At 51.3% G+C, this 136,195-nt stretch overlaps 29 protein-coding genes across 29 annotated transcripts; 13 read left to right on the top strand and 16 right to left on the bottom strand.

Annotated features, from left to right (window-relative positions):
* Nucleotides 1-1,242: 1,242 nt before the first annotated feature.
* UCRPA7_5276 (putative cbd9-like protein) lies at nucleotides 1,243-2,005 on the top strand (the record flags this gene model as incomplete). Its single annotated transcript, XM_007917823.1, has 3 exons — nucleotides 1,243-1,317; nucleotides 1,390-1,631; nucleotides 1,687-2,005. The coding sequence occupies 3 exons, from the start codon at nucleotides 1,243-1,245 to the stop codon at nucleotides 2,003-2,005; spliced, it is 636 nt and encodes a 211-aa protein (XP_007916014.1).
* Nucleotides 2,006-3,683: 1,678 nt separating this feature from the next.
* Nucleotides 3,684-5,651, top strand: UCRPA7_5275 (hypothetical protein; the record flags this gene model as incomplete). The annotated part of the gene is made up of 1 exon (XM_007917822.1): nucleotides 3,684-5,651. One exon carries the CDS (start codon nucleotides 3,684-3,686, stop codon nucleotides 5,649-5,651), a length of 1,968 nt encoding a protein of 655 aa, XP_007916013.1.
* A 25,523-nt stretch (nucleotides 5,652-31,174) lies between these two features.
* On the top strand, nucleotides 31,175-32,953 carry UCRPA7_5274 (putative fad-dependent oxidoreductase-like enzyme protein; the record flags this gene model as incomplete). Its single annotated transcript, XM_007917821.1, has 1 exon — nucleotides 31,175-32,953. One exon carries the CDS (start codon nucleotides 31,175-31,177, stop codon nucleotides 32,951-32,953), a length of 1,779 nt encoding a protein of 592 aa, XP_007916012.1.
* A 1,207-nt stretch (nucleotides 32,954-34,160) lies between these two features.
* UCRPA7_5273 (putative 3-ketoacyl- thiolase a protein) lies at nucleotides 34,161-35,420 on the top strand (the record flags this gene model as incomplete). Its single annotated transcript, XM_007917820.1, has 1 exon — nucleotides 34,161-35,420. One exon carries the CDS (start codon nucleotides 34,161-34,163, stop codon nucleotides 35,418-35,420), a length of 1,260 nt encoding a protein of 419 aa, XP_007916011.1.
* A 408-nt stretch (nucleotides 35,421-35,828) lies between these two features.
* Nucleotides 35,829-39,169, bottom strand: UCRPA7_5272 (hypothetical protein; the record flags this gene model as incomplete). The annotated part of the gene is made up of 6 exons (XM_007917819.1): nucleotides 35,829-36,328; nucleotides 36,397-36,734; nucleotides 36,786-37,048; nucleotides 37,104-37,558; nucleotides 37,725-38,840; nucleotides 38,896-39,169. 6 exons carry the CDS (start codon nucleotides 39,167-39,169, stop codon nucleotides 35,829-35,831), a joined length of 2,946 nt encoding a protein of 981 aa, XP_007916010.1.
* A 1,361-nt stretch (nucleotides 39,170-40,530) lies between these two features.
* UCRPA7_5271 (putative secreted aspartic proteinase protein) lies at nucleotides 40,531-42,139 on the bottom strand (the record flags this gene model as incomplete). Its single annotated transcript, XM_007917818.1, has 6 exons — nucleotides 40,531-40,666; nucleotides 40,771-40,798; nucleotides 40,857-41,203; nucleotides 41,256-41,559; nucleotides 41,610-41,879; nucleotides 41,941-42,139. The coding sequence occupies 6 exons, from the start codon at nucleotides 42,137-42,139 to the stop codon at nucleotides 40,531-40,533; spliced, it is 1,284 nt and encodes a 427-aa protein (XP_007916009.1).
* A 1,985-nt stretch (nucleotides 42,140-44,124) lies between these two features.
* Nucleotides 44,125-46,165, bottom strand: UCRPA7_5270 (putative u-box domain-containing protein; the record flags this gene model as incomplete). The annotated part of the gene is made up of 2 exons (XM_007917817.1): nucleotides 44,125-45,700; nucleotides 45,756-46,165. 2 exons carry the CDS (start codon nucleotides 46,163-46,165, stop codon nucleotides 44,125-44,127), a joined length of 1,986 nt encoding a protein of 661 aa, XP_007916008.1.
* Nucleotides 46,166-53,653: 7,488 nt separating this feature from the next.
* UCRPA7_5269 (putative peptidase family m20 m25 m40 protein) lies at nucleotides 53,654-55,579 on the bottom strand (the record flags this gene model as incomplete). The annotated part of the gene is made up of 3 exons (XM_007917816.1): nucleotides 53,654-53,808; nucleotides 53,886-55,090; nucleotides 55,209-55,579. The coding sequence occupies 3 exons, from the start codon at nucleotides 55,577-55,579 to the stop codon at nucleotides 53,654-53,656; spliced, it is 1,731 nt and encodes a 576-aa protein (XP_007916007.1).
* A 2,745-nt stretch (nucleotides 55,580-58,324) lies between these two features.
* On the top strand, nucleotides 58,325-60,223 carry UCRPA7_5268 (putative capsular associated protein; the record flags this gene model as incomplete). The annotated part of the gene is made up of 1 exon (XM_007917815.1): nucleotides 58,325-60,223. The coding sequence occupies one exon, from the start codon at nucleotides 58,325-58,327 to the stop codon at nucleotides 60,221-60,223; it is 1,899 nt and encodes a 632-aa protein (XP_007916006.1).
* Nucleotides 60,224-60,957: 734 nt separating this feature from the next.
* On the top strand, nucleotides 60,958-61,983 carry UCRPA7_5267 (putative 60s ribosomal protein l13 protein; the record flags this gene model as incomplete). The annotated part of the gene is made up of 5 exons (XM_007917814.1): nucleotides 60,958-60,960; nucleotides 61,034-61,067; nucleotides 61,163-61,209; nucleotides 61,310-61,468; nucleotides 61,585-61,983. The coding sequence occupies 5 exons, from the start codon at nucleotides 60,958-60,960 to the stop codon at nucleotides 61,981-61,983; spliced, it is 642 nt and encodes a 213-aa protein (XP_007916005.1).
* Nucleotides 61,984-62,440: 457 nt separating this feature from the next.
* Nucleotides 62,441-64,907, bottom strand: UCRPA7_5266 (putative gtp binding protein; the record flags this gene model as incomplete). Its single annotated transcript, XM_007917813.1, has 4 exons — nucleotides 62,441-64,236; nucleotides 64,289-64,408; nucleotides 64,458-64,550; nucleotides 64,679-64,907. The coding sequence occupies 4 exons, from the start codon at nucleotides 64,905-64,907 to the stop codon at nucleotides 62,441-62,443; spliced, it is 2,238 nt and encodes a 745-aa protein (XP_007916004.1).
* An 852-nt stretch (nucleotides 64,908-65,759) lies between these two features.
* On the bottom strand, nucleotides 65,760-67,147 carry UCRPA7_5265 (putative phospho-2-dehydro-3-deoxyheptonate aldolase protein; the record flags this gene model as incomplete). The annotated part of the gene is made up of 3 exons (XM_007917812.1): nucleotides 65,760-66,073; nucleotides 66,139-66,918; nucleotides 67,102-67,147. The coding sequence occupies 3 exons, from the start codon at nucleotides 67,145-67,147 to the stop codon at nucleotides 65,760-65,762; spliced, it is 1,140 nt and encodes a 379-aa protein (XP_007916003.1).
* A 4,258-nt stretch (nucleotides 67,148-71,405) lies between these two features.
* On the top strand, nucleotides 71,406-72,155 carry UCRPA7_5264 (hypothetical protein; the record flags this gene model as incomplete). Its single annotated transcript, XM_007917811.1, has 1 exon — nucleotides 71,406-72,155. The coding sequence occupies one exon, from the start codon at nucleotides 71,406-71,408 to the stop codon at nucleotides 72,153-72,155; it is 750 nt and encodes a 249-aa protein (XP_007916002.1).
* Nucleotides 72,156-72,724: 569 nt separating this feature from the next.
* UCRPA7_5263 (hypothetical protein) lies at nucleotides 72,725-73,804 on the bottom strand (the record flags this gene model as incomplete). The annotated part of the gene is made up of 2 exons (XM_007917810.1): nucleotides 72,725-73,383; nucleotides 73,468-73,804. The coding sequence occupies 2 exons, from the start codon at nucleotides 73,802-73,804 to the stop codon at nucleotides 72,725-72,727; spliced, it is 996 nt and encodes a 331-aa protein (XP_007916001.1).
* Nucleotides 73,805-74,877: 1,073 nt separating this feature from the next.
* On the bottom strand, nucleotides 74,878-75,465 carry UCRPA7_5262 (hypothetical protein; the record flags this gene model as incomplete). The annotated part of the gene is made up of 1 exon (XM_007917809.1): nucleotides 74,878-75,465. One exon carries the CDS (start codon nucleotides 75,463-75,465, stop codon nucleotides 74,878-74,880), a length of 588 nt encoding a protein of 195 aa, XP_007916000.1.
* Nucleotides 75,466-75,980: 515 nt separating this feature from the next.
* Nucleotides 75,981-77,115, top strand: UCRPA7_5261 (hypothetical protein; the record flags this gene model as incomplete). The annotated part of the gene is made up of 3 exons (XM_007917808.1): nucleotides 75,981-76,014; nucleotides 76,076-76,734; nucleotides 76,789-77,115. 3 exons carry the CDS (start codon nucleotides 75,981-75,983, stop codon nucleotides 77,113-77,115), a joined length of 1,020 nt encoding a protein of 339 aa, XP_007915999.1.
* Nucleotides 77,116-77,479: 364 nt separating this feature from the next.
* UCRPA7_5260 (putative short-chain dehydrogenase reductase sdr protein) lies at nucleotides 77,480-78,169 on the bottom strand (the record flags this gene model as incomplete). Its single annotated transcript, XM_007917807.1, has 1 exon — nucleotides 77,480-78,169. One exon carries the CDS (start codon nucleotides 78,167-78,169, stop codon nucleotides 77,480-77,482), a length of 690 nt encoding a protein of 229 aa, XP_007915998.1.
* A 3,424-nt stretch (nucleotides 78,170-81,593) lies between these two features.
* Nucleotides 81,594-82,319, top strand: UCRPA7_5259 (putative n-acetyltransferase gcn5 protein; the record flags this gene model as incomplete). The annotated part of the gene is made up of 1 exon (XM_007917806.1): nucleotides 81,594-82,319. The coding sequence occupies one exon, from the start codon at nucleotides 81,594-81,596 to the stop codon at nucleotides 82,317-82,319; it is 726 nt and encodes a 241-aa protein (XP_007915997.1).
* A 919-nt stretch (nucleotides 82,320-83,238) lies between these two features.
* On the top strand, nucleotides 83,239-83,918 carry UCRPA7_5258 (putative uvi-1 protein; the record flags this gene model as incomplete). The annotated part of the gene is made up of 3 exons (XM_007917805.1): nucleotides 83,239-83,424; nucleotides 83,494-83,733; nucleotides 83,805-83,918. 3 exons carry the CDS (start codon nucleotides 83,239-83,241, stop codon nucleotides 83,916-83,918), a joined length of 540 nt encoding a protein of 179 aa, XP_007915996.1.
* Nucleotides 83,919-85,096: 1,178 nt separating this feature from the next.
* Nucleotides 85,097-86,937, top strand: UCRPA7_5257 (putative flavin containing monooxygenase 9 protein; the record flags this gene model as incomplete). The annotated part of the gene is made up of 5 exons (XM_007917804.1): nucleotides 85,097-85,136; nucleotides 85,198-85,329; nucleotides 85,388-85,447; nucleotides 85,523-85,772; nucleotides 85,857-86,937. The coding sequence occupies 5 exons, from the start codon at nucleotides 85,097-85,099 to the stop codon at nucleotides 86,935-86,937; spliced, it is 1,563 nt and encodes a 520-aa protein (XP_007915995.1).
* A 613-nt stretch (nucleotides 86,938-87,550) lies between these two features.
* Nucleotides 87,551-88,504, top strand: UCRPA7_5256 (hypothetical protein; the record flags this gene model as incomplete). The annotated part of the gene is made up of 1 exon (XM_007917803.1): nucleotides 87,551-88,504. The coding sequence occupies one exon, from the start codon at nucleotides 87,551-87,553 to the stop codon at nucleotides 88,502-88,504; it is 954 nt and encodes a 317-aa protein (XP_007915994.1).
* A 903-nt stretch (nucleotides 88,505-89,407) lies between these two features.
* UCRPA7_5255 (putative peroxin 23 protein) lies at nucleotides 89,408-90,985 on the bottom strand (the record flags this gene model as incomplete). Its single annotated transcript, XM_007917802.1, has 1 exon — nucleotides 89,408-90,985. One exon carries the CDS (start codon nucleotides 90,983-90,985, stop codon nucleotides 89,408-89,410), a length of 1,578 nt encoding a protein of 525 aa, XP_007915993.1.
* A 1,940-nt stretch (nucleotides 90,986-92,925) lies between these two features.
* UCRPA7_5254 (hypothetical protein) lies at nucleotides 92,926-93,354 on the bottom strand (the record flags this gene model as incomplete). Its single annotated transcript, XM_007917801.1, has 1 exon — nucleotides 92,926-93,354. The coding sequence occupies one exon, from the start codon at nucleotides 93,352-93,354 to the stop codon at nucleotides 92,926-92,928; it is 429 nt and encodes a 142-aa protein (XP_007915992.1).
* A 1,253-nt stretch (nucleotides 93,355-94,607) lies between these two features.
* Nucleotides 94,608-97,049, bottom strand: UCRPA7_5253 (hypothetical protein; the record flags this gene model as incomplete). The annotated part of the gene is made up of 5 exons (XM_007917800.1): nucleotides 94,608-94,623; nucleotides 94,680-94,905; nucleotides 94,976-95,166; nucleotides 95,218-96,110; nucleotides 96,630-97,049. 5 exons carry the CDS (start codon nucleotides 97,047-97,049, stop codon nucleotides 94,608-94,610), a joined length of 1,746 nt encoding a protein of 581 aa, XP_007915991.1.
* A 10,308-nt stretch (nucleotides 97,050-107,357) lies between these two features.
* UCRPA7_5252 (hypothetical protein) lies at nucleotides 107,358-108,021 on the top strand (the record flags this gene model as incomplete). The annotated part of the gene is made up of 3 exons (XM_007917799.1): nucleotides 107,358-107,499; nucleotides 107,558-107,806; nucleotides 107,867-108,021. 3 exons carry the CDS (start codon nucleotides 107,358-107,360, stop codon nucleotides 108,019-108,021), a joined length of 546 nt encoding a protein of 181 aa, XP_007915990.1.
* A 480-nt stretch (nucleotides 108,022-108,501) lies between these two features.
* UCRPA7_5251 (hypothetical protein) lies at nucleotides 108,502-109,161 on the bottom strand (the record flags this gene model as incomplete). The annotated part of the gene is made up of 1 exon (XM_007917798.1): nucleotides 108,502-109,161. The coding sequence occupies one exon, from the start codon at nucleotides 109,159-109,161 to the stop codon at nucleotides 108,502-108,504; it is 660 nt and encodes a 219-aa protein (XP_007915989.1).
* A 7,333-nt stretch (nucleotides 109,162-116,494) lies between these two features.
* Nucleotides 116,495-117,367, bottom strand: UCRPA7_5250 (hypothetical protein; the record flags this gene model as incomplete). Its single annotated transcript, XM_007917797.1, has 1 exon — nucleotides 116,495-117,367. The coding sequence occupies one exon, from the start codon at nucleotides 117,365-117,367 to the stop codon at nucleotides 116,495-116,497; it is 873 nt and encodes a 290-aa protein (XP_007915988.1).
* Nucleotides 117,368-121,238: 3,871 nt separating this feature from the next.
* Nucleotides 121,239-122,921, bottom strand: UCRPA7_5249 (putative cytochrome p450 protein; the record flags this gene model as incomplete). The annotated part of the gene is made up of 4 exons (XM_007917796.1): nucleotides 121,239-121,399; nucleotides 121,454-121,964; nucleotides 122,025-122,732; nucleotides 122,787-122,921. The coding sequence occupies 4 exons, from the start codon at nucleotides 122,919-122,921 to the stop codon at nucleotides 121,239-121,241; spliced, it is 1,515 nt and encodes a 504-aa protein (XP_007915987.1).
* An 8,423-nt stretch (nucleotides 122,922-131,344) lies between these two features.
* On the bottom strand, nucleotides 131,345-132,337 carry UCRPA7_5248 (putative secretory protein; the record flags this gene model as incomplete). The annotated part of the gene is made up of 1 exon (XM_007917795.1): nucleotides 131,345-132,337. The coding sequence occupies one exon, from the start codon at nucleotides 132,335-132,337 to the stop codon at nucleotides 131,345-131,347; it is 993 nt and encodes a 330-aa protein (XP_007915986.1).
* Between the last annotated feature and the right edge of the window lie 3,858 nt (nucleotides 132,338-136,195).

The following is a 136,195-nucleotide window of genomic DNA, read 5'->3' as shown; positions in this document are numbered from 1 at the left end:
TATTACCCCGGCGGAGGTGTACCATGCAATTCTATGCTATACTCTACATAATATTGCTGTTACTTGGCCCCTTATTTAGCCTGAAAGACGTTAATGATTCGTAGCCATAAATGCCATAAATGAGCTATACTGGCGTGTGTGCCATTGCATTCCGTTGTCAATCCTCGCTCGTTTCGGAATCAATGCTGCTCTTACTCCACTGCTATTCACCTTGGCCGATTGGTGTTCTGACTTTTTCACTGACAATCCGTCCTCCCTTGCTGCTAACCCCAGGCTTCGAACTATTTCAACCTGGGACTGCACATGCGGTGCAATATACGCTGCACTTTACAACCACAAGAGCCGGTCTATTCTTCTCATTTAGCCTCCCAATCGCGTCACAGCCTTGCGCAGCTCCAGCAATATGACGAAATCAATGTATCCTTGGCCTCATATTGCCGTTACCCCAATTTTCTTCACTTCTACGTATCAGCGTCCATTCTTCGTGACAGGTCTATCCTTGCCTACTACTCTGCACACATGGAAGTATATAAGATTTAAAAAAAAAAATCATGTTCTGGAGTGTCCATCCTGCAAATAGACTTGTCTTGCTCCTACAACTAGACTTTCTCGCATGGTATATACACAGCCGAGCCTCCTTTCTTTCTTCCAGCTGTGGCTTCTAGCAATTCAACCTTAACGTAGAGTATGACATATGCAGTCGAGAGGCGGCTCCTCAAAGCCCGCATCACTCGGCATGCGGTCTAACGTAGCCTGGCCGTTCGAGTGCGGGACCTGCAGGGGATCTCCCCTGGATCACTCTAGCTTAGCGGACATTCTCTATTTAGCAATATGTCTATTCGGGCCACGTGCCGAGCTGGTGGTGATCTACCCTCCGTGTTGCTTGCCCACAAGCTGCCAGCGTACGTGGAGACAGCTTGCCATGGCCAGGTCCAGGCCAATCGTGTCATTGCCATTTCTCATCCTCTAGACAAGTAGAGAACTTCGTGCCGCTGCGCTACGACTGTGCCATGGCTTGAATGCTTGGAATGCTTCGGCCAAGTAAGGTAGACCTATATTGGACAGTGCCCCTTTTGATATCACGGCAAGTTAGTTTCCATGTCCCGTTCATTGTTCCGGCCGACAAATTTGTTTGCCGCCTCGCTATCTTTAGGTCTCATCTTAAATATAAGCGGCTCCCCTTTTCCCGGTCTTCTGTCATGAGTGCATCCTCACAGACACTCACCAAGCGGTACCTCCAAAATGCGCTGGATTCGAGGACTCACAGGCATCACCGCCCTCATGGCGAAAGGCAAGCTGACATCTACAGACATCCAAGTATCAGTCTAGGGACAGACTCTGACCTGATTTGCAGTGAGGCGGCAAGACCTACCGGCAGATTCCTCACAGTCCATTGACGCTACCACGGGCTTCACATTCTCGTCTTGGACAAACGATCACGGCATCGTCTATAACATTGCAGTGCCAGATCCTGTCCCCGCAGATGGCCCATATGATCTGGTCTTCCAGGCCATTGTGCCCAAGGATATTGGCTGGAGCGGGATTGCATGGGGAGGCACTATGACCTACAATCCCCTGACCATCGTGTGGCTTAACGGAGACAATGTAACTGTTTCGTCTCGCATGGCATAGTACGTTTCTATTCTTGGCCTGTCATCCTCTACAAAATCTGACATTGTGTGCCAGCGGTTACTACGTACCTCCCGCCTATGACGGCTCCGTGCTCACTGTTCTCCCCGGCGGTACTCACGTCAATGCCACTCATTACGAAGTGACGGTGAAGTGCTCTGGTTGTTCATACTGGGGCGATGACTCTACCGGAATCACTCGTCTAGAGCCCAAGGGTCAGAACTACATGGCCTTCGCCTTTGCAGCCAGCCCCCCGGACGAGCCCGCCAACAATCAGTCGTCCTTCAGCATCCACGACCAGCTGGGACATTGGGTCCATGATTTCAGCCAGGGCACAAATGCCGCGTTCAATACGACTGTGTCGAAGAACTCGTAGTCGATACGAAGTAGGAGGCATGGGCATTGCAGGATCCACTGCTGCTGGTCCGATGACGGTGCATATGGCCGCATTGGAAGTAACCCGTGTATTGGTACTCAAGGCAATCGGAACCAACCCCAGGCTACAGGATAGAAGGTCATACGTTGTTCTATTTTGCGTCTACACGACGACAGCTTTGACCCTGCAGCTGGAAGAGGAGTGTAGGGGTACCCTAGGATCTCCAAGGATCAGTGGAGCGATTGACAGATGGAAAGGGGCATGCGATTGTATATGACTAGTATCAGTGGTGACATAAGAAATGAATGTGTATATACTTGCAGAAGTGCGACAGATTAATTAGACCTAACGAACATATAGACACCCGTTGGAAGGACTACATCTCCTTACTGCCTATAATACTGCAGCGGCTCGTATAGTCATTGGGTACGACTATGTTCCTTTCTTCGTTCCTGGCAAGGATATCAAGAATAGTATACTATTTATTTTTTTGGACTGACAAGCACATATAACAATTGCCTGTTGAGGGGAAGGCTATCAGTTCACCGACTGCCTGATCAACGGAACACCAGTGCATGTTGCAATAAACAAGCCATCGCGATGCTACATGAATAAGCATGTTATGCCCAAACCTGATCATTCCACGCTGGGCGAGCCCCAAAGCAATAGACCGGCTTGGCCAACATTGCTCTCAATTAAAGCCCTATTTCTTGGCAGCTAGACTGTCTCGACCCAACATACAGTACTGCTCGATTACTTCATAGACCTGAATCACAGCTCTAGCTGCCCTCCGCACGGCCAACTCGCTGGAGTGGGTTCACGGGATGACGACAAGTCGGTAGATCGAAGCTGCAGCTGGCCTCTGACGTGCGTGGAGTAAAAGATACATGCATCTGTACATAGCCCAAACTCTCTCGAAAGTGTCTCAAGCCACGTGTGTCTACTGCTAACGAGTGTATGCACAGTGTCGTTTGGACTTCTGGCTCCATTCATCTTTGCGGGTTTGGCGGCAGATCGATGGATTTACGCGGCTCTTGCAGAAAGCCTCAAATGGGGCATCCTGCGTACGCTTCCTCTGCCATGTTGGCTAGAAATGAAAAGGCTGATATCATCACTGACACCAACGACTCCCCAAGAGCCCCCAAAAGCAGGAAGCATGAGGTTCTAGTGACCGAGCTAGCGTACCTAGCGGCCTTCTCCCGGGAATGTCGTGACGCAATGACCTAAAAAGGCCAGCTGATCGCCTCTAGCTTTGTCCATCGCGAGCTACTGATTGGGCAATGCTTGTACTATGTCTTAGCCACTTCGATCACTGTTGTTCTCCATCCAACAGACCCAGCTGCGCTTTCAGCCCATTTGCGTCACCAGTCGCCAGTTCTGAGAGTTAACTTGACGGGCTTGTGAGCGAGCAAGCAGTGCTAATGCTTGCAATGAATGTATATAAGTGTTTCCAGCAATTCGGATTTCCATGGGCAGGGATTTGGAATAACGGAAGAAATAATTACTCACCATCTTTTGGTATACATCCAGATATACCAATTATATCCGCTTTCACTATTATATCAAAGCTCGTTATCTATAAGTGACTATGAGCTTCAACACCGCATCTAGAGATACCGACACCGCACTTGAATCACCAAATCCTTCAGCAATCCCCGGTGCCTATCCGACTGACGACATGGACACCTCTGGCTCCCAGCGCAACAAACTCCACAAGCCCAACGACCCCAGAGGATGGGATACAGACAACACCCCTCATAGTCACCAAATTTCTGATTCCGGGGCTGAATCGAACATCGGCTCTGGTGCCCGCGATAGCACATATCAAGCTTCACAGCTTGGTCGTGACGCCCCTGCAAGCTCCAATGACCGTTATGACGGTCTGGCAGGAGCTCCCACATCGGGCGTCGGTGAATCCGATAGGTTTCAGCGCCAGCAGGCCCAGCCTACCGGTGTCACTGATCGTGACTCGCCTGTAGGGGAGGGACGTGATAGTGCCTACACCACGACGAAGACCGGAGCAATTGTTGGGCCTGGCTCCACCTTGCCCAAATCTGGCGACGAGGAGAACAAGACCACCTCCGAAGACCCGTATTGGGGAGATCTTCCCCGTGGTGGTGGTGTTTACAACACAGTCATCGGCCACGGCAGTAACGAGGACGATCAGGCCCGCCACGACCCCCACAGACAGTCCGAGAACTTGGGAGCAACGTCTACGCGTGGAGCGGACAACTCTTATGATTCCAACCGGCAACGAGAATTCCCCTTGACAGGACAGAGCCAAACTGGCTATGGTCAAGGAATTGACGACAACAACCGACAGCAAACCCGCAACGTTGATGACCAAAAGGATGACAATCGCCGAAAGGGGTTGTACGAGGCAGCTGGTACCGCAACGGTCGCGTCTGCAGCTTACCCCATAGCTCGCGATCGCGAACAAGAGAAGAGCGACAAACACGCTGAAAAGTCCCGTGAGAAGGAGCAGCCCAAGGAGCAAAAGGAGAGTAAGCTGCATGCACTTTTCCATCGCGATAGCAGTGGAAAAGATGAGAAGCCTGCAAAGGCCGAGAAGCCCAAGGAGAAGAAGGAGCATGTCCGCCACGAGAAGCAAACAGAAACAGTTGCGCCAGTGGCCGCGAGGTACACTCGCGAGGAGCAACCTAAATCTCAGGACTACTCTCGAAACACAGAACCATCGCAGTTCCGTGACAATCGTCAGAGTAACGTCGACTCGCGGGATTCAAAGGCCAAGGAGGCATTAGGACTAGGCGCTGCCGGTGCTGCCGCCTACGGCGCTACGAGATATGCTGAGAAGGAGCATAATAAGCCCGAAAGCGGGTCTGCTCCTATCACCAATAAGCCCACAGACTATAGTCAAACTGGAAACCTTTCTGCACAGAGCCATGGTATGACCAACGATTACGGTAACAGATCTGCCGGGGATGATAAGTACAACACCTTGCCATCTGGTACCCCATCTGGTGTCAAGCAGGAGAATATCGGTGATAATGACACGACAAGAAATTCTTCTTCTCGAGCAGAACCGTCTTCGAACACCAAGGCTCGTGATGGACTCGCGGCGACGGCAGCATCGGCAGCCATTGTCGGCTCTCAATATGACAAGTCTTCCTACTCTTCCTCGCCTGCTGCCCAGACGAGAGAGAACGAACCTGTAGGGAGGTCCGACCAGCAATACACATCTCGATCTATAATTGATACGCGAGAGGCGAAACCTGTCGACAGGGCTCAGCAGGAATATAAGTCCATGCCTACTGACAGGTACGAGCAACAACAATATCAAAACAAGCCTCAGCAGGAATACAAGTCTACGCCTGCGGGATATGAGCAACAACAATATCAGAGCAAGCCTGTTGAGAGAGCTGAGCCGCAATACGAATCTTCCAAGTTTGGCGAGGCACCCAAGGAGTCTAGGAACACAGAGGCGGCTGCTGTCGGCGCAGGTGCTGCAACTGGTGCTGCTGCGCTGGCATACAAGTCGCATGCGTCCCCATCGGAGCGCGCTCAGACGACGCAACACTCCACGACAACTCCCACCCATAAGAAGCCTGGTTTGTCTTCAGAGGATGATCAGTATAATCATCTCGCATCCGGTACGCCATCCGGCATCAACGTCCACCATGAGTAATCATGATGTTTATCACTACATATTTGGTTTTGGCTTTGAAGGAAATGAAATACGATGCTTGGTATAACGGCGCTAAATTGATAATTCGAACTGGGCCTGGTTTTATGTAGCCATAAATAAATTCATTAACTTATTGATCTTCCTTCTCGTGATATGTAACGATAGCTCAACCTAGTATGTTTGTGCATTTGATCTAGCCATTATTGCATGCTTAGGTTAACTATGATCTATATTGGATAGTGAGTGTATGAGCCAGATTTAGAAAAGAGCTGTCACACAAACAGCGAGAATCATTGATTGATCACGTTGCAAATGTTATTATAATTGCGATCTAAGGCCGGACAAATAAGGGCCTTTAGAGAATGCAATAAGTGCTCGCGGATTACGATGGTTTTGAAACCCCGAAGTGTCCAAGAGTGGACGGATTTGTAGTAAGCAACGGTGAGCATCGGATTTATTTGGTCCGCAACCGATTCTATTCCCGAGAGGATACGATACTTTTTGTACAAATATGCCACTCGAACTCGTTGTGAAGATATGGTCAGTGCATCAAAATATTTTTTTTAGAGAAACATTTAGATTTAATCCTTACTTTAAGTTATCCTAGGATTCTTTTGAATGTCTACTGCAAAGGTGATACTAGTAACTGGGACGTCGAGTGGCTTCGGCGCTCTTACAGTTCGACAGTTGGCCAAGGCAGGACATTGTGTCTATGCAAGCATGCTTGACCTTCACACGACGAATGCCCCGGTCGCGAAGTCATACGCGGAATTCGCTTCTCAAAATTCAGTCGATTTGCGTACCGTCGAACTTGATGTCACTCGGGATGACTCTGTGGCCGAGGCAATACAACACATCATCAAAGAGTCCGGAAGGATTGATGTATTGGTCCACAACGCTGGACACATGTGTTATGGTCTTCTCGAGACATACTCTGCCAAGCAACTACTGGAATACTACGATATCAACGCGGTTGGTGCACATCGCGTAAATTGTGCCGCTCTCCCACATATGCGGAAAGCAAGATCTGGGAAGCTCATCTGGGTCGGCTCGTCCAGCACCACAGGCGGTACATCTCCACTTTTTGGACCGTATTTCGCCGCCAAGGCGGCAATGGACTCACTTGCTGTGACTTACGCCGGTGAACTCACCAAGTGGGGGATTGAGTCCACCTTGGTGATTCCTGGAGTGTTTCCGTCGGGCACAGATCATTTTAAGCATGCCGGAAAAGGCTCGAACGAGCAGGTCGAATCGGAATACTTGCAAGGACCTTACTCTGGGTTTCCGGAAAGGGTACTGAAGAGCCTCGAGCATGGAGACGCCCCTGGAAATGTCGAGGATGTGGCCAAAGCTATAGTAAAGGTTGTTGCTGCTCCTATAGGTCAAGCCCCTTTTCGAATCCACATAGACCCATGGAACGACGGTTCTCAGGCAGTCAACGCAGTAAAAGATCTCGCCCGCAGGGAGGTTTTTGAAAGAATTGGATTATCAGATCTCTTGAAAGTTAAGCAGTAATGATACATGATACCGAGAGACATCGGGTAGCTACTTTATTCTTGATGGCTTTATAACTTAACAAGCTCTAAACTATCACTTGGACCAATAAACCCATTCAGCTTCTCTCCTTTACAAAGAAAATCTGAAATCCTTGTTTTCCATATCCGTGAGATCCTCAAACCCTCTTCTTGCTGCTTCATCTTGCGTATGTATCTCTAGCACCTCGCCGTACTCGCGGTCTCTAGTCCTGTTCTGAAAGAAACAAATAGCCGTATATATTACCTGGATCACAATAGCAATACCGTAGGATGTCAACAGTCCGGTGATAGCTGTAGGGTAGCGCAGTGCTTCCGACGATTTGAATAGGTGGGGTCCTCCAATCATTCCGGCTGCGAAGAATCTAAATGAAACGGAACCAGTCAGTATCTAGAGGTGATCTGAAATGTTACGATAGACGGGCTCAACGTACATGAAAACCATCCCGAGCGTCGTACTGCGCTTCGTGTGTCCAGAGACATTTACGACTGGCAGAGACCAGCTGATGGCTACTGGCGCAGCAATACAAGACTGAAGCCAAGTGCAAGCGACGAGTGCATACTTATACTTAGGGTCGTGACTTATTGTAAGAATGCCGATGAGTCCTGCCATACCCGGCAAGCAAGACGCTTTAAATCCAGCGTGTTAGTAGAGACCGAAATTCGAGTGACGCTGAAAGCTCACCTATGATCGCTGCCCCTTTCATGTTCTTTTGTCTGGCAAACATGCCGAACAAAACACAAGCAGCAATTTGAATTGCTCCGCTAGGCATACCGAGGAGATTGGCCTGCTGGCCGGTGAAACCAAATCCGGCGATGAGAGCACTCTTAAAATTGACGACACCACCATTCAAAATTCCCAACGATGCAGACGAAAGGCTAATGAGCCAGGTCTTGGGGTCGATCAGAGCTTCTTTCACCTGGTTGAACTTGATTTTGGGGCTCTTGACACCTCTCCTATCTTTGGATACCCGCCAGACGAGTACAGCACGTTCATATTCGGAAAACAACCTGCCTTTGTGTGGACCATCCGGAAGATACAGAAGAATCACAGCGGCCCAGCCAACCGTTATAGCACCGACGACCTGCACAAAACATGAGTTATTATGTTAGACACAAGAAAAGGACATATTATGAGGCCACCCTACCAAGAAAACAAACTTCCAACTTGGGATGATATCACTATTGGTATGACCAAGACCCCATGCTAGTAGTGCTCCAACGATCGTAGCAACTCCGTCAACCGCGAGCCACATGGACGTTCTGAGGGGAGCTTCCTCTGACGTCCACAAAATAGAGGTTAGGAGCATCATACCGGGGGAAATGGGCGCCTCAGCTGCACCAAGCATAAATCGCAAGGCGAATAAGCCTCCGAAGTTAAAAGCTGCAGCTACCAGCACTGCAATATATGTGGTTAGTAATGTTTTCTTATGACGGCGGAATGTGAAGGATGAAAAAAAGATTTGCGAGAGAGTATTTCGGTACTCCATGTCTAGCCTTCGTATACCCAAAGTGCGGCTATGATCAGAAAATGGAACGTGAAGTGACATACTGCATAGGCCGCCCCATGTTATCAACAGAATTCCCATCAACCGGGAGATAGAAAGTTTCTGGAGAAGAAAGGAGGCGGGATAAGCCGAAATCAGCCAGCCAATTGATACCGAGGAGGCAACCCAGTCAAAGTCATTCCCTGTAAGTTTCAAATCCTTCTGTAGGCCGTAAACGTTCGCGTAGTTGAGCCTGAGACGTAAGTGAGAAGTTAGTTCGCGTCGATCAAGACAGTAGCGTATATATATATATGACTAACGTCGACTTGTCGAGGAACCCTAGCGCATATGTGATCATCATCTAGCATCGATGTTAGAGTTCATCATTATAGGGACGGAATGAATGCTTCGCAGGAAGATCACCTACCATAGGAAGCACAACGAAATCCAATTTCTTCTTGATCTTCTTCGCGTCCTGCTCCAATTGAGCGGTATCATAAGTGAGAGCAGTCTCGAACAGGGCTCTACCAACGTCGTCGTAGCGTATTGAGCTTTCCCCCTTCTCGTCTAAGCCTGGTTCCTGGTACGCATCTTGATTGATCGTGTTTTTCTCGATTTCGGCCATGGTTTTCCTCAGTGGTGAATTGATATACAAACGCTTCAAGGATGATATCTACTTCCTACCTATGAGGAATACTAGATTTGGCAACTGAGAAAACAATTGCTTATTAAAGGTATATATACGCCTACGCGGTAAACTAGTCTTCCAGTGGAAGGAACGTAATGTGACTACGGGAATATCGATCGGCTCCAGACGACCGACATTCAGGTTTGTACTTTCTGTATAGCATTGGGGCAACAGGCTAATGCAAGGGCTACGAGGAGAATGAGAGCTAGTCTAGCCTGATTCGCGAAGTGGATGTAGATCTCGGCCTCCTGATTCGTGAAGATGCTTATATTCTGGATAGTGGGTCTGAACATTGGATATCTAAGATATCTAAGATATCCGAGCGAGCCAAGATATCCAAGATATCTTGAGTCTAATTAGTGCTTCACGTAATCTAGGAACTTTGCTTGTCATATCCTACAACGGTGCATTCTACCATGTCTCATGCACAACATTCCCTCTCCGAGAATAATTTTAGAGTCGATACCTCATATCAGCGCGTAGGAAGTGGTCACCGATTATATCCTTTGTTTTAAATGAACTATCAGCAACAGCAATATGGGATCAATCGGGGAAACCAGCTCGTGGCAGGCCATTCGAGATGCAAAAAAGGCAGAACAGACTTCCCGCATACCTTCTGAATGGCTTCTCAGCGGCTCATTACTGAAAGAAGCACAAGCTGCTGTTGACCCTCGACCTTACGCCGCCAAATCTGGAATATTAAACCAAGAGGAACTTGAAATAACAAGTCTGGATGCTACTGATCTGACTGACGGAGTAGCCAAAGGGGTTTATACTTCTGTACAGGTTGTGACGGCATTTTGTAAGCGCTGTGCTATCGGCCAACAGTTGTGCAATTACCTCACCGAGGTAATGTTCACGCAGGCCGTAGAAGAGGCAAACAAGCTCGATCAATACTACCGCAAAAACGGACGAGTTAAGGGTCCTTTACACGGATTACCAATGACGGTCAAGGTAAAATAACATCTAGGGAGCCGAGATCGTCGTTCTGGCTGATGTAGATTTCTATAGGAATGTTTTAATATCAAAGGATACGATGCCAGCAATAATTATGTTAGCCGAGCTTTCAGTCCCTCCGACCACGACAGCTATTTGGTTCAAATTCTCCGCGATGCAGGCGCCGTCATTATTGCCAAGACAAACACACCGCAGACAATGATGTGCGCAGAGACGGACAACAATTTGTTCGGTCAGACCAAGAACTCGGTGGTTTCTCATCTTACATGCGGTGGAAGCAGTGGAGGAGAGGGCTCAGTTGTCGCATTCAGGGGCTCTGCGTTAGGAATTGGCACCGATGTTGGGGGTTCAATACGGTAAGCTGCAAATCATCAAGTCTTGGCGACTTGTAAACCTTTGGACTAATTTCCATGATTTGAAAGTATTCCTGCAGCCGCACACGGAATATACGGTTACAAGCCCTCTGGAGGTATTCTCCCCATGCTAGGAAACGCGCCTTCATCCTGGCCTGGGACTAACCCTGGTGTCCCCGCCGTTTGCGGGCCTCTTGCCCACTCAATTCGCGATGTAAGACTTCTCATGAAAGTTGTGCGGAGCTTTGAGCCTTGGATGGGAGACCCTGCCATTATCCCCGGAATATTCGAGACTCCAACGAACACTCGGCTGCCCGTCATTGGTGTCATCCGTCAAAGTGCACTGACGCCACACCCGCCAGTTAGGAGAGCAATCGAAGAGGCTGTCGCCAAGCTTCGTACAGCTGGATTTAACGTCAAGGAGTTCTCTCCGCCGGACTTTTCCGAGATCAAGCGAATTACTCAGGAGCTTTTTACGCTAGATGGACTTTCATACGCAAGACGAGAGATGGGGCTGACAGGAGAGCCTGTGCTAGACTCCATAGTAAAGCTTGGGCTTTGGAAAAGGAAGCCAAAGCAGGTAGAAGAGATTTGGGCGTGGAATGCCAAGAAGATCGCATATGAGAAGAAGATGCTAGATAGTTGGCAAGCCGCGGGCATTGATGTTGCGCTGTGCCCCGCCGGACCACACAGCGCAGTCCCAAGGGGGGAATGGTCCAATACGATGTATACCGTTTGTTGGAACGGTGTTGATGTATGTCTATGGAAACCTGATTGTTAGGAGACGCAAGATGGTCACCAATGCTAATTATGAGATCTAGTATCCCGGAGTGATAATCCCCTTTACACATGTCAATCCTGACATCGACCGACCATATGAGAGCTTCACACCACTAGAGTCATTTGACGCAGAGGTCGACGCCCAGCTTCAGGCGCTATGTGAGCCATGATGAGCGCGCGCGTCCAAAATGAAGTTGACTAATGCTTTATTAGATGATCCCGAAATGCTCAAAGGCGCACCCGTCGCGCTGCAAATTGTTGGACGTAAATGGAAGGATGCTCAGCTACTCAGCGATGTTGAATGCATTCAGAAGGCGCTACATTGTAGTGAAGAGAGTGTCCAATGATAAAAGTAGTTCATGTGAGAGCAGGTCTGGCGGAACCGGACATCCATATGTGTAACTGTTGTCATGATTTGTTGATGCCTCTCTGATGTCGTGTTCTCCATCGTGCGCCAGTGGAAATGTAGCAAATGAATTCAGCCGTTGATGCATCGAGGTTTAAAAGCTAGCTATAGTACTTGGTAACATAAGTTCCAAAAGAAGTTCCAAAGGAAAAAATTGAGTTGGGGACGATAAGAAGATACAAGATGTTCCAATGACATGGCCAAGAATAGAATGCCCTTTTCCAATTTACTAGGCCAAACAGTGCACTAGATATGCTATCGCAACCGATCCCATGCGGGGAAGGCCTTATCTCTGGCGTTTAGCGCCTCTCATCCCAGATCCATGGCTTGGTGGCGGGCTAGTCGGCGAACTTCAATCGAGGTGGTTCTCTCTGCCACGATTCTTAACGACCTATCTTTAACGGATCCATCTTCTGGCGATGGGCAAAAGGTCTCGTCGAGGTTGTCGCGAATGCCGGCGATCGCGCATAAAATGCGATGAAGTGTGGCCCCATTGCGGAACGTGTGCCCGCCGGGACCGTCAGTGTCCTGGCTATGCGACACCGGCAGATCAGCATCTGGAGTCAGAGGGTGTTAACACCGACGTCTTGAAATCACCAGCTTTCGACGGGGCAATTCCATTCAGTACGGGAGATGAAAGCACTCCATCAAGCTACGTGGATCTGCACATAACCAATCGCCGGCCTACAACCTCGCATAGCATTCCCGATCTACCAGCCCACGAGCTTCTCAGCACTTCTTCTCAAGCGCAATTCTCGTATATGACCTTGCCAGGTATAGTGAAACCTCCATAACAAAATAGTCAGAGTGTGTAAAGATGATCTGATAGTCCCACAATACAGTTGTCCCTGGATATGGTGAGAGTGACCTGAATGACCAGGTAGCCATCAATTACTACTTCCAACACCACCTCCGTCGGGTAGGGTTAGGTGACGAGTTCGTTGATGACGGGAACGCCAAGGTGTTGTCTCTTCTTCAACAATATCCCGACTTTATTGGTGACATTGTCTACGCCATCGGCCATACCCATGTGTCACATATTGATAGGAAATCACTTGTCCCGGCGCTCACCAGAAAGTCTCGAGCGCTCGCTAAGCTCAGGGGCAACGATGATACACATATGGATTTGGAGCCGAAATTGTTGCTTGTCTTAGGCATTGGGGCATTGGAGGTGAGTGATTGGTTGTCATGCCCTGTTTTACGTCTTCGCGTCGGTAGTCCGCTCTAACAAGCTTTGGTTTTCTTGGCAGCTCATCGACACAGCTTCGATTCCTCAGATATCATCGATTCCCGCATTGTTGGCTTATGCAGCCCATTTGGTGGCTGCTCGTCTCGACACGTGTGCACCTCTAGGGGAACTGGCGAAATACTTTCTACGGGCACTTGCAAGGCAAGATATGATATTCGGTCTAACATATAGACGACGTAATCTCATTCCAACAGCCTTATGGCTCGACGGCAATTGTTTCGAAGACGTGGACCGCTTTCTAGGACTAACTATGTCGTTAATGCCACTCCTCGAGGAGCTATGTGGCCTCGCCGAAGACATCAAGAAGAAACAACAACTGCTGCAAGATACCCAATCACATAGAGAACTTTGTGATAACCCACTTCTTCATCATAACGATAATAAACACGGTTTAATATTGGCATCGACTGTCTCCGCCTTGCAAGGGTGTGATGAGCGAGTGAGAGACCTACAACACAAACTCACTATGTGGCGACCATCCATAAACAACGGCGTGTCTTCTTTTTTGGAGAAACGGAAATATCTCCTTCAAGCTCAAGCCTTTCGTTCCGCAGCACTTCTGTACTTACACAGACTGTGTTACCCTACAGGTCTGTCGTCAGAAGCTGATGGTATGGCTCTCAACATGGCGTACGATATCTTGCTCTCTTGCCACGAAGACGACGCTGATGTACGAATGATACTTTGGCCACTGTTTGTTTCCGGGTGCGAAGTCAGGAGTGACTCCGATCGACAGCTCGTGCTTAAATTGCTGGACCGTAACCACCGCGCTCGGGGGACTTACACACCATTAAAAGCAACGAGATTTTTAGTCGAATGTCTTTGGCCTGCAGTAGATTCCGGGAATATGCATTGCAACTGGATGGAACTAGTCGAGGACTTTCCTGGAGACTTTGCACCACTATAACACTTAAATTACACAAGCCTCAAGACGGAAGCTCTGTTTTGTCTCAAGATCCTATGGACGGCTTACGAATAAGTTTCGTTACATCGTATAACGAGAACGCAGTGCAAAAAAGCACGCGATTGCATCTTTACAAAATATCTGGTGGCGTTATGGAGTAGCAAATTGCGACTTTGGTAGTGATGGGAGGCTTACCAGTTGCTGAAACAATCAGCAGGCAGTGTTTGCAGCCGAGAAAGAAAAGGGGAACGTTTTTCACATGTAACAACCAAGCAGAGGCCCGGCTCTCCTCACTGATCTCACCGTTTGTGCGGGGTTACGAGATTTGCTGTCAATGAACGGAACCACATCGCGTATTCTACTAACATTACTGAAGGTCCGCAACTAATATCATTCTCGGGACAGCCTAAATCATTAAGATATCCTGTCTTCTCCGGCTTACAGGGAGCTGTGGGTGCGAGAATAGTATGAGATTATGGTGTCTCCAGCACAGCATCTCCCAGGTGGCATCAGCGATAAAGCAATTCAAACCTTACTATCATCAGTCAACCTACCCGAAGCCGCCTCGATCAAGGCACTCACAGTTACCGCCGAATATCATTCTATCTATGTTTTGGGTTTCACCCCTAACACAGTCGATGGCATTCTCCCAAAGGCCAGGGCCGAGCCTGATGGCTCTGCTGCCCTTGTATTACGCGTCTCTGGTAACCACTTACCCAAGATAAAAACGGCCAATGAAGTCGCTGTAATGAAATGGGTACTTCAACACACGAACCTCCCAATCCCAACTGTGATTCGGTTTGATGTATCGAGTAGTAACGCAGTGGGGCACGAATACACGCTTCTTGAGAAAGTTCCCGGCATCAGTGTAGACGAGATATACGATTCCCTCGATCCTGCCACGAAGCATTCGCTTGTCTGCCAACTTGCAAATTTCCTAGATCAATTACATTCCCACGCATGGGACTTCATTGGCGGACTTCAACTCTCTCCCGATGGAAACAATGTAATTGCTGGACCTGTTGTGGATGAGACGTTTTGGCAGAGCCCAGATATTTTAAGTTTTTGGCCCGCTGATGAATCTGTTGGCTCACTGAATGTGGTTGGACCATATCGAACCTACACCGAATTCGTGGCAGCATCCATCGATCGTCACATCTACGCTATAAACAGACACCCGTCTTTGGTCTTCATGCGAGACCTGGTTCCTCGACTTCACACTTTCCTTGCTTTGCTAAAAGATAAAAGTCGAACAGATGATCTAGGGCTAAACAGATCGAGGCTCGTCTTAGCCCACAAGGACATGCATTTTGCAAATATCATGTTCGATCCCAATACAGGCCGCATTACTGGGATTTTGGACTGGGAATTCGCAGGTGTCGTTCCAGCGTCGCGATGGAACCCGGTGCGTGCATTTTTATGGAATGGAAAACGGACACCGGAGGCCAAAAAGGAGCATGCCGATATGGAGGAAATCTTTCAACGCATATGTGACGAACGAGGCATGCATATTTTAGAAGAAGCCAAGGTCACCCCTTCGCAGGAATCGATGCAGACGATTGTTAACTTTGTCCGCGCTATTGTCGAGGTATCTCCAAGGAACGAGAAGCAAGAAGAAGCGGTTAAATGGAGACAAGTTGTAGAAAGTTGCTTAGAGTCTTTCGAGATTAAATAGTCACTCAAAGCGACTCTGTGAACGTGTTTGATATTTCTTTGGGAGTCCCATCGATTGAGTATTTCAAAGCTCGTGCCCTGGTCATCAGCTACCACCTTAAGTGTGTGCAGACTCGCCATTGATTCCTTTTCGGTTGCATTGTCATAACGCATCACCGTGAAGTGTCCAGTACGATATAGTCAACTGTACGATTGCGCTCAATCTTTCCTTTTTAGAGTTCTTTGTTAATTCCGACGAAGCTCGTGTTCCCGCTCCCATACCCTAATAGACTTTATGACTTTGAAAGCAAGTATGTCTGGGTTATCATCAATGCCGTGGGAGCCTTCGCACCGTACCAGAAGAAGTATACTCCGTGGATGTTAGTCCCCTGAATTCTGGCGAGCGATCTTATGGCTCACGGGCCGATGCTGAGCTTTTGCTCGCGACCGTCTGACTTCGGAAAACATTGCTATCATCAACCACAGACCACCCATTATTGCCGCAACAATAGCGTAAGCAATTTTGACATTGTTGGATGCGCCAGCAAGTCGCAGTCCAAGTCCTCCATTAACGATTCCCAAGGGAATCATGAGCCTTCCGTTCCAAAGGTGCAGATGAGACCAGACTTGACGTCGTCTAAGCTGCTTAAACCTTATGTGGTGGATGAACCCAATCAAGGGCTGGAAGAGAAGTGCGACAAAAATCACGATGCCAATTATTGGATGATAATTAATGGCAGAATTCCCGAGCTGCCCTTGTTAGCGCAATCTGGAAAGGAAACGAAGCTATACATAACTTACCAGACTTCCGCCGTCTGGTGGTATTCGGACCTCATGAACTAGGTAGAATCCAAGCCCAGCTGCAGCTATATAAACTGCATAGCCCAAGAATTGTGTCAGGGCATGAATCCAGATAGCGAAGCGTCCTGGCACGAGGCGCATCAAGATTGCTCCTAACGGAAACAAGACGACAAAGGCTACGGCCGCAAGGATGCCATGGATTCGTCGATGGCTTGTCGCGCTCTGTATGTCAAAGCCAGGTGCTCCTGTCCCAGAGAAACCGTCTGGAGGCCCCCCAAATCCGGAGTCACTTTGAGAGCCTCCACCATAACCTCCTCCACTGCCTTGTCCACCTCCACGCCAGCCTCCCCAGTCTGCCGAAGCAACCGTGACGAAAACTCACGGTGTTAGTTTGGCTTTCTAGAGAATAGATCTCATGACTTACTAAAATTAAATGAAACAGTGACTCTCCGGTGATTCATTGTGCTAAGCTTTCTTTAGTGTTTTGAAACTTTCTACGCCTTTTCTTCCCTGCAAGTCAGGGAAGCAATGTGTATGGCACCTTTAATATTGTGCTAAAGTTCTTACACAATCTCTGAATCCATTACAATAATGGGAGGATCAAAAGCTTGCGTGGCTAGGATGATCTCTGACCGAAGTTACGTGTGTTGTACATCTCTCTGCCGGACTTGCATTGGGGTGGCCCGAGGGCTGACACTTAGCCACTTGTCAAGAACAGCAATCGCGGGTGTTTCAGGCTCGGATACTGCAATGCTTATTGGCAGCCAAACATTTCCTCTTGTTGGAAAGCCTGTTGACCGCGCTGCAGGGACGGCAGAATTACAGATGGCGCTCAGTATTCGGTTGCGATCGGCAGCGTACATGTCTCGGGACTGGACATTTCTCTCGCCTCCGAACATCATGCTTGTGGGCATTACCAACCTGCGTCATCCAGCACCTTCGCACTCCTGGCATGTTTTAAGCAGGATTTATAATAATAATGACTATTTCTCTTGGCTGACGGTGATAGTGTGTTGGAGGAAATTTGACGACCTCTCCAACGACAGTACTCACTGCAGTAGGATAGCCAACTTAGCTGGATTTAGCGGATACAAAATGATATATTGAGGGTATCGATGTTATAATTGTAATCTATGTGTAGTTTTCAACAAGGCGTCTTTAACACAACGGGAAGGGCAATGAAACATTTTGGGAGCCAAAACCACGAGCATATACTATATAGAGAGTCAAACTTCCGCGGAATTCTTAGCAGGGGCGGCCAAAGATTCAACTTGTAGCAAATCGCCAAAGCTCATGATTTTAGCTATTGAAAATCCTGGAAGTTGATTTTCTTCTCCGTGCGGATCTCTTCGACAGCGCTCCTGGTATTGAAACAGGATAGCCGCTTGAAACCCTGCCCGGCCCGAAATCAGGCGGCAAACCACCCAGTGTGCCCCAGATATCTCCTGTGTATTTCGAAGACGGAATCCCCTTTTGGAATACATCGTTCCATTCGCGAAGAATCCCCTTGATAATAGCACTGCCAGCTATGTATATATTGGCAATTGAAGTCTCGTAGGAAGATGTATCCGCAAAAATCAGGTTCTGATAGACGCTTTGTCCTGGATACGGTCGGTCATAGTCAGATACTGTACACGTCAGTGACCCGGACGAGGGTGGGGACAGGGCCACTTTTGGAGCTCACTTGTGCGCATCACGATTATGCGATTATAGTCGACTTTGCGAGCCAGGGTCCCGCGTAGCAATGCTGCTAGAACCGCTCCATCCTCTTGCGCAGTGGCACAGTACACGGCGCTGCCATTAGTCCATATCTTCATTCTTCTATCGAACTCATTGGCGAGCAACGCTCCTGTAAACCATGTGTCACTGCTCGCAACGTCGCATTTTACCACATTCGGTGACTGTGTTCCCGCGGTGAATTGTTCATCAGTGCCGTAGTTTGCCCGATATGCTTTGGCATCGGTGGAATCGATTAGCTGAGCAGGATCTACGAAGGCAGCGGCAATATCACGAAGATCAGTATTCACGGAGAAGACCTCGGTATCGTAGATATAACCCCAGTCGTCATCAGGACTTGTCGAGCCTTGAGGGAAATAGCCGGTTGTAAAGTTATCGGGCTTTTCTCGGGCATCAATCTCGTATTGCATTGAGGGTTGTACCGAGAACCGGGCGACTATTAAGTTGTTAGCCATATATACAGGCAATTGTTCTCGGCCAGCGTTTTAACTAACAGGCTACGGAGCCCGTGCTAACCATCTGTGGGTTGCCGCCGGCAACTCCAGTTGTTAGGAAATATGTTTTGGTGAGGTCCAAGCCAGGAGTGTTCCAGAGGGCGACAACGCTGGCGGAGGCGTGTACCATTCCTTCACCTGTTGTCATTACACAAGCAGATCCATCTGCCACGCAGTGCAGATCAGGAAACTGTGGTGAGGCGCCGGGGATGGTGATATTAAGCGCACTAAAGTCGAAGTCCGATTTGTTATTGATGTAGGAGTTGCCTTCATCATCGAACTAACATCGTGATCAGTGAAATTTTTCGGGAAGGAATGCAAAATGTATGCTCACAAAGGTTATGACAATGACCTTTGGTGCTATATTACAGTCGGTCCCTCTGACACACTGGAAAATGGCAAAAATCAAAACCGCTATCAGGTTGATACTTGCCATTGCGACAGACTGGGTAGCTGATAGATCATGATAAGGCAATTGACAAGCAGCTATTCGGAGAAGGGGGGTCGGGTATTTAAGCTGGTCGTTTTCGATTTTCTAGACATTGTTTGAAAAGCTAAAGATAACCTAGCATGCAGAGGCTGGATTACCACACACCAATGAAACTATAATGTGGGAAAGCTACGAACGTGGCGCAACAATGATACCCTAAAATCTTCAGCAATTGGGGTCGCAAAGTCGTATCACAGCGGACAATCGCGATCTGACACGCCGGAAGAGCTAATGCACAACGGGAAGGGGATCTTCAGACGGAAGGCTTAGCACGGCATTGCCCTTGTTTGATCAATGTCAGACGAGATTTGGTCATGTCAAAACTTCAACAATTGTCGCCGATGTCTGAGTCAGATTCCAAATCTCGGCGGCGCTAGAGTGCTATCGCGATTATAGATCACCCTCAAAGGCTGCACCTATTAACAAAGGATATTCTATTCTAAGAGGAGCTTACTATTTACCGTTTACGCCTTCCATCTTCCGAAATTCCAGTAAACATGGTTCCAGTGCAGGCAGAAGTGAAATGTCTGTGACCTGCCTCACTAGAAGGCGATTAGTATCAACAACTTCAAGATGCAACCTCGTAAGGCGCCCACCTTGAATGAGGTAAGTAGCGGTTTAGACATTCAGGTGGTCACCGCCGCCAATACCTGAAGTTTCTGACCTCAATGGCATGTTTTCTTAAGAACCAATGTCTGGTGCGCATTGTCGTATAATTGCTCACTCTGTAAGTCTCATGGCAGATGTGTTCGCGGCTGCAAGACATCATCACGGATGTCGGACTAGATAAACAAGACAATTACAGGCCAGGCGAGGAAATGGGTGAGACGATTATCGCGGGCAGCAATTTCGCACTTGCACATCGCCTCTTTCGCTAATCTGGAAGCCATGGTAGGCGAAAACGCCAGCCGCTGATGCAATGTCATGGGCTAGGCCAGCCACAGTCGGGCCAGACTTCTCAATCAACAAATCGCAACATGGTCGACGGTCCTAGGTAAACTGGGGCTGAAAGCTGAAGCTTGGCAAGAAGGAACAACAAAATATCAGCACTTCCCGTCGGACCTTCACGCAATCCCGCAATCAATGGCTGAAAAGCCTCATGTACGACGTGCAAACGGAATCTCGTGTAGTCGCCATGCCTAGAAAGTTGAGTGCATGCACAGAATGCCAGAGGCGGCGGCAAAAGGTAAGTTTTATCATGTGGTACACCTCGGATGAAACGCGACTGAGCCTTGTAGTGCATTGTGAAGAGGGCCGACGGTGTTTGCAGCAACTGTGCAAAACGCTTCCCGCCAGTAGACTGTACACGATCTGTCAAGCTGCCTGACATAGAACCGCATGCCTGGAACGGGTCACTATGCGATGGAATCCCACTATCTGGATGCCGTACATCTTCATCGGGTCTGCCAGCGGCATTGATACCGCCGCCATGGAACTGGAAAGATTGGTCTCCTGCGCTACCTATGCGTAGCACTGAAATTGCCTGGACTGGGTTTCGAAGTGGCACTAATGTAGAAGAACAAGAGGGCATTGATGATCCCCCTAGGACAAGAAGAAACCTGATCCTGGATGGCTGTGGCGACGCTCATGCCCTTCGACCATTTGGAGGTATTATAATGGAGGTCAACACTTTGAACGGCTCACCCCTTCCGCATACGGCACGGAATATAGAGCTTCTTCACTTCTGTCAGTCACCGCCCTTGCCAAGACATAATTTGGACTCACGCCATGCTCAGATCTGCGCTTCGTAGCGCCCAATCTTACGTCAATTGACGGGGAAAGCCAGCCGATTGTTTTCCGCAGGGAAATCTTGACATGGCAGTTGCAGTCACCACTATTCCCGAACATTGCTATTCTCATGGCGTGCACTACGCAATCCCTGGATCGTGGCATAGAATTGGAAAGAAATTCGGAGTTCCTGACAATGAAGTCGAGGGTATTATCCTACATCAACACGTTCCTGACGGGAGCTGGGAAAAGGAATTTCCCCAGCATTGCGGCTGAATCGATGAAATGTGTGATCAACCTAATGGTCACAGAGGTGAGTGATAAGCTCGCTGTAAGGTTAATAGATCCGGGAACAGCTACTAAGCCTTGACATGAATAGTGGTTCTGGGGAGCGGACGACAGCATGTGGGCGCATGAAAGGGGCATCAGAGAGATGATTCGGCTAGTGGGTGGTATTAGAGGCTTGAACGATCCTGTGGCTGAGGGCATTCTGATACTGTAAGACCATTGTTGAACCTCCAGCAATTGCCATAATACTCGTAGACTGACCAAAGGGATGCGCTACTCACAGTACCGACTATGAAGTGTCATGTTGCTTCGAGGAGGACCTGCACTGGCAAAAGAACGAGGAGATAGTCGTGCCAAAGACATGGACCAAGGGATTTGACTCGCCGCTCATTCCGTCGGCGGTGACGTTTGACAGTAACCGGTACATCTTGGGGATCAATCCAGAAGCAGCAAGAGTGCTCGACGACGTCCGATTCTTGATAACCTCAATTGCTTGGATTGTGACACCACTGGAAAGTAATAGCTCGAAGATTCGATCCACAGCAACCTGGCTGCATCAAAGACTGCAGCGGATGTCGGACCCTGAGAAGACTAATAGTAACAGTGATGAGGCGGACACGATTTGGAAGGCAATTCGCCTCGCCGGCCTGATCTTCAGCTGGTCTATTATGTCGGTCTCCCACATTTCCCAGTTTCCACAAGCTTCTGTCAAGGATGAATTGTATACGGCAATGAGAAGTGTCAGCCTGACAAGGTGGAAAAGGACACCGGGCATTTTTCTGTGGATCATGCTAGTTCTCTGCCCGGGCAGCGTCAATGACCAGAGAGGGAGATTCATCCGGAGGAAGATGGCAGTTGCGGGACTGTCTATCGGATTCGAAGACTTCCCGCTTGGTATATCCTTCCTGCGCGCCTTTTGGCTGGTGCAGAGGTGGATAGCTAGCCATGATGGCGACACGCCACACCCGCCAACGGAAACGTAAGGCGAAATACCTTCTGGCGATGCCAGTACGGGAATAAAGCAGAAATTGTCCAAAGCGAGATCTGCCTGCCTATGTCTTGGTTCATCCCCAAGCAATCAATGGCGCTCGTGTTGTCGGAGCTTTTAAGGAAACAGCAGAGCTATACTATAAAATACGCTTCAATGAGCAACATTAGGATACAAGAGACCATCGGACTGATAGGTATCTCAAGAATATCAAGACGCGTTGCCACAAGCAATAAATGTCGTTATTGAAAGAGTAGAATGCTTTGGTCAAATATATGACCAGGCCACCGTCATAGGGCTTGAACAATTATTATGCTTGGGGAGAGCATATGTAGTGTAGTGTACATGCACCCATCGACCTATCTGAGCTCAATAAGAAAGGCTAGGCGACTTAGTTAGTGCATCTCTACGGCTAGCTTGACGCGAAACGGTAAGGTTTGTTAGACGCGTTTGCGGGAGTCTGTGCATAAAAAAGTTGGGCTGTCGATGCAGACAGACCTCGGGAACCCTGTCTCATTGTGCAGATCGACGGACGGAGATTGATTACAGTAATCTTAACTCGTACAAAGTAAGGAGAAGAGGGATAATAATGAATGGTACGGGACTTCTCTGTGTTCTCTGCCCCTATCGCCTACTACCTTCCTTCGCCTTAGTTAATGAGTTGCGGGTAATTACCTGACTGTAACTATCATCTGGAGACAATCAATGCAGGCGCGCTCCACACGACTTATTAACAAAACAACACACAGGCCGATTTCCACAGAGCAACACCACAAGCAACATCGCCAATTTCTGCTCCTCCGCTTATTGCCGCAGCCTCTCTGTAGGCCGGCGGCCTAACAAAAGCTGCAAATGGAGGACAAGAGTCAAGCCAGTAACAGGGCGAGCGCTATCCCTCGCTTGTCTCGACTCCCTCTTCCTCGCCCGCAATCGATTCGGCCGACCGCCTCGCGCGAAAACCTCGCAGGTTCCAGCACAGGTATAAATGCAGTCGAAGGAGGACGGAGAACAGGACGGGAAGATGGAGGAAACGAATTGCGGAATCCCCGGCTGCGCCCAGCTGCTTCACGAGATCGACTGTCCCTTGCAAGTCCTCAAGCCCGAAAGTCTGAATCCGCTGCTGCGGCCGTCGAAAGCAATAGGAAAATGCCATTGCAGCCCTCTCCTCGCAATCGCATCGCCTCAGGCCCACCGGTATCCGCGCACACTCCCAACAAGCTTAGTCCAAGGCCCAGCGGCCCTACTCTTTCCAAACGCTCCAGTCTAGCCTCGCTCTCAGCGAGGACGCCGTCCGAAGTTGGCCTCAACAACAAGACCAAGTCGCTTGCAAGACGGGCCTCGCAACAACTGCTGTCTACTGCTCTAGTCTCGGCAACGGCTAGAGGGATTGATGCTACTAGCGCTCCTACCACTAGCACTGCGATCATCGATGAGGACGAGAAAACCGATGATGTGCGGCCGCAGACAGCCTCTACGGAAGAAAGCCTACCCAATGAGGCGGCCCGGCCCAAGCCCCTTAGACCAAGGCCCTCACTCTCCGAGAGGACCATAGAGACTCTCTCGCAGCTCCCTTCCTCCCCTGCGGTCAAGGGACGGCCTTCTATCTCCTCCTTCTATGACCCTGACACCGCCCGGCGCCCACCCTCTCGTCCCGGCAGCCAAGGGTCTCGCCCTGGCTCGAGTCATTATTCCGATGGACGACCACCTTCCCGTCTCTCCCACAGTCGGCCTAGCTCCAGCTCCGGCCTGGACGACAGCAACCCGATCAACTTCCGCGCTTCAACAAATACCTTCCGAGTTCCGTTGCCCCCAATCGATGGTACGCCTGTTCGAGGCCACACAACTAGAACGTTGAAGACGCCGTCCACGAAAGCAACACCCGCAGCGCAGTCCTTTCGTTCCGTATCGTCCAAATTACAGTCTCCAACTGTGACTGGATTCTCACAATCAAGGACTCCGAGTCCTGATAAGCGTACGGTAGACGCCTCGTCACTGAAATATGGATCGAAAACAATGGCCGCTCGGCCTGTGAAGTCAAGGCCCTCACTCAATGGATTATTCAAGAAACCATCTCTAGCAGCCCTGGACAAATCTGTGGCTTCTGGGACACCGCGAAAGACGTCGCTTGCCTCTCAGAGATCCTCAACAGCTTCAGGCGAGGAGACCGCACTGTCAAGCGCATCGACAACCTCAACACGGCCTACCGCGGACTCTGCCGATTCACCGCCTATGTCGACAAGTAGGAAGTCGTCCGCGGCCTTGCGTGAGCAGATCGCCAGGGCCAAAGCTGCCAAGCGTGTGGCTTCACAACAAACACCCTTATCCCAACCCTCGGAAAGTCAGGAAGCTGAAGAGATTCCAGTCATTCCAACGGATACAACCTTCGACTTTGGTCTTTCTGACGACCCATTCAATCTACGACGAGATGATGGTTCCAAGGGTAAAGTTATCCAGTCCCGAGTCGCAACAGCGAGGACAACTGGTCGCCTCAATATTGCGGCATTGGGACTTCGGGAGATACCAATAGAAGTCCTGGACATGTACGATCTGGAATCGATCGGCAGGCATGATGGTGCCTGGGCTGAAAGTGTGGATCTGACCAGATTTGTGGCAGCCGACAATGAGCTAGAAATGATTGCAGAGAGCGTCTTCCCGGATGTCGACCCACAGGACCTAGCCACCGACGAAGATTCGAAGGGGAGCATCTTTGGAGGTTTGGAGACCCTCGATTTGCATGGAAACACACTGATATCCCTTCCTGTGGGCCTGAGACGTCTCCAATTCCTGACTTCTTTGAACTTGGTAAGTCCCCACGATCGGAAATAATCGTTCGTTTTTGACTGACCGCTTGCAGTCACAAAATCAACTTGCCAACAACTGTTTGGAAGTAGTATCTCAGATCCTCTCGCTTCGTGATCTAAAGCTAGGCGGCAATCTGTTATATGGACCCCTAGATCCGTGCTTCGCCAGTCTCGAGAATCTTGAGATTCTAGATCTGCATGGTAATAATCTTACGGGACTACCTCAAAGTCTACAAAATGTCTCAAAGCTCCGAATTCTCAATATTAGTGAGAACAGCTTTGAGTCGCTTCCTTTCGACATGCTCTCCAAACTCCCCCTCACGGAGCTGATAGCCCGCAAGAACAAGCTGAGCGGTATTCTGATAGATGATTCTGTCGACTCACTGCCACACATGCAGGCCCTCGATTTATCGTCCAATCAGCTTACCCATCTGGTCTCATCCATCGAAGGCAGAAAATTTGCACTGCCTGCTCTAACTCAACTGTGTCTCTCTATGAACCGAATACAGTCGCTACCGGACATCAGCTCTTGGACACAACTGCTTACTCTGACGGCTGATGAAAACAGCATCAATGCGTTTCCTGATGGCTTTACTTCGTTACCAAACCTGAGGAGTGTCGACTTTTCTAGCAATGATATACGTCTAGTTCCGGCTGAGATCGCCCAAATGGACAGCCTCGCTACCCTCAGGCTCAGTAGTAATCCGCTCCGGGATAAGAAATTTGTCTCGATGGACACCGATGACTTGAAAGCCGCTCTCGCTGCTCGCCTGGACCCAGCTCCCTCGTTTGTTGACCTAGATAACCAACATCATACATCTGGAGTAATCGATGGGCTTGGGACTTATGACAACAAGGTCCTCGCTAAAACCTCAATTGGTACAGTTGCAGACGCTCCCTATACCGAAGCTCCAGATTTCCAAGATCAGGACAGCAGATCAGACATGGATGACTTTGCCACGCCCCCGACGTCAGCTCCTGCTTCTCCTTCACGATCACGCGCACAGACCTTGTCTGGTCAGACATGGCCAGTAAAGCCTGGCGGCGTCCTGGACCGTTCTAACACTCAATCAGCTTCACTGCATCCCGTCATCTGCTCCAAGATAGCCGCCGAGCAGACTGTACGAGAAGTTCAGCTACACCACAATCTGTTTACCGCCTTGCCAGAATCACTGAGCTTCTTCGCTGATTCTTTAACGTCACTGTCTCTCTCTCATAACCAGCTTGTAGGCGAGTCATACCTCGGCGGGGGCGAGAATCTTGACCTACCGGCCTTGAAGGAACTGAATCTTGCCTCGAATCACATCACCAGCCTTTCCCCTCTGATCAACCATCTTCGAGCAAATAGGCTGCAGAAGCTCGATGTCAGCTTTAATCGTATTGCTACCCTTCCGACCCGCCCACAAATGCGCGACACGTTTCCAGCTCTCGAGGTGCTACTCGTTTCCAACAACCATTTAGCAGACCTGGATCCAGAAAGTATCAAAGGGCTGCGGATAGTCGACGCAGATAACAATGATATTGCACACCTAAATCCCCGGATTGGTCTTCTCGGCGGCTCAGGAGGGCTTGAACGACTCCAAGTCATGGGCAATCGCTTTCGGGTTCCAAGATGGAACGTCCTCGAGCGCGGCACCGAGGCTACGTTGCGATGGCTCAGGGGGAGGGTTCCAGTTGCAGATATGGGCGCTTGGAAAGACGAAGGCGATGGGGATGGGGACGGGGATACCAGCCTGGCAGATTTGGACTGATGTCTGAGCCGAAGTCTTCATGTGCCAGGTCTTGTTGGTGTCTTATGTGGCCTGGGAGACTGCCTTTCAAAGACCATAGCAAGAACGTGAGAATTATCAACATTGGTTCCTTGAATTCAAATTGTCTTCGACAACTTGCCCTAGAAGCAAACAAAGTACCTAGGCAGTTCGGTAGCCGCCCTGGGGAACCCCTGCTCTAACAAAGCCGGGGTTCCGGGTCGCTAACGGCGCTAGGCTCTGTAAGCTTATTAAACAGGGGCCTGTCAGGGTACTGATCCACTGACAATGACGTTGATGGCTTTAGCTTCCTCAGGGGCGTAATTTCCGTGACGATACTTCAGAAAACATTGTACTTAATGGAATGGGTTTGGAAACTCATTCAAGCCTTTCTAGGAGATGATGTGATCGAACAGACATGGCCATCATCGTCGTCATTGTTCTAGCATAGCCCTTCCTACCACTAGCAAGCAAGCAAACGCGCCGCCGAACGCGTCTAAAGCAGCTTTCGCGAATTTGTCTAGACACAACAATCGGAACGACACGACAGCCCAGGCAATCACTGCTCACATCAACTCATACACACATCACCATGTCTTCTACCAGATCGCTCGCGGGGCTTCTTCTCGGGCTGCTCTGCTGTCTTCCAGCGACTCTTGCACGGACGGATCTCGATGGCTGCGTCTCCTCCGAGACCGTAGCCTACGGAGGAGCCTCGTACATCTGGTACGACCCAGACAGCGGCGAGATTTGCTCCTTTCTCGACTGCGGGGGCGGCCGCGCTCCGCCCAAGACCACCGTCCCAGGCTGTCCTGGTTACAAGGGCACGGCGACCTACACACCCAGCTTCCTACCCGGTTTCGCTGCAGCCACCACCACCACCACCACCGCCTCCGGGGGCCAAGTCACGGAGGACAGCGTCATCATCCCGATCACGACCGAACCTCTTACTCCGGGCTCCAGTGGCTCCAGTGGTGCCAGTTCCACCGAATCGACGACCGAAAGCCTCAGCCAACCCACGACGATTACGGGAAGTCTCGTTAGCACCAAGACGGACACAAAGCTGACGCCGCCGACCGTCACGACGAGTGCAATTGGGGGGACGACAGCCCCCTCCACCTCCTCATCCACAGCAGGAGCTGCATTGGCGACCGCCGTTCCAAGAGAGCTCGCTCTGGCAGCCGGGTTCGTTCTTGGACTGGCCGCAATTTGAAAGAGTACATTCAGTGGAGGAAAAGAACACAAGCACAAGCGGAAGAAGGAAAAGAAGCAAAACACATGTAATCTCCTAAGTATTCATGTGTCCCTAGGATTGCCCAGGTCTACCTGTCCAGCAAGTTCTCGGAGGCCTCATTAATATATATGAGGAAATAGATACCCTTGATTCAACATCGACATGTGTTGTCGCCCTGTCCTTGATGTCCTTTCTCTAATATCTCCCACCATGATACGATGCAATTGCGCCGTGGTCCCCGGACCAAAAACTCCAAAGGACAATGCCAGATTCCCTCCCATGCCCGGTGTGCTTCTCACCATTGTTCAATCGTGTGCCGTTTGCTCATGCTCACAGAGCCAAAGCCGCGAACGCCGCAGCAGCTCCAACCACGCCCATGGCAACATCCGTCCGCGCCGCTGCATTTCCGCTCGTGGTAGACGAAGCTGCCGTGGACAGAGCATCTGCTATGAAGTTGGAGGCGGATGCGATCTCGGACGCGTTCGGGCTGTCGTTGACATCTGAGCAGATCTGCGGTGCGATCTCGGCAGCTTCTGCAAAAGTGGTCAGCACTCTGTGTCTTACGGAACGTTATCCAAAGAACCCCTGGCCTAGTGGGCGGGGTTGGGACTAAGGAGGAGGATTGAAAGGGTTCACTTACGGCTCACCTCGTCCGACGAGCACGAGGAAGTGAGAACGCACCCTCCGACCGAGGCGATGAGGCGCTCAGAGTTGGAGCAGAGACAAGTCAGGTCAGACACCGAACAGCCGATGGTCTCGGCACCCGACTCGAGGCAAGAGAGAGCGCATTTGGGCAACTGGTTGACCAAGTCCGGCAGACTGGTCGTAGAGGTTGAACCGGACGTGGAAGAAGCCGTTGATGTTGGAGACAGCGTGGCTGTTTGTGCGATGGCTACGCGGGCGAGCAACAGAAGGAGCGATACCGCCTTGAAATACATTGTTCGGAGTGGTTGGGGCTTCGTTCTTATTCTTGTCTGTTGATTCTTATGTTGGGGAAGGGAGACTGGAAGTTTTTCAATTGCCCTGCGTGATTGAACGAGATGCGGTAAGTCTTCGAAGCAAGATTCTTCAAGTTCAGCGACTGAAGGCCTGGATTGTGTGTGTGTATATAAACGAATGACACAGGTCTGAGAAACCAGTCGCGATTGCAGTGATGGCCCTCAACTTATGGATAAAGGAGACGAAACTTCTGCCTACGAGAGAATGGATGAAATACGCGAATGCAGTTCTTGACGTGTTTGGTAGGCAATTAATAGAGTACAGGAGCTACCATAGCTGCATGGTACCTGACATTAGGGTTGTACCGGTATGTTTGTTCAGACCTCAAACACGACGGCAGGCACAGCCGCGCAGGACGTGGGCCTCCGGGCGGGCCGGACTGGTGGGCTGTGTCTGGCACTACAAGACCTCTCATGTTACAGAACGGACCGTTTGGCAAGTCGGCTGTGATGGAAGATGTTCTTGGTTTGAGATTCTGTGGAGCTGCCGAGCCGGATCGTCCCAAACCCTTCGTATTTGACGCGCGTAAAGGACTGACGTCATCTTGGCTGTGCTATCTCCTCTGTAAGCACACAATCATATGGAGTTTTCGGTTTATATGGAGATCGATTGGCTTGCACATTCACATCTCTTATATCACCAACATTTGACGATTTCCTACGATTCTGCGTGTCTTCTACAGTGTTGCAAGAGGTCATTTGGCGGGTCATACATATATATCGGGTACCTTTCCCGTTTGCCTTCCACAAAGCAAGGTACAAGTCTCACAGCCCATTTGCCTTGTAGAACAGACGAGATATTCTCCCGCTGTCGATAAGGCCTCGAGTTGTGTTAGGTGGAAAACCGTTAACTTAGGAATCCTGGCGGGCCCCCAACAAGCCCGCGGTGAGGCTGCCCGCATCCTACCCATCAGCGAGGAGAACACTCTCGATCGTTGCTTTACGTCGGTGGATGGGATCTGTCAGACAAAATTAGGCCATGTCGGAAACTAACCAAATGCCCATCTAATTATTGACCCCTGATATCAATGTGTGCATACTATTCCAATCTCATCAGTCCCTGTTCCATCATAGCCGCGTCTCGAATGCTCCCAGTCGAGTATATAGATACGAAGAAACACCGTGGTCTTTTTGGGGTTAAATTGGAAAAGTTTCACGGAAATACTACCGAAGAGCGATGATGGTGCCTTGATGGCACTCATATGACAACTAGAAAGGACACTAGCCAAAGTGACAAAAGACAGTTGAACGGGGCGACAATGCCTATGTCCATCTAAACAGCTTGTCTAATTCGAGACTGTCTGTTAAGGAGCTATAGCTTGCACAAATTCTTGCCTGGATATCTATCATTGACCACAGAGTAATGGAGTACATCTGAAGACAACTGGCTTTTATTGACGTTATAAATACCCTGGCATGATTTTCCCGAGCTACAAAAGATGTCACAACACACAGTTCTAGGCAACATTATAGGACGCTCTAAAAGCTGTACAATGAAATGAGTATCATGCTTGGGAACAAGGCATTTCAGATGCTGTTATACCATTTCATGATGATTAGTGAATATACGTGTACTATCTCGGTAGAGGCTCCAAGCAGGGGGTGATTGAAAGGTGGTGTAAAATGGCAAGAACATGACAAAAGTGGATTAGCGTGTTTCACTCCAGCCCCCTTCCTTCCCAATCTTCCCAGCCCTTCTTATTTCCTTCCTTAGCTTCCCACGATAACACCAGCCCTCACATTTGCTGACTGAGGATGTTAGTGGGAGACGTTCTTGGTCTAGATTGCCCGTCACACGGCAACCAGCAAACAAGCTAAACAGCCCCTGCCTCACTTGGTGGAGATGTCGACTAAACCATAAACGAGCGATACACCTACTAACCTCCTCCGCCGTGAGCTTTACCTTATCCTAACCATCGTGAACTCCTTCACCTCCCACCTCTCGTCTCTCTCTCACTTCTCTCACACCCTTTCAATATCCTCCCTTCCCACTGAGCGCAGTCTCACCTCGAAGCCGGCCTATCTGCGTTTCTTTCCGCTTGAATTGCGCGCCTACCCATCAGGTGCCTTCCCAACTGTCTGTGCGTCGCTCAGGCATCGCACACTACCTACTGACCGACTGGACCGTTGCTGGCCTAAGAATATCACGACGGCGCTTCAAACTTTCTCCCCAAATATTCGCGATCTCGTTGAGCTCTCTCGAGGCCATGGCTTCTGACACGGATGTTGCCTCAAGGCCCGACGGCGGTGCTGGCGAGAACAGACTCCATCCACTCGACGCGCCTTCGACCCCGCAAGATGTAGATCTTGATGTTGTCCTGCCGTCTTCACAACAGACCTTGCCCTCCACTGAGGGTCCTGCCTCGCCCATCGAGCTCGGCCAATCTTTCAAAACAGAAGTGAACGATGATCGCATACCGTCCTCTTCCATCATACCTTCCTCATTGACCCCGCCGCCATCTTCCCAGGTTCCGTCAAACGGCGGCGGTGCCGCAACTGGTGCGCTCGGCTACGTGGCACAGCGATCAGCCATACTCTCTCCTCCTGTCACCGGTCTCAATACCGTTCGCCCGCGCGATGCTGCTGCTCCCTCTGGAGAATACGTCCCGCCCACTCCCGCTCAGGTGGTAGAAGCATCACCAGACGAGCTGAGAAGCATGCTGCAGGCATGCATTGCCGAGCATGCCAAATTGAAGATGGAGACCGCCCATCACAAGCTACAGTTCAATCTTCTCGCCCTCCAGGCGGATGAGGATGCAAAGCGTGCAGCTGTCGAGCACGAGATGACTCGTCGCGAAGTTGAAGCACTTAGAATGGCTGAACACTCACGGCAGGCACGCAGAGAGCTCAGCGCCGTCTCCGAATCTGCACACGCCAAATATCTCCAACTCAAGGTCTGGTACGATAGCGCCCTCGAGGAGAACGATGCCCTTTCAAGGAGACTCAAGGCGGCCAAGAAAGTTATCCAACAGAAAGAGGAGGAAACATTTGGACTAACCGAGGAGCGTGACCTGCTCTTGACCCGTATTCGCGAGAATCGCGAGCACTTCCATCAGCTCTGCAGTCCTGGCGGCATGTTCCACGGAGCGCTGACTCCGAAAACACAGTCGGTCTCGACACCCGTCCAGTATCGAGCCACGCCGCGTCAGACACCCAGATCGGCTCAGCGTGACTCTCGCCCCGAGCGTGACCATAACCAGGAGTCTCTTGCTGCGCTCCTACAAGTACTCAGCCAGGAAAATAACAGTGCTCCTTCAACGCCCACATCCGGCCATCGCCCCGCCGCGCGCCTCCCGCCCAAGCACACCCGCGGTGTTCAGTCTCTGTCATCTCTCCCTACCACACCTACTGCCCGCTCTCGTGGTGGCCATGCTGGCCTGTTGCCATCAGTCGACCTGGTCCCCCAGACTGAGCCCCCACGTCGCTATAACCGTGGCTTCATCCCAGAAACCCCGACGAAGACCCGAGAGCGTGGCCGCAAGAGCAGAGAAAGCACCATCTCTGCGGACGACAACGAGGAGCTCGCCCGTCAAGCATTGGATGTTGCTGCATCCTTGACATCAAAAGGTTCTCAGGCGTCTCGCAGTTCCCGCCACCAACCCCGTCGGACCAATGAGGAGGAGGACGAAGAAGAGGAGGAGGAGGTTTTCGAGAGCCAAGCCAGCCAAGCTGCATCTGAAATGCTACGACGTGACCCGCGCGAGAGCTTCGAGGTGGCCAGTTCGGTGGGTTCACGGGATGGCACTCCGGTCCCTGCGGCAGCGGAGAAAAGTGCCAAGCTCCAAGCTCGGTTATTTGCAGGGTTGAATAAGGGCGGGATGAACCAGGAGAAGCGCAAGTTCAGCAGCGGCAGTGGAGCCGACCTGGGTGAGGACAGTCGGCGGGAGATGCTGACGAGCCCAACGAAAAAGCTCCGGATGGCTGGTGGTCTACGGGAAGGCGGTTCACGTGTTGGTCTAGGGATCCAGTATAGTCAGGAGGCCTGAGTGCACACTGCTACTCAAGAGTAGGACCGGATGCTCTATTTGCTGCCTTGTTCTCAGCCTTGGACATGGAGAGCCTGATGATACCTGAAGGACCGTGTCTTTACTTCATCTGCCCGACGCTCCTGGGCTATTTTGGCAGGGAGGTTGCTTTTGTTCTAATGCAATTTGCCGTACATATGCTACGATCATAAATGGTATACCATCTTGTACAGTAATGGAATCGCTTCACGATGAAGAGGCTCGAAAGGAAGCCATACAAACCTTTTGGGAATGCATGCATTTGTTGTATTATATGGTAGGTCCACAAGCCGGCACCTTTCCCCATCTAGAAAGAGACGGGCATTGAGGCGGGTGAGTTTTCAATAGGAGGATCGGGCCTTAACCAACAATATAAATATAAGTATATCAGTGCCGTCCAGTTTCATCCAGTCTCTTCTCGTCCTTGGGACCTTTACTATAGTTCGTGCCAGTCTCGGTGTCATTCCGCGGAAGCCAGCCGTGCCCTTCCCCGACCTGGATACTTAATAACTTGACCCGATACCTTGCCCATCCTACTTCAGAATGACAAAAGATCCGAGAATGGCCGACTTTCTGGTGAGATTGTGCCGGTGCGCAGGTTCCGATCACGGGAGAGATTTCGACGGAGGTCAATTCAAAGTCAAGTGTTCGGCGCGAGATTCGGGTTCGGGTAGGGTCTGCCCCGGATACGATACCATCACGGTAAGGAAAACAGTGCTTTGAGGGATCTAATGCGGGGCAGTTCAGGGCAAAGTCGGCTTGTGGGGGAGCTTGTCAGGGGGGATAAGGTGCGGGTCTGCGTTTTTCCACCAGCTCCGGTTCCCATGCCGGTTACCCTCATTCGGAGAGTGGCCGAGAATGGAGACGCAGACACCAAACAGCTACCTACCTACCGGCTACCCATGCCTGTTAGTCAGTGACGTTTGCCTCCTTCCATAATGTAACCAATTAATTATTTTGTCGTCTTGACTGACTTTGACATCTCTCTCTTTTCTCCTGTCCAGTGTATTGACTCTGGTCAATTGACTTGCTTGTGCGTGTGGGAATCTCCTCCAAGCTTATAGCTCTTCGGTATAGCCAGCAACAGCCTGGGCAGCTTCCCGAAAGCCGAACTCATCCGATATATTACAAGACATCAAGAGCTTACGAGCTTGCTGAAGGGTCTGTTGTGTGTGTATTCAACTTCGAGATGGCTGCCATCCCCAAGGGCATCGCCGCCGTGCTTGCCAAAGCGCCCACAGACGTCGTCATCCTCTCCTCGCTCCGCACGCCCGTCTGCCGCTCCCACCGCGGCCAGCTCAAGGACGCCTACCCGGAGGAGCTGCTCTCGGTCGTCCTGCGCGCGACCCTCGACGCGAACCCGGCCCTCGACCCGGCGCGCATCGAGGATGTCGCCGTCGGCGTCGTCCTCTCCGAACTCGGCGGCAGCAAGGCCGCCCGCATGGCCATGAACCACGTCGGCTTCCCCTCCACCACGTCTCTCTACACCGTCAATCGCGCCTGCTCCAGCAGCCTGCAGAGCATCGCCGCCGTCGCCGCCCAGATCCGCACCGACGTCATCGCCGTCGGCATCGGCGCCGGCATGGAGAGCATGACCCGCAACTACGGCAGCCGCGCCATCCCCGTCGACCTGTGGCCCGCCCTCAAGGAGAGCGAGAACAAGGACGCCCGCGACTGCATCATGCCCATGGGCCTGACCTCGGAGAACGTCGCCGAGCGCTACGGCGTCAGCCGGGCGGACCAGGACGCTTTTGCCGTCAAGAGCCACCTCAATGCCGCGAGGGCGAGGGAAGAGGGGCGCTTTGCCCAGGAAATCGTCCCGGTGACGACCAGGTTTCAGGAGGTAGACAAGCAGGGGAACAAGGTGGGCGACGAGCAGACCATCACAGTCACCGCGGACGACGGCATCCGAGCCAATGCCAGCATCGAGGGCCTGGCCAAGTTGAAGCCGGCGTTCAAGGAGGGAGGCGCCAGCACAGCGGGCAACTCGTCACAGGTCAGCGACGGTGCTGCGGCGACATTACTCATGAGGAGAAGCACGGCCACTGAGCTGGGCCTCACAGGTAGCATCATGGGCAAGTTTGTTGCCGCCACGACAGTCGGCTGTGCCCCTGACGAGATGGGCATTGGCCCCGCCCTGGCCATCCCGAAACTGCTGGGCCAGCTTGGCTTGAGTAACAAGGACGTGCAGCGGTGGGAGATCAACGAAGCGTTTGCCAGCCAGGCGATCTACTGCTTGCGGGAGCTGGGCCTAGAGAAGGATTGGGAGGACGGTAAGGTCAACCCCGATGGAGGCGCCATCGCCCTTGGCCACCCGCTTGGCGCAACTGGTGCGAGGATGACGAGCACTTTGATGCATGGATTGAAGCGAGATGGTGGAGAGGTCGGTGTTGTGTCCATGTGTGTGGGCACGGGCATGGGTATGGCTGGATTATTCGTCCGGGAATAGCCCATAAAAAGAGACATATGTAACCGTGCCAAAGGTAACTCGTAGCCGTCATCATGAGACGCCGTTTGCATCAAGGGAATATCCCAGCTCTGGTGTCGGATATCAGGCATGGAGATGGCTGCAATGTTCACTAGAGTGAGCGAGGTGTAAATTTGTCCCAAAAATGGAGTTGTCATTTAAGTAACAGCTAGCTCGTGAGTTCTGCATTCTCGGTCTGTCTGTCTCTCTGTCTACCGCCTGCAGACTGCGTCACTCGATATGTCTTGTCGTCGAACTTGACCAGCAACTATAGAGGGCTAGATATTAAACCCTCCAAAGCCAAAAAAGATAAAATCATAGAAGCAAATGTCACCTACCGTATTCTCCTACCCCTTTGTAGCTGCTATCCTTTCTAATTTGCACGTTCACCTACTCCAAGTCATCATCCTCATCATCGCCATCAAGATCCATATCCACATCGCTGTCACCGTCCTTGTCTTTCTCAGCACCATCCTTGTCTTTGCCAGCAGCGTCCTCGAGAATGCTTCCATCAGTGACTTGCTCCGGGATGTTCGTGGAGCCGCTCTGCAGGAACGACTCGTCGAATGCGCCAATCCGCCAAAGAACATCCCACTCCGCGATGATTCCGCGCACGGCTCTGCGTGACTGCTCCTTGAAATTCTTCGTGTCGTCGTCCGCCTGGTGTAAGGATTTGTTGTTGGTTCCCACAGTGCTGAGCAGCAACGTGATGTGCTTCTCAATGCGCCTCTTTGCAAAGGCTGTAATGTCGCGGAACTTGTCGGGAAGCTCCCCCATGTGATCTTCAACCTTTGACTCAAGTTCTGTGAAGGCGTCGGCGTACATCGATCTACTCTTCTCTTTCGCATGCGCCTCGATAATGGCCTGTCTGGCCTTCAACTGGCCCTTCTCTGTAAGTGTGCAACTTAGTAAACTGATAAACACAATAACAGAATATGGTTGAATGAATGTGACTCACTCGTATGTTCCAGCGCTTCCAAGTACGCTGGCTTGAAGCGCGATTGCATATAGAGTGGAATGTCTGGATGAGAGTTCGAGGCGCTGCGACTAATACCCCTGAACACTTCCTCAAGCTTGTCTTGAATCTCGTCCTTGATGTCCGTCATAATATCCTTCTGTCCATCGAGAAGGGGGATGATATCTTTGACGCTGAACTGAGCTCTGTTGCGAAGTGTTTCGAGAAAGGCCAACCATACTTTATCAATGGCTGTCAGCGCTGGCCCCTCAAGGTCTGGGATTTTTTCGTTGAAGGCCGCATTCCAATTCTCAACGATTATCTTGAGGAAAATGCTCGCCCTGGTAGATATTAGAATGCAGGGAATTTGTGACAGGAAGATAACAGCTTACAAATCAATATTCCAGTGGTATGGGACGTTGCCCTTTCCTTTGCTGACGAAGGAGCCACCATGTCGATTGAGACTTGCACCATACGAATGAAAGTGAATCTTCTCTTTGCACCTCAACTTCCTCGGATCTTTTGTATTCCATCTCTTGACCTGTGCTACGCAATTATTCCAGCATTTGTTGAGCGTTGCTTTCTTGTTCTTGACAGCGGTTGGGTCGATCTTGTTGATCTTATTGTCCAAATCCCTCCATATCGGGTCGATTTTCTAGAAGCACACGTTAGGTAATTATCATCACAGTGGATCAAGTGCAAATGCATACTGATTCGAGTTCCTTTAGAGGTTTATCTAACAATTCACGCTTGATGAAGGCCGGGTCCAGGTGAGCTTGAAGGTTGATCCATTCATCACTAGACCAAGTCTTCATACCATTGAACAGACCAAGGAAGGTGTTGAGCGTTGTACCGAGATGCTTGCTCCGTTCCTCCATGGTTGCTTCTTGTAGCCACGCCTTCAGGGCAGGGATTCCTGTATATGTGACTTCGGGGAAGCCAAGCGGGGCGTCTTGACCATGCTTCTTGGCATACGGGATAGCCCAGTAGCTCGAAGCACTCACAGGGAAGATGTTCACTGTGCCGTCATATAGATCTTTTCGTTTAGCCGACATAATGGCCTTCTGACGACGTGCAAAATCTCTCTGGATACGATTGTGAAGAAGTCGATTTCTGGCTCTGATGCACCAGAAGTGCATGTAGTTTTGTAGAGCCCGGATCCGGACTGGTTGACGCCTCAATAGAAATTTGAGCTTCTTGAGGACTTTTTCTTGATCCTCGAAGTCCTGCAAGGCTTTCTCTGCCGTCATCTTCGATTTGGTTGGCTCTTCTTTCTTGCCGCGTCCTACGACCTCAATTAATTTCGAATATAATGCGAAGAATGGACATACCTGATTTGCTTGCTTTGGCCACGTTCAAGTTGGCCCGATTGCACGCAGCTTTCAACGATCGGTACTTCTGATGCTCCTTCTTGCGTTGCTCATTCAAATTCTTCAAGTTATCAGTGAACTTTGCGAGCATGTCCAGCTTTTCTTGGAGTTCCTCATCGTTCTTAGCCTCCCGTTTGTGCTGCGCCAAGTAGCCGTTGACCTCGATAGCATCCATCATCGACAAAACGACACAGAAACCTTTCTTGTGGAATTTTCCATCCATTTGCATGGACAGCTCCTGGTTTTCGGACATCAGATCACAACCTGTTTGTTCATCCGCGCCTCGACGAATTGGCGCAACAATAACAGTGAGTGTGAGCTGTGAAAAGTATTTCTGAGCTATCGCCTGGCGGCTCTCGGAAGCATCAGAAAGTCCAGGAAGATCAACGAGGATGATACCGTTACGGAGAATGTCTGCTTTCATGTAGATCCGAACCTCCTTGATGAGTGGGGAGGCAGCGAATTCGCGACCACCCTCAAAATGCTCAGCACTTGATGCATCTAGGTAAGGTCTGACATTCGTGGCAAATGCCTTGGCATCCGAGTCGTGGATCACCTTAGTCGTCCCAAGCAGCTTCAAGAACTCCGGATTGCGATCCAACAAACTCTCAGTGGATTCATTGAGAATCTCATCTTCAGTCAGTCCGCATAAGTCCTCGATCTTCTCAAGCCATTCAATAGATTCTGCAGGCACCTGACTTAGACCTCGTGCGGTGGCTGAGTCGGCTGCAACTTGCTCCTCATCTTGTTCGTCTTCATTGGAAGCATCACTGTCGTTCTTACCGTTGTCATCTTCCCCATCACCGGCATCCTTCAACTCGAGAAAGAAAAGATCAAGTTCTTTCGCAAAAGAATCGCGATCTTTGAAAGTAACCTCAGCTCTGAAATCATGGCCGGCTGTGTCATCATCATTCCAGGCAACAAAGCAAACGGCAGATATTGATGCTTCCTCGTTGCTTGCAGGCAAGATATCCTGTATGTCGAGAAGTGCGTTGAGTATCGATGTCTTCCCAGCACCGGTACTGCCCGCGACGCCAACATAAATCTGGGAGTTCTTGTGGTTTGAACAAGCCGCATCTGAGTTTATATGTCAGTGAAATGCTTGCATTGTGCAAATGAAGGAATATCTTACTGTATCGATTTATCCAATCTTGCAGCTCATCAATAGCCACATCTGTTGTTGGAGTATTGGAAGAGGTCGATGCTTGAATTAGTGTCTGTATATGTCTGGCAATTCTGCTGCCATGCTCGATCGCGACATTGACTGCGGCTTCTTTCACCTCGAGTAGAAGCTTCTGACTGCTGTCATTGATCTGATGCTGCCAACGGAATCGAGGATCTCGATGCTTGAAACCCTTTAATTGCTTTTGTGCATTGCCTGCACCGAGCTGGGTCTGCGAGGCCATTGCGTATGTGATGCAGGTGCTCAGTTAAACATGAGGCGTGATAATGAGCCGCAAAGGATTAGGATGTTTAGGTGCGATATTGCAAAATAGAAAAAGTTCGAAGATGATGATTATGAACCGCAAAATAATTGTGAGAGAGGTCGGCCGAAGAAGAGCTTCGGTGTAGGAATGAGAAAGTAAATGTGACAAGGTCACAAAATTGTGGGTTATGTCTGAGAGAGAAGGCGTGATGTGATATTAGCAGGAAAGTGGAAGGGCTGAAGAAAATGATCTTGAAGTCGAATGGGGATATTAAAAATCAGACCCGAGTGACCCTTCCTTGTTACGGTGTTCTGGACTATGGGGTGATAGTCTTGTATGAGAGAAACAATGTATAAATCTTCATTCAGGTAAGGTGAGAGAGGTGCTTTCGATCAGTTTTTAAAAAGCGGCAGGATGGCAGCTTTCTAAGAGGAAAGAGCAGATGGATAAAATTTGAGCCACCGATGCTCAAGATTTTGAGAAGAACGGAGATTGTGAACGGTATTTGATCAGAACGGAAGGTACGAAATGCAATTGCTCAAATACCGCTTGTACCTTTCATTCTCTCCTCTTGACAGTTTCCAGAGAACAAGAACGATGAATCGGGTCGAAGAAAACTTTGACGGAGAAAAGAAATTGTTATGATTGCGTCACTTTGGCTCTCTTGATATTTTGAACGTGCCTCTAGTGTCAAGAAAAAGGTAGATCCAGGAAAGAAATAAAGCAAGATGATTGTCTAGAAATCTCTTTATTTTAGGATTTGGAATAAATAGATGGAAAGGAAGGGAGTAATTATCAGGTATGTATTTATCATACGAAATTATATGATCTCCTCACGAAGAAGCACGGGAGTACTGTCTCGCCGACTTATTCGCCAGGAAAGAAGAGAACTATAGACCCAATTGTCTTGCTTTGATTAAAACCACGCTCACAAATAAATCCCCACGGAAGCGAAAATAGCTGCTGCTAGTGTGATCATGCTGACAACTCTGCCCTGCGCCCCAGCAGTGACAATCGCCGACGGAGTGGGCGTCAAGGTTGGCTGTGCGCTCCAAATAGGAGTTGTCACGATTGTCTCGGTTCCGTTGCAAACACCAGGGCAGATCTCGTCTGGGGCCCCAGTCGTAGTCGGCACAGAGATTATGCTCGAAGTGAATGTCTCCTCGCCAGGACACCAAGTGGTATACGAAGTGGTAGTCTCAGTCGTCTCATGCCCGACAGGGCAGTCGGTAATGGTGACTGGGCATGAAGTGATCGTGTATGTGCTGGTAAGATAGAAAGTAGAAGTATATGTCGGAGCAGACGTGGTGGGACCTTCTGGTGCAGACGACGAAGCAGACTCAGACGGAGAGACAGTCACTGTAGAGCTCTCCGTTGGTGTTGGTGTAGGTGTCGCTGACTCGGTAGCCGTGTTTGACGGTGTCCCGGAAGGGGTGAAACTCGCGCTCGAAGTGCCAGACGGAGAAGAGCCACAACCTGTGACGCTTGGAATGGCGTCCGGGCCTGTCGTGATAGCCACCACATCAGAACCGCAGTCCGCTGCTTGCGCCAAGTGTATGTTTTGGTTGTCCCAGTCGAACACGGCATAAGCAGCACGAAGGAAGGAGTCTACATGAATAATGTCAGTATCCGTGTTCTCCCGATATTCAGTTGCGCCATCTCATACCTCCAAGCACAGGAGCGGAACTCGTGGCAATCACACCAGCAGCACAGTAGTGTGACCCATCAGAGAAGGTGTAATCCTGTATGAAGTCTGAGAAGGTGACGTCGATGACCTTGTCGCCAAATCCGAAGCTGATAGTGCCATCAGAACTGCGGAGCGCACAGTCAACTTGATATAGACCGGATGCCGAGTCATAGACTCCGTTCAGGTCCGTGTAGATGGCCTGGGCAAGATCTTGCGGGAGACGGCTGTAAGTGTTTCCACTATCAAGGAAGACCGCAAGCCCTCCAGCAGGGACACTGTAGGCTGCAGTGACGGACGAGCCAAGGGACGTCAACGAGACATAATAGCTGATATTATCAGTTGGGTACTTCTAACCATCCTGTGGAGTGAGCTACTGACCGCCATGCACCATCCGGGCTTTCATCTGCAGGAATGATAGGAAGCTTCTTCAATGTTCCTTCAAACTTGCCCTTGTCAAGACCACCAAAAATGATTGTACCATCCGGATCGTTCTGGCCCCTAAGATCAAGGGAAAGAGCTCTACTATTAATGACACCCTCTGCAGCCATAGTATCGAGCACAAGGCTGTAGGGATCTGTTGTGGAAAAGCCGTAGGTGACATCAGGCCCAACACCAAGAATGCCTTGGGCAATGTTCTGACTTGCTGTGGCAACTCCGAAGATCTGTGACGTGATACCAGCACCTAAAATTGTTACTTCATGGCTCATATAGTGATGATTTCATATAACATACCTCCAATGGTCAAAGTGTCAGTGAAGTATTCGATCGTGACAGATGTTTGTGATGAAGGATCAGAAGCGTCTCCATAATTAAGAGTCTCAGAGACGCCAAGATCTTCAGCCGTTGATGAGTCTGCCGGAATGTATTTGGGAATAGCTGTGCATTCGGCGATATCCGAGGTAGATGTGGGATCAATTCCAGAGCAGTCAGGGTCGACCCAGAGTTCGGCCGACCCAGTGTCGAGCAGTACAGTCGTAAGCTGAGGAGGTGTGCCCAGTTCAACTGGTTAGGGGTAAGTAAGACTCTGGCCTTTTATTCAGACAACAGATCAAGCTCATCTTACCATCAATAGCATAGAATATCTTCTCATTGGTGAGGTCATCGGTGGGAATTGCTCTTCGCTGGAGTCCACTAGGAATTAGAGGTACCACGGGAACGGTGACGAAACCATCGCCGCGAGTATTAAGGCTGAAACGAGCGATATCCAATGCTCTTACGACAGCAAGAGCCCCAAGGCCAGCTACAATCCTGAATGAAGCCATGATCTATCTGTGTATCAGATATACGACAGGGCGAAGAACGAATGAAATCCACTGAGAGTGGCCACAACAGAACACATGTAAGTCTCTAAGGACTAAAAGAGGATGGGGATGTTGAGGACTTATAGTACACTAAAGTAAACGCCTCTGCTGTACACGCTTACTGTCACTGCCAAGTGTCTTACGGCAGTGCTTTCTGGGGGCCACATGATCTGGAGTAAAGGCAATGGCCAACGCCCAATGAGGCTCTAAATCAAGCAAATGTGGAAATTAAAGCATGTAGGAGCCGCAAGCCCATATGCCATCATACGGTAAAGTGTTGTGACAAGATCGGTAAGTCCCGCATGTAACTTAGGTAGGAAAGACAGGAAGAAGTGGTGCGTCTGCTGTGAATGTCGAGGTAGATGGATACTTGACAGGGATACCCGGATGCTACCCTGCTGCCACAGTAAGGTTGTCAAAAGTGCAAGTTGCTCATGGAGCCACGTTCTCCCATGCTCGAATGTTCAGGGCGGTGCATGTAGTGCCTGCAGGCCAGCCGTGCCGATCTGAATAATAAGGAAGCAAGGAAGTACCCGCTTGCTTGCGGCTACACGTCACACAGGCTCTCACGAGAGCATGGGGAAAGTCAAGTTCGTTATGGGTAAGACATATTAGTGGTTTACGAAACCCCTATCCAGCTGCCGCGTACCGCGGACCGCCTCCTTCATTAGCTTGATCCTACAGGTCGACGCCGAGTGAATGCTCATATGCATGCAACATGCCCGAATCTGCCTCGCTGGCGTCGAATGAGTGTCTGTAGCGCTTGATGAGCGCACGACTTCTAGGATCATGGGTCGACAGTTATACAAAAGCAAAAAGGAGAACCCGGATTGGTCAACTATGAATGGAGCTGAAGCACCTACGTTGTGGCAGATTTTACCCCACAGTTCTAGACCGTAAGCCCGGCGAAAGTCTTTGCCGTCTCAGGAGGCTTACGCCGAGTGCTCGCCGGAGCCGATCATAGGCAAGAATACCTCCGGAATTTCCCCCATTACATATTCACAGACTTTGAAGGTGCGTACGACAATATTACGGTGTCTTATGTTGGTCTAGGTGGTTTCTAGCAGACTGCGTCTTTAAGAGCACGTTTATCTAGGGCATATGCACTGTAACCGCGTAATACCAGGAATACAGACTCCAGAGTGAGTCAAATGCAATAAGCAAGTACGATGGTCCAAGCTCATAGGCATTGTTGGATTTTGTGTGTGCCACGGTACGTGGTGAGGACAAAAGTGGCTTGAATATGGTCTCCCGTAGGCTTTCAGGGGTGAGAGGACGGCCAATGAACGGTCAAGCTCTGACACACAGGATCTTCCCAACATACAAAAATAGGAGCTGAGCTCTCAGCCCCTATTTAAGCCTAAAGACTGCATTTGGGCTCAAGGTGGCTGTCGAGCAAGTCCCTTCGTGCCCTTGAAAGAGCGTATTTTGCTCGGAGGCTGAATTTCGGGCTTCTTGTTAGATGCTTTCCCATACGTCTTCTCGCTACGCAAAGACCATGGACCTAAGTCTACTCATTTTGACTGCCTACTCTACTGATGTTACCTACCAATTGCCTTCCATCGGGCCAATCTCAGCCGTTGAATCTCCTTTGCCAGTGATCTTGCGAGAATGAAGAGCCCGGGAGTCCTACCTGGCAAGAAAAGATATCTCGTCATTTAACGAATGAACCGCGCTCACAATTACATGCACCCATATACAAGATGACAACAAGTCTTTCAAGAGCATTCGTATTGGAGGAAGAATCGACGTTGTCATTGTTATTGAGTCATTTGACATCTTAGTCCAAATGTATATCTAATTTACGTTTTCCTTTGGTACACAAAACCAACCGAAGGTTTCATTTCTGAACTTTCAATTTCAACCTGCCGAATGAGCGATGTCCCAAATCAAAGATCCATAGGCCAATACTTTATTGAGAAACAATCCTGAAAACAGATCCCATCTTATGCATACACGACCTTGGTCTGAACCAGTGCTGAAGGTATAACTTCTCTCCGTCTAACCATGGGCTTCTTGAAACCGCAGACCAGGCCATTTGACTTGCTCCGCTTTACACCTCCACCCAGTGCAACACCATTGTGATCGAGTCTCAAACCCTTGAGGCTCCGCACGACTGCGCTGTAGTTCCCCAAGTAGTGGTGAGCCCTCACATCATCGCCGGCCAAAAGTCCGTGGCCGAGCGTGACGCCCCAGAGACCACCGGCCTTCACAGCGTGGGCATCGACTTGGCGATCCTTCTGCAATAGGATGGAGTAGATTGCACCTGAATATCGCACGGCACCATCCGCGATGTCACTAGGGAAGGCCCAGGACTTCCCATCTAGAGACACGGGGTGCCAAGGAGTGACGAGCAATCCGCCGACTTTGCACATGATCTCTCTCCTGACTGGCGTCTTTAGAATAGCCACCACCCTCCTAGGACCCAGAGGTGTAGCAACTCTCATTCCTTTTCGCATTGTCGAGACCGCAATGTCCTTTCCGTTGGCTAATGTCACCGTCGAGCATCCGGCAAAGCAAGGATTGCTAGAGCTATTATAGCTGCTCATATAGATGGGGCCCCTGTACTCGGTGTAGTTGCTGGGTTTCGGCGCCGGAAGGTTGTCAAAGGCCTCGTCCAATCTGTCGCGGCATTGAATAAACAGTGGGCTGTCGACACCATATTGCAACGGGCCAGGATCCTTGAACGAGTTGCAGATCTGCTTGGCATGAGCATTCAGGAGAGAAAGAAGATAGTGAGCACCCCATTTCTTCCAGTAATCCTGTCTTGAAAGAGCCAGAAGGACCTGTCCCTTGGGTTCCGGAGCTGAGAGATCTTCCATGAGAGAGACATTCTTCGTGTCGGCGTAGTTGGCGGCAGGGAGCGTAGCAACTAAGCCGCGGAGTTTGGTTGAGCCGAGAGAAAAGTGCCAGTCAACTGCATTGTGTTCGAAGTCAGATCGCAGGGGATACAGAGAAGACAAGAAACCGCAAATTTTGCTTCGAGAAACGTGATAGGCGATCTCGGCCTCAGTCATGGTCGTGAAATTGCTGAGGCTACGATGTGCCACCAGTTTGTGAACTTGCGAGGTCATCAAGTTGAACTCAAGTACAGCACTAAGGATTGGCGGCGCCAGGAAATCATCGCGGTTCGTCGGGTTGTTGTCATATCGCAAATAGATGTCTCGAGATTGTCCGTATTGGATGTTTCCCAGTGGAATTGTGAGCTGATTGCTTCCGCCCACTTGGATGGGCTCTTGCGTGTCGGCTGATGGGCCGGTAGTCTGATACAAATTGACATGCCCCGGATAGTTAAGCCGTAAGCTCGCGTTGTTTGCATAAGTGGACTGCAAATTCGCAACAGCGTGAACGAAAACGGTACCGATCATGCCAGCATCAGGAATGAAGGCATAGTTGCCACCGCCAGTTTCAGCGATGGACTTCAATAAGCCGGACCGGAGGCTATAGCCAAAGCCGAAAGTGTGAATGGTAGCTGGAATGTGTGTCTTGCGTAGCTTTGGAACATAACCTTGCGGTGGGCACCTAGTAGTTTATCAGCGATCTATGCAATTTTTAGCACTTCCGAAGAGAGCAATACATATGATTTGGGAGACCATCTGTAAGAACCATGACAGCTGGAACTCGACCAGTGTCAAAGTCACCATCGAAGAGGCCGAGACTGTCGCGAATGCCGTGCCAAAGGTTGGTCATGTCCAGCGGATACATGCTCTCGATATTCGACTTGGCCTTCTTCTTATTCTTCTTGTTCATGAAGGTAAGTGGCTGGATCACTTTTGACTTGGTCGCGAAAGTGACGATCCCGAGGCGATCACGGTCATCCAGAGTCTCGAGAATGGTGAGAGCAGCATGCTTGACCAGATCCAGCACCGACAGGCCAAAACGTTCGCTTCTCTCACCAGGATTAGTAGGCACCGGTGCATCAGCTCCCATACTTCCAGAAACGTCGATCACCAACACAATGTCACAAGGTACGTGAGACATTGACATATTTGCCGGTGAAGTCGGAGGCTGAACTTTGATGATGACTCCATCTTGCGTTTGTAAAGGATGTATAGTCACGGCAGGAGTTGAAGAGTTGCTGTTTTGCTCTCGAGATCTGATGGGATAGCGTTTCTCATCCAGGCTATCCTCGACTTTGTCGGGGACGCCCACAATTGGAACAGCAACCTTGTCAAGATATGTTAGCGAGCGGCACAGGTTGAGCACAAGGATCTGGAATATACCATTAGGTCTGCGAGTTGAGATCTAAGAGCACAGAGTCTATAACTGATGTATTATGAGGTTTGTATGTCTCCTGATCGCGGACTATTGTGAGAAGTAGTAGGATTGTGTTTCTGAAGAATCGTGATGCGGAGAGGGGATGCTGTGGGTTTAATAGCTGTTTGAAGCTGCCCGAGACAACAAACTTCAGTCACAGAGTCAGAGACCGTGAGTTGGCATTGACTACCCCATACGAGATGAAGTTTACTCACTAGACAAAACTAGTTGTCAATTAGCCTAGGTGAATTGGAACCCTGTCCCATTATCATGGCTGAGCTAAATGAAGGCTCAGGAAGTTAATACACTCTGGGGTGCGAGGCATCCTCTCTTATCTGGCCAGGTGGCACAGTACTTTACAGTCATTACAGGCAACGGTGCATTGTCAGGTCAGCCGAAAGCGGCCGCCAATTCTAGCCCAGTGTAAGCGTTCCCAATTGACTGGGCGGTTGCCTCCAATTCCTTCACTGAAAACCCAAAGATCATGACCTAGTCTAGTCCATAATTAAAGTTGAACTATTGTGGAAGAAAAGACGTTAGATGGAGTCGCGCGTGACAGCTGAGGAGCCGGCTCAAGCCACGAGCAAACCTTTGGACGGCTAGAGGTGTGCTGCGCCTCGCTGGCGGCCTAGAGTAATACCAGCAACCTCGGCGCCTCGCGAGATGCCTTTCCCTTTTAACCCACTCTCGCGGAGGCAGGACTGTAATTCAATGAGGTCGCCAATGTCTGAACCACAGATTGATATTGTTTATGGCTGTTGTATCTCTGAAATTCGGAGAAGAACAAGCTCACTCCAGAGTCCGCGCTCCTCACAACATTGAACGAAGAGCCTCCGTCTGGGATAATCAAACCACCATTTCACCCGCTAAAGCGTCCCAAGAAAACAACATGTTAGTGGGTCAGGCAGAATGGCTGCGGCTGAATTGGCCCAAAACCGACATCTTTAGCGAGTCATTTCTTCGATCAAGGTCCCCACAACCATTCCAGCAGTCAGTGATGTCTTAAGCCAGCAAGCAGTAAATCAGTGAATCACTGAGTTGTGGGTAGACGGAACTAATGCACCCCGCAAGTGCCTGTCTGTTGGCTCACGTTAGTTGTCTGCCGATGCGTCACGCCGTCTTCGGAGAACCGATGGATGAAGAAGAGAAGAATAAATGAACATTTCGAGGATGACGTACCGTAACTCCGTTAATCATCGTCATCTCCATCATCTGTTTGCCATGTATGTTTGAGTGCCAGCGAAAATTCTAACAAAGAACCCGCGAACAGAGATCCTCAGCTGACCGCGAGCTCATTCGACATCTTTCAGGATCCCAACTTCTGTTTAGTGCACCGTACAAAGGCCTTTATCGAAAACAGGCACCCTGATGGTTCCGATTTCCTGGTGCCTTGAAGACACTTCGAGGATGGCGTTTTCAGAATTGAACGACGATGGATCATCTCGCCAAGTATTCCTGGCCCGACCAGTCAAGAAGGTCAAGAACGGTTTGGCTCCTCATGTCTAGCTTCCTCCCAGGCTCCAGTGCTGTGTCGATATCACGATCATTTGCGAAATAAGATAGAGAGTGTATACAGCCTCTTAGGCAACCTCATAGCCGGTCCAACCGTTTTCGAACCAGCGATCAAATATCGTTTAACTTTTGTCCATGTCGTCCATAGTCCTTCGCTCACAGTACGACAATACGTGCCTGATACGTATTGTCGGGTTCTGGGTCTGTGACAAAAGACACGAGGCGATGCCTCGACTAAAGGAAGCTTTCCCTTGTAACACACTTGAAGACACCGCCCAAAGATGGTGCTCTCGTGAACTAGGCGGGCGCATTCGTGTTCGCAGTGTCTGGCAAGAAAGTCGGTGCTGCCTGTATTTTTTGCCTCACCGTAAGCTACACCTCGGATGCCTCCCATGCGGCAGTGCCTCGCCCAGATACCCACAAGGTGAGAGCAGCCAGCAACAGTCTCTAGGCAAGAAGCACCTCTAGCATTGTAATACCGACAGAGTACAATGTAATTTGAACGCGGAATGAGAGTTTCAATGAAGAGAAAGCCGAAATGTAGGACAGGACAGATGTTGTTCGTTCATTGTTACACCAAGAGCCTCGCGGATGCACCATCACTGAATCTCGCCGAAGATTCGCCTTATAACTGCACTGCCCGATCGATTCTCGGTCAAATTTCACATAACAATGTTTAAGCAGACCCCGCATTCTCGCCCTACGATTATGCGGCCTACGGAGCCGCATCAGGCGTTGTCGCCGGCAGCCTGCCTGTGTCGAGATTGTTTCTCTATTTCAACCTCCGGGCGAGAGACGAACATGCCCGGCCATCGTAATTATCCCCAATTAAGAAACACCATTCATTAGTTGTGTTGCTCAGCCTTGACGAGCAACGCCCTGTCTCTATCATAACAAGCATGATCTTGTTTCCCTCGCTTGAATGCGCTTTACGGGCAAATGCTTCTCAAGACGGGGATCAGAGCCGCCCAGCACTCCGTAGCCTCTTCTTCCTTTAAAGCCGTGGCTCTGGGTAGAACATCAAATCACTACGCCCCCACGCTGGTGTACCCCGATTATCAATTCCCTTGTCTCACACCTCAACCGTCATTGGATCCCAGAATCGTTCTGCGCTGCCCACACCTCTATATATGTATGCAGTAGATGGCTGCATGCGGGGGAAGATGCAGCTAGCCTGCAAGGGTCCTCCAGTGCCATTTTCTGCTGGATGGGACCAGGTCCGCAAACTGCACCAAATGGCGAAAGACCCGGATCCCCGTTCTCCCACCAGGAAAAATCTCGCGGTTGCAGCCGATCAGTCACAGGAAAATGAAGAGGTTTCTCGTTTTCAATCGGTCTGACAGGCGAAAAAGGGTCATGTGGCGAGCATCGACTCATCTCAGTGGTCGGCTCACGGCGCCTAGTTGCCTGGCGGCGGCAAGCACCGGAAGCAAACTCTCTTTGCTCTCTGCCTCACTCTCCCACGAAATCCTGCAGTCTGGTCCACATACTGCTCAATAGATGGGGGACGGGCGCAAGACTTACATGCATAGCCCACCTTTCCCCTCGTTTGTATATAGTGGCTGTCAGCCCATCTTGCACCTCATCGTGTGCTTCCCCTCCTTCTGCCTATCTCATGAAGATAAACTACTTCGATCTCGATCTTGATTGAAACGAAATTCCAAGTTAATACGATCGCCTTGCAGAATCTATGGGAAGAACGGCCAATCAGTCAGCATTGAGCGTTATTGCTCCTGAACGGGGCGTCAATCCTGCACCACTCGCCATGTCCGCCTACGCGGTTCACTGCCATCTTTGTGGCAGCATCTTTGTTATCAGCAATCGTTGCTCGAACTGCAATCATGAACAAGTAAGTCTAGGCACGAGACCATTCCTTACCTGATATCAATAATTGCATATCTGTGTACTAAAGCTATCGGAGCAGTGCACAGAATGCCTCTGAGAACGCATAGTGTACGAAAAGCCTCAGGCAGGTTGAGACGTAACACACCACCCGCTGAATGGCGGCACCTGGAGAGTCGACAATTTGAGACTCTCGCGCGTTGGTCACAGGGCTTCGTGACGTCAATATCGACCGGCTTCGGATCTGGTGTTCGAACATGAGGATGTGCCCGTGCTAATAAACTTCCTCCATTAAGAGCGTTGCGGGAAGACGGCAAATGGGCTGTCACAAGGTTTCGGAGTTCCCTGGTTGCTTGACAGAGTCTCAAAAAGGATACCCTTATGAATTGTCCGATGTTTTATGACAGATTTACCAGCTGTAATTCTACAGATTGGGGCGGCCTCACATTGTGTTATGACTATCCGCTTCTTTCAGATACCACGGCAGGGCGGGCTTTATCTGTTTACGTTATTGGGTGAAGAGGAAATGATAAATTATGATTGTTTTGGGTATTGATAATCTCCATGATGACTCAAATTTTGAACAAACAGTTCAATAAGCTTGATGTTTGTATAAAGTGAGCAGTCATATGATTTACGAAAAGCGGCGACCACGATCTTCATCAGTGACAAGCGGCGGACAAAATAACAAGCCACCTACCAGCGAAAGCACCTCAGCACGAATTATCTTTCCTTACTTGTTATTGGTGTTTTTATAGCCAGTCCATACAACAATTTATCAGTTTCAGATTATGTCAGTTGGCAAATAGAATCATCATTTTGTGAACTAGAGTGATTCGTAGAAAGTTACGCCCTCCGTCCGTAATGGCAGAAAGCAAATAGTTGTTTGTATTGATCTAGCGCAATCTCCTGATATACAAAAGCCAGGCTCTAATGCCCTGTATGAAGATAATTTGTTAACAAGTGTTGAATTACTTGACCTATTGAAACGAGTTACCCCTCAAACCTCCAGACTGTGTTATTCGTGCGTTAGGTATCCACAAATCGAAAGTCATAACATATTCCAGGTGCCTCCAGCCAGAATTTGAGCCGTTCATCGTTATCTCTAAAAGTTATACGTATACCTCAAACACACTCAATATAAGCTGCCTCGCAGAATTCTCAAAGACTGCCACAAAGCCGAGTTTTGAATGAGCTCAGGACATAATGCTGGGAGTTTGTAGCATTTGCGGGGCTACATTCAGTCAAATCAATTTCGATGTCGAGCGTTTTAGCAAATCCATTGGCATCACCGCAGACCATCACAGCAGCATCGCATCTTTCATCCAGTCCGCTGAGACGGGATGTTATCTCTGCTCTCAAGCTTTCTACACCTTCCGCTCTCAGGATTGTGCTCTAATGCGAGAGTTGGTTGCGTCTTTATGGAAACCTGAAAGATCCGCCAATCGTCATGTCCATGACGACTATAGCAGCGTAAAACGGGATGGCGGATTGTTCTTCACAAGACTTTATCTAAAAGTTAATGCTGACAACGACTTTCTGACGATTCACTATATATTTTACAAAAAATATAAAGAAGGACTACAGGAACAAGGCTTGTTCGAGGACAGAGTTCAATCCTGTTGGGCGGCGCTGGAACCACAGTTGCCCATGGGAAATTTCAATTTCTCCTATATCTTTGGCCCAAAAGAAAGTGAGTCTGATCAACCCAATCTCGAGACAGGAAGGTCATATCAAAGTTCGAAAACTGAGAACATGTTCAATTTGAAGAGCACATTCCGCTTCGGCCTCCGGTATCAATGAGTACAAAGTCTGATGAATCCTGGGCCTTTATCATGTCTTGTATTGAAGAGTGCACCTCTCTACATCAGAAGTGCCAGAGTCGACGCAACAGTGCTTACGGATGTCCAAGTAGGCTTTTGGATATCGGACTTGAAGCTTCCGACCCCATCAAATTAATCAACGGTGAAGAGTTAGTACCGGGCAGTAAATATGTCACTTTGAGTCACCGTTGGGGATCCGCCAATCTCCCTCTCCTGACGACACAGAACAGGAGGCAGTTCGAGGACACTATTTCTGCGGATAAGTTTGGCAGAACTTATCTCGATGCATTCGAAGTCACGAGACGCCTAGGAGTGAGGTATATCTGGATTGATTCCCTTTGTATCATCCAGCGTGGAGATGATATGCAAGACTGGACACTGCAAGCTGGCCGGATGGACCGCTACTATAGGAATGCATTTTGCAACTTGTCTGCCGACTGGGCTGGCGAAAACGTCGGTCTGTTCCACGAGAGAGAAACCCAGTCTTTCCGTGAGGCACGCCTTGACTTCTATGTCAAAGCAACTGGGAAAGTGTCGCGATTTTACTCCACAGATCACCGTCTATGGAACCGCGATGTCCGTGACGCGCCCCTCAACCGTCGTGGTTGGGTGCTGCAAGAGAGACTCTTAGCTGCAAGGGTGATTCACTTCTGCCGCAGCCAGATATTCTGGGAGTGTTGCGAGAAGACGGTGTGCGAGATATACCCAGAACGCCTCCCAGAAGTCACACAAAACACATCCATCAATACAAGAGGCATCAAGCAATTCCAGCCTAGCATTTTCACTAATGTGGCGAACTGGCTGGCTACTAGACTAGAGCGTCCGCTCAACTCACGCGAAAAACAATACCTAGTGTGGTATGACACTATTGCCAACTATTCGGAATGTGAACTTTCATTTGCAAAAGATAGGCTCATTGCCAGCGCCGGCATTGCTAGGTACACCCAGGAAGCTCTTGGGGATCTGTATCTTGCTGGACTGTGGCGGTCCACCTTGATCCACGACCTCTGTTGGTTAGTCGGGATATCTGAGAGAGAAAAGCCTTGCCCCGAGCGCCATCTGGCTCCATCATTCTCATGGATTTCGGTGTCTAAGGCAATTGCGACACCAAACAAGGACTTGATGTTCACGACCGCGTACTTGGTGTCAGCGTGCTGCATAAGGCACCGCGGAATGCGAAGAGACAAGACCCGTGCCGCCGACGCACATTGGCCACCAGATGATGAGGTGGAAGATAATATTTTCGGCCCTATCGAGGGACCTACAATTGAGCTGCGCTTGACCGGCGTTCTCAAGTCTATGAAATTTGACAGACGTTCAGGCCCCTGGCGTATAATCCCGGATGTTTGCAATGTATCACTCAAGCCCGATGAAAACTCAGCCCCTGATCTTTCGATTTACCCAGAATGTAGCTTCGATGTAAAGCCGACCAGTAGCGATGATATCAGAGCGACGGAAGAGCAGACGTACTATTACATGCCTTTGATCGACACCTATAGCGACTCTCGCCGCGAGGAGCTAGACTGTCGATATGGGCCTGAGGCACACAGGTTTGGTCCTGTGGCACTGGCAGTCATTGTTTTGCAACTGGAAGATGCCGTAATGGGTCGATTCAAGAGGATCGGGTTGGTCCACCGGACAGACCATGGTCTCAGCGAGTATGGCATCAAGTATCACAAGACGCGGAATCTAATCCTCATGGACCAGGCTTCCCCGGAGAAATTACCTTGCTGGCGATACGATCAACAAGCGCGGCAGCACACCATCTACGTCACTTAGCCATACCGCAGTTGGGGAGACAAATTCTCTGGAATGCATAAAGTGCACATGTTGTCCTTTTGAAGCCAAGCATAATTTACTTACATGAGCAAAGATTCTTTTCCCTTAGACACTTTGAATGTACAGAACACTGAGTTTATAATTGACTCTCGTTATGATTTCTATTCGTTATAAACCAATCTTAGCTTTTAACATAGTTCTCATGCTCTTATCACCATCACATAATCGTTATCTACGCAGCGGTATTTGGCCCTATCTACAATCAGGCATCAGAAGCGTCAAAGTTTCTCACCAAGTTGTAATAGAACCTCACAGCCTCCATGTGAACTGTCATGTTGATACGCTCGTTAATGGTATGCACACCATCACTGCCGCCCTGTCTTGTTGGCGTCCATCGATAAACATTACGTGTCAAACCTGAAGAGTCGTGAGCAAAAGGTCTTATCAAGGTCATGCTACTCGAAAAACGAAGGACTTGTATAGTGTCAACCTACCAAGATAATGACGGGTGTCAGTATTTCCAGTCATCAGTTCTCCGGTTGGGATAACCTTGCCTCCCTCAAACGCGAACGAATGCTGGATCGTTCCGGAGAAGACATCCCACACAGCACCAGAAGTCGGGGACACGGGCGCAACGAGTGTTTGCTGGCTTGACGTGAGAACCAGAGTGCCATTGTAATCAACCTCATAAAACGGCTTCACACCGTCCTCCAGAGCCTCAATGCTAGCACTCTCGTACACCGACTTGTAGTCCTCGTAGCCCTTGTCTCCTTCGAACGGCTTCACTGTTAGGCGATACTTCTCGACGATGGGCTGGATGTACTTGACAATGTTATGCTGAATCTCAGGGATAGAATTCTGCGGCGCCACGCGGTAATTAACTCCAAGCTTGATGACTTCAGGCATGGCATTGATCTTCTGCCCTCCGCTGATATAATCCACCGACTGGCTAGTCTGCAGCCGGAAATGTGTAGGACGATCGATACTGACCAGCTCGTCCGTTAGCGCCTTCAGGTCGCCCTCCTTCAGGAGCTTCGTGATCTTCGGCTCGGCGTCGGGGCTGTAGCGCGCCTGGCACACGAAGTGGTTGTAGATGGGGCTGCCCTTTGTGAGCAGCGGCTCGTACGGGCGGGACTCGAGCGCGGCGACGATCTCGGAGACGATGCCGATGCCCGTGTGCGGGAACGGCACGGAGCTGTGCCCGCCGACGACGTGCAGCTCGAACCAGACGTCGACGTGGCCCTTCTCCATGACGGCGGGCAGGGCGTAGAGCGCGTCGCCGTCGAGCAGCTGCAGGCCCATGCCGCCCTCGTCCAGGATGATCGCGATGCTGTCGTTGCCGTAGATGGCCTCCAGGTGGCGGGCGATGGAGCCTGCGCCCCTTCTGCCACTGCATTCTTCGTCGAAGCCGAAGGCGAGAAGGATAGTCCGTTTGGGTGTGAAGCCCTCAGCCAGAAGCCCTTCTACGGCGGATAGGAGACCGGTCATGCTATTCTTATCGTCTGAGGCACCTCTTCCCCACAGCCAAGTTCCGTCAAAATGGGCAGAGAATGGAGGATATGTCCATGTAGTTGGGTCAGCAACCGGCACCACATCCTGGTGGGCAGTGAGCATGAGAGGCTTAAGTGAGCTATCACTCCCTTTGAGGGTGTAGACGAGTCCGAAGGTATTGACCTTCTCAATCGTGAAGTGAGAATGGCTGGCAACGTATCAACAATTGAATCTCAAAACAACCACTCCCTGTCTTCTGTGCACCTCTCAACATGTTTACATGACTGAAAAGTCGACTCTATGAGATGAAGACATAAACAACTCACATCAGGGGGAATGTCTCGGCAAGGACCTCATGGAAAGTGTAGAAGGGCGCCCAGCGCTCATCCTTGTCAAAGTCGCCCAGATCATCATAGCAAATGGACGGCACCTTGACAAGGGCCGCGTGTCGCTTCACCTGCTTCAGGAGAGCATCATGGGAGCCGAACAAGTCGTCGGCGGATGGGAGGCCATCGCCGGACGGAGCCAGGGGCTCGGGGAGGTCACAGCTGAAGTCGGCCGGCTCCGGGTCGGCGATTACGTGCTGACCACCGCCAAAAACACCATCACCATCACCATCCTGCGGGGCTGCCACGGCAGATGATGACAAGGCAGCCGGGCAGAGCAGAGCCAGCAAGGCAAACTGGCGTGCGTACATGACGGGATTGATGTCACGATAGTTCACAAGAATGTTAAGGAAAGAAAGAAACCAGGATGGGCTCCATCACTTGATGGAGACGCACCCAACGCTTCTACACAGTAGTAGATACGATAATTAGCAAGCAGCTCGCCAATCCCCATCATTCTGCACCTGCACAGGAGGATCCGTCCGATCGTCGCCGCGATAGGCAAGTCGACAGACGGCATTGCAGTCTTGAGAGGGCGGGTGGGGGAGCGGGGTCGCGCGTCGGCGACGGGGGGCCGCTGAAGTGAGCGAGATAGGCAACTTCTGCAGCCGACTCTTCAGGTTGGCCGTAGTCGGCGCGGCAGTGAATAGAGGTCCATCCATCCATGTGGATGTGACTGAATGTTCGAGATGATACTGTAGGGCGTAATTGTTTGAATCAGCGTCTCGCGACACATATACTGCCACCAACTTTGGAAGAGTAGATCGAGGATTATGAGGCCTGCTCATGAACTGCTGATGAGTGCCGATGCATCGGCATCCGTAACAAAATACTCCGGACATAGCTCCGGAGGCAGCTGCTCGCGAATTCGGGACAGCACAAATGAATAACCGGTTGATTGAGAAAGAAAAACCAGACATCTGCTCAATCGCTACAAGGCTCTCCGCGAGCCCAGGTTATCATAACCAGCGGATGAAGTTCTATAACTCGAAAGACGAAAATTGATAAGGAAAAGTCGCCGTCGAGCGGTAGTTTCCCGGAATCCAATTCAAGTCGAAACTCCTTCCATCCAGAGCAGCAATGCTCTTAACGTCAGTCCAAGATCGCGGTGTAGATTGGATAAAAGACGGTCACGAAAACGTCACGCTGATTGTGAACTCGGTGAATCACTTTTGTCATTGGCTCACACAAGGCATCTCCTTCAGGGGTTCAAAGCCTTTGGCCGGCGGAAAGGGGCACGGAACACTGAGTTGTACAGTCACTGGCCTGGCCAGGACCGACATTACCCAGATGAGCGGTCTTGAGCAATGTCTTCGAGTAGAATAGAGAGAGTTCGAGATGAATCGCTTCGAGAGACTATAGAGAAGAATACCATCACGGTCAGATCAATTTCTTACATCGAATTTTGGTTGACATTTGCAGTTGCTCCAAAAGGCTAAAAGGGACAGTAAGATGCTTATTGACCAGCCCAGCCAGCCAATTGCAAGGTTCAGTGCCGCTGACCTTGGAAGAGAAAGCCCCCCTGCGAGGTCTTGAGGTTGCATTCTCCAATGACTGGCCGAGAAGGCAGCTCGTGGGTGGCGGGCTTGGTGGAGCTTCACCAGGAACAGGGAAGAGGACCCAAGCCAGGCTCCAGGTACGGCCAAGGCGAATGTAGCTTGCTTATTGCAGCAGTAAAGTTGCAGGCATGCGGCCATGCATACTGGGACTTGCATCCATATCCATGCATTTCACTGTACTGAGGTACCTATTGTAACTACGGGTAGGTAGGGAGGTAGGTAGGGAGGTAGGCATGTGGGAGCTCTGCTCCGAAAGAGTTGCCAAGTATCGTATTATACAGTACAACGCCGCACTGGAGATCAATATCTGTAGTACCGGTATCTATTTACAGACAATCCAAAATTTGTAACCATAAGTCAGCTAGAGAGAGTCGAGAGTCTCGCACGAAAACGGCAGGAGGTCGTGACATAATGAGTGTTCACATGAGTTGTTCATATCGGGCTACATATCTCAAAGCGTTCTGAAAATATTTTCACATACTGTACAGTTTCTGTCAGGAAAAGGATGATTACATAGTAAGGCGACGGGCGAGTGGGTGATGGTGATGGATGGATGAGGATGGAGATGCGATGCGATGGGGACTGCATTGCCATTGCGCAAGCATCCCGCGCGGCATGTGCAACAACTAACCAATTTGACGTAACGGACACTGTATTATGCACTGTATCTCCTGTCGAAAGTCTTCTTGCAGACCTGCAAATCTTCGACAATTTTAACCTCTCTACCGTACAGTGTTCATTGAGTCGAGTGTGCAGTAGTCGAGCACAGTGTGGACTAATGGGGTACGTGTGCAATGTAATCCACTGGTGGCCCAGCTCGAATGTTAACATTACCTACCCAAGTATCTAGGCTAGTCTAACATAACATTATGACGAACCATGTCAAGATTGCGCTAACCGCTGCCGGCCCCCTTCTCCTGCTTGCCTGCCTCGAGCCTGCCACTCGCCTATCCAACTTTTTCTTAGCGATTCTAGCGACTGTCCGCTAGCGGCCTCGCCATCTTCTAGTGCTGGATACGTCTGCTGGATCTGGGTCTGGGTCTGGGTCTGGGTCCGACCTCCAATTCGCATTACAATCTACGACTACCGTGGACACACGCCCACACACTCCATTTCCTCCAACATTCGCATCTCATCGAACTCCAACAAGACGAACGAGAGAGATCAAGACCACGGTTTTGGTCCTAACACGCCCTCCTCCAGAGGCGTTTGGTGGTGTCATTGCTTCTTTATCATCTTCTTGCTGCAATTTCTTCAACGACGTCAATCTCGCGCTACGGCGCCGCCTATCGTTTCAACCTCGTCCGACCCGGCCCCGTCCTCGTCATACCTACCTAGCCACCTTACCTTTTAAGCATCTGACCTCTCGCGGCCGACCTCCATCGCCGGCTCTCCCACTCCGATCGGCAGCAGATCGAACTGGTGCCGCCGCCCCCGGAGCGAGCTCTCGACGCTTTCCTCCCCGAGACCTCGATATCTGTAGCTGGTCTATGTAGCATGGTGTTGAAAGCCGGCTACCGCGCCTGGCCGCTGCGCCATCGCCTCATCGGTTGGCCCAACCTCGCGCGGTATGGCCTCGTTGCCTGCCTCTTCACCCTTTTCCTCTCCTTGCTCTTGATCCTCCGCTCCTCCACAGACCCAACATCCTACTTCAGATCACGGCCACGGCCTGTCGCCCTCAGCGATGCCTACCTCGCCGCCCTCAACGCCTCATCGGAGGCTCGTCATCCCATCGACGATCTAATCGCTTATGCCAAGCGCACTCAAGAGAATCTCCTCTCCGAACAGTCGAAAGACTTGAAGACCGCCGCCCATCGATATCGTGCGAGGCGTCACCGGCACCCGCCTCCGGGCTTTGATAAATGGTTCGAGTATGCCAAGAAACACAATGCCGTCATCGTCGAGCAGTTCTTCGATCGCATATACCACGACCTTCTGCCCTTCTGGGCATTGGATGCTCAGCAGACTGCTACTCGAGCCGCCTCTTGGTCCCATATCGTCCGTGTGCGAAACGGTGTCGCCGAGGGCGTCGGCGATACCAAGGGTCGCGTGCCATGGCTGAAGCACTGGACCGATCTCGTGGCCGAGGCGGCAGAGTGGCTGCCCGACGTTGATATGCCCATCAACTATATGGACGAGTCCCGTATCATTACCCCTTGGGAAGAAATCAATGGTTACGTCGAGAAGGCCCTCATGTGGAGGAAGGTTACTCCACTCGACCAAACCATCCAAAAATATACTGGCTTGGCCAAGATAGATGCGATCGAGGGAAAGAAGCCATACGACCCCGTTTGGCTCAAAGAAGACTCGCCAAGGTTCTGGAACATTGCGAGGACAGGTTGTGCGCCGAAATCGCCTGCCCACGATGTCCCTGCTCTGGCTGACTACTCGCTTCCGCCTGCGTTTCCCGATGACTGGGCTCCATCCTATTCTGAGAAGGGTTATGTAAAGAACTTCACAGCGGCATCTGACCCGTGCATCCAACCGCATTTACGTGCATTGCACGGCTCGTTTGTCGAGCCCATTACCATGTCCACCACCAAGGAGCTCATTCCCCTGTTCGGCGGGTGCAAGCTTCCTCTGAACAACGAAATTCTCATCCCCGGTGCAATGTATCTGACTGACGATCCGTTCTACTCGGGAGGTGAGACACACGGGCCGCCGTGGCTGGAAAAGAAAGATGGCATTGTTTGGCGCGGTGTGGCGTCCGGCGGCCGCAACAGGGCTGACAATTGGCCGCACTTCCAGCGTCACCGTCTGGTAGAGATGCTCAACGGGACCACCGTCACCAACGTCGAGCGGAACGGCGCAAGGGCCATGACCTTTGAGCTGCCGCCGCAAGCCGTATACGACTTCCCTCGCCGCCGCCAAGGCGTGTTGGGAGAATGGCTCACCAACATGTCGGACGTGGGATTCAACAACTTGTTGTGCTTCCCGAAGGAGTCGAATTGCACCTACGTGGCCCCCTACTTCCACGAGAAGCCGAGCATGCCCATGGCGGAGCAGTACATGAATAAATACATGCCGGACGTGGACGGCAACTCGTTCAGCGCGCGCTTCAGGGGCCTGCTGCTCTCCACGAGCCTGCCCCTCAAGAGCACTATATATGCGGAGTGGCACGACGACAGGCTGCTGCCGTGGCTCCACTTTGCCCCCTTCGACAACACGTTCCAGGACCTGTACGGCGTGCTGGACTACTTCACCCGAGACATCAAGGGTGACCTGGCGGCCTGGATGATTGCCGAGACAGGCAAGATCTGGGGCGAGCAGGTGCTTCGGCGCGAAGACATGCTGCTCTACGTGTGGAGATTACTGCTTGAATTCGCGCGAGTGTGCGACGAGAACCGCGACCGACTCGGCTTTATAGACGACCTGGCTCAGCCGCAAAAGCACTGAGACCTGTTTGGCTTCTTACCCTCGGTGGCTCAGCCGGTCTCACACCAAACACTCAACTCGTTTCTCGATGTCTGAAAGAAGAAAGAGAAGAGCGAGCGGCATATCGGCGTTGGGAGGTTTTACAAAGTGGCTGCTTTTTTCCCTGTACATAATGCAAAACTCTGGTAATGATGTATATTCATGGCGGCATCTATTGGTCTAGGAAACGATGTCACTTATAGCAAGTATATGAAGACCCTGCACGAAGGGGATTAATGAACTGTATCTTTAAAATGCTGTCTTTTGTCTCCCTGCCTGTGAAGTTTGCAATAGTGCTCGTCTTGATGGGTTGAATTCGGCACATCTTGATCCTGATACATGGACCGAAGCAATCTTCTGATATTTAATCAACGAAGAGAATATTGTTTTGGCACAATCATTGACTTGAGGACCATCTAGATTATGTACACCATCACTGAGAATTTGTTTGCGTTGAAGTTCACAGCCGTCAGCAGCTGGCAAAAGCTGGCCTCATTTTCCCTGTGGTTTCGGTCAGCAAGCGCCTGATATTCCAGGCAATAATAAATTTGCTGGTGGAGGAAAGCCCCACCCACCAAGTTAGGGTTTTCAACCCCAAAATTTTCTAGTGCGCTGGGAACGGTCTGCTCTCTTGGTGTGTTGGATTTTCTACGCCCCAGCTCGACCCTCGAGACAACCGACATCACCAACCAGTCCTTGATCGCGAGCACGACAAAATGGTAAGGACATACCGCTACCGAACGCTGATGCATTGAAGAAGATGATGCTGACTGTTGATTTTCTCCTTGACAGGCGATCAAGCACAACAACCAGATCGTAAAGAACCGTTAGTCTCTCCTCCCGACGACCTCGAACGCACTTGGCGGCGACAACGTCTACAATTATTTCTCCAGGGGAATCAGCAGCTAACAGTGTATACAGATTTCCGAAAGGATTGGCAGCGCCGTGTCAGGTGCCACTTCGACCAGGTATGCCTCGATTGATCCTCCTCGAATGGGAAAAGACGTGATGAGATGGAGGAGAACGGAAGAATGGATTGTGAATTGGTGTCTGACTGTTTTTCTACAGCCCGGCAAGAAGGCCACCAGAAGAGACGCCCGCCGTGCCAAGGCTGCTGCCGTCGCTCCTCGCCCTGTCGACCTCCTCAGACCCGTTGTGCGATGCCCGACCATTAGATACAACCGACGAGTCCGTGCCGGCCGTGGCTTCACCCTCGCTGAGCTGAAGGTATATATTCCCAGCATCTAAGATGGCCGTCTCAAAAGTCCCCGGGTCTGGTTGTGAATAGACCGGGATCGTGCCATCTTTCATGGGAAAAATTTTGATCTAACTATTTTGACCAGGCTGCTGGCATTCCCCGTCAATATGCCCCCACCATCGGTATCGCCGTCGATGGCCGCCGCCAGAACCTGTCCGAGGAGTCCCTCGCCGCCAACGTCGAGCGCCTCAAGGCCTACAAGGCCCGCCTGATCGTCTTCCCCCGCAAGAGCAACAAGCCCAAGGCCGGCGACAGCTCCAAGGAGGACCGCGCCACCAAGGAGATCGCCGCCAAGACGGGCGTCGCCCTGCCCATCGTCCACGCCGACAAGGCCCTCAAGGAGATCAAGAAGTCCGACCTGCCCGCCCCCGTCGAAGGCGGCGCCTACGTCGCCCTGCGCAAGGCCCGCTCCGACGCCAGATACCAGGGCGCCCGGGAGAAGCGTGCCAGGGACAAGGCGGAGGCCGAGACGGCCAAGAAATAAACGGATCGGATCATCGGACAGGTGTGAAGCAAGGGGAATGGAAAGGGATCATCTATTCTGGTCGTTCGGTTTGGTCTGCTTTCGCGTTGCTGCTGCCTGCTATGGGAAAAAGAGGATCTGTGGAATTTCTTACTACGGCCTTGTCCGCAACGGGTTGGACATGGTTAAGAAACATTTTCTCTCCGCATCACGGCATTTGCTAGGTGTATTCCAAAAATGAATGCAAAAATGGAAAAAAGCACACTCAAGAGACCACCACTTGTCGTGAAACTGTCTTGATGTTGACTTGATTGGTGATGTGGTATCCAAATTGTAGATTTTTACATTTCTTACAAGATGGCTACGGATCAGAGGGGAGAGGGAGTTAAAGGTACAGGTTCCGTAGTCCCTCCAGCCCACCCAAATCACCCTGCATTAGATGGGATGCCACCCTTCCAGGGCAAGCTACTTGGTGCTCCTAAGACACCGCTATATCCTTATCCTCCGCTCTCTGGTGTATGACGAGCTCGCCGCCCGTCCTGAGCAGCTCCTCAAACATGCTTCTCCTGAACGGCGTCAGATCCAGCACATGGTCCTTCAACACCTCCGCCACCAGCACCAGCCCGTTTTCCCGGTCCACCTTGGCCATGTTGGCCGCCCTCGCCGGGTCGACCTGCTGCGGCTCCAGCCCGAGCTGCTCGACGGCATTGTTCATGTCCACGCCGCCACTACTGCTGGCCCCTGACCGCAGCCGCTGCATGCCCGCCGCGAACTCGCTGTCCATCTCGGGGCCCGACGTCGGCGGCGACGCGCCGAGCAGCTCGTGCCCGTCGAACATGTCGCGGCCCGTGATGGCCTCGATGAGCGCCCGGCACGCCTCGAACGGCTGCATCGCGCGCACGACCACGCGCGCGCCCTCGGGCGAGCGGCTCATCAGCGCGAGCACGAACCACGCCTCGGACCGCAGCGCGGGGAACCGCGTCTGGCGCACGAGGAAGCTGAGCGGGCGCGAGATGTCCGCGTGGGCGTCGTAGAAGCGCGCGCGGCGGCCCACGCCCGGCGAGAGCAGCACGCCCAGGTCCTCGTCGGGCGACGTCGGCGGCGGGCCCGAGGCGGAGGCGGAGGCGGAGGCACCGGCCCCCTCCCCCTCCTTGGGCGGCTGGAAGACGTAGCCCTCGCCGCGGCCCTCGGCGACGTGCCACTCGTCCGGCAGGATGGGCAGCACGGGCGTCGAGTGCAGCACGCGGCACGCGGCGGCGATGGCGCGCGCAATCTCCATCTTGGTGGGCTCGGCGTCGATGCGGTCGAAGAGGTCCGACAGCACGTGCAGGCTGCTGCGGTCGTGGGCGGGCGAGTTCGGGTCTGCGCTCAGGGGCGCGCACAGCCGCTTCACGTTGGCGGGACAGCCGACGAGGAGGAGACGGGTCAGAGACACGGCGGCGAACTGGGTCTGGGGCTGCGAGTCCAGGTGCCAGTAGCGAGGGAGGATGCTCGAGTCGAAGAGAGGCGACAAGAGCGGCTTGTTGGAGGCGGGGATGGCGAGATTTTTGAGGAAAGATAAGATGGCGTGCAGGAGTTGAGCAGGAGGAGGAGAGTCGACCGTCGGAGAGACTGTGGGTGATCTGTAAGGGTTGGAAAGGAGTGATATTAGGGGTAGATGGATCTGATAGTCCCGGACAAATGCAACACTCGACTCATCGGACCGTGCCAGATTGCCAAGGGAAAGACACGCAGCAGTTTGCATGGCCGCGAAGTATGATGGCTGACGTAGCCAGCTTTGTAGAGTCTGCACGACGGGGCTCGCGAGCCCGCTGAAGCCAAGGAATGTAGGTAATGCTGAGAGATCGGACAGGACCTGCACGAAGGCATTCTGTGTCGTTCTGAGCTGTGCCGCTTCCTCGGGATCAAGAGTAGAGGCCAAATCACCAAACCGAGTATACGACTCGGCAAAGACATTCAGTACCAGCCATGGTCCCTCCGTAGTGAGGAGGTATGACTGGAAGTCCTCATGCGCGAGGTAGGACAGAGCCACTGAGGCCAGTAAGCTATAATCTTCCAGGTCAACCGGCGACCTGTAATCGGCAGCCACTCTTAAAAGGACTATAGGAGTGGCAGGGCTCGCCAGTTTTGGTTCTGGCTCTTGGGTGATCATAAGCGCAAGGATCTTGCAGATAATGTTGATGAAGGCTCTGCAATTCTCGAGGCGTGGGCCAGACAGGATGCCAATCAGCTCGTTGCTGAGTCCAGCCTGACATGCTCGCAGTTGAGCGGGCTCTTCAATGTCATCAGCAATTATGTTTGGGTCTCTTAACCTTATTATACTTACCATAGTCGACTAAGATGTTGTATAAAACGGGTATCACAAAAGCCAATATTGAATCATCCGCGAGCAGGTTGATGATATCTCTCAAACGATTTGCATTTAGAACGAGGGCACGATTCTGATCTAAGACTTTGTCAGCAAGACCCTTGAATCGGCAGAGCATCAGACGTACCGGTATCAGCACAAGAGTTTCCAATCAGCCGTAATGTGTGAATCTTCAAAGGTAACCTGAGATCCTGGTTGGCAATAATGCTGAGAAAGAAGCCTAGGAGTCCGGAATCTCCTATCACCCGGCGCCATGAAGCTTGAGATACATTGTCAGTTGAATCCGCACATATCCGCCATGTTCGCTGACCAGCAGTATCATGCCTTCTAAAAGACAAAGTCACTTACGATCTCTGCTCCCATCCCCAAGCTTCTCAGCAATGGCATCGATCTCTTCCGAGCCAGACACCCATGCCGTCTGAGCATCCAGCAGCACTTCCCTCAGCTTGCCGGTTCTGTACTCGCGCTCCTGGGCCGTGATGCTCACTTCCTCGTCCTCGTCAGCATCCACACTCTGCGGCGTGACGCTGCTGCCCTCGGTGCGCCTGAACAGCGCCTCGATGGCGTCTGGAGTCATGCTGCTGCTGCTGCTGCTGCTGCTGCTTCCGTGACAGTCCTGTCCTGTCCTGTCTGGCGAGCCAGCACTCTCTCAAAACACCCAGAGAAGCTGCTCTCAGGAGGCCCTCCGTTCCCTCATTGACTACTGGACGCGACACACGTAATAACAAAAAAAAAAAAGTCCCGGGCCTCTCGCATGCATGCATGTCCACCTCAGGCGTCAAAATGGCTTCGTCAATCCTTCGTTTGCCTGGCGCGGGGCAGTGCAGCGCCTCGCTGTAGAAGGTTGGTCCCTTGTAGTTGATTGGCCCCAGGCGGTGGAAGTCCACGGCGAACGGTAATTAGAGGTGATCTTAGCGCAGAGCCTTATCTACCTACTACAATACGGCTACGGGGCCGGAGCTTTGGTGCAGACCGGACTTGTTTTTTTTACAGACGTCAACCATCACGGATGCCCAGCGGCTTCCTGCTTCGGAGACGGAAAGGCCCGCCTTTGCCAATGCCGATCGATACTTGAGCTTCCACGGAGCTTGAGACATTCGATGAACGGCCATCACGACGTTGAGCATCGCAGGAGATGCAACAAGCTGCATGCCGGTCCTTGTATTAAAAAGATAGCAACTAAATAGGTTTCACCCGAACTTTTATGTTCCCGGGCCATTCAAGGGCTGGCCAAACACCCTGATGCGACCCATCGATCCCATCGATCCATTCTTCAATGATGATTGGGGATCACAAACAATCCTCGCTATCTCGTCACCGTCTGTATTCTGCGACCAGATGATTTGTTTACGCCCCTGATATCATGCAAAAAGTTTCGAAAAAACACCCAAGCGCCAATTGCTCGCGCCGGAACGTCGACACTATGTATTTACTCCTCCTCCAGCAGGGTGGCCTTGGCCGCGGTGTTGCCGTTGGCGTGGCCCTTGTTCTTCTCTCTCCGCTCCCGGACGGCGGCAGCGAGGTCCTCTAGGACAGTCACGGTGCTGTCCCAGTCGATGCAGGCATCCGTGATGCTGACGCCCTTCTTCAGAGCCGCAGGGCCCTCGGCTGGTACCTTCTGGTTGCCCTCGTTGATGTTCGACTCGATCATGACGCCGATGATGGCCTTCTCGCCCTCACGCAGCTGGTCGGCAATGACCTTGGCGACCTTGGGCTGGTTGCGGTGGTCTTTGTTCGAGTTACCTATCTTCGCGTCAGCATGCTGCTCACCAACCTTCAAAAGTTGTGTTTTTGTTCGCTCGACTTACCGTGTGAGCAGTCCACCATGATGGCGAGCTTCTGGCCCTTCTTGATGAGGGTGTCCTTTGCCTGCTGGATGCTCTCCTTGTCGTAGTTGGTGCCCTTGCTCCCGCCCCGCAGGATGACGAAGCCGTGCTCGTTGCCCTTTGTCCGCGTGATGGCAGCGAGCCCCTGCTTAGTGACGCCCATGAAGTGGTGCTTCGAGGCCGCCGCGCCAATCGCATCAATGGCCACGCCCAGACTTCCGTCGGTGCCGTTCTTGAAGCCGACGGGGAAAGACAGGCCCGAGGCAAGCTCACGATGCAGCTGGCTCTCCGTGGTGCGCGCGCCGATGGCGCCGACCGAGATGAAGTCGGCGAGGAACTGGGGGGAGATGGTGTCGAGCATTTCGCTGGCGATGGGCACGCCGCTGGAGGTCAGGTCACAGAAAAGCTGTCTGGAGACACGCAGGCCCTTGTTGATCTTGAAGGTCTGGTCGATGTCCGGGTCGTTGATCAGGCCCTTCCAGCCGACGGTTGTGCGGGGCTTCTCGAGGTAGGCGCGCATGATGATGACGAGGTCGTCGGAGAGCTTCTCGGCCAGTGCCTTGAGGCGGGCGGCGTACTCGAGGGCGGTCTTGGGGTCGTGGATGGAGCAGGGTCCAACGATGACCAGCAGGCGGTCGTTGCGGCCCATGATGACGCCGACGGCATCTCGTCTGCCCTTGACGACGGTCTGAAGGGCAGAGTCGGTCATGGGGATGTCGGAGATCAGGAGCGCAGGCTGGATGAGAGGGTCCTGGCCCAGGACTGTGCCGGAGGAAGTGCTGGTCAGCGCATTGGATCTCGAGGAAGGAGTAGCAGCAATAGATGAGGAACGGGGACGGCGGGAAGAAGGATATAGAGGAGAAAGGGCAATTGGGTAAGAGATGTGCGACCAATTGCACGGCCGAGAGCTGGGCAGGACATCAAAGCAAAGATGTGAAGTCATACCTCTCATGTCGTCGGCGACGAGCGGGGCCATGTCGATTCCAGGCATCTTGAAGGGCCTGACACGAGGCGAGAGGAGGCTGGCAGAGAGACAGAGAGGTCGAGAAAGGCTGGGGAGGACAGATTTAAAGGGGAGATTTTGTCGTCCGAGAAGGAGGAGGCTGTTCGTGCGGTTCCTGAGGAGTGCCACTGGTCGGTTTGCCAGCTTCAATTGGATGATGGAGGGGTCTGGTCTTGCAAGTCAGCAGGCAGTATGATCTATTGGATGGAGCTTGTGGTCGTATTAGGATCAAATCAAGCAGAAAAGAACAGAACATGTAGAGCAAGGGGCAGAAACAATCAGATTTGGTGGTTAGGGGTCAACAGATTAGATTGCGTAGGAGAGAGAGAGAGACGAAGAGGTCCAGGTGAGTCAGAAGGAAAACCCGCCGTTAGAAAAATCCACAAGCAGAGACGACGACGTAATGGAATTTCTTGTAACACGGCGCAAACGGGGAGAAAAGCCAATTAACTTACCTTTGGGACAATCAATCGAGCAGAATTACAACAGACGGAGGGAGCTGAAGGCAGAGACAGGCACTGAAAAAGGGAGAATTACAAAGTTGGGGCTTCAATATCATAAGAGGTCAGTGGTCGAGGTCGGTGTAGCAGAAATCTCGAAATTTCAATTGGGAGACGCCACATTGACGGAGCCATCTCGGAGGGTGCTCACTTTGGGTTTAACGCCTCTCGAGCTGTGCGCTGTTGCGCTGTGGCTCACTCACTGAGACTGGCTGTTTGGCCTGGACCTGCGGCTGGCGGGGGAGGGGGAGGGGTAACTGCAGAGGACTGAGAGGAGAGGAGGGGTCCTGCGACTGCAGAAAATTCTCACCGCCTTCCATCTGGGCCCCACCACCACGGCCCTCACCTTCACCTGGGCAGCACTCAGCAGAGTCGGCACATTCGGCGACATCCGCTGGCCAATAAGGCGGCCTGCCGTCTGTAAGTGGTGTAAGTGTAAGTGGAGGATCCATCATCCATCAAGACGGGAGATGGGCACGCCTGACGTTTGTAACTCCTCATAGGACAATATCATCTTTTGGGCATGATATTTTGAGTGGACCTAGTCAAAGTACACATTGCTGTTCTACAGCTTAAGATAAGGATAGGACGGGATGAGAGACTAAGTGAACAGGTCTGCTCCGAGTTGAATACAAAAAGTAACAACTCTTCAGCCTACATTAAGCAAGTGAGGTCGAACGAACAATTTCTGGACGATGAAGCCTTTCCAGCTGAATGCAGTCTCATCAACACTGGCTAAGTCAACACCAAAGACTATGACTATCATCAAGACATTTAACAAGAATGCTTTCATGCTGGGGTTTGCTACACTACACCCCAAAACAACCTGCAGCAGCACCGCAACCACCTTTCCTTTGCGGCCATGCTATGTAGGTGATTCCACACAGTCCACCTCAGCTCCCAGGTTGGTTCTCGTCTTCAAACAATATGAATGCTTCACGGGCCGGATTTGCACTGAAGATCACATGCGGTCGTAACCTTGCGATCGGGTGGCTTCCATTGATGTTGGGAAAGGTGAATATTGATTTTACTGACATGACTGGTTAAGCTTCAAACGGACGCCAAGAGCCTTTTGAGACTTCATTCAGATAGGTTGCATGTACGGGCATGATGTCCAATGCTAGCTGGGAGTTTCTAGAGTGGTAGTCTCGATTGGAAGGCTTAGAGAGCTGCCGAGATATCTCTCATTCAAATCTGAGGACTCGGACTGGATCAGAAGCCGTGATCTAGTGGTCGAGCACCAGGGCAAAATGCAAGGCATTGCGGCTGAGCACCCGCAGCCTGTCTGTACATGTGCATCCGTACATTGTCATTGACGGATAGAAAATACGTCGATTCAGTAAGTGTCAAGAGTGTGCATATCGTAGTGTAGCCGGGCGTATTGTAGGAAAGTAGTTAAGTAGGCTGAGCTCTACTACATCAACTGCCAAGCCTCCACGAAGCCATTGTTAAAGTCGCGTAGGCCCTGGCTCTTCACCTTTTCCACATTCTCAAGTACATGTAATGAACAGCCGAAACAATAAAGTAAGAAGATAACAGTTCATAGAGAGAAACGAGACTGAGCAAAAAAAGCTACGGGCGAACCGCCCACTTGGAACTCGAAATCATCCATCTCTCTCGCAGCTAGTGCCTGAGGTTCAAGTCCAAGGTAGTGGAGAGACTGGAGTCCAACCAAACTACGAACCTCAGTCTGAGTCTGAGTCTGGGTCTCGATCTGGATTTTGGATCTGGCCACTGAGAGCGTCAAGAGTCGAGAGACGTTGTGCCTCTTCCCTGCCGTGTCTGAAGCAATCCTGAAACCGACCGCCAATCCTCGCTGTGACATTTCGACGAACGGCTATCCGGCGAGTCGGGAGCCTCTGTGCACTGATCCGATCCACCCCGCTCAGACCCTGGGCCAAACTACTGTACTGGAGGTAGTGACGACAACAAAAAGGGGACACGCCAGACTCTGGAAGGAGAAGATCGATCTGGTTGTTTCCCTGCCGATTGCTGCCGCCGACGCCCTCACACTCGCTCGCCTCGGCTGGCCTGGCCTGACTGTGCCTGTGCCTGTGCCTGTGCGCAAAGCAACAAACAAGGGAGACAGCGAGGCTCACGGCGCGTGTCGGGTTCGGCGCTAATACCGGTACAGTATCGTAATATAATCTCAGAATCTGAAAAAAAGGTACGAGGAAAAGAACTGCTTCTTCATTTCATCTACCAAAACACCATCACCAACACTCAGCCCTTCTCTTTGCATTGTACTGTACTTTTGCCTGACATTCTCTCTATTATTTGTTTATTACTGTTACTGTTACTATCTGACTGATATTTTACTGTTTATTTAATTGTATTCTCATTTCTTGCTGTACCGCTCACTGGCTTTCCCGAGCCTCTTCTTTTCTCGTGTTGCCTGCAGGATGCACTGGAATTGACTCGACGTCTCCTTACCTGCCTGTCTGTTTCTCTCTTGCAAGGTTGTTGTTGATCGTCTCCCTTGACTGACGGACTGACGGACTGACGTATGTACCTTGTCAATCCCCTCCATCCTTCGTGAGGCCGCTCCAGCTTCCTTGCATTGTGGCAGAGGGAACTACAGGCAGACTAAAAAAGGATACTTGGAGGCCGGAGGTCTCTAGTCTACCTAAATCTAGACGCTACCCCAACCTCCCAGCGCCTCCCTGCGTTCCCGAACCACCTGCATCTCCTCTACACTTGATTCAATCCCAATTGGCCTGCACTTATTGCTTTTGATCTGAAAATAAACCATATCTCTCTTTTCCCTTCCATCTTATCTCTTTTTCCTTGTTATACAATCTATCCATCCATCCATCTCCAGGCTGCTGCATCGCGACGTTGTTATCTGCGGACGCTGGTCGCTTACACTGCTATTTCGATCACTGCAGCCTACCGCGGCTTCTATCTGCCTTGCGTCACCCGCCGCCATCCAGCACCCACCCACACTCACACCCACTAGCGGCTCTTTGTCCTCGGGCTGAGCCTCCCTCTCTTCTCGACCTCGACACAGTCGACAAGGAAGGCCGTAATCCGCCGACATTGAATGAACATAGATCGAGGCGGCGAACCCGGCAGTTTCCTCAAGTCAAAGCAACGCCCGCCGTGTTGCGTACCCTGGTAGTCCCGCTCGGCTCTCTTCCGGGTTGAAGACTTGGAGAGAACCAGTCCACGTCCACGTACTGCCTCGGACGGCCCGGCCATCCAAGGTCAAGAGAGGTCTCACGCAGCCTTCTATCCGTACTCGGAGCTTCTCATCTGGACCGACATCGATTTCAGGGAACCTCTCCTCGACTCACAGACCCAACGCCATGTTTACCACCGAGAGTTGGGCTGATTCGCCCCGAAAGCGAACCCGGGAGGATGAGTATGAGGACATTGCCATCGGCGGCACCCTTGGCTTCACCGAGCATCGAAGTGTAGGTTTTGATTCCGTGCCTCGTTGCCTCGGGACCGCGCTCACAGTCATCTAGAAACGCCTACAAGCCCTGCCGCTTCGGACCTCTCCGGCCTCCAAGCGATGGTCGGTACCCAGCTTCGGGCAGACCTCCGTGCACCCCCAGCCTCACACGATCACCCCGGCGGATTCTGATTCGGAAGAAACGAGCGCAATCGGGCAGGGGCAGGGGCAGGAGCAGGCGCCACAGAGGCAACAACTATATGATCAGCCCAAGTCTCACTTCTCGCCATGGTCCTCGCCAACCGTGGTCATGTCCCAAGACCCATCACCTTTCCAAGAAGCGCCAGAGATGGTCGATAGGTATGGAGATACCGACATGGACATGGACGAGCAGCCCAGCCAGACAGAATCCGACCCCAGCCACCTGGAGCCCGGCCCGTCACAGCCCGACCTCGTCATACCAGGCAGCATCAACGGCCGGATGCCAACGCCCATCAATTGCAGCTTTGCGGCCCAAGTGCGAGGTAACAACTGGGGCGGTGCTGCCGGCAATATGATGCAGCCAGCAGATGGCTACCACAACGGCACTCGGCATCACGAGGCGTTCTCGAGTATGGCCGGCATAGTGGCCGACCGATCGGTGCCCCGGTCTCTGGACAATGCCTCTGCGATGGCAGACTGGGGCATGGTGCAGAACCGACGACTTCCCTCACCCATTAGTGAAAGCGGAGGCGAGGAGAGCGGTTCGCCCGTCATGGTCCTCGACGGCTCGCCGTCCATTCGGCAACATCCGGGCATGCCACCGCGAGCCGCATCGGCCATGGCCTACAGTGGTACCACACAAGGGGAGAGCCCTGTGGCCGACCATTCTCACGCTCACATGGACGCATATGGAGCCCACGCTTCAGAAGAAGCGATGGATGTCGAGCCGTGTTCGACGCCCAGCCCGAAGAAGGGCCACACACGGTCTCGGCACACTCTCAACAACTGGACTCTGCAGCCCGGCATGAAGAAGTCGTTCAGCATAGGATACAGAGCAGACTGCGAGAAGTGTCGGCAGAAAGTCCCTGGTCATTTCAACCACATCATCGTCTCGTGAAGAACGAGTAACTATCCTTCACCCTCTTGTCTAGATTGTCACTTGATTTGTGGCAATGAGTATACGAGACGAGAGGCTTTCCTTGTTTGTCATCCCTCACAACGAGGTGTTTTTCATATGTATAAATCACAAACAATCATCGCATAGCGTTCTTTGTGGCGGTGTTGGGCGTTCATTAGTGTCGGTTGGTTAGGCCGACGACTAAATTGCATGGGACAAGGTGGCGTTTGCCTGTATCAAGGAAGTGATACAATTTTAGTAGATGTTGTATACAATCATACTGAACTTGCTATTCCCAAGATGAGATCAATCTTCATAGATGTGATTTGGTGTGGTATTCAAATATCGTGGTAACATGATTCACACAGTATGTCGAATGGGCCATGATGACCTCGAAAGAGTATTTCGGAGATTTGAACCTTGTCTATGTACCTGACGCCGGTGATATGCACAGCTTTTTCTACACGTATGATACAGCCTATGACAGAGCCCTATCTCAAGACTCTTGCCTGTTTTCGTCGGGGTGATGAAGACACTGTACACCCTCGCCCACGATGGATGATTATCGATTACCACCACCAGCCCTTCTTCTTCGACGGTTCATCGGCAGAAGCGGCAGCAGGTGGCTCCACGCCTACTCGATCAAGAGGGCCTCCCTTCCGCTGGTTTTGCTTCTCCTTCTCGAAGGCCTGCGCGGCCTTGGACTTGATGTATGCCTGCTTCTCCTCGATCGCGCGGACAAGGTCGCTGTCCCGCACGCCGGTGCCGTCGTCCTCCTCGCTAAGGGACTCCCAGCCCAGGCGGCGCTCGCCCGTGCCGACGTCCTCGCCCTCCTCCTCCTTCTTCAAGCTCGAGAACAGCCACGCCTTCAGGCCCGTGGCCGTCTTGGCCCCGTCCGCCGCCGTCGCCGCGCCCGGCCACGTCGCGCCCGTGTTCAGCTTCCCGCTGCTCGCTTCGCCCTCGCCTCCCGACGACCGGTCGACGGCCTTGGGCGCGCCGAGTATGCTGGGTGCCTTGAAGAAGCTGCCGGCGCCGCCGGCCCGCGCGTTGGCCTCCTCCACCAGCGCGATCTGCTCGTCCGTGGCGTCGCCGCGCATGTACGCGAGGCGTGCCGCCTCGAGGCTGTCGGCGCTCATCTGCCGCTGCGCCTCCACGAACTCGGACTTCCGCTTCCGGTTGTAGCGCAGCATGTCGACGGTCGTGTAGACGGTTAGGAGGCCGGCGATTGCTGAGGGTGTCAGTTAGCACGTGGACCAAGGCTCATTGGAGGTTCAGTCATCTGCCAATGACAGAGTGGCAATGATGTCCGCACCTGTGAAACCCAGCAGAGATACGACGGTGAACTTGTGCGCGGAGTCGAAGAACCTCCGGGACCCAGAGACGACCCGGTCGAACCTGGACACCTCGGCCTGCTTGGCTGCCAGGTGAGCTGCTCGTAGACGTGCAACACGCTGCTCGGGGGTCTCTCTCGGCGGTGCGGAGCCGCCCCCGGCCGGCGGAGAGGATCGTGATCCGGAGGCTGGGGGGAATCTGGAGGCATTCTGGGCCGGGGAGGAGCTTGCCGAGGGCTTCGAGGTGGCATGGGGCGTGTTCTGGGTGAAGCGGGTGGCGTCCGAGACGCTCCTCGGAGCGGAGGTGGTGACAGCCATTGTCTGTGAGGGCTGTGTCCTGTCTTGACTTGTAAAGGAGGGCCTGGTATCCTGTCCTCCTTTACCAATTCAAGAGCTTTTTTTTTTTGTTGGTGGCCGGCCCGGGACGAGGTGTAGGAAAAAGGCGTCGCGGGAAGCTCGTTCGGGGATCAAAAGTTCAGCGCATCAGGAGATTTTTACCCTTGCTCCAGACTAGACTTGCAGTTGCCGCTACGGCCAATGGACGCTAACGTTACCTGGTTGCTTGCACTGCACTACCTATCCCAATTCAAGTGCCCGCCTACAAATGGAGGACCCGGAGTGGCTGTAAATCCTTTCCGGGCATGCTATTTGCTGCGTGCTTCAGGCCCACACCACCTACACCCATCCATCCATTGATCCTGTCTAGATACAGTTAAAACACCCATAAGCCGGCTTCATGTCTGTATTATTCGAGAGTGCGTTTCTTCAGAAGTTTGCACGCTCGCACGGACCACTTGCAGCGAGAAGTATATAATGAGACAACGTCTTGACCGTTAAAGACTCAGTTTTCTTGGAGTTTCTCTCCTCATACTTTATGGGCTTGACCTTTTGAGAGATCATAAACACTCAGAGAGGTAGGAGGGTAGAGGCTGTCTGCCTTGCCCCCGGTAGATGGCCGCTATCAACTTGTGATCGTACCATGTCCATTCATGGGTCGGTCCTGGGTCAAATTTTTTGTTGTCGTCTTTCTCCATTGTGATCATCACTTGAAGGGATGACACGAAGGGGATGAATAAGCTGTAACAATAAGACACTGGGAGGAGATACCAACATGGTTATAGTTGCTTCGAGGCTTTATAGAAGTAGAACACAGACGACGGTTGACTATCTCATGTATGACTAACCTACATCTCTAATGCTCCTAAGCAGCATGAACACGTAAGAATATGTCAGGATATATTCAATGAGGCCTCGTTTCGGGCCGGAAACATCCTTTAAACTCACACATATAATTTGTTTCATCTAGGACTGGGTTGATAATATATTATTCATGGTATGAGCTGCCATGTACACCTATCCCAAACATGCACGTAGATATAACTGAAAACGTGTCAACCTGCGCTACTCCGACTTCCACCTTCTGCGGCATCATCGTCCACAACCTGATAAGCCCCCCTCGAGGCACCGTTTCCTCGAGCAGGCGCTTGCCCACGCCCAGCACTCCCCGGCCACGGAACCCCAGGGCTTCTAGCCGCACTTCCTCCTCCTCCAGACCCTCCCAGGCCAATGCCCATCGCTCTCCCCTTGTCCCTCATCTCAATGACCTTCTGCGCGCCGGCCCAGCCCAGCAGCCCCAGCGTGCCGACGATGAATCCCCACACGATGATCTGGTCCTTGCGGCTGTCCCGCTGGAAGCACATGGTCACCACATCCTTCTCCTCCGCGCCCTTGCAGATCGGCAGGTTGTAGTCGAGGCAGAAGGCGCGGTTGCACTGCGAGCACGAGGCGGGACCGGCCCTCTTGGCCAGGCGCTCCTCCCCGCGCTGCGAGATGGGCGACTCGTCTGGCGTCGCAGGCTTCTTGTCACCATCCACGGGTGAAGGGTCCTTCGCGGGCGGTGTCTTAGGCTTGTTGGTGATCTCAATGATGGTGCTGTTTGTGAAGCAAGTACATTTGCAAAAGGTCGGCGCAGCTGTCATCGGATCAGTGTGAGCTCTGGATAGGCAGTCAGGTAGAGCCAAGGCAACTTACAGGCTGCTACTGCTAGCGACGCAAGAGCACCGAGCAGCAGTATAATCAGAGATAATCGGTTCATCTCTGCGACCACGCTGTTATATCACGAAGAGATCATTGGATTCTCGGAGGAGCATCCACAAGCAATACACTGTAGATAATCGTATGTACAGTAGGTTAGACTGGGGTGGTAATGTCCAAGGAGAGATCCGCCGCCTTGCTGATGATGCTCGACAAGCCACCATGGCCCGTGCGCCACCGAATCCCCGTCCGGGTGCAGGGTCCACCTCGGCGGCGCGCTGGCCAAATTTTCGAGCCTCGAGCTTCATCAAATGATACTCCGTCCAAACACGCATACAGCGAATTGGACTTCCAGCAGACTCACAATGCGCCGTATATCGCGGCTACCCAGGCCATTGGGCTCTGTGAGCCTGTCACACTCCCCGTCATTGGCGGGCAGAACACTGTGCAGAGCATCTGCATGCGTGCAACAGCGGAATCTCTCCACGACGCCCGTGAGCCGCCAGTCCACCACCGAACATTACCGCCGCAAACTCTGGCGCGATACTCCGCCAGGCCCTGAGGACCCGTACAAGGCGACTCCAGAGGAAGAAACTCAGGTTGAGGCGCGCGTGGAGGAGCAGACACCCGAGGGTTGGGAGGAGGAGTTCGCCGTCCCAGAGATCCAGACCAATCTGAAGCTGCCCTCGAGCGTCACTGTCGCTCCGACGAAGGAGCAGCTCGACAGCTCGCCCTATGTGCCAGCCGAGAACATAGAAGGACTAGAGTGGGTTGGCGGGCTGGAGAACTGGTGGGAGGACGAGAGTCATTGGAGCCCGAGCAGCGATTTTGTCGGGTTTGGACCCAAGGAGAAGGTGCGAGATGCAAGCTTGCTCGAGGTTCTTGCGCGACGAGCAGTTGTGGAGGCTCTAGCATGGCGGGAGGCCGGATCCGAGTCTCTCGCGGCACTTTGGGAGCGGGGCGGCAGGGAAGAACTGCTCCGAGCTCTGGCTCTGGGCGTTGAGGTTGCTGAAAATGGAGCTGCGACCTTGAAGGGCGATACCAGCAAAGTCGTCGAAGATTTAAGGTGGAGGCCGGTAGAGGAGGAGGCATCAGGTGCCTCGCAACCAACCGCACCGGGCGAGTTCAGCGCCGAGGAAGCGAGAGAATACTTACAGTCGTGGGATAAGAGCTGGAAGAATGTTTCTCTACAGGATCCTCGACTGAAGTTCGCTGTATGTTTCTCCTGACCATCCTGTCCAATACATATGCTAACCTTTCTTTTCAAGATTTCAAAACGTATTCTTCAGCTTACAGGTCATGTCATCCCTGACGGGAAGCTCCATTCGATACAAAACGTACAACAACTCCTCAACATACTCGTTAAGCCGCCGCAGCCTACGAAGGTGGCCGAGGCTATCGAGACAAGCGGCGATCTGCTCAGCCTCCCCAATGTCCAAGTTTACTCAAGACGGGTCACTCCCGTGGACAAGCATAAGATGGTGGGACGCTGGAAGGTCATTGTTCAGGAGCTGGAGAAGCGTGGCCTGCCAGTGACTGGCACCGGCAAGTACGACAAGGCGCGGGAGAGGGAGTATCTGCGTGGCAAGGCATAAAGCTATTGCAGGACTAAAACACCAGAACGCCAAGGACTGCGTGGGCGTCAAACGTGGTTTGTGACGATACCATTGTACAATCAGCGCTGTAATATAGCATTGTAGATATATCCAGCTACCAACACAGTTCAGGACTGCCTTGGAATAGGGCGTCCCTCATACTCATTGCACAAGTATCATTATGTTATTTAGAGACCATACCCGAGCTCGCCTTTCCAAACGAGGCAGAGCACTTGACGACCTTGCGTCGACACGTGCATGTCTATGCCCTTCCATACGAAGCAATATCTCTTACAAGAGATGTCTTGTGTATATATGGCATCGTGTGATGCCGAGCTCCAGGAAGACCTACATTCATCATCTCTTATGTCGCCGAATAGCCACCATCCACAAAGATCGTCTGCCCCGTCACCGCATCGCTCGCCCGACTAGCCAACCACACAACCACGCCCTCAAAGTCCTCCGGCGCGCCATTCCTCCCAACCATGGTCCTCGCCGCATGGGCCCTCGCCCTGTCCTCGTCTTCAAACACCGCAGCCGTCAGGGGCGTCTGCACGACCCCGGGCGCCACGGCGTTGCACATGACGCCCCGGCTGCTCCACGCCTCGGCCTGGCTCCGCGTCAGGGCCACCAGCCCGGCCTTGCTGGCGCCGTATGCGCCGCTGTTGCCGTACGCCCTGAATGCCTGCTGCGAGACGACGTTGATGATGCGGCCCGACCCGCGGGCGGCCATGAGGGGCCCGCACGCCTGGCCCAGGATGAAGGGCGCCGTCAGGTTCGCGGCGAGGGTGGCGTCCCAGTCGGACTCGGTGAGATCAGACAGAGGTGGACGGAGGTTGATGCCCGCGGCGTTGACTAGGATGTCTGGCGCGCCATAGCTCTGGAGGATGGTGTCAACGGTAGCCTTGAGAGCGTCGCGGTCCGCCACGTCGGCCGGATGGGCGTGCGCCGTCACTCCCAGCTTCTCCAGATCCGAGACGGCGTCAGCCAGGGGCTGTTGGCGACGGGCGACCAGAACGATGCGGGCGCCGGCCTGTCCCAGAGCCACGGCCATCGATCTTCCGATGCCGGATGATGCGCCGGTGACGACGGCCGTTTTCCCGGCGAGGGAGAAGAGCCTCTCGAGATACGTCTTGGACGCCTGCATAGACCTAGCCATTTTCTCCCCTTGACACCCTTGATATGACCTCCCCTCCTAGCATATCGAGCAAGTCTTGCCGTTAAAAGCATTGCGATTATATCAAATGAGTCAAACAGCTCGGCAAGCCCTGCAGGCCTTGGCGTCGCATTGCATCGGCTGTCGGTGTTCTGTACGGATCGGGATGAGGTCACCTCTAAGATCGCCGCACCTGCCAACATGTCATACAGTTAAGACATCTCACGACAGACAGTGAATAGAAATATGAGAGCAGTGGGTATGCTTCTTCGAGAAATGATTGAATTGCTATCTTTGAGCCCCAATCAACGCGCACTACAGTCTTAAAAGTCCAGACGTCTCTCGTGCGTCTTTATCGCCCCTCCAACCCATCCCAACCCCAGCAGCCTCGACCGGCCTAGGTTAAGTGTAGTAAGAAGTAGTTGTATTGTGGGATAGATCTATTTCTTGCAAGAGGCGCAAGAGCCTGTATTGGCATTGTCAGTCAGCTTGTGATCGCTACAAGAGTACCGTATGATGGAGGAGAGAGGAGGGAGCGTACAGTTGCCTGCTGAGCAGGTGCAGCTACCAGTGCCGGAGCAGCCACAAGTCTCGCCAGCCATTTCGATTGATTGATTGTTTTGTAAAGAGACTTGAGAGTCCAAGATAGTTATGTGTTGTGGTGTGGTGAAGAGTAGAGTAGAATAGTCTTTGTGAAGGGGATTGATTGTGTGTTTGCAGTTGGTTGTGGAGATGAGAAGGCAGACAGACCGTTGGGAAACGGGCAGTCGAAGGTTTATATTTATAGAGGCTCGCTGCTCTCCAGCGGGGGGAACTCTTACGTATCTGCCTATCTTATCATTGTCGGATCTACAGTACCTCAGTTACCTACATGTACAGTACCTATCGCCTTCCATTCATCCAGTAATTATCTTGGCTCTCAACAAGTGGCGATGTCTTTCGATCTGGCCGGCCCTCTCAGAGCCAACCACAGTGAGCCATTGGGCGAGCATTGAGGGGATCCAAGCCCCAGAAGCGTGACACATGATGCGTGGTTTGTGCGGATTTGCAGCGCGCTTTGTGCCTGGGACTAACGTTAGCGCATTACTATGCAGTAATAACGCCTGTCGGGGGCCCAAACCACGCTGCACCATGACGCTAGACCGTGTGACAGTGCTGCAAGTCCCTCCAAGTCTGCCCCGCCAAAGTGGGATGGTCCCTATGGTCCCCCTTTCAGGTTGTTCTTCAGCGTCTCGACCACTCAGAACAGCCGACGACGACACTTCCAGTCCTTTCTGGCCAGCGAGCCAGCCCTGGAGACCAGGCCCGATCCAGGCGGGCATTGCTAGGTACTGTACACGTATTGCTAGGCTTGCTAGGGTCTCGTTTTTCAAGATCAAGGCCCTTCTTGATGCGCTGATTGCCGTTCTCCGCTGGCTTCGATGCGCGCGCGCATTGTGCGTGGAGCTACACCAATCCCCGAGTCTTTGAAGAGACTCCCATAATCGGGTATGGCGGATATCACAAAGGCACTGTGTGCCTTCATTCACTCAGGGAAGCGTGTCGAATCACAGACCTTACCGACCCAGCGTCCTCGTCAAAAACAATCTGTCCGATGTTTCCAGGGCATTTGTTTGACCTGGAAGAATTAGCATCATTGAAATCGAGACACTGATGCTCTCTGTGTGAAGCAAAGCAAGCCCTCATTTTCGCCCGCGAGATCGAGGCTACTGTTGCGGTCTCCTCTTCGCTTCTTCATATATCGAGCAAAAGTCTGGAGGGGCGTTCCGGTCTCTTGTGCCTTGTCTGATACAAAGTCATTGACTCGCAGTCGCTGTGTCTCTCGTGCCTGCTGAACTATGGCCATGATGCCTTTTTCGATTGAGTAGCATTGCATTGTGCAGTTGCCATGCCATCAACATATTAGAGAAGGAGGCAAGATCTAGGCATCTTATTTCACAAGTATACAGCTCAGAGCACACTTATGGTAGGCGACATGGGTCAACGGTGTCCTGCACACATGCTGGGCTTACACGGCAGTCTGGCCTGTAGCAGAAGAGGCACTTTAACTCGATCCCATTAGCCTCTATCTTGGAGACAAAGAGCAACACGAAGCTCTCGTGGTGACAGCATCAAGTTTTGTGACAGGTGTTGGAATTCCACGGGCAGAGTCTTGGTCTCTCCCTCGAGTACAGCACTGCCCGCGTCTGAAACGTCATCCTGAGTGGCGTACGGCCGTTTCCTTGGGGACAAGCTCTTGATGGTCTCGTAGTATGGTTCGAGACCGCCCAAAGTTTACATGCTTCTTAGCGGCTGGCGACATAGCCGAAGCTTTGTTTTACCACACTCTTTGATCGTGAAACCTTAACATAACCCTACAGCTCTTTGACAGGAAACGGCCAATTGGAATCGTTCTTTCTCTCCAAGTGAACAGTTGGCTTTCCTTCAATAATCTGTTCTCTGGGTGCACGTGCAGCATGTGCTGTGTGCAGGGGTGGATCGTACGTTGATAGGGACGGTTGCAGGGGTTGAAACGCTGCTGAGGTCCGGTTTTGAGCATCATCGAATGATATGATATTCTTGGTGAATTGCTGTTCTTTCGTGAGTATGTATGCTGGAATTGTTGGTATATAAAGACTCGAAATAATAGGACATTTGAGATGAAGTTGGATGGTCAGTTATTCCCTTGTTAGAACAGTCAGTCAGTCAGTCTACAGTATCTGATATCAACACGCCAATTCAATCGTCATATATTCATTCGTCTTATCGTTTATTATTCAATTCGTCAATATGAACGCAGGACAGCAACGACAGTCTTCTTCGTTCCCGAGGCGCACCAACTCGACCAACCCTCGCCCTGCAAACCGGTCTTACTATTCACGAGCTTCCAACTCCACCAATGCTCAACAGTCTCCTCCGGCGGCCGGCCGACCGGTGCGCGACAGCGGGGCCGGCAAGCAGGTTAACCAAACCTTCTCCATCGCCATGATGGTCAGCCCCGTCAACCCTCTCCCTTTCCCTCTACCAATTCCCCTCGGCATCACCATGCTCCTGAGCCCCTCGGGCAACAGCAACAACAGCCGCAGTGGCCAGCAGAGACAGAGTTCACCATCTCCCTCTTCAGCCGCACGACGCTAAAGACAGTCATCTTCACTTCGACTTGGACGTCATTTGTGCCCCGTTGGCTCGGGCTAGCTTAACCTTACCTGCTCAACTGGCCTGATTACACGCGGGAGCGCTACTGTCCCGTGTCTGGAGCCAGTTGTCCTTGCACCTGTCTGTCTTCGTTAGCCTCTCTCGCCTCCTCGCCTCCACTTAACATTGTCGTGAGCCATCGTGGAAGATGCCGCATGAGGGCGACAATGGCGTAGCTGGCGCCGCCCGGCGGCGGGAGGCTGACACTCTTCGTCACCTAGCCAGCATCAAGTCTACCACAAAGGACGCCGGCTTGGTTCTGAGCCGCCTTGTTAGCGCTAACGATGTTGCGGCGCGCCTCCTGTCACTGAGAACTCTATTGCAGGCTTGTGTCAATGAGGACCCCTCAATGTCCTCCATCGGCTTCCTTGCGCCACTGTCTGATGCCCAGGCCGACGAGTACTGGACCGCCATCGGCTCGCTGCTGGACAGGCCTCAGCCGTCCGTCTTCTTGTTTGTGGTGACATCTCCTTCTCCCTCTTCTGCCCTCAGCATCGATGACAACGACAACGACAACGACAAGACGGCACCGGCAACGGCCGCCGTAGCAGGCGAGACAGCTGTCCTTGGCACAATCCAGGTGCTCACCATTCCTAAGGCCAATCATAGCCACCGCGCCGAAGTGGCAAAGCTGCTCGTCCGCCCCTCTGCGCGGCGGATGGGCCTGGCGAGCATGCTGATGGCCCACGCCGAAGCTTTCGCCAAGCATACCTTGGGAAAGAAGCTTTTGACACTTGACACCATGTCGACAACGCCCGCTAGGGACTTTTACCTCCGCACGGGCTGGACGGAGTGGGGGCAGTGCCCCAGCTATGCTGCCATGGCAGACGGGTCTCTGGGCATGACGTCCTTTTTTCACAAGTTTCTGGAGTGATGCATCTGCGGCTCTCTGGGCCATGCCATGCCATGCCATGCCATGCCATGGGTTATGGGTCCCCTTTTGCTTGTTATGCTGATCTCCACATGCCTTTCCTGCTGGGGTTCGGGGGGCTCAGGGGGACAATAGACGATCTGGCGACGATCACTGGTGGAATTGCATATAGATTAGGCTACACTTCCCCCATTCCGATCAATAGACGCTCTCTGCACGTTTCAACGGTTGCTAAAAAAGTGCCAAGCTGCCAAAAAGAATTAGAGATGTCGCTCAAGTCCATCATTGTACATCAGTATCTTGTTGCCAGAGTGGTCGCATTCCAGTCTCCTAGCGTGGCGGTTTCACAAGGCTAACCACCGCGAGGAATGCGTCCACAGCCAAGGAACCGCATAACCACCGAGTATCTGGGAACTCTGTCTCGAGTCTGAATACTCACTACATTGTGGCTAGTCTCGCCAGCAGACAGATTAAGACAGAGTTTCGCACTAAGGACCCTGGTAGGTTGCATTAGAGCCATGGCAGACGTTTAGAGAGTCGATATATCATTTGACTTCACGGACGAGTCAGAATCCGCACAGCATAGGGTTTACCCGTTGACCTTACCGTCCGCCTCCCTCTGCCGCCTGACACGGCTGGGCATCATGCCTTTTGTTTACTCGGGCAGGACGGCATCCGTCAAGATCTGCGTCATAGACTAGTCTCGTTGCTGGACAGCCAGAGGCATCTACCTATCTGTTCATGGGCTTCATTGTGGCGAGACAGGGCGCAACGTCTGTACATATAAGTCCATTCCGCTGCCTCTGTTTTCAATGATGGCTTCTTGGGACACAACAGACTTAAGCACTCTCGCAGCAAACTGCAAACACGCTACCGTAACTTCTTCCAGGCCTTTGGTGCTCAAGCTTCTTCCAACTTCAAGATGAGAATCTCAGTTGTTACTGCCCTGGCGGTCTTTGCCGGCGTGACCACCGCTCAGGTCAACGCAGATGCCATTTGTCAGACCCTCGACACCCTGACCGCCAATGTGAACGGTCTCATCGGCCAGGCGCAGTCTCTCAGCATCCTGAACGCGCCACTTGCCCTTGTCGGCCAGGGACCACTACCCGTAAGCCCCCATTGAATCTGCACTGTCTCACATCAAGACATGAACGCTCATATGCTCTTCTCCTTACAGGTTGTTGTGAATGGCCTCGCACAAGTCGTCAACAACATCACCACCTGCCTGACACAGCTGCAGCCGCAGGAGATCGTAGGCGATGCCGCCACAAGCATCGTCACCAGCTTCGGCCAATTTGCCCAGGCTCAGACGACGCTGCTCAATACCCTGGCCAGCAAGGCCGCACTGTGCCTCAACCTCCCGTTCATCCTGTCGCCCATCACTTCTCTACTCGGTGGCCTGGACGGCTCCGTCAATGTGAGTGCCCCTTTTATTCCTCCTACACACACTCGGCTTGAACAAGGATGACTAACACGGATACTTTCCAGGCCTTGGCCAATAATCTCGTCCAGTGTCTGGATGACATTACCGGCGGCGCCATCACTGACGACATGGGCCTACTGAACGGTGTCCTCGGCGACACACTCAACAGATACTCTTAAATGAGCTTATCAAGTGGTCGTGGACTGGGATTCTATCGTTTCATAAGGGACATAATCCGGTGTTTTTCCCTGGGCGTTTTCTCATGGCATTCAAATTGGGGGCGTTCGTGATATAATGAACCGGTGGTCACGGAGTATGCCGGACACTATGAAGTACATGATGACCGGGAGTTGTATCATATGAAGTAATAATTGTACATAGTGTCTTTGACATATGTATTGACACAATCATCATTAAGAATTAACATTACTGAGTGAAAACTGTCTTCCAGTTTATGAATCGTTAAACTTTGTCACTTCAATACTGACTCTGTTCCTCACTCATTTTCATTTCACAAGCCTTCTAGACTTTGTCGAGTTTTTCAATTCCATCTTTCACTTATATTCAGCTTGCTGTTTGTCATCATTCAAGATTCCACCATTCCCTTAGTGCATGTAAACCGTTTATTATGCAGCAAGTCCCATACCCTTTGAGTGATACATGTAAGTTGCTCACATAACTCACATGGGCGTCTGCTTCAAGGTCTTGAAAAGACTCGAGAGACAACCGCAATCAAGAATCCTAGTTGTCGGTGTAAGGTGCTTACTATGCAGGATGCCAAGGCTGCAACACTGCTGAATGGGCGAATCAGCGGATCAGCCCGTCCCGGTCACGACATCTTCTACGCTATTGGCCAACGCACTATAGAGCGGGAGAACACTAAAAAGCTGGTGGAGTTTGGTGGAGTTTGGCAGTACTTAGCTTCATCACTCGTAGGTAGGGCTGGAGCGTTTAATCTATCGATAAGTCTACTCTTTCATATCATGCATGCTGTATGCTGCTCTTAAGTGACGATATCTACAAATTACAGTAATTGAATGCGAAGCAATAAGCCTGCAAACTCCGCTGCAAATGCCGCTATTCTTGGTGATCATGACCCACCTCGTCAAGCGGCCGCCTCGCCGCATGGCTTGGGCTCCAAGGTCCGAGAGGCACGGATTCCCGAATGGTCTAGTCCCTCAGACGAAGGATCATTGGATCCATCGACGACGCCTGCAAACAATCTAATGACTTCTCCCGAATCATCAAGTCAGAAGCTGCTTTACTGCGCGCTGGCTCATATATATAACACTGCCGGCAGTTGATACATCGACCGTTCCAAAGCCCGCCAAGTCGCTAGTCTGATTCTTACTGAACCATGGCAAAAGCCGCGCCTACTGTAGCCGTTGTGGGGGCTGGTGAGTGCATCTAGTGATATCACCACCACCATCATCGTGTCGTGACTGATTATCGGCGCAGGTCCGTCGGGCCTGTCCATGACCAAGACACTCAAGGAAGATGGCTACGATGTCACTCTCTATGAGCGCAGGAGCAAAGTGGGAGGGCTCTGGGCGTATTCTGACGACACAGCGCACACGATCGCGCTGCCCAGTGCGTTTGACCCCCGGCCAAGCCGGATGTCGAGCATGGCAAACTTACACTTCGTTAGGAACGCGCGCCAACATCAGCAAATTCACATGCGGATTCAGTGACTTTCCCATGCCAGACAGTAAGTTCTGCTACGCCTCTTTAATCGACATGCCATTCGACACGTTAGGGCGATGTTGACAACACCGCCCGTCAGAATACCCCTTATGGATGACGCCTGCCGAGTTCACAGAGTTCATGCACGATTATGCTGTGCACTTTGACTTTTACCAGAATATCGTATTCAACACCAGCGTCAAACAGGCATCTCGAAATAGCGATGACACCAAATGGCGCCTGGATATCGAAACGAACGGCAAAGCCGAAACGGTCGAGTTTGACAAGATCGTCTTTTGCCATGGCTACCAGACCAAGGCAGCGATCCCTACTTTCGAGGGCCAGGACAAGTTTGAGGGCACTCTTATGCATTCGCAACAATATAGAAGGTAAAGGCAAATGTTTCTTGCATGGCTCGTTGCTTACGATAACAGATTCGAGGACTTCAAGGGCAAGAGAGTTGTCGTTGTTGGACTGGGAAGCACGACAGGAGATATCGTGCCAGATATAATGCCACATGCCGAGAAAGTTTGGGTCTCTCACAGGAGAGGAGCGCTGCCCTTCAAACGCGTGCGCAATGGGACGCCTGTCGACTTGAACATCACCTGGCGAAGGCGGCAGATGAGCCAGTTTCTTCAGCGCTATGCCCCGGGCCTCGCCAAGTTCATGATTGACAAAGCAACAAACTACTTTGCCACGCGCATGTTCAAGCTCGACCCAGCTTGGCGCCTGACCCCTGTTCCTTCCGTCCTCTTGACCCTGCCCGGCTCCTTCGAGGACATCATGCCATTTCTCGCAGACGGTAGACTGACATCGCTGCATGGGCTGAAGCGCTTCGTAGGCCCGAAGTCTCTCGAGTTCGATGACGGGACCGTTCTGGATGACATAGACGCCGTCATCTTCTGCACGGGCTACAAGGCAGACTGGAGCGTCGCCCCATTCGTCCAGACCAGCAAGCCCACGGCGCACAACTACAACGGGGCCCCCATCCACCGCATGTACATGAACCTCTTTCCGCCTGCCTACTGGGACTCTTGCGCCATGCTGTGCTACAGTGCCTATGGGAAAAGTAACGGTTTCTCCTTTGCGGACGTGACGTCCCTGGCGATCAGCAATGTCTGGCGCGGCGTGGAGAAATTACCTCCGCGAGATGAAATGGAGCAATGGATCGACGAACATCAAGCGTGGGTTGCTGGGAGATGGAAGTTAGATCAGACTGTTGACGAGAGCATGGTCAAGCAGTGGGAGTTTCAGGGGTGGCTCCACAAGGCCGCCGGCACGGGCATGGAGAACCTCGGCTGGGGTTGGAAAGGCTGGATGTTCTGGCTGAAGGACAGAAAGATGTATAATCTGCTGAACAACGGGGTGGAAACTGCACACATGTATCGGTTCTTCGAAACGGGGAAGAGGAGGACTTGGCCCGGTGCGAGAGAGGCGATCCTACATATGAATGAAGTCGTCAAGAATACCTTCCCGTTGAAGGATGAGGTGGTCAAGAAGTATGGACAGCTCTAATAAAGGAAGGAAGGCGTTTGAAGGATAGGTTTGTTTTCAAGTTGGATATGTCCTTAGAGAATAGTAAGTCTGCAAGCATAGCAATATTCCTTTGATCTTCTGTTCAATTAACCGTCCACACCACCCCTATTTGAGAAGCCCTGTGCCTGGTCAAAATTCTAATTCACACACTGCCTACAGGTTCAATACAAGTTCCATAGCCCAGCCAAAGACTCTGACTCCTTAGCCGCATATTTGTCTATCGAGCCAGAGGCAGGCCAGTCAGAACTTCATGGCTGTCTTTCTCCCCCTCGTGCGGCTCAAGCTCTCTGGCAACACAGCCGCACTTTGATATCTACCACCCCGGAGTATCACAACATGGGGTTTGAGCCCTTCATTATCAGCAGCTGTTTCCTTTTATGGACAGCTCTTTCAAAAACAAATAAGGCAACCTCGAGGCCAGCCGTCAACGAATCCTCGCCGACCTTTTCTTCGCCCTCGAACCCACTCCTTTGCCCTCACCCTCAACCACCCTCACTTTTGGTCCTCGATACAGCTCGAGTGCCTCTCTTTTCTTCAAACAGACACCTCCCACTCTCCTTCCAGCCTCGCTTCCCACCCTCACCCAAAAAAGATGTGCATCAAGCAGACCTACACCTGCCCCGGGTGCGGCGAGGCGGGCATCTTCGAGCCGGTGGTGCTCGTCTGCGCGCACACCTGGGTGCCGCACGGCCGCGAGAAGGCCTGGCTCGCGCCCCTGCACATGCAGCACACCGAGGGCTTCGGCTTCGGCGCCGAGGAGTGGTTCACCTGCCGGCGCTCGCGCACGCTGCTCGCCCGCGCCGACCCCCTGCCGCGCGAGTGGTGGCACACGCTGCGCTGCCCCAACGAGGCCTGCCACTTCAACAACCACGGCGAGGCCGCCGCCGGCCGCGAGATCAGCAGGGCCCTGCGGTGGATGCACCACGGCGTGCCTGTCGTCAAGCTTGTCGACAAGCGCGACGGCGACGGCTCGGAGGAGGAGGAGGAGGCCGTCGCGGAGAGCGATGGAGAGAGCGCTGGAGAGAGCGCTGCTGTGGTGGGAGCAAGCAAGGCGGCTCAGATTCTCGGGCTCAGCGATGAGGCGCTTTCTGCGATGAGCAACGAGGACATCATTGCTTATATTTCGAACATGGAGCAGAGCTTGCGGGAGGCTATGGACAAGGACAAGGCGGACGATGAGTTGGAAGAGACGACGACGACGAATGTCGAGGGTGATCCTACGAACAAGTCCAGCCGTGATACTACTATCAAGTCCAACGGCGATGCTGTGTTGAGCTTCGAGGTCGATACTCCGATGACGTCCAACGGTGACACTGCTATGAGCTTCGCGATCGATCCTCCGATAAAGCCCAATGGCGATACTGCGACAAACTTCGAGAATCATACTACGATGAAGTATAGTGGTCATGTTGCGACGAACTCCATCGTCGACCCTCCGATGAACTCTGACGGCAATGTGACGATGACGCTTGAGAAGGGCTGCGCGGCCGCCAAGATGGCTAACAACGCTTTCATTCAGGAGCATGTGAGGATAATAACTGCATGATTGTAATAGCAGCATATTTGCTGACAAGCTGATAGGATTTCTGTTTCTAGCAGGCGAGATTGGCTTGAACGGGGCGTCGCTGCCGTGCGCCGAACGCGCCGTCATAGAAGCAGGCTATTGGAATCCTGGGCTTCTCACGAAGAACTGAAGGTTATCTGATTTGGATCAAGCAACCAAGCTGGATGTGTCGATGATCATGTACTTTAAAAATTATTAGCCAGTCACGCAGCAAAGGTCCTTTACTACTTGACCATCCGGGATGCTGCCTAGTTAGCTTCGCAGTTCATCAAAGTCACTGAATTGCCAAACAACAAACCCCCAAGTCAATGCAATTTGATATGATATGCTCTTCTGCAGTGGTATCTCATGTAATCTAATCCAAAGCCCGCTATTCCGCTATTCTAGCCCCATCCGAGCCTCGTCTCCTATGCCCCACTGCTCTCTCTCCTTCGCGGCGCCCAGGATCTCAATGCCCACCTGCGTGCCCAAGCTCGCGGCGTCATCTTCACTCAGAGCCTCACTAGCTCTTCTAGAACGTTTTGTGTCTGTGGCCCGCCGTCGCAGGCTGGGCGCCTTGAAGCGTATTGACCGCGACGATGTGGAGAGCATGGAGGCGGAGTCATCATCGCCTTCTTCTGCGGTGATCTTCTCGGCTATAGACTTTTGAGAGGGGAGATTGGGCATGCTCATCGTGTTTTCTGTGTGATATGGTGTAGAGGGTGTGGGCGACACCGGCCGTGGTGGTAAAGACGGTGGCGGTTGTGATGACCCAGGAGTGGGTGTGTCGTCGTCAGCAGCAGGCTCCTCGTCTTCAACTTCGACCAGCTCTGCGTCGCGGTACCATTTCCGCCGCCGCGTCCAACGACCCCAGCCGTCTTGACCTCTTCGACCGTTTTGCCACTGTTAAAATTCATTGGTGAGCGCAGGTTCAGGAATATGAAGGGGAACGCCCCGACTCACCTTATTGTCATAATACACCCACCCCAGCTTACCACCATCACCATCATAAACCCATTCCTCCTGGCCATTCTCATCTACACGGCTTACGGCTTCATCAGGGACGCCATCTACTTTCCATCTACTGCCGTCCACCCATCTCCACCGCATACGGCTGCCATCTTCCACTTCAGGCAGCTCAAACTCATCGCGCGGCGGCACAGCATTATTATGCTCGTCCGTCCACGCCGGTCGCTCGTAGGCAAAAAGACTGTTGGTCCATCCCAGCCCCATCCAGCGCCGTTGATTCTCATAGATGATGAATGTAAATCTGACTCCAGCGTCGTGGGCCCCACGAGCCCGACGAATAGCCTTGGTCAATTCGGACTCCTGTGACGACTTGACCGTGGTAGTGGTCTTAGTGGAGTCCTTCGACGCGACCGTCACCACAGAAGCACTCGCTTCCGGTTTGAGGTCTGCAAGCGGCGTCTCCTTCGATGGTATTTCGATTTCCAAACCCGTGATCAAGGCCGTGAGCCTCCGGAGGCTGGCGCTGCGCCAGAGGATGACCCGGGCGGCTTTCATGACCCGGGCGTGCCACGTCAGAATTACCGTCCCGAAGACCAGCAATACCCTCCGCGTGCTGACGATCCGGAAGGGCGGCAAGGTGAGCGCGAACCAGAACGGCGTGCAAAGTATGATCCGTATAAAAAGCGTTGTCAGCGCCGGTCTCGTAGTGGCTGACGTCGGCGTTCGCTGTGTGCTGAGAAAGTCGGTCAGCTCGAGCAGAGGCTCCAAGAGTATGTTACACCGGCTTGTAAACTCCTTGAGCGTCTCTACAATCTCGTCTAGTGTCTTCTGGTGTCTTGTGCTCGTTATCTCGGAAGCCGTTCTCTGGTGGCCGCCTCCAGGGGCCGACGGAGGAGCAGTGCTCGCGGTGTTGCTCCCCCCGGCCTCCACTGTCAGATTCTTTGTGTTCTTAGCTTTCCCTTTTGCCTGCTTCGTGGACACAGAAGACGCGGCAGCTCCGTCCAGCCCGGGCTCACTCCAGCCACTGCTGCTCAGGGGGCTGAAGCGACGGCCGTACATGCCGAGTATCAGCAAGAGCACCAGCACGACTGGGCCGGCATAGCGTATCGCCACATCTCCGTAGAGAACAGCAGCCCAATAGGCGACGACGAGGAGAAAGCTCTCCCACGGATCGCCCGTCGTCCAGCTCAGCAGCCCGGCAAGTTTATTCAGCGGTAGGAGGAAGGGATGGCTGTAGGCGAGAGCGCGCGTGATCTGGGGAGGAGTGGCCAGAAGCAAGGGGGACTTCTGGTGGACGAGAATGGTGCTTCGTCGCTTCGCAGCGGATGTGGCAGTCGGAGAGGTGGAGGAGAGGGTTGCGGGCGAGAAGGTGGCATATGTCGGATTGGGGCCGGCGGAGGGCACGGCGCCGTCGTAGGAGGGTTCGCGAGAGGGGGAGAAGGGCAGGCCGGAGGCGTCCAGCGAGCTGCTGCCGCCGCCGCCGCCGCCGCTGCCTTGCGATCGGGGAGCGGACATGTGGGACAGCCAGGGTATGTCCTGTGGCGGGTTCGCGCAAGGCGAGAAGGTTAGCTTAGCCGGTCTGAGTCTCACTGTCTGTCACTCTATCGATAAGCAGCGCGGGCGCCTCGACTCGACAGCGTTACAGCAGTCAGGCGGAGCATCTCGAAAAGGCGATAGCGAGGTGGTTGCGTTTGCAGAGCAAGCACGAGAGCGAGATGCTGACGTTGTTGAGGCTCCTCAATTCTTATTCTGCCGCGCCGTCACTTCACTTCACTTCACTTCACGTCACGTCACCGGCAGGCAGGCAGGCAGGCAGACAACAGGCAGCTCAGGTAATCAACCGCACGGACGAAAGCGGCCGCCCCAGAGTGATGAGTGATGGATGATGCTTGATTTTTGGCTCCGTGTCGCCAGAAGAGGTCGGATGAACACAAGATGCGAGGAAGACAGAGAGAGAGAGAGAGAAGATGCAACTCACAATGGCAGCCATTAAGAAGCGGCGAAGTGTTCATTCAGACGCGGCGGGCGGTTCTCTAGGACCTGCCTGCCTGCCTGCCTCACTCACTGCAGCCACCACCGCTTCGCTTCGCTTCGCTTCGGATCCAGGGTCCCCGCAAAGCCAAAGCCAAATCCAAATCCACACGTCATCGGGCGGTGGTAGGCCTACTGCAGCATGCTCCGTGGATCGAATAGCATTCTAAATGGCAAGAGAGGTATATGATAAGATATATTGAGGAAGACAAGATGTCAAAGTTCGGAAGTGAAGAGACTGAAGAAGAAGAAGAAGACGAAGAGAAGGAAGGAAGCAAGCGGCGACGTCAGAAGATGATAGGAATGCAATGGAATGGCCGGAAAAGGCCCCCCACGTGAGAATGCAAAAGGAAGAAGGCCTGCCGAGTCAGCGCACCTAGCTACTGTAGGTACCTAGGTAGTACCAACTACCACTATCTGTCCAGCACAGTAAAGGTAAGGTGTCTGGGTGTCCAGCCGATAAAAAAGCTGGGGTAAGCTCCATAGACAAGTAAATAATGTTAGATGCGCTAACCTCAAAATGCCCGCCCGCCGCGCCGCGGCAAAACCGCCCAAATGATCGTCAATCACATGCAAAATATCCACTACGATGCTGAAAACAAACAGACATTTGTTCTCAGATCCACTTTATCCAGAGTAATCACACCTTTGACACAGATCAACATAAAGCCCAGGCTATACAGCAATTCTATGATTGCTGCAATGGAAGACATAGCACCATCTGACCGTTGGCGCAGTACAATTCAAACTTATCAAAAGCCCTCAATTTGGGAGACTTAGTGAGAGAGGCAATCGGTCAAAGCTGACCTAACCTGCCTTTTGGTATCTAAATACATGAAATTATCATCACAGGTCTCCTTGATCCTGTGTGCAGTAGTGCTCAGAGTCTGACTCCCTTGCGAGAACACCGTCTTTGGGTGCAACCAGGCGAACCTAGGCTGGAAACGAAGGAGGAAAATTAATGACGCAACGCCAGGCCCCCCTTTCCCCTGAATTTTTGTTGCATTGAATTTTTGTTGCAGACATGAATGACACAATGAAAAGACCCGAAATAACGCGGCAGAGCCGTTTTCCGTAATACAGAACTCCTAACCCTAACTTGACGGTGCAAGCTGTTATGAATGGCGAAAAGACCATTGATCGAAATTGGAGGGGCAAGGAGAGGAAGTCCAAGACAAGAGGAGACAAGCCGCAGGAGTAATTCGAGCACACTGTGGCGCTTCTAGGTGACGGTGAAATGCCTCGTTCTCAGCGAATGCTTTTGCGATGCGGGATAGGAATGAGATAATTCGAAACCAAACGTTGCAACATCTAGCTTCTCAATCAATCAAGGATTGGCGATCTTCCACCGCTAGATTGGCGGCTGCTATCGGTGGCGCTGCATCTATCAGAAACCAAAAGTCATTCCAGCGCCTGGATCTCACTTACCTCGTGTTCAGGTACTGTACGTTTGAATTCAGAGATCTGATCCACTTGCAAAAGAGCCGCGCCTGGATCTTGCCCGACACGGGCCGCCCATCAATATTCCTGGTCCCAAACGCCCAGTACTCCGGCCGGCTCTCGGGATCCTTCACGGTGAGGGCGACAGTGGCCTTGTCTTGGTCAATGTTCTTGACAATGACTTTCAGGACTTCTTTGGGGTTGATGGTGACAGCAATTGCCTCGCCTGCCGCCGTCTCGGCTACTCCTCGAGCAGCATTCACCGTGACACGCAGATATGGCGAACTATCGTCCTTGACATACGACTTGGTATCAGACGAATCTCTATAGCCCACGACGTCAAAGTACTGCTCCTTTCCAGTGGCTGGACTCTCCGGTTTGATCGGACTGTATGCTGGAGTCGAGGCAGTCATAATCGATGACAGGCTGTACCCAGGACGGCTCTGTGAGGCGGATGGTCCTCGAGAACTTTCACTGGCTGATCCCGGAGTGGCGAAGAACGAATGGGGTGAGCTCGAGAAAGATGATGGCTGACGGACCGCCTTCCATCTATCTAAGCTATCACCCCGAACGATTGTTGGTGTACCCTTTCTCGAAGTGACTTCAGGCGCCGGTGTTGGTGTGGAGGATGTACTTCTATATGGGCCTAAAGACGGTGAAGTTGATCCTGCCAGTATAGCAGAACGGGTCTGTTCTGACACGCTTCCGAAATTTGGGCGCGCAGTTGGCACAGGACTTCGAACAGCTGGACGGGGTGGAAGTTGTACATTTGCATAGGATTGAACCCGATCCCCTGCTCCACCGTTCGGTATCGGCGACGTCGACTGCATGGCCGACGAGTGAACATAACGCCCGTTTGTGGACGGTTCTCTCTGTGGTGACGCTGTGTTGCGCGCTGATAAAACTCCTTGTGTAGACTCAATTGTTTCGCGAATTGTGGTTGGCGTTGGCCCACGAGATCCCATTCTTGACACATCTGCTGAAACTCCGTGAGGTACGGGTGACATCGAGTTGGTGGTTATATAAGTCTGCATAGGGTTCTGGTGCCTGCCAAGCGAGGTCTCTGCTGGTGGCGACCTCATTGGGATTGACTCTGGGTGTACCGGCCGCGCAGCCTGTTCTACCCCGTTGGGACGAGTTCTAGGTATATTGATCATGTCTTGAGAAGCACGTGAATTGGCATCATCAAGTCTTGTAGGCTCCATGGATCCTCGTGAAAGATTGGTGTTTGGCGATTGGGATTGTTTTATGGGGTTCATTGGGCTGTCTAGATGATGAGTAGTATTAATGTGCAGAGCCCTTGCTGCAAATTGCTGAGCAGTCGAGTTCCCAGCGGGGCCCTGACTTGACGGCGTCGTGATCACAGGTGATCCTGTCGTAGTTGGCGACACCTCCGTCGAATTGAGAGGAGTAGGGATGGACAATGGTCGGGGAATGCTCTCGGATGGCTTGCTAGACTTCAAGATATACTGAGGTGGGGGTAATGCGTTCTGGGAGGCTACTGTAGCGCCCTTATCCTGCATCGAGCGATCTTTCGAAAGCCAATTGCCAGTAGTCTGACCGCTGGTAGCAGCCTTGACACTTGCACCGGACGTATTATCAACATCCTGTTGTTCCGGTGCCTTGGCTATCTGAGAAATCGTTTCCCTTGAAATTCTACGACTAGTTAATACTGAGGGTAGCTTTGGAATCGAGCCTAGCTCAAGCAAGGCATAAAAAGGGTTTGGGGATAACAAACCTGTCATTTCCCAGATCCATGTCAACATCCACAGTTTCGTCGGGACGACTCTGACCGGCCACAGACTTCTCGGTACTGCCATCCGCGCGGACATTTCCGATATCAATCATTTCCTGGTCCAATTTACCATCAGAAGCATCGGTAGATCTAGGCACCTCGGCAGGTGATACCGTGGACTCGGTAGTGCCATTTTCGTTGCCAGCAACCGGACTAGCCCCTCCAGAGTCTAGAAGAGGACTGATCAGTACTTGTGACACACCAGATATCTAATCAAAAAAATCAAAAAGCCCACTTACTCGATGGTGATGGTGACTCGGTAGGGTTCCTGATGGAACCACGCTTTACCCAGTCATCGTAGTTAGTACACTGATCGTCTTGAATTCTAGCCCAATAATCGCGTGCTTGGAAGTATTCTGGGTAGGCTTCTGGATTCGGATCCTCGAAATCGAACCTGCTGAGATGTCTCGCTGCAATCCAACCGACCAAGCTATGGGGAGGGTTAGCTACTTTCGGTCTCAAGAAATGATCTCGCACTGACAACTGTTTGTCAAAATACATGACAGGGAACTCCCGCTTTGTGACCAATGGGCCACCATCCTCGTACCCTTTGGCCCACCCACTAATGACTTTCGTGTCCGGCGTTGGTCGCGTCACGACATAGCACTTGGGGACGGTTTTTCGGAGAGAGGTTCCAAGAAGTGTACCCTGAAGTCCCGCGGCTTTGAGATCCCCAAGTGGCAACACAATGACGGGATATCTAGTCTTATCTTTCGGCCAATATCCCAGGTAGAGATTGCCGTATTTCGCGTCCGTGATGCCCTTGAACTGCTTCTCTGACGTCGGCCCTCCATCAACCGATTCCGACCATTTGCCCTTACTCGTAGGGGTTTCTTGATGGGAATTAGGAGAATCAGTGATGTCAATTCCACGAGCCATCTTCTCGGCTTTTGTCAGCCTATTGGCGTTAAATGGTTCGTATCCTTTCCTGATAGCTTCAGTGAAGCGGGCGTTGTTCTTATCTGCAAGCTCGCGGGTGCAGTCGTAGACAAGATATCCAAGCTTCTCGATGGCGAGCTCATGTGTTTTCGGGAGCTTATGGTGCTGAGAGCTTGAAAGATGTTTCGCTGCACCAGCAAGTGGATTGCTGCCGAAGTGGACGTGATGCTCTTCGCACTTGAGGATGTAGAATTTCCCACTGCCTTCTATATACTCTAAGATCTGGTGTTTATGTTCAGCTTGGCCGTCTTGATAGACCTCAGCAAACGAAACGGTACGCTGGGCAGCTGCCGATCGAGAAGAACGACGCTGAGGCGAATTCGGCATCTGTCTCTCGGCGGAAGCGGTGGTTTCCTCATCTCTTGATTGCTCTACTCGGGCTCGTTTTACTGTATCTGCCGGACCGGAAGTGAATGTCTCGCCCTTGCGCTTGGACTAGGGTTTGGTCAGTGCTCCCACTCATCTGAATTGATTGCGATGAAAACTTACTGCTCCATGGCCGGGGGATTCTATCACTCTGTTAGGGTCAACAGATGGTGCGCGCCAAAAGGGAGCCACAGAAGCCGCTGTACTATTGGTTTGGGGCTCAGAAGTAATCGATATCGCGAGATTCGATTGAGCTGTTCCGGGTGTTGGTGACACTGACTGATCTGCTGGTCCTGTGGATTGTGACTGGGATGCCTCAACGATATTCCTGCCATCTACAGATTCGCGTATCGAGCCACCATTAAGAGACGAGTCAGCTGTAGCTGGGGCTGGGCTGCTAGTCTTGCTGGTATGCCCATTCAGCGTACTCTGCAGCTGCGAAGCCTTTGTGAGTGGCTGCGGAGATGGTCTATTTTGACCAGTCTGCCGTTCATCAGTTGGAAATCTCTTAAAAACGAACGAGACTGAGTCCATTCAGATAGAAGCAAGTAAGCATGATTAGATGCTTGGAAGAGAAGAACAACTTACAAGTGTCAACTGCTTCTCTTTCTTATGAGAACTGGGGGGAAAGTGGTGCTTGTCGAAGAGCTCGACAATTTGCTTCTTCTTTGCCTCGCTCCGCTGTCGTCTCCGTGCCTCGAACTCGACCTTTGTCTTCTCTAGTTGTAGATGTTGCTGTACTTGCCTAGAGACAGATGTGGCCATTTCCTGCCGCATCTTCTCCAAGCATTGCTGCATGTACGCGTTGAGGTTCGCGATTAGTCCATCCGCATCGGCACGGATCTGGTTCTCGATGGCTGTGATTGTTGTTTGGAGGGTGACATCTTCAGCAGCTTGCAGAGCGCCATACTGCTTATTCATGACATCGAGCTCCAATGTCCAGTCTTGAAAATCAGACTCTATCTCCATCATTTCGTCGGCAACGACGGGCTGCCCAATCGGGGCCATTGTGGCTGAGCTGAACGTGTGGAAGATGGAACGTGAATTCTCACAAGGTCATGGGATGCGCAGTTTGCTATATCTAGTCAAAGACCGAGCTGAAGAGAGATGAAATACGCAAACAGTCCTGCAATGTCATAGGGGGCATCGATGTCCAATGTCCGCCAGGAACAAAAACCAAGCAGCTCGACTTCTATCTGTGGCTGCCCAGCATCGACGGTGATTTCAATAAATAGGAAAAGACCTCCTTGTTGTGTGCAGATAGGATTGTCTTTTTGTGAGGATGTTGATGCAATCCCAAGTATGTCAGAAGTAGGGTTTGTCGAACAACCTATGTGACAAAAGGTTAGGTATGATGATCTATCTACTTAGGAAGGTGCGGTGGATGCCAGTGGTGCGTAAGAGTGATTAAAGAGATTGTAGGGATCGCGTGATTGAGGGAAAGAGCGCGTTGAGAGAGAAGCCACGATGCACACAAAGTGGATCACGTAATAACAACATCAACAACGAACCAAGCTGACAATGCGACACATGCCTAGCAAACGTCCATGGATACCTCAGGTATAGAAAAGGCAGATAGTCAAGCACTCTCCTTGAAATCAACTCGCCGAAAAGATCCTTCTGTCCAATAAATGATCGGGTGGCGGTGCAGCAGATATGTCTTGGTCGTCCACAAACGGATTGCTAAGACTTCAACCCAAACGATGATGTGATAGTGCCCAGCCCCTCGGCACCGAGGCAATAGGATGGCAGTCGGCGAATATCAAGCTCAGTTGCGCCTACCACTGGATAGGATTCGCCATCTGGGCTGTGATTTATTGTCACTGCGCAGATGTATGCCTCGCTAAATTTGTCTGGAGGGAGGAATAGGAAGACGCATGTGTAGTGCTGTGCTGCCACGATCGGCGTGACAAGCGTCGCGAGGAAACTGTGTATTCGAGGCGTTTTATGGATAAAAGAAACTCACACTGAGGCAATAATAGTGGTTGTCGTCGTCTTGTCGACTCGTGCAGCTTCGGACGCTATATGAAAAGCCTTAGGAGACCGCGGTAGTGGATGATGTGGAATTACACGCGCACCTCGCGCAATCCAAGACGGTGACCGTGTTGAAGGAAAAGAAAGCAAACGACCAGCGGTGGAGTCGCAGACGTCGTGATGATGTGTCCGGAAAAGTCGGTTGGGGACCACTTTTAGTTGGTTGAAAGAGAGGGCGTGTGAGTGAGGAATTGAATGAGTATCCAGAGGCCTTGGCTACGGCTAGGAAAGATTAAAAGTGTGTATGTGGCAGACTAGAGCAAATGAGGACTGTATTTCCAATCGACACGTACAAGCAATAAAGTCTTGACTGCGCCTTGGCGTGTCTGTGTAGTGCGGCCTCAGGCATAAACGAACGAAGAGTGAAACGCATAGGTAGATCAAGTCAAATGTCATGTAGTCGAGTAATAAGAGATAGAAACGTGTGGAACCAGACGAGACGGTGTGCAATCTTAATCTATGCGCCCAGATTTACCAAAGGCGTAATGTAATGATTACATACGGCAAGCCAGCTATGAATGTTAGGGAACTAAGCTAAAGTATAAATGTTGGTGTGTGCGCGGCGTATGGGCGCGCGTATGTGTCTGCATACCTATAATATTACAATGTGCTGTATGTAGAATAGTGTAGTAATATGACTAGGACCCTGACGCCGCTTCATGTACAGTACAATTGTACGCAGCAAAGCACCAGGTATGGTTATACGCCCGCACATGCGTGCAATGTACTATACGTGTGCAGGAAGGTCAGCTTAATCAACTAACTAATTACGTTAGATATGGTATGGATGGCGTTCCTTTCCGTCCAGGTATGTAAGTCATCGAACAAAGGAGCAACATTGCATGGCGAGTTATGACTGCGGCTGCGGTTTGCGAATTGATTCATCCCTCTTTCCCGAATCCGAAAGTGTGTGGCTCTAGTTTAGCGAAGCAATCTTTTTTTTTTTCCTCTTTCAAAAATTTGTATCTAGGCCAAGTCACACGTATTGCGGTGTATGCAGCCGGGGGGCTTGTGCTAACGAGAAAATGGTGTAATATGCCGCAAGTGTCGCCTATTGCTGTTCAGTGTTGGCTGCTAGCGTCGATTAACATCAGAAGCTATTTGACCAGGGTGGGCTTCATTTCGGTCGATGACCCGCTCACGCCGACTTCCGCCAGGAAAGTGAGGTAGGGAAGCTCACAAAAAAAGGTGTTTATTCATTACGGTTTCATTGCGAGCATGCCAGGCCCATACCATACCTGGCGGCGCCTACCATTCCCACACCACACACAACCCTGCTACCCCGTGCGCCGTGCCCTACCTGACTTATCTGACGACTGGCACGATTTCTGGCCTAGTCGTATCAATAGCTGACTAGAAAGATACCTAGCCGGTACAATCATAGATAGATAGGTACAATGTTGTCCCTTCGTGTGCGCGTATCGTTGTACGTAACTGAAAATGCCCCGAGATACGAGTCACTTGATGGCTGTTCAAGAGTAAGTATACGCAAAGTGACGGAACGTCGGCTTTTTCTCTTTTGTCGCTTTGTCTCACCAAAAGCTTATGCATACAAATTTCGAAACGTAGGTCGCTTAGCATGAAGATCGCTGACAACATCTTGTGCGACTCTACGTTACTTTAGTCATATCTCAGCCTGTTACATAGCCCGCCGCTCTTAATTCTTTGTTTCATGTTTCTAGCCCCTATTGCCACTCGTTAGTTCTGGGGGGTGGACAGTGCATACCGATGTGGAATCTCAAAGTAGAAGCACTATTACTGAGTATTGTATTCACACTGCCACCCCACACGATTAAGGTTTTTATTCAATTGCCCAGGCTTAGCAGCGCCACGCCTAGTACGCTCCTTTATCTCTGTCACGAGTGTCTGGAAAAGATAGGTCGTAATCGCGAAACCGAATGGTCCAATTATGCTCTTGGGAGGCGTCAATACCATGCATTGTGGCTGGCCAGCGCGAAGCCTGAGAAAATACGCATAGGCTTTCGTCAAAACCAATACTGCATCAGCCAATCATCACTTGAGGCAATCCAGGTTATTACAGGGTTCTAAAATAGGCGGCACAATCGGATCATCAAGAGGTCCAATCCCTATCGACCACGAATACACGAAATACTAACCCACTTGCTCGATCCTCTACAGTGCCGCCTTCATTGGTTTCTATCTGTCACAGCCGACAGTCGACATGATCAGCCGATTAACATCACACAGCCCACGCATAGAATGCATGCAAGGCGCCAAACGTAGTAGCTCAACATAAATCGGGCGAAAGACTCAAGAATTTCCAGATGTTGGGCACTTGTTCACGTCTCAACGGCATCGCAGTAAAGTGCCTCGGTCTTTGAGTCAGGAGCCGCCAAAGTGGAGTAAATGGCAATGTGATCTTACTATGTTGACCTGATAATCATAGTGTGATGGATAATAGTCAGATTAGCTCGGCCTTATTTTCTGCCGATCACAGCTGGCGTTTATCTTCTGAAAGAACTTGAGATTGCACATGGCATCGTATTACGTGAATGAAGAACTAATCATGGCTGATCACTGTTAGGGCGTGCATATTCTACTTATCATTGTCATGAAACAATTGTTTGCATCCATGCCAAACTCGAAGCACGACATGCAAGCCGACAAGCATGTTACAGTTCAAATGAGGCAAGCACATGGATAGAATACAGAAGAGGTGAGTCAATTTAGCGAGTACTGAATGGTTCCTGCCAGAGCAGGAGACGAGATGCAACGGTCAGACCAACTATAACTCTAGCGGGCAAAGCCTGAAGTAATTATCTCCTCTATTTGGGTCTTAGGAATTTCCAACGCTAGTCACTGGATATGCGCAAAAGGTTAGAGAACACGACGTAAGCTGTAAATTGAATGAATTGATTACATCGTTGTATAATATTTCAGTGAACCAAAAACGATCTATCCTATCCTACTTTGGCCTTCTCGCACTCAATTATCTTGTCTCAGGACGCTGGAATATACACCTTGACCAGCTCGACCTGGACGAAGGCCTTGACGTTCTTCGGTACTGTGATTGACAGTTGTAGCTTACGTTTACCTAGGCATCTCTGGTCAGTCTTTAAATGGCCCCTAGCGTCGTTGGCCACGAGTCCAGCACAATGACCCTCACCTCGAGATATCATCTGCAACAACCTGCTCTTCCAGCGGGAGAACCGGACCCGGTAGCCTGCCCGGTTTTGCTCCAGCTGTCTGAGCCTCTGGGTGATTTCCTGAATTCTTCCCTCGGCTCGTGAAGCTGGGCATTCCCAGTCCAGGAGGACCCGCTTGCAAATGTCGTGATGTTCACAGTAAGTCTCGGATTGAATGTCCTCAATTTCTTGCTGTGCGCGAAGGGAATCGAGCAAAGACTCGAAGTTAAGGCGGCCATAACAGCACATCATTGTACGGCGGGCAATGAATAGCTCCGAGTTGGGTACAAACTCACCTTTCCCTTTACCGATCGACTCAAATTGAGCGTCCAACACGGGCACCGAAGGCCAGCGGTTTCGAGTGATCGCATTGATGTCGGTATGGCTTTGTGCAAGGTTCCTCGCGCTGCTCGCTTGCTCGTACTTGTGATACAGCGTGGGCTCTGGGCAGATGCCGTTCCCGATACGGCAACGAATCCATGTAACAGAGACCCGACAGCACTTGTGGTAGGAGCATCGCAGCCAAGGCCGAATGCAGGCATCAGGCTTGTTGCAAGAGCAACTCCGTGGCTCGGCATACGGATCGACATATGCTTCATCAGGATTCTCGCCAACCACGATTGTGCGTACATCACACACCGTGCTGTGGGAGTAGATTTTTTGACACATTTTGGTGTTTAGTTGAGTGCGGTGGGCTTATGCAGTGGCTCAGTGTCAAAATGATATCGAAGATGATGGGCGACTTCAGTTTCGGATTATTTGCATTCTATCGATGTATTATATACACGTAGGCGAACAATGGGTTCAGAGAGATTTCTTTCATATCTGATTAGGAAGACAAGGCAACAATGGCCATTGCTTGTCTACGATACAAAGGAGGTGCGATGCAGAGCGACCATTGTGCGGTATCTGGGTCTGTCTCTAAGACGCACGGACAAAGAACCAAAAGGCTCAGCCTCACGGCTCGACTGAAGTTTCAATCCTGACAATCCCCTTTGACACAACAGCCTTCCAGATGCTCTGCGGTCGAGGATTACGATTGTGTTCAGGGCCAAACGCGACCATAGCCTTGGACATTCGTTTACTCTACATTTGGTTGGTCACGCGACTCAGCAGTGTTGTTTGGCACTAATCGCTGACGCTAATGCATCTGGCGTGTTAGCACATCCGTCATTGAATCCAAGTCGGCGAAAATGCCGAAATCCAGAGAAGAATTTTCCACTGCAGATTTTCGAGAAATGTGTTTGAAGTTGCTACAATAGTATATATGAATATCAGTATATACGTCGAAGTTATGATAGTTCCAAACCATAAGATACGAATTGTGCGTGCGTTGGAACCATGTCTTGAAGTTCTCGATTACGCAACAGTCACAAGCCGATTCCGTCATCTACTAACGGCGGTCAAGAGACTATCCCCGCAGGCCAGTTCCCACTTTTGGTTTACGGCGATGCAATCGGTGCAGTGATAGAGGATTTCCGAGTCGATATCGGAGAGCCGATTGATCCGCTTGCTTTGCGAACTTGCCACAACTTCAATCCAGACAAAATTCTTTTACTTCAAATAAGACAAGGATGCTGCTTCAAGGGAAAGACACAAATAAAACATCGTTGTGCATCCCTTATAACATTGTAATCACAAACGTACCCTGCTCCCCGGTTTAGATACTATGCCGCCGGCCATCGGTAGATACCTCTATCATGAGTCCGGACTCTCCGCCGTCTACTCCGCGGGTAAAGATGCTTGGCTCATAATCTTATCGAGAAGTAGCCGCATGTTCGCATATGGTGCAATATCGCTCATCCTCGCGCTTTTCTTCGATGAGCTACACGTTTCGGAATCTCGTATCGGGTTGTTCATGACATTGACACTCGTTGGCGACCTTTTGCTCTCACTGCTCCTCACTCTTGTTGCTGACAGGGTTGGCCGCCGTCGTACCTTATTTTTCGGCTCAGTGTTGATGGCATTGTCTGGCACTATCTTTTCCATCTTCGAAAATTACTGGATCCTACTACTGGCGGCAATAATAGGCGTCATCAGTGCAACTGGAGGCGATATTGGCCCATTCCGGGCCATTGAGGAGTCAACGCTGTCTGAGCTAACGACTCCCACCACTCGTGCCGATGTCCTCGCATGGTATGTTACAACAGCAAGCTTAGGGTCGTCTCTCGGAACGATAGTATGCGGTCACTTTGTCGATTGGATGCGTGCCAAGGACGGTTGGCAGCTCATCGATGCATATCATGCATGCTTCTGGATATATATCGTTATGGGTGTTTTGGGAATGTTATCTAGTGTCTTGCTGACCAAAAAATGTGAGCTCGGCGGCAAGACTTCAATAGGTCAAACGACCGAGGCGGACGAGCCGTTCTTGGATGAGTCGTCGTCAGACACGGCTGTCGAAGAAAGTCAAGAAGAGCCCAAACCAAAACAGGGACGGTTTGCGCAAATATCACGAGAAACACGATCCGTGATGTTCGCGCTTTGGTTTCTCCTTATGATCGACTCATTGGCGGACGGTATGGTCGGATTATCGTTGACGACATTCTACATGGACCAGAAGTTTCATCCATCCAAATCCAGCCTGGGGACTATCTTGTCGGCGGCGCATTTTCTCTCCTCTTGCTCATCAATATTTGCCGGACCTTTATCACGACATATCGGACTCATTAAGACGATGGTGTTCACTCATGTGCCTTCCTCAACTGCTGTTTTACTCTTTCCGCTCCCACAAAGTATGGCACTTACGTTCACTCTTCTACTCATCCGCGTGGGTCTCAATAACATGGACCAAGCCCCTCGTACGGCTCTGATCGCTGCGGTTGTAAAACCTGAAGAGCGAACTGCTGTCATGGGAATCACTTCCATGTTGCGAACACTAGCATCGATATGTGGCCCAACCGTGACTGGCTTCCTTGCGGATAACGATAAGTTCTGGATTGCTTTTGTTGCAGCTGGATCTTTGAGGCTTGCATATGACCTTGGTCTCTTCGTCATGTTTGTAAATTTCAAGGTGAATAAGGATGAAAACGTCGACACGGAGAGTAATGGATACTCGCTTGTCGAGCAAAGGAGACCCGATGATGAGGAGGAGGCTGCTAAAGAATGATGCAATTGGGAAGAACAATATGTATTGGGATCGAAGTCTACATATACCCATGCTTTCAAATGGAGTCAGTGGTAATTAACAAATAGTCATACGCCTTCATTGAGTGAATGAAAAATGCAGCCTCGAATTAGTGTGGGCCATGTCAATGTTGATCATTGCTTCTACTAGCATGCCATCCCAGCTACGGTTATCGAATTGTTACTACCCGCCAATATAAATGCACCGCAACGGACAAGTTACAGGACCTTCGAGGAAAGTCCTGTGGCATTTTTCAGAGAACCCCGTAAGTGCCAGTCGTTTACGAAGCCTGACGCATATATGATCAAACATGCTCCCGTCGTTGATACCAGCCAGATAATCCGAGTCAATGATGAAGATCTCCCAAGGCTACGAATAGAGATGTCTGAAAGTGAAGGCCAGCTCGCGTCTCGTCGGAGTTTTGCGCAGACTGGCTCGCTGGTTGAGGGGAAATTCAGCTATAGCTCATGCGTGATCACAAATCAGCGAATCGTATCATGTCTTAGGCGTTGCACATGAAGATTATGGAATATAAGAGGAGCCTACCATCTGTTCGGGAAGAATAAAGGTGGAAGTAAACATGATCAGGGAAGTTCAATAAGATAGATCGAAGCCTGCGCGAGAGTTTAGCTGAAGTTCCAAGGAGCCACCATTGACGGAATATCAGAGTGTCTCGACACAAATCGTACACAAGACCTGGCTGTTTGCTGATATTCACTGCAGACAATAGGAAGATGAGTATGTTCACCATCTTGAATCATGTGATGCTATTGCTGTAGGTTTCCATCCCGCATTCATACCAGCAGTCAAGCGAGCATGCCAATTCTGAATTGTGTGTACTGCCACGAATATGGCTGAGGAACGTAAAACTCACGCCTTCATCCAATGGCTGAACAGTCCATAGCAATTCGATATGAAGAATCTACCGTCTTCCTTTTTTTTCGGCAAGTCGCATATGATTTCCGAAGGGGCGAGAGTTTCCGAAGGTGTGTATTCTGCACTGGACTTTTTGTTCGTAAAAGCATGCGCACCTGTTGGCTCCGAGTCCCTTACGAAACTGCAGAATGTCGTCATGATACTGTATTTCAACGAAATAAGCCATGATGGTGATACCTATCTTTCGATGTGAGGAATATGTCTTCGAAAGTCATTCTGGACGATGAAGCCGGACATAGACTGGACCCCATCTTGTTAACGAATGCCGACATGAGAAACAGCTCAGCAATTTCAACTTGAGCCTACCGACGGCAAAACGGGATCGTGAAGTGCTGAGGTTACATTGAACCTCGTCTCGAAAATAAGAGGACAATCGAGTCCAGAGTGCCTTTGAACCGGACTTGTAAGCCATCATTCGTTCGGGTATCACGGCATAAAGACTAGTCTCCTGGGCGATTTCAGAATAGCAATGAGACTCATTGGCGAGAAGCATCATCGGTGAATCAACAAGCCGATGTTGTGGGTTGTGCACTTTGAGGACCTGCATTTGATACAATAGGTGTGCCACCAGGGCAGGCCAGATGGCCGTTTGCTATTGAATGCATGCAACGATCTGCCTGTTGCTGAATAGGGGCACGGCAAGGACGCGATGATCGGCGTCAATTTGACAACATATTCATTCGGGCGGCCTAAGTTCACGAGCTATCCTTCCCCTGGATATTAATTTCTCAATTTAAGGTGTGCCGTCTCCAGGCTTTCCCCCGCATTTTGACGTTCACTCAGCTGTGCCTGGATAAATGAAGTTGCATCGTCCCAGCAATCGCCTGGACACCTGCAGACCACCATTTTTAGATGGTAACACGGCTGACATGCAGATGTCTTTAGCCTCGAGGTTTTCCTGTGGGTCTGAACCAGGACCTCACCAGACATGCTTGCCGTTGTCGGACCTGATCATCTTTCGACCAGCCGTACTTTTGCCACTCTTCCTGGTAGATCTCACTCCCTGTTTGCAGAGCCTCATGGCTAACCTGGATCAAGGATTCAAGATATCGCCATTGGAATATGGCAAGTTGAGTTAGAATTGTGATCAATGATCAGAAGCAACGCATTGATAACATACCATGACTGGAACTTCACAATTATATCACGATATACATTTCCATACTGCTAACACCGTAAACTTGAACACATTCGTATCAGCAATGCGCCTTCTGACATCATAATGTGGTATTTGCAAGAGCACCAGGTCTGCGGAAACTATGGAAACAGGATCGTTGAGGGTGGATGCTAATGTTCCATTGTCCCTTTCTCAGGGGGGAACCAATGAGACTCTGAAGTCCATTAATACGGCCACTGCATGTCCTCGTGGTAGAGGGGGACGGCAATCACGATCATTGGGCTCGGCTATCGCCCTGCTGGTAAAAGTTCAGCCATCCGTTATACCACCGGCACGGAGTCCGGGTCTCGAAGCCGTTGTGGGCAACTTCAATGGAGTCTCCGCACCAATCATTCGACGAGACAAGAAGATATTTTCCGTCTAAATTGTCGGTTCCCGTTATCTCAAGTGGAATGCCATTCTTTGTAAAATTCTGTGTCTGAGATCGACATGAGAATTTTCCCTTTCCAATAAGCACATGCGATGTTTAATTCATCTGGCTGTCAACGTCGTCTTGGCAAGGGGAGGCGAACTTTAAGGTTCTATCCTGAAGTCTGGAACCTGAGATGAAAACGGAAGTGATTGACCTCATAAGGATGTCATGTAAGTGGCATGTTTTCGGAGGCTTCATTGAGGTCCGTTGTGGTGGTACTTCACGTTGAGATCAAGTTTCTCGATACAGGATGAGAGAACTTGGACGCACCGGACCAAAAGAAATGCTTGAAGAGCTGCACAAGAACTGGAGAAATGAAGCGAGATAGAAAAACATAAATAAGACCCTTTCGCCCATCAGTATCGTTCTTTCCGTCTCCAGCACCAGCACAGCCCAGAATTCCTACATCTCCCTTCCTCAGATCTTTCAAGCTTCCTCAAGGCGCTTCAAGAGTCCACACTCTTCATCCCATTCTATATTCAAAATGAAGGCCGTACTTGTCACTCTTCTCGCCCTTGCCGCCAGTGCTCTAGCCGGCCCCATCATTGCAGAGCGACAGCTTGATACTCAGGCTTCTGCCATTGACAGCCTGACTGAGCAGATCAAGGGTTACACCGCCTCCATCAGTGAGTCTTCTCATAACAAATGCTTCTAAAGATAACAACGCTGACTATATCATCATAGACAAGACAACCGAGGCTGCTCCCAGCAATCCATCCCTGGCGGACCAGAATGCTGCCGCTGCCGCGTTGGCGCCCGACTTCCAAGGCATCACCGATGCTCTGAACTCAGCCACTACTCTGCTCTCGAAGCGTGACTTTTGGGTTGAGGAACGCGGTCTCTGTGACAAGACTTGCCTCTTGATCAAGGTCAAGATTCTGGTGTATGAGATTATATGCACCCTCAAGTTTGTCATCATCAAGCTTGGTCTGGGTAAGCGTTCCCGTCTGGTATCTTCAATGAGTTGGTCCACTGACCCCAAACCCCACGTAGGCTGTGTTCTCCTGTACCTCAAGCCCTTGATCATTGCCCTGAGCGGTCTCATCAAGTGCCTCGACAAGGTCGTTGATGGTCTCCTCTTCGCCGTCAAAGGCATCCTTGATGCTCTTCTCGGTACCATTGCTGGTGCTCTGTTGGGTCTCCTGTGAAGATACTGACATAAATATACTGACACCTCATGCTCTTATACTAAAACCACAGTCTGTATAGTGGAGACCGGTATTTATTCTGAATTCTGGGACAAATGACAAGCGAGCAACCACCAGGCTCTTTCCCCTTATTGTTCTGCTCTTTGCGTGTACGCATGGACTCTCGCTTTGGAAGTTAAGGATGCACTAGAGATAGTTGCAGATATGAGCAAATATGAAGTTATCAAAGAATGAATGGTTTAACTAAGCTATCCACAAGAATCTCTTGGCCGTAGCTATGCTTGCTAGATTTCTTAGGATTTGAGGTGCTTTGTGTTAAAGTGGCAGGCTAAAAAAAAGACGCAGGAAAGAGCTGTATGATACGCTCAGGCTTTGATCGTAGTTCGACGTGGGCATCATTACAATTATGATTATCCTTAAAGTCTAAAATTCGTGAAACAACAATTATCAAGAGGGGTATAGTACTAATATACGTCGACTTTATTGCACCATGCCAACTCCAATAGCGTTGGCTATGTCCTTGCTGTCCATATACTGACCAATATTCACGTAGCGAACTAACCAACTGACCTCTCTACCCCGATGGCCATCGCAATCCTTGCAACCTTTCCTGGCCATCTCGAGGCCAACTATGCCGTCCATGACACCGTTAGCGCCTCCAACAGTCGCGCCCAATCCGGTCCAACTCAGTCGCTTGCTATCCTTTTTGATGCCTGTCGCGAATGGGTTGTTAGCTATGGCGGCAAACTCTCGCTTCTCGGCAACGTCTCTGTCGATGGTCATGGTCATATCCAGGATACTCTGATGATCAGCGCCGCCGCCGAGCTGGTTCGGGAACAAGCACATGAGGTAGTCAGCAATGGACGCCATTGGTGCAGAACGTGCCGGGTTCCTGTGGCCGTCCTTGCAATCGATGACGAAAACACCGCCGCAAAATCGCCCAACCAAGTGCTCCTTCACGCTATGCAAGACTCCCATATGGGCAAATGGATCGTCGCCATGGGCAAAGTGCTCCAGATGAGGGCCTTTGCGCTCGGCGACGAAGTCTGAGTGGAGAGGCTGTTCCTTCTTATGTTCCCCCAGCGGGCTGAGGTACTCGGCAGCAGCTGAGCCAAAGGTGTAGATCTCCAGCTTTGACATTTTATCGGTCGGGACGTCGGCATGGAGTCTGGCGAGGGCATGCGAGAGGGGAATTGAGCCAATGTTGTGGGCGAGGACAACTACTCGATGGATGCGAGCATCCAGCAAATCTCTGCGTAGGTTGCTGTATAAGATCCGGGAGGCCAATGTCGAAAAGGGAAAAGACCGTTGCATTAGCATCATTAGGCAGTCGAAGAGGACTCCATAGGTGGGCATGCGAATTGCTGTGATAGAACGGCTGAAAAGTTTTGATAAGCTTGGCAGAATGATTGTAGACAACGACTGTGAACTAACGCTTGAAATCAGTGACATAGACTCACTTGCACCAAGATATACGGTTGCTTACCTTTGCGCCATGCCTCCAATGAAGAACCAACGCTCGTCGTTCATCTCTTGACCCATCATCCAGCCATCAGAACCTGCCTTGCAGGACAGGACCACATCCGAGCCATTTAACAGATAGCTCAAGCCCATGACCAGCGCCATGCACCCAGCGAGCCACATCATAAACATGACCCCTGGAAGTCCAAGCCCCAGCGGTGCCACAAAGAGAAGCATGTAGCTCTCAAGCACTAGCAACATTCCATGAAGGGCCATCGTCCGGAAATCTGACCAGCACCTCCAGTTGCGCGTCTCGCTGTTCCACACTGCTTTCATCAGACTCGGCAGCATCTTCGACACAGCCTTGACATCTCTGCGCATGAGAGCAAAGGCCGGCTGCTGCGCATTCGGTACAGTGCCGCATGCGCCGTCGATGAGCGGCGGCACGTACATGACCGACGACGACTGTTGTCCTCCTGGCCTGGGCGGGGAGCCGCTGCGCGGTGACGCCACAGGCGATGCTGCTGGCGATAGCCACGGCATTCTGTACGGGGATTTGCTGTACTAACAGGAGGTTATCCTCGTTGGCCGATGCAGTTCATCTCGATGAGACCCTTCCACTGGGGAGAGTCGGCCACACACCATGACAGTGGCGGCGCCTGCAGATATAAGAACCGTCAACAGTCTTCACATGGTTTTGTTTTTGTACCAGCAGGCGTGTTGACACTGGTCATTCCATCAGCAAAGGCGAGACGCGTTGCATCGATGTTGTATTACTCTTCTTTGATGTCTGAGATTTACATTCTTGGGCGAGAGAAGCTAAGTCGACGTGGGGGAGCATAAACGGCTGGCGCCTGTTCCGATTGGGCATGTTTCACATGAAAGACGTCTAACATTGCTGGCTCAGGTCAGATCATATGAAATACGCTGTATTCACCGCATCACCACTTCGTTCTTGGAGGAGATGCTTATTTACCACCAGCTCACCAAGCCCTCTCGCGAATGCACCCTAAGGCACAGCACAAAGAAGTATCAGAAACTCTCAGCTTCAAATATAAAACTGGTCCCACTGTCACCGCGCTCATTATATTGGTATACCACTACCACATTGAGTGACAGGTCGTGAGTCCTCACATGTCTCATGCTGTTGTTGACATAGTCTGGCTTATGACAAGCTTGACCGCAATGCGGCCCGACAATCAGGTCGACCACGGGTAGGTAGCGTAGCCGTCCACCGACTATGAATTAGTCCCGAGGACTCTGGGGAAGAAGAACGACGGCGTCCCGAGCATCCCGGTGAAAATGCTTCCTTAATCTGATCTATCGTTTGTTTACGTGCCTGAGCCTCCGTCAAATGGCATTCCCTAGACACGACTCCCCCCACTCTCGGATATTTTAGTCCGCACTAAGACTCTAAACGAGGAGGCCACTCGAGGGCTCCATTTGGCATGAGGCCGAAATTCACTACTTAGCAACCCATGGCTGCAGACTTTATGTTCTGCTACAGTATGAAGGTGGACTAATATAACAGAGCAATATTGTGATTTTCGTGATTGACATTGATGCACGAATCCTTGTAGAATTCGCAGGATAATAAGAGCTTGGCGATGACGGGCATACGGCCCTGGAGGGCATGAGGAAACGCCTTATATCGTCCTGAGCAAATCAAGCAAACTATCTTTTCAGGGCTTGATATGAATAGTGTGTCAGTCGAATCTCTGCTCTTTTCTGATAGAGTGATGTTCGCCTTGGAGACCTAAGCCTTCGAAACGTTAGGCTTGGTGCGGATATCCCTCCAGCCCATTCCCCATGCTGCTAGAAAACAGATCACTCCAGCTGCTGCGGTAAAGTAGAAGACACGATCGACACTTTGTGCATACGCCCTCAACACGCCCGGAAGGTCTGTTGTGTCGACCACGGCGCGGAAACCATTCGTTCCGGCGTCAATGACGTTTTCGGCGTTCACAGCAGGCGAGTAGCGCGCTATGAGAGACCTCAGGCTGTTGTTGAGGATAGTCTCGCTCAGACTGAGGTATAAAGCACCGAAGAAGCTTTGGCTAAACGTTGCGAGAGCCATGGCAATGCTGATCTGAGCCGGCGCGAGAGTATTTTGAATAGCAATGATTGGCTGTGAGTGTATTAAAGATTAGCCGTCAACAATGGAAGAGCGGGACGATGTGGTTTTGCTCACTATTTGCAAACCCAATCCACGGCCAACTCCAAGAAGGATTTGGTATCCGATCCATTTCCCGCTGGAAGTGTCCGCGGTCAATGTTGACAATAGGCCATTCGCAATTGAAACCATTATTGAACCGACGATAATCCACGGAAGATAATAGCCGAGTTTCCCAACTATGAAATTATTAGCTGTAGAAGCAACTCATCGTGCTGCGATGAGGACTCGCCAAGAAATCCGGAGACCACAGCTGAAAATATCTGGCCAAGAATGCTAGGAAGAAGGTATACACCGCTCAAGAACGGTGATTTACCCTTGACACCCTGGAAATAGACGGGCAAATAATATGACGTGGTAAACATCTGAGCCATGAAGAACCCATATACTATACAACTTGACCAGACAATGCGCAGCCGGACCATTGAGAAAGGAATCATGGCGGCATCACCTTTGCGGTGCTCCCAAAAGAGGAGAGCGATACATATGCATCCGGCACCGCAGAAGAGCCCGATGATCTGGGAACTGTTCCAAGCAAGTTTAGAACCGCCCCATTGTACGGCAAGTAGAAGCATGATAACGGTTGGAGCAAACAAGACGAAACCGCCCAGATCGAGCTTGACGTGAAGTGTGCGGACAACCTCGATGACCCTCGGTTTAGTTGCTTGATCGGGAACCTGAATGAAAACAAGCATAGAAGCTACGAGGCCACCAATGGGGAGGTTGATATAGAAGCACCATCTCCAGGTCGTGTATTGGGTCAAAGAGCCACCGATTAAAGGGCCCATGATGAGACCAAGATTGGAGACTAACATGTTCCGCCTTCGTAAGTAATGAATCGTCAACTAGTCTAGGCAATATAGCAACCTACCACCCATGACAAGTCCAAAGAGAGCTAGAACATTCGTTAGCTATTTAGTATGTCTGCAGTCACGAAGTGCAGCAGGAACTTGCTTGGTCTCTTCGCCATAGGGACACACCCAGCAATAATTGTGAATGCGCCGTTGATGAGACCCGAACTACCCATGCCGGCAACAGTTCGCCCTACAATCAATATGTGCGACGAGGCGGCGACGCCGCAGAGCAATGATCCAAGCTCGAAGAGAACGAAAAAGATTATGAAAGTCCACTGGATAAGTTTGATTGGTTACATGTTATCAGAAGCTATGCAACAAGGGGAGTTTACGAACCTTAGAACTGAAATACATAAATAGCTTTCCAGTCAACAATTGACACGCACAGCTAGACGATGTTAGCTACTCAATAACGTATTGATCGCAAGGGAGGGCCTAGATTTTCACCTTCCAAGCTGGTAGGCTCCTCCGTACCACCCAATATCGTCAAGGGAATGAAAATCTGTCGTGATTTGGGGAATCGCCTACCAAACTTTAGCTTCAACATAAGCTAATATTCATGGATACGTACAGTGGCGACGATGGAAGTATCAAGTAGTACGAGAACACAGACGAGTGTGATGGCGGCTATGATGTTCCATAGTTTAGGGCCGGATACCCATTTATGCTCATGGCTTTCAGCTAGTTTCGCTGATGTGCTATCGGATATTTGAGTTGAGCTACTGCCAACAGGGTCCTCTGTGGAGAAATTCTGTTCTTCTTTTGATGTAGCTCCATCTACACTAAGAGGCTGATTTGTGGTAAATCGTGTAGCTGCCATCGTGATATGAGGAATTGGTAGAAGGCACGTGGCTCTTAATGTTCTGAGGAGACCAGTGATATCTTCTCACAACCAATTTGAAATAATCAACCGGAAGTAAGGTCTCCCTGCAAACATATTTGTAGCTCGGTGAAGTGTTAGCATTGATACAAGCCGACAGGATGGCTTCGGATTTGGGCGAAACTCGAAATCCGAAAAACGAAATCCGAAAAACGAAATACGATCCATACGTCCACTCTAGAGACCTATGCGGCTAGGGACTTCGACGCAAACCAAATTCGTATTACATCTCTACTTGATAACACTCTCTTCCTGAACCGACGAGTAGCGATTTGAGAACCGTTCTCGTTCCCGAAGGGGATGATCTTTTGGCTTAGTAACCAGGGCCATGAGGCTAATAATGGCTGGTCCATGGTCATTAGATGCCCCTCGATCTAAGTCCTAATTAATCAATGGCTATTCCACGACACCTAAAATATGGACCAAAACCCATCGTTGCCGCCATCTCTCGGCACCCCAGCACCGTATGGTTACGCTTGCACGAGCTGCGCTCGCTCTAAAATCAAGTGTATTATTCGTCCGAATGGCGGTGCTTGTGAGCGGTTAGCAGAATTGACCTATTTCGACCCAAAACATACCCGTGCATCCTAACAGATGGTGAGTCCAGGTGCCATCGGAAAGGTCGAGAATGCCGACCAGCAGAGTCTATTCGCCGCCGCGGCAAAGGAAGTTGCATCGGGAGCCGCACAGGAACAGGCACTGCGACAAGGTCGGCCCGACTGGAGGCAAAGCTGGATGGCCTCATCTCACTCATTTCAGCGGCAGCACCAGGCGGCGTAGCCATAACACCTGCACAAGACAAACCTCCGATTGATAGCCCGGCGCTCCATGAAACCATTCCCCTGTTTGTAAATGGCGATTCAGCTACTCACAAGCTAGAATCAGTGCCATCATCGGGGCAACTTCGCGAATGTAACCATGATGTATCAGAATTAGCTACATCCACTTCCCCTTCAACAGGTTCTGCCTGTGATCCACCTTCTGACGCAGCTGAAGAAATATTGGGGATTTTCCAGACCAAGTTGAAGTACCTCCCATTTGTTTACATATCGCCCTCCACAACTGCCCAGACACTCAGGCGGGAGCGGCCATTTTTGTGGCTTGGTATCATGTTCGTGAGCTCGGGTTCAGCATCAGAACAACAAATCCTGGCGGGCAAAATCCGTCACGTAGTAGCTGAGGAAATGGTGGAGAAGTCCATGAACAGTCTGGACCTTCTTTTGGGCATTCTGGTATTCGTATCCTGGTATGGTTCCTTCCAGTCACTTGAAGGCCCTGGATTACTGGAGACTCATTACTGACAAGCTAATCCAGGGCCATGTACCAACCCTATAAGAGACCTTTCCTGGCCCTTTTCACTCAACTTGCTGGGTCCCTGGTCTTTGAACTGGGACTTAACAAACCAGTTCCCAAAGAGACACCGGTGACGCCCTGCGGAATAGCGAAGTATTCGAAACCCAGCACTTTTCGGACTATGGAGGAGCGGAGAGCTGTGCTTGGGTGTTTCCTGATTTCGTCCCTGTAAGTTCCGCACTCGGCTGGCAGACGACCTATTGCTTATGGGTAGTAGGATATCATCCTTCTTACAAAAGAGTGATGCGCTCCGTTGGACATCGCACATGGACGAGTGCCTCGAGACTCTGGATAAAACGAAGGAATGCCAGAATGATGTGGTACTGGTCGAACAAGTACGCTTGCAGCTGATTGTCGAAAAAACAGTCATGCCACATCCCGGACAAGGTGACTCTGAATTTGTGTTTCCACATTTAGCAAGCCTTTTCTCGCAACTGCAATCCCTCGAAAGTAGGCTGCTGGCTAATTTCCAAGACAATGGTAAGGCGCAGCCGATTCGCTTATCTGCTGTACAGTTTTGTAACTCACGTCATTGCAGAGGTGGTGCTCTTACACCTGCATAGTACACTTCTGGAAGTAACACTTTCATCCACTTTCTTACACACAAACCAGATAAGGGCCAAGCAACGGAACTGCCTCACCAAAGGCCTCGACTCACTAAAGTCATGGTTTGCAGTCTTCTTCTCGATCCCACCAGCAGACTACATTGGCTTCCCGTTTTCTATATTCTCACAGCTCATTCGCTGTCTCAAGGCGCTCTATCAGCTCAAGACTCTCGATCTCTTGGCGTGGGGTGACGTTGTCTGGGACTTGGCAGATCCTCTTCTCATACTTGACCGTGTCATCAGCAACATGAAACAGGTGACGATCTCTGCTGGATTAAGAAACGCGGGCACCTCAGAAGACATATTCTCCCCAGTGACACAGGTGTTCTTGTCTCTTCGGCCTGAGTGGGAAACTAGACTACAACCGGCTGACATGACGGTTGGGACTGCATCACTTTCTCCACTAGATACAGTTGAGACATCCTTGTTGGACTCATTTGGAATGAACTTCTTCGATGATGACTGGCTTACCAATGCCTTATCTTACAGCAGCGCCGAATGATATAGGCAAGCCACACCTTGAGCTATTTAAGTAGCCGGTTTACATGACTCGAACTCAATATCAAACCATCAAATGTGAATTCATAAAGTTCTCGAATCTTCTTCTTGCGTGCATACAACAAATGGGAGATGAATATGACTATATGAGCAGGTATAAGATTGTATACACAACAATAGCCAAGCCTCCAACACGTCTCATGTGCAATGCCATGCATGTCCCTTGACATTGAGTATTCTGTTTCCATGGTGGATCGAATCTCCCACCTCGTAATCTCGTTCAACCATCATCTCATCCATCATCTATCATAGCCAACATGTGTCTTCAAACGCCATCTCTCTCCGGTCTTGTAAATGTGTCTTCCGGCCCCGCTCCCCCTCCTCGCCATTCTGTATATATGTATGTGTATAAGCCAAGTTATGCGGTGGGTATCGAACGCCAGTTCCAATGTATGATATAATATGATATGATATGTGAGTTTGTTGTCGTAAATGCCAAGCAAGAACCTCCACCGCAGCGCAATGCAATTAAAAGAGAAAAGGCAAAATGCAGATCAATCCGAGACCTTGCGTCTGAGAAGAAAGCAAAAAAGGACAAATGATATGTGCGTGCCGTGACCACACTGCCGTTCTATTCCAGACGACGAAGTCATTTCGACTTCCAGATGCTCCACCAGACCTTCTTTTCCTTGCCACCATTACAGCTGCCAAAACCCTCCTTCTCGGCGGACTCCTCGCACTCCAGCTCCAGCCGGTAGCGCCTCACACTGCCCGCGTCGTCGTCGAAGCCGACACGCCGCCGCTCCCGCGGGACAAAGCACTCGGGCACCATATGGCGCATGACCCAGCCGCGAACGCCGCGGCTCGCCGCGTCGATGGCGGCGTACTCAAGACGGCGCGTCCGGTCGCTGGTCCAGTAGTGCGTCGTCTGAGGCGGCGGTGTGGGATGGCTCGGTGCTTCGACGGGTGGGAGCTCAGCGTCATCGTAACTGTAACCGTAGTCCAGATCGCCGGCCAGTGCGGTACTCGTCACCAGCACTGTTCCATCCACGCTTGCCCTTGTGGCTGGCCCAGGGACGGGGAAGTGGAAGAACGTGCTGCTATGCGGATGGGGCTGGTGCGATCGGGTGAGAGATATGGCTTGTGCGCCGGGCCGGGACAGGTGTGTCACCGGGCCGGACTGGGCAGCACGGCGGATCGACGGCCGCTTCCGGTGGCGGGACGCCGGTGAAGACGACGACAGGGTCGAGGACGTGCGTCGCCGGGACTGAGACTTGCGAGGCGTCAGAGACTCGTAGCCAGAGTCCTGGCGGCGCATCTGAGGCGCGGGCTCGTCCTTGGAGAACAAGGGCGGCGTTGGCGGGTCAGGATCGACATACGGGTTCACTGTTGTCGGCGAGCTGGCCTCTGTCGAAGGCTCGTAGACATCGACATCCTGGAAGCTGTGGTAGGTTGTGACGGAGGCGGCGATACTCGCCCTCGAGTGAGAGCGGGGGACCGGTGAAAGACGAGAAGACGACATATTTGTCTTGATGACGATGCCGTCTGGACCATTGAAGAGGCTCTGCGTGACCTCGTGAAACGAATGTCTTGAAAGTCCTGGATGACAAGAGACAAGAGGAACGGCCGTCTTTTTAAGTGACGGCGGACCGTGCCGAGGAGACAATGTTATTCTGAAGTGACAGACGACGAAAAGCAAGCCAGTTGCTGCGGTTATGGGCTGGTCACGTAGTGAGGTGTCTCTTTGATCGGGGGCTCGAAGTTGCGGTCAGTCTCAGTGGCCCAATTGAGGGTTGATTGTTTTGATGCTGCCGGAAATGAAGAGTAGCGAGTGGTGGGCCGTGAGGGTTTATGGAAGTATTTCAAGTGGTTCTCCGTCCACGCAGCCGACTGAGCTGGGTAAGGTCTGTTCAAACCCTTGAACAGCCAGGACAGAAGCGAACGGATAGCGTCTTCGAATTGAAGAAGACTGCAACAACAGCCAGTGCTTTATTGGCACGTAGCTGGCGTTTGTGCTGTTTTCAGTGTGGGAGGTGTCCCTCCTCGCAGGTCATTTATATGCGGGCAGGGGGTACTCTGCAGGATTCAAGTTCCCGTCTGGGTTAGGGGAGAAGCCTGGCGCCCAATCGGCGTGCTGCCAAGGTCAAGGTTCAGGCGAGTAGGCGTCCGTTACCGCAGCCCACTGAGAGAGAACCAGCCGCTGATGCAGTGGACGGGGATCTGTGAGCAGGGGAGCTTGTTCTGGATGTGCTTTGACAGGCGGAGAGGAAAGAATGAGAAAATGGTCGTGGTGATCGAGATGCAAGGCTCGGGCCACCACTGGTGAAAAGAAGATGTGCCTGTACACTATCGTGAATAATACCCCCCTCAATGAATCGAGAAATGACTGTTTCTTTCTCCTCTTTGATGCGACGGAGAGACTAGAGAAACGGCGACTGCGCCCACTTTGTGGAGAGACAGTGGGTCTGGAAACGGGTGACTTTTGTTGGGATGATCTGGCGGTCAAGGTCGACAAGCGTCCGGCCGACGGGTCAATACTCAAAATTCTAATTCTTTGCTTCTCTTCTTACTGGCGACGCTTGCTCCAGATGAGATGAGGTGCTTTGTCTCTAGACTCTTCTCAAAGTAGTCCAGGCACGACAAGAAACCAAAACCCCGCTGTCAGTGCGGCCTCTCTTCACCACTTAATAATACCCCACGCGGTGCGCCACCCTCAAAACACAAGTGGGCTGGAGGTGTATCTCTTTCAGTGGTTCACCGCAAATAAAGATGGCGGTCAACTGCAGAAAGGGACCGGAATCTCCTCGACGAGGTGAAACAGGCCAGACCAGGATTGAATGTTTGAGGAGCAAAGAGGATGTTCCAGTATTGCCCCTAAGACATCCAAAGAAAGTCGACAAGAGAGCAGTAGTACCGATGGAGCTCGCTGCACTGAGCTTGAAGCAGCGGGGTAGATGATAAGTGTTGATAATCTCGATGTATCTTGAAGGATAACCCAGGACTTTCTGCTCCGTCTAGTGTCTTTAAACTAAAGTGAGTCTTGGCCGATCAGCTCGGTAGTGAGGAAATTAGACTACCCGCTAGAGATTCTCGTGCAGATTACAGTTGACTCGGTTGAGTGTCGTGACCACCACCAAACTTCAACGTGCCTTCCGATGTCGCTTAGGTCGTGACGATCGCCGCGCTTGTGAATTCGGCTTCGATACCAATACCCCTCAAAGTGACGTTATTCAAGAATGGTAGGGGGAAATCACAACTGCCGTCTTCTCTTCTTCCCACTGCTCTGGTTACGCTTTTCACTTGCTTGCGTGTGGGCGTGTCGTAATGGGCGGGAATAGGCGAGAGCAATGAGGAGTACGGGTTGGGGCGAGTCGGCACTCGGGAGGGGCCGCTGGCTGCGGGCTGGGGCTGCGGGCTGATGGGGGAGATCGGATGCCCCTGCAGCTGCGTTGCTGGTGCAGTAGGCGGGCGGACGGGACTGCTGCCCCAGATGGCCTGGCCCGTATTATGAACAGAAGTTCGCGTGCTTCTCCCTTCTCCAAGTCTGGTCAGGTCGATGAAGAGGTGAAGAACGTTGGATGAAGGTGAAAAGAAGAGGGCAGAGTTGAGAAGGAATCGAAGTGAAATGGGAATGCCACAAGGAAAAGAGGGCAGCCTGCGAAGACGGAACCAAGAGACGAGGAGCCGTCGGCCAAAACTCAGAAATGACAATCACATGGGATTGCGATTCACTTTCTCTTAATGAGCAAAGACTGGCCTGAAGAAGAGTGCCTGTCTGTCTGAGTGTTAATAAGAGGGTGGGTGAGGTAAGATGCCACTCACCCCAAGTAGTCAGTCAGCTTCGCTGGCGTTCAGCCCCCAGTCCATCACAGCTAGCAAACTGCCAATGTTTGGCTATTTTAAGGCTGGCTGGCTCACTTCCCCATTCCTTTTCAAGGCGCCTTCGTTGGTGTCCAGTCGCTCGGGAATGGTAATATTTGCTTGCGTGGCGGGGGTTGTGTATCACTTTCACATGCTTTTTCTCCTGCTATTGAAAGCGGCCAGGTGCCACTTGGCCCATGCTCTTCCATGGTCATATTCCTGCTCCTGGTTCGTCTCTGTGTGCGTGTCTCCGTGTGGATTGTCTCAAGGGGCGCAGTTTCACTGTTATTGAGGGACCACAGAAATGGCGATTGCCAGCAATGCGCCGGCAGCTCGTGCCAATCAACGATTACCGCGTGAGCGGCAGTGAAACTCGTGCGAATAGCGGGCGCTGGTATTGCACAAGCTCCCCTGTTCGACACATGCCTGTGGCAGTCGGCCATAGTGTCATCCCGTGAGAGACCTCGTCATTGGAAAGTCCCTCCCCTCTCCAAATTCCATCCCGATCCCTCGGCGCCATTTGCGCCTCTCTGCGACGCCCATCCCTCCCGCGGCAGTCACCCGTGACACACCCTCCCACGCCTCGTCACGGCTGGCTGCTGCAATGCTGCCAGGCGAGGGACGCTCTGGGCAAGGATCCACGGGCGGGCGCTGGTCACGCTGCCAATCCTGGAATTTGAAGCCAACAACAATGGGCGATTGCGCTGCCACGGCATGTCAGAGCAGCAGAGGCATATGAAGAATCAGAGACACAGCGCATGAGAGAAACAAGCAGATAAGGATAACTGCTGGTTGTTCTGATAAGGCAAATCATATCCACCTCGACAAATGTCCGTCGTTCCTTCCCTCTCCCATTCGGCAAGCACTGAAGATGGGGTGCCGGGTCGGCCCTTGGTGGGTCTCGTATAACGTTAATGCCTAGCTAGGTGTTCGAGGCTACCTTCGATCAGCTTATCTCGTAGGTAGAAATACCTAAGTAGGTACGATGCTCCTATGATGGATTGGATTCACTCATAAATTATGAACCTCGATCCGAGTACGTCAAACAATATGAAGTTGGCAGGCGCTTCAGAGCCGTAGCTGTGTTTGAGGCGCTTGGCAATGTGTGCGACAATCCAAACGTAGGTGTCCACCAGGTGCCTCGGCCTGGCCCATTACTTATCACAATCGAGCACGAGTTCCTCCTCAACATGCAGCTCGTTCATAGAGAATGGAGGCAGAGACTGCTTTTGCGCTGGTATTAGTTCAAATATATTATTGGCTTGCGTCAATCTTAGTGACTGATTTCATGATTAGTATTACTATGATATGGAGGGGTTCTTCGCTTAAGCCAGTGTATGCGTTGTCTCGTTCTTGGCAACCATAACCAGACGTACTCTTGTTGTGATTCAACCCCGTGTTGTGTCCGCCCCAAATATAACATTGACGCCAACTCCAGATAACCGTTTGGAACTCCAGGTCTCTGGCCTAAATCTTGAAATTTTCTGAAACCACTCCATGCATCAACTTGTAAATTTCGAAAGGAGGTCCCCTTAGAGAGCCCTAATTCTCGCGAATGATTTTGCTGGCCTTCGGAAAAGTCCATGCTCCTCGCCCACCATGCTGCTCAAGTGTTCCTGGAGTGGTAGGAACTCAAAGCTGAGCACAAGCAAAGCAGCCATGATGCGTAACTCCTGCATTGCCAATTTTCGCCCTGCAAATCCGTCATGAGTAGAGTGACTGACTAAATAGGACAGAGGTAGCTTACCGAAACAGCCCCTGAATCCGCCTCCGAACCAAAGCGTGGGTAGAGTGTTCACGTCAAACATCTCATTACCCTTTTCATCTGGTGTGATCCACCGACTCGGCTCGAACACGTCGAGATTTTGCGCCTCTTGGCCATGTAAGCCGTGGTAACTGCGCTTCTCTATTGCCGCTCTGCTGGAGTCGGAACGACGCTCTTCGGCAATACGGAGAGGCTCCGCTTGAACTCGCGTGCTCAAGAAGACTATAGTTCCTTTGGGAATGTGACATCCCAGTATCTGGGTGTCGATGACCACCTCTCGCGGAACTACGCCCGCCGTCACGGAGAGGCGAAGTGTCTCCTCTACTACGGCGTCGAGGTAAGGGATATCGGTGTCTAATATCTGTGCCGCGGAAGGTAGTCCTGGCCCTGGAAATACGCGTCTCAACTCCGCTCGGAACTTGGTCTGAACCTGCTGATAGGCACTCATGAACTTAACGAACCAGGAAAGCGTATGCGACGTGGAGTCAGCAGCCTATGGTATCAGTCATGTTAGTGCTCAACCCAGCAATTTCGCGATTGCGGGCCAACTTACAGCTTGCAAGAGTAGCTGTAGCTCGCTCTGGAATGAAGGATCACTAGCAGGCGTAGGCATTGGCAGGCCTTTCTTCTTCGCGGTCAAGATCTCCCTCCGAAGGACCAAGTCCATAGCACAAGTGTCCAAGGCCTCATCATCTCCGTAGCCAGCCTCAATGGCCTTGTCAAATCTCTCGCAGGATGCGATGATGACTTTACGAATCTCTTTTTCCATCTCTCTCCTGTGCCTCAGCAATGCCGGTCGCTTTCGAATCCACCATCGAGTGATGGCAGGGAATGGTGACAAGACCACCTCCTCCACGACCTGGTTAATATATCCGATGCCCTCGCGGATAATGCGCCCTGTCACTGCTGACGCACCGACTCCATCTACATCAGATTCTGCTGACATAGCGGCGCCAGCCTCGTAGTCAGGCTGCATGCTCCGCATCTTTTCACGAATTAAACCCAAGTGCGTTCCAATGATAGCGGCCCAGATGGCATCTAATGCGGCACATTCAAAGTCTTCATACACATAAAACGCTTCACCATCGTTTTTCGCAGCCTTGAGGCGCCAGTACTCAACCAGATCAATGCCAGCGTCGTGCAGACGAGGTGCCACAACTCGACGCAGGAATCCGGTCCCCATAACATCGGACCACAGCCTTTTCTGCGCCTTCAGCTTCGGCGTGGTCTGCTGGGCAAGGGTGCACTGGGGCAGTACGATCTGGAATATGCTCGCAGTAGCCGCTGCTCGATCAAACTCTCGGTTTCGTCTTACGAGGATGTCTTGTACTTCGCGTGGGTCATTCAAGACGACATACGGCCTGCTGAAGGGCTTGAAGAATAGCTGGGCTATCGGTGATTGGATCTCATTGCAAATACGAAATAGTGTCTCTGAGGTTTCTTTGGTCATCCGTCGATAAGTCAAAATATCGGGAAGATCTCCTAGTAGTCGCTTGGCTGACTCCGGTTTGTAAGGAACACCTGGGAGAGCTCGAGGGTATGCACTTCGAGAAAGCCATACCAGGCCTCCGACTAGCACGAAGGTAACAAGGAGCCAAGCCGTCATTTTCTTCGGTTCAACTTGCCAGACGGCGGTGATATTTACTAAGATTTCAATTCTTGATGAATTGCAGAAATTGCATCAAAGCGACACAAACACCAGCTTGTTTCATCCCCTAAAGGAGTAGCAAAGCCCCCCTTCCGGGCTGTGCTTACCATTTTGAGGGCCAACGAGTCTCACCGTTGCCCGTGGGCTTTGGTCAGACAAACAAGAATCAATCTAGCCAATCCCGGACCTCGCGGCACTAACACACTTGACGACAGGGTTTAACGACCGTTGGTGCCGTCCTTTGGTGGAGCTTTACGAATTACCATAGGCGTATCGTATCCTACCACGTACCGACCATACTTAATCGCCGCCATTATAACGCCGCTCCAGTCGCAGTAGGAGCGGACTTGCAAGCAGTCTCTTGCCCGTTTTCGCCGTTGGTCATGTTGCCTTGCGTTAAGCTATGCATAAGACTGCAGGTGATCGCCATGCTTGATTCCTTTCTGCTATCTAGAATGGACAGATAGAGACGGAAATATTTGCTGAAGACAATTGCTAGCCTTACATCGGAGAGTTTGGTCATGCAGCAGTCGGTGAAGGCACCGAGGCCCATTCCGGCTTACCGACTTGTCGCCGCCTATTTTTCTTTTTCATCTATACCTATTGCCTTTGCCGTTTGAATATCATGTAGCGAGAAGTGAGAAGACCCAAGGACCATCATCTCAATAGACATACGGGGCATAATTCCCGCACAGCGAAACTCATTTTCACGGAGGCGAAACGTTTTGATCTATACTATTTGACCATCGCGCCCATTGCATCACATTAAGGACCTATAACCTCTCGCTCAATTTCATGGTTCGAACAGATTAGCAGAACTTCAGATTCTCCTATGTATTTATCGAGTCTTCTACACTTGGATGCCCAGATGATGATGTGGAATGGCCAAATCCCATCTTAGCTCTACCCTTTTGAAAAGCTCAATCATCTTCAGTCATATGGGTAGAAATCTTAGTCATATGCTTTTTGAATGCATACTGCTTAGAAACCTACGGATTGTAGCACACTCGGGCTTTTGTAAGCATTCTGCCAGAAGAGCCTCTTCTTCCGGAACTCTATACTTTTGCTCTGTTTTCGCAAAATAGTACACTATCCCGCTTATGGGAAACGTGACGAGATGAACACGGTAAGTCCCATACTTATTTTCTACAATCATGCATCTTACTCTCTCTCAAGTTACTGTTGGCCTCTTCTCCTTGTATTCTGCCGTCACGGCTACATGCGATTGCAAGCCGGACGTCACAACCACTGAACACTACAACCAGATCATCGACAACTACCTCAGTATCTGGTCCGGCAACTACAATCTCACTGACTCGACACTCTCTCCGGATGTTACACTCTTCGGCGATCGTTTTCCTTCTAGCACAGGCAACGGCAGTGACAGCCTCTCCGTCCATACCTCTCAGGATTTCCTCGGCTTTATCGAACGCTCACGTACCGGCTGGGACGAGTATGGATTTGACCTGTACAAATCCGCAAGCCAGGATCTAAACGTTGCTATACGTTGGATTATGTATGGTGTTGTCGGTGCGAACTTCACCTTAGTGCCAACGTATGTGTAGCCGCCAATCCTTCATCTTTGGAAGCCAATCGTATTCCTCAATTTCTGCTAACACGTGTGGACTTTGTCAGTACTTTGAACAGGGCGACACCGTTACATATGATGGCACCGACTTTTTGGTGCTTAATTCATGCACCGGTTTGATCGATGAGGTTCATTCCGCTCAAGATTTGGTAACATTCTTTCATAACTTGGGTTTGACGGGTATCACGGTGTGAGCTGGACTAGTTGACTCGGAGTCAAGACTGACTGATGCGAGCATTGCTTGGAGTGATGCCACCAGAGTCTTTCAATCGCAACGGAAGAGAACCCCTTCTCTGTCATCGTATAGGCAGCTACAAGAATATCCAGGGGTCGTCTGTGTCACTGAAAGGCCATTATCATGGCGTGAACTGGGAATATTAGGGGGCTCCTGGTTATCCCGTGTTATAGCTTGTGCCATCTGGCATAGATATGGCCCAAATCATCATTTGTCCAACGAATCCCTCCTATTATCTACGTTGAAATTAGCACAGATATGCTCGTACTACTGATAACATGGCGTCTCTTCATAGCGAGACAACGCGTGACGTCTATATGGAGCGTATAATCGGTCGCCGAGTGCCACCACGATTTTTTAGACTCAGCCGACTTTCAATAACCCTTAATTATAGGGATGGAAATATGTTGACATGCTAGGGTCTTAGCAAAATACCTAATTATTTTTCATGCCCTTAGGTACATAGTATCGACACAATATCAACACAGCCCTCCTCAAATTATTGAACTTAATTAAGAGCACGTCAACGCATATGAACAGGGGTATCATTGAACAGTAATCAGACAAATCTAGAGGCTTGTACGTTGAAAAGAGATTCCGGGCGCCGCCGGACTTGGAGACTCTAGTGAAGGTCTCGAATGCACCACCTGCGCGGCAGCAGTGGCGGCCGCTGCTGCCGCCTTCCAGCTTGCCCGTGTGTCCTTGCGATCCTCCTGAAGCAGTCGCATGAGCCAATTAATGGTCCGCCCTCGGCGCATCGCCTCGACTTCCTGAACAGCAGTGGCCTCATCGATCCCATCTGCAATCAGCTCCTTGATCTTGTCGTATACAAGCTTCCGCCGGCTGTACCACGTCCGAATCTTGGCCTCCGGCCGCCAGCGCGGGCCCCATGTAGCATCCAAAGTCTCGATAGCAGCCGGTTGATCCGGCACGCCGTAGCGGTATTCCTGCCAGATTTCTTTAACTGTATTAAAGGTCGTGCACTCTACAATGGGTGGTCCGTCGCCGGTTGGCTGTGTTACTGCTGGCAAGGAAGGCTGTGAGCCTGTAGCTGGAGCCTGATTAATGGCGGAGAAGGATGAGGCAGCAGTGACGGAAGCTGGCGTGCTGAACGCAGGTGAGGGCGACATCGTCATTTCAGCTTGCTGGTCATGGTCGAGTCTGGAAGTCAGCCCTGGCATGGGGAGTCCGCCGGGTGGGGTGGGCATTGGAAGACTCGTCGCAACCTTTTGTGATGCATTCGCGAGGTTTGAGACTGATAACGATCGAAACGATTGCCGAGGTGAGTGAGAGATTGTAGGGCGAGGTTGTGGGTTTGCTGGACGAGTCTGCTCTGGGCCAGCGTGAGGGATCTGAGCAACTTCGTTAATTGAAGTCTGGTTCACGTCCTGTTAGCGTTACGGTGATCGCCACAGATCCCATTTCCACCTCATAACTTACTTTTGAGAGGGATTGAAGTGCGGCTAGATTGGCTGTGAAGAAGGCTGCTAGAGTAGCTTTCAAGTCGTTCAGCTGGCTGCTAAGTGTCGCATACTGCCCTTTGAGATCTGCGACCTGCTCTGAGTAGCTCGACTGCAACTGCAGTACCACCTGAACCAGCTCATCTGATGACTTTCCGCGCAACTGATCCTCTGTAACGAGTGCCGGCCTATGCGACGGGATCGCGCCGTTGATCTGTGGAGTATCGTGGGATTCGACAGCTCGCCGTTTCATGGGGTTTTCGACAATCATGGGCTCGTCGTCAGGCGCCTCGCGCTTGATCGCCTTCATTGTCGCCAGCGAAGAATTAGAAGCCATTGTCGAGGAAGGGCTTTTGCAGCGAGGGCTTTGGTGAAGATAATGACAGCATATTCTGGTCGGACAGCTCATGCACCCGCATCATTGAAAGCCGGCAACTTTGAAAACAGCCTGAAATGCGGCAGAGTTAGAGAATCGCGTGGGTTTGCGACAAGTGTGGGGGAAGGCCCACAGGCACTTGATTAAATGACACAGCTTGTGCCGACGCCATCAATGGATCGCGCTAATATTAAGCTTTGCTGCAGGCGGATAAGAGCTTCCCTAGTCCGATAAGAAGCTCTCTCTGGTTCAAATGTTGACATCCTCACTGCAAAACCTCGTAACCTTTGAAAAAGAAAAAAAGTTCACACAATCACGGGACAGAACTCATCAAAGAATGGCGTTCACTTGTTCCCTTCGCAGCCACTTAAATAGTCTATTACTGCTGGAAGAAAGCCAGGTTTAGTAGTTAAGCAGCTCGGACAATGTGTTCATTGTGGTTGTTTCGAGGTCCTTTTTGTAGAAAGGTTTTTGGAAGCAAAGATCATAAAGGTCGCGATACTTCGGCTTATTTACTCTCTCGTCTCTCAAATCATAAAACCCGAGTCTCATCCCGAGTTTTCGTCTTTTTCCGGACTCTACAATCTCTACCATGGTTATCGACTCGTTGCAACACACAAAGATAAAGGAATCCCTACTGGGGAGAAGACTCAGTTCGATGAGCTAATTGCTAAAGCTGACGTAGATGTTTTTCACAACACAGCTAGAGACACCCCAGCTCGAGGGAATCAATCCCCTCTTGATAGACTCGCAGGCAAAAAACACTAGTAAGTAGTTGCACACTATTGGCTATTATGAACACGAATTTATTGTCACTTGACACACGCTACAGGAGACTCAGCATTCTATGCAGAGGATCCGCTGTCAGGTGGCTTTCAATCTCTTCGCCTATCAGCGGAAGCGCCAACCAGAATCTATGGCTGAAGAGATTGCCACAATCAATGAGTGTTATGCTACATACAGCTTGCCAGCCAGCAGAGAAGCGTTCTTTCGATACTTGGACACGAATCGATATTTGTGTTTACGAACTAGGCATATCATATTTTTGGTGGTCCCAGTCCTACACAGTTCATGAACTGCTAGGAAATTACGAAGAACTACATCGGGGACTTTATTAACTAAGATTCGATAAAGCAAACGAATAATATGTCTGGGATTTTGCCAGTAGTCACTACAAGATGGGTCGCATTAGTCAGTGATGTTATTAACAAGCCTTTTGGCCCCGTGTTCTTCGGCAATTTGATGCTCGAAACTAGACAGACGAGAAGGCTAAGTCAACCCCGTTTCTATCTGGAGATTCATGGCGCAAGGTAGCATTTGTTAACCTTCCTTCTGCCCGGTCGATGTGCATCTTGAGGCAGCCATGCCTTTGGATTGGTTGGGTTAGCCCTGTTTGTATCCGGAGCCAATTATGGCTGTGCCCGATCGCTTCTTATTCGCCCAGCTGATGCGCACTCCGCATGCAGTCACCCCCCAAGACGCAGTGCAAGGCTGCCGAACTGAGGGCCATTCACCTATCATCCTTGATTCGATTATCTCCCATCCAGTTGGCCTTAGCACAGGCTTCTGTCATCAGTGGAAGCTTATGGAGGAGCCGGAAAGGCTCGCGCCGCAAGTTCTCAATCTCGACAAATACACCTTCTTTACTTTAGCATTCTTATCGACACTGCCAAACACCGATTGGTTTCGACCTTCCATACTTACGCTACAGAATAAACAGCTAGGTTAGCCAAATGAATAAAACCCAACATGGAGCCATACGTGTACATGAAACTGAATCATGCAGAACAAGAAATTCGTCTGATGATTCTCGAGCCAGGCACCGAGACGGAGCCGATTGCGTTCAAAATCATTCATACCTTCCTCCGAGAGCCTAAAATCGTGAACCATGATACGAGGATGCCAATCGAGGACCTGCAGAAGACGCTACCGCAGGGCTGGACTGTCAGAAAGACCCTTACGGGGCGCTACATATTCCTGCCCTGGGGATCCACGAGCCTTATGGATACGTGGGAGCACCCTGATCCGACAATCAATAAGAGTTCTTATGAATGGACAGCCGAGGAGCCGGAATATGAGCCGCAATTCGAGGCCCTTTCCTACACATGGGGCGATGCCACATCTCATGTCACGGCCATAGTTAAGTCCCGTGATCCTAGAGCCCGGGACAGAACAATAAAGCTAGGAGTCAATCTCGCCACGACCCTCAGGCATCTCCGGTACGCGGACAGGACTCGCACTATGTGGGTCGACGCCGTTTGCATCAATCAAGCGGACGTAGACGAACGTAACCACCAGTTGAAACGCATGAGGAGCATCTACGGTCTTTCGTATCGGACTCTCATTTGGCTTGGTGAGGATTCCCAGACAGACAATAGCGCAGAGACGCTATCTAGGCTAGAGTATTTTGGCGATCAGGTTGAGTATACCACGAACCATACATATTGTGATAGTCCAGACGCGGAACAAAAGGGCTGGTCGGACGTAGGAGAAGAGCTATCATACGACAAGAAATCATGGGGTAGTTTGACGAAACTCTTGGATCTGCCCTGGTTCAGAAGAGTATGGGTTCTCCAAGAAGCGTTACTGTCTAACTCGCGAGCCATCGTTCAGTGCGGGCATATTTCAGCGCCATGGCATAAACTTCGGAAGGCCATCCTTGTGCTGTCGGTAAAACAGGCGGCACCGCCAAAGCTTCGGCAACTTCTGCTCGGGTACAATGACGGGCTTCAAGCTGTCGAGTCGACGGCGTTGCGACAGCTTCTCGCCTGGTCTAAGGACCGAAAATGCACCGACCCACGCGATAAGGTCTACGGGTTGTTGGCTCTAATCCCGCCGGCCTTAGCCGGCCGGATCTTAATCGATTACAGGTTGCCTGTCGCGGATGTATATATGAACGCAGTTTTGGCAAATCTTGAGTATTCAAAACGTCTTGATATGCTCGTATATTGCCGCATCGACGACAGACTGGACGGCGCACCATCCTGGGTCCCGAACTGGACTACTCCGTCTTCGGGATCGAGGCTAGGCTGCGGCCGTATTACCACCTCAGCACACGTGCCAGCGGAGGCTCAATACCTGGCGCCTAGAATTCTAGAGGTGACGGGCTTGAAGGGCGGTACAGTTTTATCTACTAGTACCGCCATATCATCCGGCGACGCCCTGCACATTCTCCACGGCATCCGCCAAGCCGAACCCCCCGATCTCGCCAATGGCAAATACATCACGGGTTGTTCAGTGCTGGAAGCATTCCTCGAGGTCCTCTGCAAAGGACATACGAGAGACCGTTACACCGAAAGGTCGATCTATCCGGCACTTGACGAAATGAAGGAGGCTTACACTAGCGCGTGCTCCGGTTCGGACGCGCATATGCTTGAGCTCATCAACAGTATTTACATTGCAAACTTGATCGGTATGGTTATCATTACCACCCATGACGGTTACCTGGGCCTGGCACCAGCAGGAGTCAACCCAGACGACATCATTTGCATGATGCTCGGAAATAAATACCCTATGTTGCTTCACCCGGCAGGAACGTTACGAGAATACACAGTTGTCGGGCCCTGCTACATTCACGGAATGATGGAGTCCGAGCCATGGCTCGGCGGCTTCCCAGAGTCTTGGGCGATCAGGATGGAAAAGCCTAGGCAGTCGTCTATGTTCTTATTCTTCAACAGCATCACACAGGACGTAACGCGGGATGACCCGAGATTGCCGGCCATGCCTCAGGACTGGGAGAAGACTGAGAAGCAGGGTATGAATGACGATGGGTCTGTGCTCCAAGAGTTTAGAAATAAAGTGACGAAGCAGTTGATGGATTCAGATCCTAGGATGACCCCGGCGGCTTTAAGAGAAAGGGGGGTCAAGCTGGAGGCATTTCGGCTTGTTTGATCTGCTTCGGACGGAGTGGATGACATATTTATATGCTTGCACGTAACCCATAGCCCTTCAAACAAATGGCATTAGCAAACAGTGGGGATGTCAGGTCGAACTTGGGACCAACGGGGTCACGCTACTGAATTAATCCGGAATTCCTAATGAATACATATACTGGGCCTGTGAAATCTGGGCCTGTGAAATCACACTTATTTGTTGCCAGTCCGCATATAGATGTACTATAGGTGTTCGTGCTGGTTCATGTTACCCAACAGCTGGCTTCCGGGCGAAGTCTTCTGAGAGGTCGATATAGATTTCCATATTCCGGGAGACGCCCGTCTGAGTGTGAATAAGACCGCAGTGGGCTCAAGTCCTGCGAGGCCGCTACCTAGGATGTCGGTGAACTCGCTACCGTAAAAACATAAAAGAGAAAAGAAGCTGGCATATTATAATCCGATTTGGTTCAAAATGGCTGTCTTCCATAAGCAGCGTACGGTACGCTGCGTACCAAGGAGCGTATAATGATTCAGATCGCTGTTCCGGGTCCACAGGTATAATTACGTGTAATGTTGTAGTCCTTCAATTATTTATGAAATTGCACTTGTTTCGCATCTTGAAGGTTTGTTTCAGTGAGTAGATTGAGCTAACATAATCTCCATACTTTTGTCGTAGCAAATACTACACAACAGCTTACAGAGTATATTTCCATACCTCTCGTGGATCAGTGACTTGTGTAACAAGCCAATTCGGTGGGGTGTATGGCTTGTTGAATTCCGTCCTGAATTCCTGCACCGTTCTCTTCGTGCATGAACCCTCAGACACCTTCGATCTGAGTGATTTGCCAGCTAGACGATCCTTGATCCACTGCATCCAATACACCTGGCTTGCCTGAATTACAGGGAAATGATCCTGGCCCTCATACATGACATATTCGATGGCCGCCGTGCCGTTGGCGTTTACTGCGCAGGTGTCATCCACGGCAGCCTTGACAGTTGCCACTGGAACAGCTCCATCCTTCTTACCAGCGATGATCAAAAATGGACCTGCGACTTTCTTGCCGCTCACACGGGTTCTCTTCTGAAACTCCAGAGCAGTGGGGTGACTGGTCCATGACGGATCACCCAATTCGGATGGGAGCAGGTCACTGAAGACAATGTTGTCGGTGGGCAGGCAGCCCTGGATTTTGGCCATCACATTATGGAACCGGTCGTACACCTTGGCCGTCATGCCTGTATAGTTGAAACCGGGATACACAGCAGTAACGCCGGCGATGACCGAGTGTTGAATGAAGCTTCTTGCGGCCAAAACCCAAGGCTCCGTCGAGTTGTTGGCGTAGGCTTCATTTCCATCGGCAATCAGCTTTACACCATCGACGGGCGGCGCAAAAGTCACAGTACCCTTATAGCCAGGTATGGGTTGCACCGCTTGCCGCTCGGCAAATGCCCAAGCTATGGCGCCTCCCTGGGAATGTCCGGCTGTGACAAAGGGAGTGTCTGTGGAGAGTAGGTTCGGGAATGCAGACCGAGCAGCAATCATTGCGTTTGCAACATCATTGGCTTGTGCGGGCGAGGCATCATAGGCATGTAGAATTCGCTCGCCATTGGGTAGAGAGCCGAGCCCAAGACCGGCATAGTCAGGGGCCACTACGACCATGCCCTGCAGAGCGAGGGCAAAAGGTACCATAAAGTGATACTGCAGGGCTCTGTAGTTGGATGGTCCACATGCGGGGAAGAGACCTGATATTCCGTGGGCCCAGGCTACCATCGTCAAAGAGCTGGCATTGCTGCATTCAGGGGTGCTCAGAGGAAAGCTTGCCGGCCAAAGGATGTATGCTGAGACAGGCACGACTGTTCCATTGAGATTGGTGCTTGTATACAGCATGCGAGACATTGTCAGACCTGAAGGCACCGTATAATTCGTCAAGTCGGTGCCTTCTTCAAGTGTGAGCACTGTGCCCGGCGCGAGATCTCTGGAGAAACTGGAAGGCGTGGTATAGAAAGGAGAATTGGGATAGGCATGCTGGGAGGTCTCAAAGGCAAAACCAGCTGTGGCAGCACCCGGACAAGTGGTATCTGGAGTACATGTCGTGCTCTCGTTGAATTCGAGAAGTTGAGCCAGTATGCCCGGAGCAGCCAACAAGGCAGTAAAAAGAACACGAAAAGCCATGACTTTTCTCGATGATCATAAGAGAGAATTAAGAAGTGCGGATCCTTGATGAATCTGACAGCTCATCAGGACCTCATTCTACCAAAGAACTCACCTTTTTATCTACATAGCATTCTGAAGTTTGGGGCAAAACAACATAGGCATCAGGGCGGACAGCGTATAACTTAGCCACTGTCGGTGAAATTAGATGCGGCGGTGAAATTAACCTTACTTCTAACATGCAATCCCGTTCCATTGTGCTGGGTAAGCTAAGCTGAGGAGCACTCATCTCATCCTTCAGGTACGATCATCCTTCTCGGCCGGCATGATTCATCGCGTTGACCTAATGGGACATCGTTGAGATGATGTAAAGTCATCAGCAGCCTTGCTCGTGCATTTGAAAGGCCCAGCAGGGGGGGTCAGCTTGCGTATTCGCTTATTTTGATGTCGGTATTTGATAGGCTCCTTCACATTAGAGTGTAGCTTGGCGGAGGCTAACGGATGTGACCGGCGTGCGGTAGAGATAAGCGAATACGCCCCGGGTACGCGCTAATTCCTCCTCCGTCATGAGAGCATGGCATGTCCGGTCTGTAAAGCGCCGCAGCTGAAAATCCGGCCACGCCTTTCATCGGTGTGTCGATTCCGCAATTCTGCCAGGATGAATAATTGGCGATCATTTGGCTAGGCTACTTCTTGTTGCCCAGGTGGAGGCGCCATGACAATCCTCCTAACGCGTTCCAAAAATTGATATTTGAGTGTCATCAAGCAAGCCACATTCCCTATCTTGATGTCAGGGTTCCGCTATGCTGTTGAGTTCTGAGATGAGATCTTAAGCCATTGCTATTGGCTTCTAATGACACGTACAGAAGTTGTGATTGACATGATATGCCCAGGAGTACCGTTGCATCGGCCGTGATTGACTAAACCCGTAGCCCGCTAGATATTCCCGGGTGGCAGTGCTGCCGGCATCGCGATAGAAGAAGGCTTGGTGTTGAGATATTTGGAACTAGATATTACTGCTGCCTCGCCTTAGTATTCAATCGGCGTCTAGATACCCAAAGGCTAAGATAAGTAGCGTAGTAGAAGGATTCTGGAACGTTGTGAAGACATCAGGTGTGAAGACTAAGCACGACCGGCTTGTCCGGGTTAGGTCTACGATGGGGACTCGGCACTCCAGGATAGGACTCCATCTGCAGGGCTGAGTGAACCTTGGTGCCCTGCGTTCCACTTTTTATTCCAAATGCTCCTTCAGGAATGCCCACCAGTTTCCCGACTATACGGTATAGTATATCACGGTATAGAACACATAAATATATACATGCATACACAGACTTAGGTCCTGCCTTGATCAAACTTATCCTGCAGCTGTGATCCCTTCTTATGCACCTTCTCGAAGTTTTCCAAGAGTGATACTCGTACGATTCTTTCGATATCCAGCCTATCGAGCGTCAACGCAGGGACACCACGAGGTCGAGTAAGCCATTCCTATCAACACTATTAGTTTGTTACGATTCGGGATAGGGGTGGACTCTGACTCATTTGCCGTTCGGCGATCCCTATGACAATGTTATATAACTTTGCAGACGACTTTGTTGAAGCCAGGAGGAAGGGGCAAGGCACTAGATCAAAGAAGTCGATGAGTTGTTGCAAGCGAGACTCTATGCAAGGTTGTGATCCAGACATTGACTGGGATGTATTGGAAGGAATGGGAAACTACCGGCCTCGTCGAGCACATCGAAAGTCGCGCAATGGATGCGCTGACTGTAAGCGCCGCCGGATTAAGGTTCGACCAATCCCTCATAATTCGTCAAAGACGGATGACATACTTACAGTGGCAATAGTGTGACGAGAACAAACCACGATGTCAAAGATGTACGAAGCTAGATCAGCCTTGTATCTATCCCACTACGTCACTATCACCAACATTTGGTGGCTTTCAAGAGAGGGCGCACTCTCCAAATTCCACAGTTAGCAGAGAGACTTCTCTGTCTCTTCCAACAGGGCTACTAACTTCAAGTACTGAGGGCAGTGCCATCTCCACTCCAGCTGCAGCACATCTTAATCTCAGTCAGGAGGACTCAGACCTCTTCACCCACTTTCTCCAGCACACATCACACATCTCAGGCCTAGAACCCGAAAGCCAATATGCCTGGCGACTGGGATTGCCGACATTGGCCATCAGGTCACCTACAGTGATGCACTCAGTCCTTGCTCTTGGGTCTATGTGTCTCTGTATGGACATCATCTCAGCTGGTAGCCATCCAGACTCGTACTTTGCTCCACAAGAGGACTATGAACGCGTAGCACACTTCACGGCAGCTGCTATCGCTCATCATGCACAATCAATTCGTGAAGTTGGGGCAGCTATCGCTGAGACCAACCTGAGTGCTAACTTGGACGTTGTGCTCGCGAATGCGGCCATCATGGTCCCATATGGCTTTATGCTCCGCAGACTAAAAACTTGGCTATCTGGGAGGGTGTTTGATAGCAAAAGCGCCTTGACTACAACGGACACCGCGGGAATGTCCTGGATCTACCTCTGCCGAATGGTCAAAACGGCGATCTGGGGGCTTAGAGATCATCATAGGTCACCGATGGATATAAAGCCCGAATTGCTCACCGGAGATACATTTGATTCCCTGCTGGCCTTCATTGACCGTAAGTCTTAATCACTGAGAAACCTTCATTCGTTATCTAGTGTGGCCCCTCAACTAACCGTCACAGCTCGCCCTGCCTTATCGCCAATCACGCACATCTTGTACCCCATTATATCCGCCACAGCATCTGCAGCAATGAGTAAGCTTCAAACTCGTGTCATGTCGGTTTTAGGATCCATTGAGTCACCTTCGGCTGCTGCGTGCATTGCCGCATCCAGTGCGTTGGAAAGTACAGTAGCATATGTAGTGGTGGCGGCCCAGACGACGAACCCAGAATGCACGTCTGCGTGTCACAAGGACTCACCAAAAGGCCACCTCGCCGACGCCTCGCCGTGGATACTCGCTTGGCTGATAACACATCCGCATCTCCGAGCATCTCCTCACAGAGGGCTCGAGAAACTCATTCTCTCATTCTTGAACTCTGTGTCAGACGAGTTTCTAGATCTTCTCGATCCAATTTTAGACAGGAACCTCACGGTTGAGTCACATGATATGTTGTTTACTCCCATAAGCCACGAGGATGACTACCTAGAGTCTAGGCCTGGTCTCACTTCAGAGCAGCTTGTTGCTGCGGAGATATTTGCGCATTGGCTAGTGCTTCTCATGCTACTCGAGAACAATTGGTGGATTGGCGATCTTGGAATACAAGAGTTGATGAAGCTGGTGGGAACCATTAAGGGGCCTCATTTGTCAGGGTCACGATCGTTAAGCCCGAATACACCTTTGGATCAGACAGGAA

This window comes from Phaeoacremonium minimum (genome assembly GCF_000392275.1).
Source record: "Phaeoacremonium minimum UCRPA7 unplaced genomic scaffold PA7_03_scaffold_408, whole genome shotgun sequence".
NCBI lineage: Eukaryota > Fungi > Ascomycota > Sordariomycetes > Togniniales > Togniniaceae > Phaeoacremonium > Phaeoacremonium minimum.
Note: the sequence above shows the minus strand (reverse complement) of the source record. Positions and strands in the feature narration are given on the sequence as shown.